Raw genomic sequence first — 144,179 nt, 5'->3', positions numbered from 1 at the left:
GCAGGAAGAAGAGTCTCTGCTGGGCCTTCTTTTGGGTTGTGATGGTGTTCATCTTCCAGCTCAGGTCATCAGATATGGTTGTGCCCAGGAGTCGGACGCTGGAAACGACTTCAACTTCAGCACCATCAATGAGAATTGGGTGCAGGGTCGTACTCTGCCTTCTGAAGTCAATGACCATCTCCACAGTTTTGGTGGTATTGAGCACTAGCTTGTTCGCTCTGCACCAGTGGCAGATTCTCTCCACCTCGTCTCGGTAGGCCTGCTCATTACCCTTTCTTATGAGGCCAACAATGGTGGTATCATCAGCAAATTTGATGACCTTGACAGAGTTGTCCTTAGAGGTACAGTTGTTGGTGTAGAGCGAGAACAGGAAAGGTGACAGGACACATCCCTGAGGGGCTCCCGTGTTGGTAATCCTTGGTCTGGACAAGATGTCGCCCAGCTTAACTACTTGAGACCTGTCTGTAAGGAAGTCCGTGATCCAGCAGCGGAGGGAGGGGTGAACACCGAGTTCCTCTAGGTTGTCATGCAGTATACGAGGACAGATGGTGTTAAAAGCCGAACTAAAGTCCAGGAGGAGCATTCTGGCATATGAGTCCGGGCTGTCCAGGTGGCCGGTGATGTACTCCAGGCATATATTAATAGCATCGTCGGTGGACCGATTAGTTCTGTAGGCAAATTGGAACGGATCCAGACAGTGCAGTGTGGAGTTCTTAAGGAGGGATAAGATCACTTTCTCAAAGGTTTTCATCACAACAGAAGTGAGGGCCACAGGTCTAAAATTGTTAAGGTCCGAGACTCCTTGTTTTTTTGGGACAGGGATAATGGTGGACTTTTTAAAGCAAGTAGGTACCTTGCCATCCCTCAGGGACTTGGAGTATATGGAAGTGAGGATGGGGGCCAGCTGCCGTGAGCAGGTTTTCAGGCAGGCTGGGGATACCCCATCAGGTCCCGAAGCTTTCCTAGCATTCAGTGTGGACAGGTGACGCAGAACCTCCGCCTCTTTTACTACTGGGGAGGGAGGGCTCGGGCTTGGAAAGAGGGCAGCCGGGCGGGATCTCTGACGGTCTGTCGGGTCCTCAAACCTGCAATAGAAGCTGCTCAGTTCCTCAACTAACTCAGTGCTTGGTGTTGCATGGAGAGGGGGAGGCTTGTAGTTTGTGGCCTCCTTGAGCCCCCTCCAAACAGCCCGTGGATCATTTGAGCTTAGGTTCTTCCTCATCTTATCTGCATATGCCCTTTTTGCCACTCTCAGTTCTTTGTTGAGGGAGTTCCTTGCTATCCTGAAGTCCTCTATGGAGCCGGACTTATGTGCAGCCTCTTTTTGTTTCCGCAGCTTCCGTAGCTTGTTGGAGAACCAGGGTTTATTGTTCGGATAGACCTTGAAGGACTTTGAGGGAATGCAGGTTTCCTCACAGTATCTTATGTAGGAAGTGACCGTGTCTGCCCATTCATCCAGGTTAGGTGATTCCAGAGCCCTCCAGTCTGTGCTTTCGAAACAGGTCTGAAGTTGCTCTTTTGCCTCGTTTGACCACACTCTTGCCGATTTGAGAACTGGTTTTGCTGCTTCCAGACGTCTTCTATAGGTCGGAATCAGGTGGATGAGGTTGTGGTCGGATGAACCCAGTGCGGCCCATGAGATTGCTTTGTAGGGGTCTTTCAGGATCGTGTAACAGTGATCCAGTGTGCGGTCATTCCTGGTGGGGCAGGTAACGTGCTGATGGAAGCGTGGCAGCTCCCGACGGAGGTTGGCTTTGTTGAAATCGCCCAGTACAATAAACAAGGAGTCTGGTAGGGTCGTCTCCCACTGTGTGATGATATCGCTCAGATCCCGTTCGGCCAGCTTGACATCCGCATCAGGCGGGATGTAAATCCCCAAGAGGACGTAGGATGAGAACTCTCTGGGTGAGTAGATAGGCCTACAGTTGACAAGTAGGAGCTCCAGGTCAGGGGTACACTTCCTGGTTAAAAGCGACGTGTTCGGACACCATGAGGAGTTGATGTAAAAGCAGACCCCCCCGCCTTTCCTTTTGCCTGAGAGAGAGCGGTCGCGGTCCGCCCGGATGAGGTTGAAACCCGGGAGGGATAGGGCATTGTCCGGAATGTCCTCATGTAGCCAAGTTTCTGTGAAGCAGAGTACAGGGGTGTTGTTACCGATCTCCCGCTTGTCGCTGAGGAGACGGAGTTCGTCCAGTTTATTTGGAAGGGAGCGGACATTCCCTAGGAGAGCCGAGGGGATGGCTGATCGCAGGCCTTTTTTCCTCAGCCTAACTTGAGCGCCCGCCCGACAACCCCGTCGTCGCTGAACCCCGCAGGCCCCTGGGCGAGACCAGGTAATTTGCTGGATGTGACTCCAGACTGAGTTAAATAGGTGGCCGTCCTCCGGCTGGGGGGCCCTGCAATAGTTCCACTGGATGAGTTGCGCCCTTGAAAATGTGGTGCGGGGGGTTAGCGATGGCGTGGGAGTACCCGTGATTGTGATCATGGTAATGGGCTTGGAGGTAGCAGGCAAGGGGTGACTGCAGACTGTACCAGAATTGCGCAAGCAGTAACAGAGTGGCTTAAAAAGGTGACACAAATTGGGCACTCTGTGGCAATACTGTATAGCAATGGGAGTGGATCAATGTACATTTCCGGAAGCATAAAGAGTTAATATTTGGAACATACACCGCATAAAAAGACATATAGGCTGATAAGGTGCAGAGTAGCAGGCTTGCGTGGTTAGCTTGCCAACTAGTACCTGGCAGAGCAGCTCAGGCAGTATAGCAGTCTGGGTAGCGTCAAGCAGAGTTATCAGGTTTGCACACCGGGCAGTCCTGCTGAGCAACCGGAGCAGGTAACCTAGAAGCAGCAGGGCAGAGTGGCTGGGTATGGTAGGCACGGGGCACGCTGCCTACCTGCTGCCACACTCACACTGCTCCTCCATACCTCCTCCTGCTGCTGCTGCTGCTGTCTGTCTGTGTTTCCCACTGCCAGGGTACACAGATGATTTACCTTCTGCTGCCACTCTGCCACCAGCTATTACGTCAAACAATAGCTGCTCGCCTACTCCTCCATTCCTCCTCCTGCTGCTGCTGTCTGTCTGTGTTTCCCACTGCCAGGGTACACAGATGATTTACCTTCTGCTGCCACTCTGCCACCAGCTATTACGTCAAACAATAGCTGCTCGCCTACTCCTCCATTCCTCCTCCTGCTGCTGCTGTCTGTCTGTGTTTCCCACTGCCAGGGTACACAGAATTACCTTCTGCTGCCACTCTGCCACCAGCTATTACGTCAAACAATAGCTATATTGGTTGCAAAACCAAAACCAAACAAACCATTAAAAAAAAAAAAAGGTTTAATTTTTCTGAGGTGCCCGGGTTGAAAACTGTGTTGTCCCAGTTGTGTATTGGACACAATGTGGGCTGCACGACCGCTGTCTGGGACCTCCTGTTGTGTTTATTTACAGCCCTGGTATCACCGCTAGGTACCAGGGCTATTATGTCACGGCGAGCTGCCTGCCTCATTGACTGCCTGCTGCCACACACTCATCCTCCTCCTCCTGCTGCTGAATTTACCTCCTGCTGTCTTTGTTTTTCCACTGCCAGGGAGCACATACAATGGCGCTTCCAACATGCGTGCGCCCACCAGCTATTTGTTATGCTCAAAAATAGCTGCATTTCTTTAAAAAAAAAATTGAAAAGAGAAATACGTGAAGAAGAAGAAGACGATATTGAAAAGGAAGGAGAAGATGAAGATGAAGAAGAAGAAGAAGATGAAGAAGAAGATGAAGAAGATGATGAAGAAGAAGATGAAAAAGAAGAAGAAGATGAAGAAGATGAAGAAGAAGAAGATGAAGAAGAAGAAGAAGATGAAGAAGAAGAAGAAGAAGATGAAGAAGATGATGAAGAAGATGAAGAAGATGAAGAAGATGAAGAAGAAGAAGAAGAAGAAGAAGAAGAAGAAGAAGAAGAAGAAGAAGAAGAAGAAGAAGAAGAAGAAGAAGACAATATAGAAGAAGAAGAAGAAGAAGAAGAAGAAGATATAGAAGAAGAAGAAGAAGATATAGAAGAAGAAGAAGAAGATATAGAAGAAGAAGAAGAAGATATAGAAGAAGAAGAAGAAGAAGATATAGAAGAAGAAGAAGAAGATATAGAAGAAGAAGATCTAGAAGAAGAAGAAGAAAGATAAAGAAGAAGAAGAACAAGTATATACAGTAACACTACTGAACAAAATTAAGGACACAACTTCTCTTTCCACATTTTTTTTTAAAGGAACATCCCCACATAATCACTTGCTGTTGTTACTTGGAAAAAAAGAGGTTTCTTGCATCATTCACCCTCAAAACAAGTGTTGGAAGCTATTTAAGGCCAATTCGAATAGTCAGCTCGAATAGTTAGCTCGAATACCGACTCGAATAGTGAGCTCGAAGTCCGAGGTCGAATCGAATAGTAAAAATTATTCGACTCGAATATTCGACTGACCTCGAATAATTTACTATTCGAATTCGACCAAACTCGAATTTTAAAAAGGGGTATTTGAGCATCACTAATACACAGATCACGGCAGCAAATCGCTGGTTCTTTATTTCCCACAAGTAGCCTAACCTTCTGTTCACCACACACCCTCATCCCCACAAGGGGCACCTGATTGTATCTGCACCCCAAACCAAATGGACTCAGCCCTTCCCTGGCTGTTTGGGTACCAAAAATTGAAATATAGTCTTCATGTTCCTTGATAGCTGCAGTTGTTTCAGGGCCCGTTTCCACTATAGCATTGCGGAATCGCCGGCGAATCACCGCAGGCAAATCGCATGCGGGTGCGATTCCGCATTCGTTTTTTGCCACGATTTCGCATAGGTTAGGGTGATGCGATTTTAACCATGTCAATGCCTGTGTGAATTAACATGGGTACCTATGCGAATTCACGGCAAAAAACGCATGGGGAAAACGCATGCGATTTCCCTATTAAATACATTGCGTGCGATTCGCCTGCATTCCACACGCAGGCGAATTCTGAGGGCTGTACCATGCAGAAAAATCCTGCACAGAAAAACGCACAGCAAAACTGACAAGTGGAAACAGGCCCATCCACTTGTATTGGCTGTGCGAATCTGCATGCGCGCAACGCATGCGGATTCGCGATAGTGGAAACGGGCCCAGAGACTGTCATTTGTCCAAATATTTTTGAAATAAAGTTGTTCCTCTTCACTATATCAAATAGCTTGAAGTGTGGTCTCTGCATTCCACCTTGTGTCTATGTCTAGCTCAGACCTAACATGCGGATAGCAGATAACAGACACAGGATTGCAGACGACAGATGCACTGTAGGTCAGTAATGCTGAGACCACAAAGACAAGAAACTTGGAGGGCACCGTTAAAGGGAACCTTAACTGAGAGTGATATGGATGTTTCCTAATAAATAATACCAGTTGCTTGGCAGTCCTACTGATCTCTTCAGCTGAAGTAGTGGCTGAATCACAGACCTGAGACAAGCATGCAGCTAATCCAGTCTGACTTCAGTCAGAGCACCTGATCTGCATGCTTGTTCAGGGGATGTGGCTAAAAGTATTAGAGACACAGGATCAGCAGGAGGATCAGGCAACTGGTTTTATCTTAAAAGGAAAAATCCATATCCTTCACAGTTTAGGTTCCCTTTAAAGGGACACTTAAGTCAAACAAAAAAATGAGTTTTACTCACCTAGGGCTTCCAATAGTTCCCTGCAGCTGTCCGGTGCCCTCGCCTTCTCCCCCAGATCCTCCTGGCCCTGCCGGCACCTACTTCCTGTTTCGGTGACAGGAGCTGACAGGCTGGGGACGCGAGTGATTCTTCGCGTTCCCAGACACATTAGCACCCTCTATGCTGCTATATGGGATATGATATATGCTATAGCAGCATAGATGGCGCTATTGTGGCCAGGAACGCGAAGAATCACTCGCGTCCCCAGCCTGTCAGCTCCCGTCACCGAAACAGGAAGTGGCTGCCGGCAGGGCCAGGAGGATCGGAGGGAGACGGCGAGGGCACCGGAGAGCTGCAGGGGGCTATTGGAAGCCCTAGGTGAGTAAAATTCATTTTTTTTGTTTGACTTAAGTGTCCCTTTAAGGTGGCCATACATCTCTTATCGAATCGGACAAAAATCGGCCTGGGGTGTATGGGAAGCTAACAGATCTCTCTCTTATCAGATTGGTTTAGAGAGAGATCTGTCTCTTGGTTGAATCTGCTCATCATTGCTAGCTGTAGGTGCATCTTTAGAGACAAGAATCTGACAGGAACCAAAGCACTGCTGTATATTCTTTATAGTCTTCTGGTGATAGGGAGGCACTGTGTAAACAATGGTGTCTAAAATCTATTCATGAGAGCAAGATAGATCATGGATCTTAACTGCAATATTAAATTGAACTCGAACTGAAATTCGGGTTCAAAACTTGCTACTTACTATTTAGAGAGGGAAGCTTAAGGATCCTAATGAGGCTTTCCTCGATCGTAACAAGCCCCACGTTGCTGAGTGCGGCCCCCCTTCACATCGGGGCCAAGTTACTCCTCTTCCTGGATTAAAGTGAAACTCCAGTGAAAATAATGTAATAAAAAAAGCTTAATTTTTACAATTATATATAAATGATTTAGTCAGTGTTTGCCCATTGTAAAATCTTTCCTCTCCCTGATTTACATTCTGACATTTATGACAGTTACATTTTTACTGCTGACAGGTGATGTCAGTGGAAGGAAATGCTGCTTGCTGTTTTGGCAGTTGGAAACAGCTGTAAACATTAAAACAGCTGATATTTCCCTCAATGCAATGAGGTTCATAGACAGGAAAGTGCCAGGACTATGCTTCTCACAGTTTCCTGTGGGAGGGGTTTCACCACAATATCAGCCATACAGAGCCCCCTGATGATCCGTTTGTGAAAAGGAATAGATTTCTCATGTAAAAGGGGGTATCAGCTACTGATTGAGATTAAGTTAAATTCTTGAACACGGTTTCTCTTTAAGTGCGCGCAACGGCCGCGTGAGCACACCCGCGCATGCGCAGTAGTAGAGGAGCTGCTAGGAGCCGCTAGAGGAGCTGTGCAGCCCTGATGTGATTAGTGACAATGCATTGTAGCTAATCTCCTGGGGGGCCACACTCAGCAACAGGGGACCAAGGAATAGAGAGGGAATCCTCAATAGGATCATGAGGCTTCCCTCTCTTTAGGTAAGTATCAATATTTGGACCCTTTGGACCACCGCAGTGGAAGGGTCAAGTACGAAATCCTTTGCATGCAAATTGTTTTGAAAGCAAACATCCTCCAATAGGCGTTTAGCACCTAGCAGTTGTAACAAGCGCAGTTGTGTCTTTAACCCCCTCCCGACCACCTAACGCCGATGGGCGAGTAGCACCGCCTAACGCCGATTGGCGTCAAGTCCTGGAGGTGGGGATCAGCAGGGGACGTGTGTGGGCTTGCACGCGTGTTCCCTGCAGTGACATCAGCGAGATAACAGTGAACAGCCTACCATCCGCAATGGAAGCTGGCAGGCTGTTTGAAGACAAAACAAACTGTAATTTGATTTGTACAGCACTGTGATCTAGCTCAGCGCTGTACAGGGGACATCTCTGTCACCAAGCTGTCCCTAGGAGAGGCTCACAAACTGATCCCTCTCGTAGGCTGATGCCTATGAGAGGTGATTGACGTGGAGGGATCTCGGGGGGAGGGAGAAATAATAAAAAAATAGGTTATTTTATTTAAAAACTCCATTTAAATTAATAAAAAAAAATTGCAGCAGCAATCAGATCCCATCAACAGAAAGCTCTGTTGGTGGGAAGAAAAGAGTGTCATTTGGCAGCTAAGTGGCCGAGTAATAAACTGTTAGGCTTTGTTCACATCTAAAATCGAAAAATCGCTGACACCACTGATCTTTGATTTTTTGTTTTTTTTCCCTCTCCCGGCACTCCACTGCACGGTAAGATTTTGTACAAAGCACTTTTGTAGGTGCTTTTGCAGAGCGATTCTGTTTTTTCACTTCCTGACGTCCGTCAGGAAGTGAACTCTTTCGCCAGGAAATGAATAAATACAAAGTATTTATTCATAAAAGCGAACGCAATCACCAGATAAAGCGATTTGTGCGCTCTTCCTATACCTTCCATTGTAGCAAAATCGCCCTGAAAATGGTACAGGCAGCGCTTTGCTGAGCAGAAAGCGGACGAAACGCACTGATATCAAACTATCCCATAAGAAATAATTGCACAAGCACTTTCAAGGCGATTTTCAAAACGCAAAACGCCCTAGGTGTGAACAAGCCCCCAAAGCTGTACTGTAAAAAATAGCCTGGTCACCTAAAGCTGGCTAACCTATACTGGGGCACCTATACTTGCTAACCTATACTGGGGGCACCTATACTTGCTAACCTATACTGAGGGCACCTATACTTGCTAACCTATACTGAGGGCACTCATACTCACCATCGGTGTGCTGATCTATCGTCGTGTATCAAAAATAATGAATCGAAATCACAATTTCTAACAGAAATCGTGCAATTCAATGTTTTCCTAAAATCGCTCAGGCCTACCACGCAGCACCCCTTCCTCCATTTTAATGGCTAGATGCTAGGGTCTCTTCTGCAGTGGAGGGGTCTAGAACAAAACCCTTTGCATGCAAATTATTTTGTAAGAGAACATCGCCCATTGGTGTAGTTGTGTAGCACCTGTCTAGCTGTAACGAAAGCAGTTTAAAGTATGTGCGTCTTTAAAGGAAACCAGAGCTGTTCTAAATAAAACGTTTTATACATACCTGAGTCTTCCTCCAGCCCCATACGCACGGATCGCTCCCACATCGCCGTCCTCAGCCTTCTCGCAGCTTCGATACCGGTCCCCGCTGTTCCGTCAGTCGGAGCCAGTCTGACGTAAGTGAAGTGCGCTGTTTGCGTATCTCTCCAGCAGCCACTGGAGAGATACGTAGAGGGTGCACTCCTCCTGCTCCGACTGACAGAAGTGCGGGGACCCGGTACCGGAGCTGGATAAGGCTGAGGATGGCAGCATGGGAGCGATCCGTGCGTATGGGGCTGGAGGAAGACCCAGGTATGTATGCAGCCTGTGTCAGACAGGTGTAGCTTGGTTTAGATGTGCTGCCATTCCTCTCTACTGTGTACAAACCTCTGAGTTCTATATTTCTATTGTGTAATACATAGATCACATAAACTCCACGCAGATGGACCCCAGACTCAGGTCTAGGGATATAAAATGCTAAGGCGATTGCGCGCAAGGTGCTTCACTCTATCAGTATGGTTTTGTCATGCTTTGCGATGTAACAAGCGGACCTGATCAGTATGGCTAATTCAACTGCACAATTCCCTAGAGCTGGAGAGCTGCGGAATGAATGAAACCTGACAGGAAATATAAATGCACTTCTCCAGCACAGACGCAAGAATACACAAAGATTATTCATTTTTTAAAATTGAATTTCTTCAATTAAGTGTTATTCCTGTTACTAACATTGTTGAATACCAATGAAACAAAAAATAAAAAAATTACTGTATATATATATATTTTTATAGCAGTCTTCCTCAGTGCTTTACAGAGTATGTAGTCAGCCATTAAAGCAGACCTGAACTCTTGCACAGGAGAGAAGGAAAACACAGAGAAATCCACCCTATGTGTGTTTAGAGAGAACAGGATGTCTAATTCTCCCTTATCTGCGATTAATGACCAAGTGTAATTTCAGCTGTCAGCTCTCTGCTGAATTCTGAACTAATATGTAAACACTGGAGTTTAACCCTTTCTGTGCTCCCAGCAAACAAGGAAGTAACCACACTGCAGCATCTCTGTGGAAGTTCTATGAGTTGTAACAAATAAATGATTTTCTTTAAAGATGACTATACTGTTGCTTATCTTTTAGAGCAGGGGGGACATTCTGAGTTCAGATCCGCTTTAAGGGCTCAGCCACACTATAATCGCTGTTCTGAGCGCTTTGTGATTGGTTAGTGCTTTCTGAGCACTTTTTAAAAAATCGTTCCTATTCGCTTTCATTAAAATCGCGGTAAAAATCAAGTTAAAAAATCGCAGCATATGTGAAAAACCGTGGCGATTTTAATGAAAGTGAATGGGAGCGATTTTTAAGAAGCGCTCAGAAAGCGCTAATCAATCACAAGTGCTCAAAAAAGCGCTTGTAGTGTGGCTGAGCCCTAAGGGCTGTTTCACACGAAAAACAATTTTCGGAGGTTTTCCAATCGCTAGCTTCTTGAAAAGTGCTTGGTTAATGTAATTATATGGGCTATTTCAAACTGGAGTGATCGTGTATAAAGTACAGACAAGCAAAAGCACTGGTAAAATCGATTTGAAATCACTTGCTAAAGAAATCGATCCAAAATCAGTATTCACAAAAGCTAGCGCTTTTTGGTCTGAAACAGCCCTAAGGCCTGGCCCCTTTCGATCGCTATCAGCAGTATTTTGTAGCATTTTGTAATGGCTGGCAATTCCAAATGCGCTAGGTTAATGAAAGTCAATAGATGTGATCCAACAGTAGCTATATCCCGAAATCACAATCGTGGTGCCCTCAGCAGTTTTGGAGTGTTTGCGCTTTTATACAAATTATAGGATCATTTCAAAATCGCTTTTCAGTTGCTGTACAAATCAAACTATGGAAATCCCAAATCACTAGGGAAATCACAATCGCTGTACAATTCGCTAGCATTAAGAGAATCTGTATTCTAAAATTCTTACAATAAAAAGCATACCATTCTATTCATTATGTTCTCCTGGGCCCCTCTGTGCTGTTTCTGCCACCCTCTGCTGCAATCCTGGCTTGTAATTGCCAGTTTTAGGCAATGTTTACAAACAAAAAACATGGCTGCTGACCAGCATGTGATAGGCTGAGAGAAGCTCAGTCTGTGACCCATACAGAGCCTGCAGGGGGTGTGGAGAGGGTGTGTATAACTTCTACCTATCACAGCAGAGCAGCACATTCCTGCCTGAGCAGACAAAGCCAGCAAAGGAAAGAAGATTAGATTATATAACAGAGATAATACAGCCACTGTGCAACTAGGAAAGGCTGCAGTAAGACAGACCACATTAGAACAGGTATAGGAACTTATAGGATAGAAGAAATAAGGCTGAACATTTTGTTACAGAGTCTCTTTAAATTCAAAATCGCCTCAAATTGGCGCAAAAAAAATAAAATATGCTACAATCTGTTTAATAGCATTCAGTCTGTTGTAACCTCCTCCCACATAGTTTATGAGGTTAAAATAATTTAAAGTAATTGAAAATACTGTATGAATCAGGTTCAGACTTATACAGCATTGTGCAGACAGAAACTAGTTGCAACTGATTCCTTTGGCATAGTCTCATACTTTAAACTGTAAATCTTACATTTTTCAAAAATTGCAGATCAGATTGCCAAGTTAAATGATACAATACTACCGCGTTTTACAGATCACAGCTGCTTTACCAGGTAATCAGGTGCTGGCCAATTATAGTGTCTATAACTGATCTGACAGGTAGCTTCTAATTAGCCAATTAAGAACTGATCCTGTGAAATCTGTCGTAGCAAATTGTGTCAATAAAGTTTGCTAAACATTATACACACATACAGTTGGGGCTGCATCTAGTGTGTGTACATGTGTGTCCGCGATCCCCTCAAAGCTGGACGGTCGTGGCCAGCCCCGAGCCTCACACACTCTGATCATTCTCCCATTCCCAGGAGCATTCTGCACATGTGCAGTAGCAATTTTCCCGTACTACGCATGTACAGAACGCTGCCGTTTGGGACACCATGAGGAGGCACGTGACGGGCCAGCTTTAGATTTCCTTTAACGACTTAATGACCGCCTAACGCCGATAGGTGTCGGCGGGTCATTAGTGATATAGCAACGGCCCATTGACCATCTCCGTGAACAGTGTGCGAGTCGCCGATCGCGGCTAGCACGCATAATGTAAACACGCGGGGAAGAAATCCCCGCTGTTTACAACATACGGCGCTGCTGCGCCGCTCAGAGGGGAAGGGAGAGGGAGGGAACGGAGGTGAGGCCAGAAAACGCTGCGGAGGGGGGCTTTGAGGAGCCCCCCCCCCCGCAAATCAATAATAGCTGGCGGCGATCAGACCCCCCCAGCAGGACATCCCCCTAGTAGGGAAAAAAGGGGGGAAGTCTGATCGCCCTGGCACATACCTGATCGGTGCTGCGGGCTGTAGAGCCCACGCAGCACCGATCACTGGAATATCCCCTGGTCCTTAAGTGGTTAAAGGGAAGGTCCGAGATAATTAAAAACAAAAAATCTACTTACCCGGGGCTTCCTGGCAGCCGTCCTGTGCCCTCACCGCAGCTCCACATCCAGATGGTGGTGAAAATACCAACCTCGCCAGGTCGGCATCTACTGTGCTAGAGCCGCTCATGGTTATGATGAGTTCATCTGGATTGTACTGCACAGAACACTCCAGATGACTTCAGCATGACCGTGAGCGGCTCTCGCGCAGGCGGAAGAAGATGCCGACCTGGCAAGGTGCAGAACTACTACGGCTGCACAGTACACTCCGATGACATTAGCACGACTGCAAGCAGCTCTTGCACAGACGCAATAGATAACAACCTGGTGAGGTTGGCATCTGCAACGGAGGGGACCCCGGGCCACTGGCCGGATGCAGAGCTGCGGCAAGGGCACAGGACGGCTGCCAGGGGCTGGAGGAAGCCCTGGGTAAGTAGATTTTTTTTATTAGCTTGCAACTTTCCTTTAAAGGAGATATATATATATATATATATATATATATATATATATATATATATATACACACACACACACACACACACAAGCCCCGTTCAGGCTCGTTGGTCAGCGGCCATCTTCCCAGGGCCACCTGGATCCTCCGCTGGGTGGCCTGGTAATTCCGCCAGTTGGGGGGAACTGCTCATACGCGGCTTGGCCACGCGCATGTCCCCCATCATGCTCCCATCACTGAGAGCAATCTGCGCCTGTGCAGTAGGGCTCCTGGCAACACAAGCTCACATGGCTGGAATGTGCCTGCATCGACTGGCTGAATTACCAGGCTGCCTAGAGGAGGAACCAGGTGGCATGGGAGGACAGCGAGGGACCGATGGGCTTGAACGAGGCTGGAGGAAACCCCAGCATGACTTCCAACTGTCCCTTTTGCGGGAGCCCGGTCCCTCTTTCTTCCTCATTTGTCCATCTTTCGGGGCTTTGTCCTTCTTTCTATGTAAATATACATATAGTTCTCTACTGAAAAATGTGTTTGATTGACTCTAAACTTTATTCCCATCCTTCAAATTGATATATTGCTAATTTTAAAATGTGAATATGAAGGAAAATGAACCAGGATAGAAAGGACCAGTGTGGTTTGAATTATAAAACATAATTTTCTTATGAAATCTTTGTGGTATGCGTGGCTAGGGGTGTGATGGGAGCGTGATTAGGGGTGTGGCAGGGGCATGGCTTAAGTGTCCCTCTTTCTCATCTCAAAAAGTTGGGAGGTATGCCCCAGGTATTTATATTTTGTTTTTTCCTCTCAGGTACACTTTGATTGAATAGGCTTTTTAAAAATGTGTACTGTACTTAGCTTTAGTCTAGAATAGATGTATCTATACAAGATTTATCTAAAGGCCGGTACACATGCCCTACTTATACACCTTCTTTGCACTCACAGCCATTGTAAACACACACAGTAACACTCTCTCCCTTCCCATCTCATTATATTCACCTCACCAGGAGCCATTAGGGTGCAGCCTGTTCTCTCCTGCTCCAAGCAGAACCCGCTTAGCTTACACGTGCAGGGGGCGGGGCCTGCTCCACCACCGAAGCTTGACGTGAAGAGGCCCAAGACAGTAGCTATGGGGGCAGGACTGGGGGAGTGGCATGCAAATTTGAGGCAGTAATGAGCCCTTCTCTAGTACAGTATAGGTAATCTGAATGCTCATGTATCAGTGTGTCAAGTGTCAGATTCAAAGACTATATGATTGCCCTAAAAACCTGATCCCCCATATCCCTTCACCTAGAAAAAAAAAGTGATGTGACCCTGGGAGGTATGCACAAAATATGGAGCTGACACAGTGGGAGGGGAGGTCAGCCAGTCTCTTCTTGAGAACACAGAGCTAACTCCACCCACCTCTTTCTTGTGAAGAGTGGGTGTGGTCATGTGATATCTGTGTGTGCATGAAAAAGCTTCCCCCTGTGCTGTCAGCTCAACACTTTGTGCACCTATTACTGGGTTTGTAATATTGACTTCTCCAAAGGGATTTGCTCTAGAAAAGCTGCATTATGAAGATTGTGTGAGTAATTCTACATTTATAAATGTGTATTTTGTATGGAAATGTTTAGTAGTTTTAGTTTTGGCTGTAGAGGTGTAAAGAGGAACTGTAGTGAAAATGACATAATGAATAAAATTGCTTATTGTCACGGACGATTGCGGGGACGCAGGCGCGTCCTGGAACCGCCCGTGAAGAAAAGAACGATCGCACTCGATCCCTGCATCGATTGCGCTTCAAAACGATACAATCTGGGTTGAGTGTGTAGGGACAGCTGAAGTCCTTTTCTTAGCAAAGAGAGCACCATTCCAAAGGCTGGCTGGCTCTTTTGATATGCTAATGAGCCTGAGCCTAATCTGCCCCAGAGAGTCCCTGGCTTCAAGCTGTGCTGATGGCCCATCCATCAGGTATAAGGTGACAAGCACCATGGCAGGAGCAATCTAGTTGGGCTAAAAGCCAGACCCACTGGCTCATTCCCAGCAGGGGAGGCGACACCTCGCTGGCTGCTCCAAACTTCAAAGAGCCTTTGCCTGGGAATAACCTGAGTCTCATAGCAAATCCATAACTTCCCAGATCTGTCATATTTCTGGGGTTCCTGAGATGGCAGCTTCACCAAACGTGGGGGAAGTGTAGCATGAGCCCCGGTGCTGGTTCTGAGGAAGTTTCAGAACCTTCGGAGGTAAGGACTGCCAGCTAGGCAGTTTCAAAGTGCCCTGATGATACCACAGGGGTCCCACCCCTCATGTCTGGTATCAGGGCGCTGGGTAAATCGAGACAGACCTGAAAATGTTAATAAATCTGCCCTGACCTGTACGGTTCTGTGAGATAGAGCCCATATATGGGTAGATATGATTTCTAGCCCCAGTACAAGGGGAGGGCTCATCTTATCTTTGAAGGGGGTGTATGGCTCCCCGCCCTCACTCCCTCCTACTGAAGCAGGGGCATAAGAATGGCTGAGGACCCAAACTCAGTGTCCTCCACACTGAACCATCTTGCACTCATCAGATGCCAGCTTGAGGATATGCTGGCATCCACCTGGTCTGAACTCTGAACTCTGGACTTTGAAACCAAGAACTTTATGATTCTTCCCACAATAAGGACATCTTTCCAGGAACTAAGTATTTTTCTCCCTTCTTTTATTTTTCATACTGGCTATTACTGTTTTAATAATTGTTGATTTTCATAATTGTCTGTATATATTAACTATTTATATTGCGTGAATAAACGACTTTCCCCAAGTCATTCACTGTTTCGCTACCCTGCTTATCAGCACACACAGAAATGATCCCGGGTCTCTGAAGATACGCTACTGTTTGTTTGTTGTTGGCTAGACAGAATATCGTGTGTTTAACCGTTTTATTCGCAGGATTAGTCAGTCAGTTAGTGGGCCCCACGGTCCCATAGTAACCGCGGTGGTGGCAGTTTACTCTGAACCAGTAGGTGACGTTGTAATTACCCGTGTCTCACAGGCTCCCTTCTGAGTTGTCTGCGGCTAATTCTTAACGGTTCCTGCGCATTGACTGCGACCAGAGTTCGCACGATCTGTGCGCTGGCACCGTTTAGAAGGCTAAGTGCGGTCAGCCACTGAGGGCTCCTGTGACAGTGTTAGGCAGCGGTTGGGACCTGTGTTGTGCTGAAAGTATCTGCGATAGCGCTAGCGCTATCGAGAAACGAACTAATTCGTTGGTGTAGCTGGAAGGCAATATATTTTTTATATATACAGAGAGACTGTGTAGCCAGTACCCCTCCCCAAAAGTTTTATTTTATTTGGCATGGAAATGTCCGGGAACTACAAGCTCATGGCCGTATCCGACCTGGAAAATCTTTGTCAGCTGCGGGGCATTGACACCCTCCGCAGGAACAAACAGGACATGGTAAATGACTTGTTTCAATGGGATACCCAGCAACCGCGGGAGCTGGATGTGTCTGCTGAGGTAGACGCTGCCCCATCTGACTCAAGGCAAGGGGAACCAGAGGCTGAAGATCCTAGGCGTACAGAGGTTGAGCATCCTGCGGGCCCTGTTGCAACAGTTACGCCAGAGACTGTCAGTATGGACCCCAATCCCAGAGTTTCTGAAAGTACTCGCCTGGAACCGGCCAGTACTGGACTGTCCGTTTGTACTGATCCGCTAATGCAGCAGGCATTACAAAAGCTGATGGACACTGACCTGGACAAGTACCTGCAGTACATGCGTGAGGAGCGCCAATCTGCAGAAGCGCGGACAGAGCGCCAAATGCGGGAGGAACGGGAGCGGCAAGCTGCTGCTGCTGCTGCTGCTGCTGAACGCCACGCAGAGAGGGATGCCGCTGAGCGAGAACGGGAGCGCCAATCTGCAGAGGCGCGGGAGAGACGACAGCATGAGCTCAACATGGCAAAGGTTCAACAGGCCAGCCTCCCTGCTGAAGGAGCTGCACCACCCGTAAGTGCAAAGTTTACATTTGCTAATATTGAAAAAGACACAGACATTGACTTGTTTTTGCGGTCTTTTGAAAAAGCATGCCGTCAGTATCGTCTGTCCCAAGACCAGTGGGCCAGACATCTGACACCTTTGCTGCGCTACAAAGCGCTTGATGCCTTCGCAGAATTGCCTGCGGAGAAGGATAATGATTATGCTGCTATAAAAGACGCTATCATTACTAAGTACCAGCTGACGCCAGAAGCCTATCGGAAAAAGTTCAGGGCCTGGCAGAAAAAGTCTTCTGATTCGTACCGAGATGTGGTCAGCAGCTTGCTCACCACACTCCGCCAGTGGACACTAGGCCTCACCAAAGGGTCTTATGATGTCCTGGAGGACTTGATAGTCCTGGAACAATTTCTGAACATTTGCCCTGCTGATGTACGCCAATTTGTGTTAGAACGCAAGCCGGCTTTAGCAACTGTCGCTGCAGACCTTGCTGAGACTTTTGCAACTACCCGGGTGGCTGATACCCGCAGAACTGCCCCATCCAGCTGGAGAGGAGGTCAGCCCAATACTCTGACAGACTATCCTGCCCCTGTGAGCCGTCCGCCACAGAGGCCACCCAGCGCAGCTGCTGCACCCAGGCCTGCAGCGCCTGGAGAGGTCACCTGTCACTACTGCCGCCAGCCCGGACACATGAAATTCGACTGTCCGGAGCGGAGACAGACACCACCAGCACCTGGATCATCTGCATCACCTGTACCTCACCCACAGCAGAGGCAACCCGCCAGCGAACCACAGCCGGGATCATCAGATTTTGTCCTGTTTGCCCGCGGAAAGGAAATCCGCGACCGAACCGACCAGCAGCAACTTGTTAGAGTGAACGGCAAAGTTGTCACCGGATTTCGAGACACCGGAGCTGACATCACGTTAGTTCACTCACACCTTGTGCCAAAGGAGAGCATCAGCTCCAGCCGATCCCTTGCCCTTACTGGAGTAGAGGGCACCCTTTTTCACATAGCCCACGCGACAGTGAAGCTTGATTGGGGATTAGGAATCCAAGAAAGGGTTGTTGGGGTTATGAAGGATCTCCCAGTCCCTGTGTTGCTGGGGACTGATTTGGGCAAGCTTGTGTCCTACTATGAACCTGCCACGACCGCCTTGTCGCTCACGGAAGGAGACGGACTCTCCACCCACCACCAGGTACTTTATACACTTGGGGGAGCACCAGGGGGAGTTGGGTTGAATGTGCCCAGTTCAAGGGTACCAGGTTCAATAGTGCCTGCTTCAAAGGTACCTGAGTTTGAGGTACAGACTGTCTGTTGTGATGATGCTGTAACTGTACCTGAGTTTCTTGTACAACCTGTCTGTAATGAAAAAATGTCTATACCTGTCAATGTCATTACTGCATGCAATGATGATTTGAGTAATGCCCGTCTGTGCCATTCTGACAGTGTACCTGTGCTAGCAGTACCGCGCAGCTGCACTGCTCAGAACCCGAGCTCAGAACAGGTGGAGGGGGTTCCGGCCTCCTCCCCCTCCTCTGACCGCAGGGATGAGACCTTTCAGCCGCTGGCCTCGTGTGACATGAGCCAGTTGGCTGAAACTGACAGCGCCATATTCTCAGCCGCACTACAAAGTGACCCGAGCCTGGAGGTGCTCAGGCAGCAAGCCGCTGAGCCCCTCGCAGACGGGGCCGCTTTCAAGGTGTACTGGGAAGGTGGGAGACTGTACAGTGAGTCTGTGCAGCCCCCTACAGGTAGATCCCACGCGGATACCAAGTGGCTTGTGGTCCCGAGTGCGTTCAGGGGACATGTGCTGAAATCCGCACATGGTAATCCTCTGACAGGGCACTCGGGTGTCCGCAAGACACTCGCCGGTATTCGGAAACAGTTTTATTGGCCCCGGATGAACAGGGATGTAGCCAACTACTGCAGGGCATGTGCCGTCTGTCAGGAGCTGGGAAGGTCCAGGGATTCCCGCGGGGTTCCCTTAGGTCCACAGCCACTCAACAGGGGAACCCTGCGTGGGCTGGCTGTTGACCTAACCAACCCACTGCCCGTTGTCAGCAGTCCCGGCAGACACCACGTCCGACTGCAGTGGCGCAAACGCCCTGTCCAGAACGGTCCATGTTGGGTCAACCCTGAGGGTAGCAGACCGCGACCGGTCCAGGGGAACCGAGCCACAGGCTCCAATAGGTTTTCCCGCCGTACCGGCAACTCGAGGCCCGTCAGCCAGGTTAGCGGCGCCGCCACACATCTTGCGGATGAGTGGCTAAGCCACGGACAAGGGGGAGGGCTGTCACGGACGATTGCGGGGACGCAGGCGCGTCCTGGAACCGCCCGTGAAGAAAAGAACGATCGCACTCGATCCCTGCATCGATTGCGCTTCAAAACGATACAATCTGGGTTGAGTGTGTAGGGACAGCTGAAGTCCTTTTCTTAGCAAAGAGAGCACCATTCCAAAGGCTGGCTGGCTCTTTTGATATGCTAATGAGCCTGAGCCTAATCTGCCCCAGAGAGTCCCTGGCTTCAAGCTGTGCTGATGGCCCATCCATCAGGTATAAGGTGACAAGCACCATGGCAGGAGCAATCTAGTTGGGCTAAAAGCCAGACCCACTGGCTCATTCCCAGCAGGGGAGGCGACACCTCGCTGGCTGCTCCAAACTTCAAAGAGCCTTTGCCTGGGAATAACCTGAGTCTCATAGCAAATCCATAACTTCCCAGATCTGTCATATTTCTGGGGTTCCTGAGATGGCAGCTTCACCAAACGTGGGGGAAGTGTAGCATGAGCCCCGGTGCTGGTTCTGAGGAAGTTTCAGAACCTTCGGAGGTAAGGACTGCCAGCTAGGCAGTTTCAAAGTGCCCTGATGATACCACAGGGGTCCCACCCCTCATGTCTGGTATCAGGGCGCTGGGTAAATCGAGACAGACCTGAAAATGTTAATAAATCTGCCCTGACCTGTACGGTTCTGTGAGATAGAGCCCATATATGGGTAGATATGATTTCTAGCCCCAGTACAAGGGGAGGGCTCATCTTATCTTTGAAGGGGGTGTATGGCTCCCCGCCCTCACTCCCTCCTACTGAAGCAGGGGCATAAGAATGGCTGAGGACCCAAACTCAGTGTCCTCCACACTGAACCATCTTGCACTCATCAGATGCCAGCTTGAGGATATGCTGGCATCCACCTGGTCTGAACTCTGAACTCTGGACTTTGAAACCAAGAACTTTATGATTCTTCCCACAATAAGGACATCTTTCCAGGAACTAAGTATTTTTCTCCCTTCTTTTATTTTTCATACTGGCTATTACTGTTTTAATAATTGTTGATTTTCATAATTGTCTGTATATATTAACTATTTATATTGCGTGAATAAACGACTTTCCCCAAGTCATTCACTGTTTCGCTACCCTGCTTATCAGCACACACAGAAATGATCCCGGGTCTCTGAAGATACGCTACTGTTTGTTTGTTGTTGGCTAGACAGAATATCGTGTGTTTAACCGTTTTATTCGCAGGATTAGTCAGTCAGTTAGTGGGCCCCACGGTCCCATAGTAACCGCGGTGGTGGCAGTTTACTCTGAACCAGTAGGTGACGTTGTAATTACCCGTGTCTCACAGGCTCCCTTCTGAGTTGTCTGCGGCTAATTCTTAACGGTTCCTGCGCATTGACTGCGACCAGAGTTCGCACGATCTGTGCGCTGGCACCGTTTAGAAGGCTAAGTGCGGTCAGCCACTGAGGGCTCCTGTGACACTTATTGTTTAAAATATTCATTTAAGGCTCAGCCACACCATACGCGCTTTTCTGAGCACTTTGTGATTGATTAGCGCTTTCTGAGCACTTTTTAAAAATCGCTCCAATTCACTTTCATTAAAATCGCGGTAAAAAATCGGCGCATTTGCGTACGCGAAATATTGCAGCGATTTTTACCATGATTTTAATGAAAGTGAATGAGAGTGATTTTTAAAAAGCACTAATCAGTCATAAGCGCTCAGAAAATCGCTTATAGTGTGGCTGAGCCCTTAAAGATTATTTAGTCAGTGCTTGCCCATTGTAAAATATTTCCTCTCCCTGATTTGCATTCTGAAATGTATCTCTGGTGGTGACCTCTTTAGTTCTGCCAGGTGATCTGTACAGTATGTTTGTTACTGAGAGTTCTATGCACAGAGGGAGATATTGCTTGCTTGGCAGCTGGAAAAAGCTGTTATTTGCCACAATACAACGAGGTTCGCAGACAGCAAACTGTCAGGACCATGGTCATGACATCACTCTGTGGGAGGGATTTCACCACAATGGCCTCTATTCACAGTGAGTTATCACATGCGGTAATGATGTGTCAGAAAATTACCGACTGAATTATGTCCATGTCCACATTCACAATGTTTTCCTCTTGAAATTACGGTTTGTGGAAAAAGTGAGGTAAAAAGGTGATGAAAGTGCTGGGTACTTTTCTGTTAGCAAGGCGCAACCACTAGGTGGAGTTTTATCGCCACCTAGTGGATGCGCCCGGCTAACGGAAAAGAACCAAGTGCTGTAACATGTTGGTAAAAATATGTTATTTTATATGAAGGGGACAAAAGTCCCCTGTGCCAATCCGTACATGTCCACTGAGAATAAACACTGTTTTTGTTCAAATACAGTGTTTATTCTTAAATAGAGCCGCCGCACTTCCTTCTGCCGACGATTTCCGCCACGCTTCCTCCTGCCGCCAATTTCTGCCGCTTTCCGCCACTCGATCGATAGACAAATGAATGGAAACAAAGTTCCCATTTATTAATCTCCCCACTGGACACCCGTGATGCAGGCTTTAATTGAAGCCTGCATCACTTCCCTAGTAACAATGTAGCAACAAATTGTTTCCTATGTAGCGTACTTGTACGCTACATAGGATTTTGCTCAGCGAGGACATCTTGTGGCCAAATAGTAAAATGACATCTACTGACTTTAGGGAACAAAAATAAAATAAAAGGCCATATTATTATAAATTTATGGGCTAAAAATTAGCGATGGATGTAAAACTGAAAAAATGTACCTTTATTTCCAAATAAAATATTGTTACCATACATTATACTAGGGATATAATTTTACGGTTGCATTAACCGGGACAAATGGGAAAATAAAATGTGTGGATTTTAATTACAGTAGCATGTGGTATTTTAAAACTATAATGGCCGAAACCTGAGAAATAATGATTTTTTCCATTTTTTTCCTAATTATTTCAGTTAAAATGCATTTAGAATAAAATAATTCTTAGCATAATGTTCCACCTAAAGAAAGCCTAATTGGTGGTGGAAAAAACAAGGTATAGATCACTTCTTTGTGATAAGTAGTGATAAAGTTATTGAGGAATGAAAGGGAGGAGCGTTGAAATGGGAAAATTTCTCTCAGCCATGAGGTGAAAAGTACCTGCGGGCTGAAAAGGTAAAAAAAAAGTAGGCGGAGCCAGCAACAGCCAAACGGAAAAAAATGACTTGCGGCTAAAATCAGTCAGAAAGTATTGTGACATAAAAACTGGGGCAGGCTTTACTGCTTTGTCTCCACCTAGGGGGTTGGAATCTACCACCCCGGTCCAGCCATGGAATTTAGCCCACGTCGCCCATGGTTCGGTGGGCTGGACTCATCCAGGAATCGAACTCACAACCTTCCACTTGGTAGACAGACACACAGTAACCCTTCGCCAACACACCTGCCCAATGTAAATATATGCAAATAATACTTTTAACATGGAAACTCTGTTCTTTCTACAGTTTTAAGAGTTTTAGGAGTACATGTGTGAAATGTTGCACACTTCTTCGGCCCATAGCCGTGTAGGTTGCTTGTGCTCTGTTAAGCTATCTTACCCTCGGTGCCCCTGGGGCGGCCCCCCGAAAACCTCATTTTTCCCATAGACTTTCATTGGAAAATGTTAAACTTTCACCAATCAGGCAGATCTGAAGGTAAACTCACCAAACTTGGGTCACTTAGTCATGGGGTTGAAATAAAATTTCTTTCACATTTTGGGGACTGCAAAAGTGGGCGGAGCCACAAACAACCAATCGCATTTTCCCTATTGACTTCAATGGGAAAATTGTAAAAGCTGTCATTCTAACAGTTTTCAAGCCAGAGTCCCTAAACTTGGCACCGTGGGTCACTGGGTTACTATGGTTAAAATTTTAGAAAAGTGGGCGGAGCCTACAACAGCTAATCACATTTCAGCTGTTTGTTTTATATGGGAACATTTAAATTGCAGCTTGGGTTGTGGCTTGGGTTCAAATTTTAAAAGTGGGCGGAGCCACAAGCAGCCAATTGAATTTCAGTGATTTATTTACATGGGAACATTTAAAATGCTGCTATTCTCATATTATTGATGTCAAGGACCCCAAAGTTTACAAATGTTCTCACTGGGTGTTTGCACTTTAAGGTTAGAAAAAGTGGGCGGAGCCACCGACAACCAATCAGATTTCACCCATTGATTTTCAATGGAGAAATTAAAACTTCTACCATTTCGACACTTTAAATGCCAGGATTCCCAAACCTTAAAGTGTTGGCCACTGAGTGACTGTGGTTCACAGTTAAAGGAAAAAAGGGGTGGGGCAATAACAGCCAATCAGATTTCAGCTATTGACCTTAATAAAAAAAGATTAACTACTGCTATTATTGCAGTTTAAATGCCAGGCATCCCAAACTTAGCACAATTACTCACTGGGCGACTGCAGTCAAAATTTAGCAAAAGTGTGTGGAGCCACAAACAGCCAATCAGATTTCACCTATTGACATCAATGTAAAATTTTCAAACATTGCCATTCTCACAGTTTTAAAGCCAGAGGCTCCAAACTTGGCACGGACCATGACTGGGGGACTGGGGTTAAAATTCAGAAAACTGGGCGGAGCTTACAACAGCCAATCAAATGTTACCTATTGCAATTCAATGGTAATATATACATTTCTGCTTTTTCACAGTCATGCTTTGGAATATGGCAGAAAATCTACCCAAAAAATGATTCAGTAACTCCTTCTAAATAAAACAATATCAGATATGTGTGGCTACATTGCTTCTGTAGTAAAAAGCAGTGTCCAAAGAAAGTTGTCAATAATTGAGCTTTCACAGAGCATAAATCACATGCTTGTATTTTCCAGTGTAGGTTGCTTACAATGAAGTCTCAGGTAAAGAGATTGTCAAATTCCCACCAAAAATGACTTCACTTAGTAAACTTCACCCCCTGAGGTACCCATGGATGGATGCATTGATACTTTTGGCTGCAGAGATTATTGGTGAAATTTGATGGAATGTATAACAACAAAATGAAAAATGCATTTCTTTTATTCAGATATGTCAGCTGTTCTGCTTTTGTCGTAGATATGTTTTGGAGTATTGTGGTAATTTACCCCAAAAATGATGCAGTAACTCCTCCTGAACAAACCGATATAAGATATATGTGGCTACATTTTTTCTGTAGTAAAAAACAGTGTCCAGAGAAAGTTGTCAATAATTGAGCTTTCGCAGAGCATAATTCACATGCTTGTATTTTCCAGCATAGGCCACTTACAATAAAGTCTGAGGTAAATAGATTGTCAAATTCCCACCATAAATGGCTTCATTTAGTAAACTACACCACCTGAGGTATCCTTGGATGGGTATGTTGATAATTTTGGCTGCAGAGATTATTGGTGAAATTTGATGGAATGTATAACAAGAAAATGTAAAATTCATTTCTTTTATTCACATATGTTAGCTGTTCTGCTTTTTCACAGATATGCTTTGGAGTATTGTAGTAATTCACCCCAAAAATGATTCAGTAACTCCCTCTGAATAAAACGATATAAGATATATGTGGCTACATTGTTTCTGTAGTAAAAACCAGTGTCCAGAGAAAGTTGTCAATATACATACATTACATAAACTAACTGCATAAGGATACAGCCCCTGTATACACTAACATCACACAGCATATATATATATATATATATATATATATATATATATGTGTGTGTGCGTGTGTATATATATATATATATATATATATATATATATATATATATATATATAGCTGACTTCACCTACATACTAGGGGTGGATGGAAAGGGATCAGAGGGGTTGTGAGTAGAGGTGTAGCGAACAGTTTGCCGGCGAACGGTTCCAGGCGAACATTGGTGGTTCGCGTTCGCCAGGCGAACTTTTCCGGAAGATCGATTCGCCCCATAATGCACTATGAGGGTCAACTTTCACCCTCTGCATCACAGTCAGCAGGCACATTGTAGCCATTCAGGCTACAGTAAGCCCTGGAGCCCCACGCCCCCTTATATAAGGCAGGCTCCGGCGGCCATTACACTCACTCGTGTGCCTGCTAGTGAGAGGAAAGGGACAGCTGCTGCAGACTTGTTCTTCTAGGGACAGATTAGTTAGGTTCTTGGCTGCTTAGTTTGCTCCTTGGCTGATTGTTATTGCTTTATAGCACCCTAGCTCTTGTCAGAGCTCATCCTGTACTTTTTTTTTTTTTTACTGTGTGTCAAACTGACACTTTTGTTGCATGCACAGCCTTGCTAATTGATAGTGTGTGTGTGCCACTGCCAGCAGCCCAGCACATTCAGTGACTGTCTGACTGCCTGTGTGTGTGACAGGGAGCTGCACATTGTACTACCCAGTACTGCATATACCCAGTACCTGTTGTGTTTACTTAACCCACCTCATCACTGCACATAACTACCTGTAGTGTTGAGTGAACCCAGCTCACTGCATACACCTAATACCTGTTGTGTTTACTTAACCCACCTCATCACTGCACATAACTACCTGTAGTGTTGAGTGAACCCAGCTCACTGCATACACCTACTACCTGTTGTGTTGAGTGAACCCAGCTCACTGCATATACCTACTACCTGTTGTGTTTACTTAACCCACTTCATCACTGCACATAACTACCTGTAGTGTTGAGTGAACCCAGCTCACTGCATATACCTACTACCTGTTGTGTTTACTTAACCCACCTCATCACTGCACATAACTACCTGTAGTGTTGAGTGAACCCAGCAACCTGCATACACCTACTACCTGTTGTGTTTACTTAACCCACCTCATCACTGCACATAACTACCTGTAGTGTTGAGTGAACCCAGCCAGGGGCGTCTGAGTCACTAGGCAACTCTAAATTTTTGCCTATAGCGCCATTGGTGGAAGTGGGCGCCCTCCCGACAAGTCACCGCTCTGTTCGTGTTTATTTTATTTCTTTTTTTCAGCCAGGTCGGCGCCGGCTGTGACAGGCAGCTCAGCCTGTGCCCGGCGCCGCCTACTGGTCCGCCCCCTTCCTCTCCTCTTTTCCGAGCGAGCAGCAGCAGCACGCACATTAGTTTATGTGGGAGTGCTGTGCCGCCGCCTACTGGTTCGCCCCCTCTCCCCGCCCCCTCTCTCCCTCTCTGTTTAGAGCGTGCGGCCGCCGCACGCTAGTTTGTTTACACGCCGCGCCGGCGCCGCCCCTAACTCCGCCCCCCGCCTGTCACACGTGCTTGAAGGCACCGTGTGGCCCGCCATCAGGGGGGGACATCCGTGACTCCCGTCACGGGCCCCGGGCCTGTAGGGGGGCCCCATCCCCGCCGCGGACCTGGCGGGTGCCGCCCGGCCGCCGCTCAACCCCCGCCTGGCCGCTGCTCCTTCCCTCCATCCCTCTAGCCGCTGCCTCCGCCGCTGCCTCCGCCGCGTCAGACCCCGATCAGGCGGCGACAATAGTGCGGGCGCTAGGACCCAGCGCCCGCACTGATATGCGGAAGTGACGTAACTTCCGCATATAGAGCGGGTGCGTCCAGCGCCCGCTCTGGTCGGGTCGCCGCTGATCTTGAGGTCTGACGCTGGCAAGGTAGGGAAAGCGGCGGCGGCTGAGGGGGCGCTCCCTGTCACTCGCTCACTAGCTAAAGGGCCTCCCTGTCACTCACTCACTAAAGGGCCTCCCTGTCACTCACTCACTAAAGGGCCTCCCTGTCACTCACTCACTCACTAAAGGGCCTCCCTGTCACTCACTCACTAGCTAAAGGGGCTCCCTGGCACTCAATCACTCCCTAAAGGGCCTCCCTGTCACTCACTCACTCCCTAAAGGGGCTCCCTGTCACTCACTCACTCCCTAAAGGGCCTCCCTGTCACTCACTCACTCCCTAAAGGGGCTCCCTGTCACTCACTCACTCCCTAAAGGGCCTCCCTGTCACTCACTCACTCCCTAAAGGGGCTCCCTGTCACTCACTCACTCCCTAAAGGGCCTCCCTGTCACTCACTCACTAGCTAAAGGGGCTCCCTGTCACTCACTCACTCACTGCCTAAAGGGGCTCCCTGTCACTCACACACTACCTAAAGGGGCTCCCTGGCACTCGCTCACTACCCAAAGGGGCTCCCTGGCACTCACTCACTACCTAAAGGGCCTCACTGTCACTCACTCACTCCCTAAAGGGGCTCCCTGTCACTCACTCACTGCCTAAAGGGGCTCCCTGTCACTCACACACTACCTAAAGGGGCTCACTGGCACTCGCTCACTACCCAAAGGGGCTCCCTGGCACTCACTCACTCCCTAAAGGGCCTCCCTGTCACTCACTCCCTAAAGGGGCTCCCTGTCACTCACTCACTGCCTAAAGGGGCTCCCTGTCACTCACACACTACCTAAAGGGGCTCCCTGGCACTCGCTCACTACCCAAAGGGGCTCCCTGGCACTCACTCACTACCTAAAGGGCCTCACTGTCACTCACTCACTCCCTAAAGGGGCTCCCTGTCACTCACTCACTGCCTAAAGGGGCTCCCTGTCACTCACACACTACCTAAAGGGGCTCCCTGGCACTCGCTCACTACCCAAAGGGGCTTCCTGGCACTCACTCACTCCCTAAAGGGCCTCCCTGTCACTCACTCCCTAAAGGGGCTCCCTGTCACTCACTCACTGCCTAAAGGGGCTCCCTGTCACTCACACACTACCTAAAGGGGCTCCCTGGCACTCGCTCACTACCCAAAGGGGCTCCCTGGCACTCACTCACTACCTAAAGGGCCTCACTGTCACTCACTCACTCCCTAAAGGGGCTCCCTGTCACTCACTCACTCCCTAAAGGGGCTCCCTGTCACTCACTCACTCCCTAAAGGGGTTCCCTGTCACTTACTCACTACTTAAAGGGCCTCCCTGTCACTCACTCACTCCCTAAAGGGCCTCCCTGTCACTCACTCACTAGCTAAAGGGGCTCCCTGTCACTCACTCACTACTTAAAGGGCCTCCCTGTCACTCACTCACTCCCTAAAGGGCCTCCCTGTCACTCAGTCACTCCCTAAAGGGGCTCCCTGTCACTCACTCACTAGCTAAAGGGGCTCCCTGTCACTCACTCACTAGCTAAAGGGGCTCCCTGGCACTCACTCACTGCCTAAAGGGGCTCCCTGTCACTCACACACTACCTAAAGGGGCTCCCTGGCACTCACTCCCTAAAGGGGCTCCCTGTCACTCACTCACTACCTAAAGGGGCTCCCTGTCACTCACTCACTACCTAAAAGGGCTCCATGTCACTCACTACCTAACCTGGGGGTCCCTGTCAGAATCCAGGTGAGAGGTGTCTACCATAATAAGGGGGCATTCTGCCTATTTATGTGAAATGCTGTCTGTCTATGTGCCTCATGACTGCTGAATTTGTCTTGTTGGGGGCCTAATGATTGAATGTTTACTTGTTGGGGGCCTCATGATTTGTTGGGGGCCTCATGATTTGTTGGGGGCCTCATGATTGCTGAAATTGTCTTGTTGGGGGTCTCACGATTGCTGAATTTGTCTTGTTGGGGGCCTCATGATTGCTGAATTTGTCTGGTTGGGGGCCTCATGATGGCTGAATTTGTCTTGTTGGGGGCCTCATGGTTTGTTGGGGGCCTCATGATTGCTGAATTTGTCTTGTTGGGGGTCACATGATTGCTAACTGCGAGACTATGGGAAAAGCTGAATCATTACCATATGAGACAATAGCATTAAACCTACTTTTTTAGCTTTTTCAAACAGAAAATAAAACTGGGAGGTTCTAAAAAAATGATGGAGCACTTTCTCCTTCCGGCTTGAAGGAGGAAGTGCTCGATATTGAGGCTTGCAACGCGTCCATTCGGACACTTGCACCTCGTTGGGGGGGGCCCGGACTGATGATTTGTGAGGGGCCCCAAAATTTCTGATGGCGGCCCTGTGTGTGACGCCAGACGGAGGGACCAGTGCTACCGCCGGCTGACACCTGACCTGAGTCAGTGTGCACACAGCGCACAAACTAGCAGAGCCTGAGAGACGACACACACACAGACAGTGAGTGCCAATCCTCAGATCTGACTGCTGCTCTTGATAATTTTTTTATATGCATCCTGGCTGGCTGGCCGGCCCTGATTCCGCCCCCCCCCCCCGCTCGCCCATATCCCCCCCGCTCGCCCAGTGGCTCCTGGGAATGGATATTAAACACAGGCATATATAGCATCATGCCTGCTGCTGTGTGGGTCTGGGCAGGACTCGGAGGGAGGGAGACACACTTGCTGCGCAGTGTACAGAGCAGCAGAGGGGACACCCTCATAGTGAGTGGCGTGACCCCTCTTGATATTATATGCCCCACTCTCCCCTGGCTGGCCCTGAGATTTGAGTGGGGGGGGGGCGCCACAGGTTTTCTTGCCTGGAGTGACAAAGTGGCTAGAAACACCCCTGAACCCAGCTCACTGCATATACCTACTACCTGTAGTGTTGAGTGAACCCAGCTCACTGCATATACCTACTACATGTTGTGTTTACTTAACCCACCTCATCACTGCACATAACTAACTGTAGTGTTGAGTGAACCCAGCTCACTGCATATACCTACTACCTGTAGTGTTGAGTGAACCCAGCTCACTGCATATACCTACTACCTGTTGTGTTTACTTAACCTACCTCATCACTGCACATAACTACCTGTAGTGTTGAGTGAACCCATCTCACTGCATCCTACTACTACCTGTTGTGTTTACTTAACCCACCTCATCACTGCACATAACTACCTGTAGTGTTGAGTTAACCCAGCTCACTGCATACACCTACTACCTGTTGTGTTTACTTAACCCACCTCATCACTGCACATAACTACCTGTAGTGTTGAGTGAACCCAGCTCACTGCATATACCTACTACCTGTAGTGTTGAGTGAACCCAGCTCACTGCATATACCTACTACCTGTTGTGTTTACTTAACCCACCTCATCACTGCACATAACTACCTGTAGTGTTGAGTGAACCCAGCTCACTGCTTATACCTACTACCTGTTGTGTTGAGTGAACCCACCTCACTGCATCCTAGTACCTTTACTGTTCAGTGAACCCAGCTCACTGCATATACCTAGCATCCCCCCGAGATGGACAAAAATGGACAAACCAGGTAGAGGAAGAGGTAGAGGCAGACCCAGAGGAAGGCCACCAGGCACCGGCAGGTCTGTGCGAGGTGGTGTTGCTGTGATTTCGTGCGGACCTGCCCCAAAATACAGTGCTCAGAAGAAGGCACGTGCCATCACTTCCCAAGATCGTGAGGTGGTGATTGAGTATTTAACACAGAACACCTCATCTCCCGCAGCCACCAGCGCTACAACAAGCACCACGTCCGCTGCATTTGACACTTCGCTGGAGTTATTTGGTGGTGGTGGTGGTGAAATCACTGATTCACAGCCACTACTGCAACAACAAGAAGAAGGTACAGGTACACCACCTCCTACGTCTGAGTTAGGCGGCGATAGTATGGACGTAACCTGTGTGGAGGGGGCTGATGAAACACCTGAAGTTGGTGCAGTTGAGGAGGTGTCTGAGGAAAGTGCAGCTGGCCAGGAGGATTATGATGACGATTATACGCAGGGCCGGTTTAAGCAACAATGGGGCCCCAGGGCAAAATAAACCTGGGGGGCCCCCCAACATATACCCCGGAACAAAAATCGGCATTAGGGGACCTTTTTTGCAGCTGTTATAGTCAGGGTGTGAAGTCCCAATCGGTCAGAGCTCCACATTCTGGCTACCCCAGCCTGCATGGGGGACAAGGGGTTAAAAAGTTTCAGGAAGGGGGACCCCACATAATTTAAAAAAAAAAAAAAAATTCCCACACTCTAAACATAAAAAAAAATTGGGAAAATAGGAAAAAAATGCCAGGGATCTTCATACAGCCATATTGCGGCTGTATAGCGATCCCTGGCCAAAGCGCTGCGGCTGCGTATGGACCCCCTGGAAACCCCGTCAGGAAATGTATTGCTCTTTCTTTTTATACATGTAAAATTACACTACCGTTAGGTTTGCTACTAAAAGTGACATTTACCGCATTTAAAACTATACTTTTTTCCTTCTAAACTTTAAAATCGATTTTCTCAAAAACTATAAGGTCTTTTTGAAAAATAGTTTTTTCATCTTATTCCTAATGATCTCCTTAACCCTCCTGGCGGTTTGCAAAAAAATCGCCAGGGGGCAGCAAATCTTTTTTTTTTAATTTTTTTTTTTTTTTTCATGTAGCGAGACAAAGTCTCGCTACATGATAGCCGCTGCTCAGCGGCATCCCCCCAGCCCCTCCGATCGCCGCCGGCGATCGGAGATCCGGAGATCCCGTTGAAAGAACGGGATCTCCTGGAGGGCTTCCCCCGTCGCCATGGCGACGGGCGGGATGACGTCACCGACGTCATCGACGTCGTGACGTCAGAGGGGACTCCGATCTGCCCCATAGCGCTGCCTGGCACTGATTGGCCAGGCAGCGCACGGGGTCTGGGGGGGGGGGCGGCCGCGGCGAGAGGAATTGCGGCGGATCGGCGGGTAGCGGCGGCGATCGGGCACTGCACGCAGCTAGCAAAGTGCTAGCTGCGTGCAGCAAAAAAAAAATTATGCAAATCGGCCCAGCGGGGCCTGAGCGGTGCCTTCCGGCGGCATAGCCCGAACTCAGTTCGGGCTTACCGCCAGGAAGGTTAACATATCCTGCAAATTTAGGGTTTCTAGCATTTAAGGTGGATTTGTTATTAACCATTAAAGTCGGCAGGTTTTTAAATGTGTTTTTTTTCCTTTGAAACTTTAAAATCGATTTTCTCAAAAACTATAAGGTCTTTTTGAAAAATTGTTTTTTCCTCTTATTCCTAATGATCTCCTTAACATATCCTGCAAATTTAGGGTTTCTAGCATTTAAGGTGGATTTGTTATTAACCATTAAAGTCGGCAGGTTTTTAAATGTGTTTTTTTTTTCCTTTGAAACTTTAAAATCGATTTTCTCAGGAACTATAAGGCCGATTTGAAAATTTTTTTTTCCTCTTGTAGCCACTGGGGGCCCCTACAAGCTTTGGGGCCCTGGGGCAGCTGCCTCCTCTGCCTTAATGGTAGCGCCGGCCCTGATTATACGGATACCACATATGTTCCCGGTAGAGGAGATGACCAGGGGGACAGTTCAGAGGAGGAGTCAGAGAGGACTAGGAGGAAACGACTCCATGATAGAAGCAGAGGGAGCTCGTCCTCAGAAACAGCTGGGGGCAGTGTCCGGCGCCATATATCGCCAGCTATGGCCAGACAGCCAACATGCCCTTCAACGTCAGCTGCTGATGCCACCGTAGCTCCATCACCCCAGGGGGGCTCAGCGGTTTGGAAATTTTTTAACGTGTGTGTCTCAGATCGGAGCAAAGCCATCTAGTGTCTCTGTCAGCAAAAATTGAGCCGTGGAAAGGCCAACTGTCACGTAGGGACAACTTCAAGTGCTTTACGAAGGCACCTGGAGAGAAGGCACAAACAGCTATGGCAAGAACACTTGAGGAAAAGCAGCACCCCTCAAAAGACAAGCCGCGGAGAACAACCGCGGCAGCCGTCACAGGGGGCTTCTGCTGCTCCACGTTCCCATGGTATTGTTCGTGGCTGGGGGGAGGAAGAATGGCTACACTTAAACTATTTAAAAATACAACCATCTAAACTTTCAACCAATTTAAAAATACAACCATCTATCATTTTCAAACAATGTAAAAAAAGGGCAAAAAAACTTGCCCTCCATAGAACATTCTTGGCAAATGCTTTCGATTTGGTTTGTCTTCCGCTGGCTCAAGGGTCCATCTGACCACAGATGCCTGGTCTGCAAAGCACGGTCAGGGCAGCTACAGCATGGGTCTCAGCAGGCTCCCACTTCGGGCCGCAATCCAACCTTCATTCCCCGCAGTGACAATGGCAGACTTGCCCTCCATAACGGATTCCCGTTAAAGGATTTAAAGTTAATTCATTTCAAATACACAGCAGGGCCTCGAAAGTCCGCCTCCTGTATTGTTATTTTTGGTCACTACCTCGGGGCGGGCGTGCATGCCTGCCTGCTGCCCTCCTTGGATGTGTAGTGGTAGCCGTTTCTCAGGCTCCACACCGGATTCCATCCCTCATTCCCCGGCCATTACCCGGGGTCACAAATGGCAGACTTGCCCGCCTCCATATGATTCTCGTGAAAGGAATGTGGTGTCATCTTTGCCCGCCATAACTGGTTCTCGTTCAAGGATTTAAAGTACATTCATTTCAAATACACAGCAGGGCCTCGAAAGTCCGCCTCCTGTATTGTTATTTTTGGTCACTACCTCGGGGCGGGCGGGCGTGCATGCCTGCCTGCTGCCCTCCTTGGATGTGTAGTGGTAGCCGTTGCTCATTCTCCACACCGGATTCAAACCCCTCATTCCCCGGCCATTACCCGGGGTCACAATGGCAGACTTGCCCGCCTCCACAGGATTCTCATTGTAGCGGTACTGAACAAGTACACAGCAAGTAGAAAATGTAATTTAAAAACAAAACGTAAGCTTTTTAACAATGCCATGGAAAGTTGAGAAGGAAGTCACACATTACCTGACATCACTGAGTGAGGAAGAGCAATCTCGCCATGTTGCGCAGTAGTCCAGCATGGCCGTCACTACACAAACAGCTGTCTGCGGTGCGTTACACAGTGAGTTTGGTGTGTCAGTGTGAAGCAGTACTCTAATTACACTCCCTGATTGATGTATACACATGCAAGATGTTTGAAAGCACGTTAGGCCTGCAATTTAGCATCCAATGTGATTTCTGCCCTTAAAACGCTGCTTTGCGTCACATCCAGATTTTTCCCCGGGACTTTTGGCATGTATCCCACTCCGCCATGCCCCCGTCCAGGTGTTAGACCCCTTGAAACATCTTTTCCATCACTTTTGTGGCCAGCATAATTTTTTCTATTTTTCAAAGTTCGCCTCCCCATTAAAGTCTATTGCGGTTTGCGAACTTTTCCGCGAACCGAACCTTCCGCGGAAGTTCGCGAACCCGGTTCGCGAACCGAAAATTGGAGGTTCGCGACATCTCTAGTTGTGAGGTGAAATTATGTGAATAAATGTGATTTTACACTGTAACGCTGTCTGTGAGACACAGACACACAGCAGCTACATCTCTCTCTATCCAGAGATCACTGCAGCTGGTGGAGAAAGCTGGAGAGAATGCAACTTTGTTGCTTTCTATCTAGTGATCACAGTGATTGGCTCACAGCGATCACATGGTAGGGAGCCAATAAAACTGGCTCCTTACCGAATCATTAATGCCTCATTCACATCAGGTGCGTTTGAGATCGCATCATGAATGGGCTTTAATAACGCAAGCGTGTTTCAGCACATTTTTGCACGTTTGTGTATGCATTACTATGTGTTTTTTCCCCTGAATAATGGGAGGGCTGGGCAGGATTTCTATATGTGTACAAAACTACAATTACAAATACAATTATGCATAAAAAAATACACATTACCTTGCGTTTATGTGCACTTCTGCGTGCTTTTGTGTGATAAAAAGAAAACGGGCATTGACTTTCATTATATGCGTTGCTAATTAGCAACGCTCAAAAATGCTGACAACCCTAAAGGTGCGTACACACATGCGACTATAGTCGTTTGTAACGTTCGTTCCCCGATCTTTACCAACGACGATCGTTACAAAAAACGAACCACCGACTATTAAGTCTAACGACGAACGAGCCAAATCGCTACAAAAGAAAGTTCTGTCTCGGCGGATTTTAACCAACGACGATCGTTAGCAAAAGTAGTACATCATTGGAAACGATCGTTCGTACCAGGCTGGACATGCGCATTTCACTTTTTCTCCATGGAACTTTACAATTTAATGCGCAGGTGCATTAAGTGCTTTTACGTGGTGTAACGTTCGTTCTAACGATGTGATCGTTACACACTTTTTACAACTAACTTTACTTCGGTCGTTCTTTCGTCAATTAAAAGATAGTTCGTCGTTAACAACGAACGATCGTTGTCGCATGTGTGTACGTAGCATTAGTGTCAGCATCACTCTTTATTGCAGTGCAATGACCTGCATGGGGTCAATTGATTTAAATACATTTTATAGACACCATGCGTTATGCATGTTGTCAGCGTTATGCTACAGTGCATACAAACATCCAAGATGTGAACGAGCCCTAACTACTCAGCTGTCATGATTTACCACAGCCGATTCACCAGCAGCGTGCACAGTTGATTGACACAGTACCGTTGAAATCCGGCGGTGTAAATACTTTGCCGCTTCTGAGACAAGTGGCCACAACTGCGGCATAGGATTTACTTATCTCTAGGCAATTGAGCAGTATCTTTTGCATTTTCAGCTTGCCTGTCATGTGCGTCCTGTGCGGTGCATGTCCAGATTTTGCCGCAAAATTAATAAATCTCAATGGCCTCAATTCACTAAGCTTATCTCCTGTCTTTAATAACGTTTCTAGAGTTGTTACCATGGTGATAAGGCATGTAGTATTCAGGAAACATTTTACTTCAGGCAAACCTAAAGTTAACTCTTCTGTCTTTAAGTTAACTCTCCAATCCTTAAAATAACTCCAGAGTTAAAGACAGGCTGTTAATTAACGGCATGTGAAAATAACTACAGGAGGTAAATTAACTACAGAGAAGGTAAATTAACTACAGAGGAGGTAAATTAACTACAGAGGAGGTAACTCAAGTAATGAAGAGATAAGATAACTCTCTCACTGTGTGGAGGTAAGTTTTCTCTTGCCTTATTATCTCCAGCATGATCTTAGTGAATTGAGGCCTATGCGTCTGCATTTGCATTTTTGCTCTCGCTTGTATTGTTGACTTTGATATCAGCATGAAGCAATCACTTTCAAGAAAAAAAAAACGAATGCGGGCATTGCTGTGGTAACTAGCGGCGTAATTGTGACGTTAGGACTGGTGAAATTGCGCACAGCAAAATTATCAGCCTTTCATATATCACACCCTTAATCTCAAATTCACTGCGATAAGCTTATTTTAACCATTTATGACACGCAGATGTGAGTTTCACATCCCCAGCGGCAGCTGCTACAGCCGCAGGGACGCGCTATTCACGTCCCTGCAGTTTGGGTGTGTGTGCACGCAATTGTGCAGGCAGATGCTCACGTTCGTGATGGTGCCGGCAACAGGGGCGATTGGCTGAAGGGGACAAAAGTCCCCTGTGCCAATCCGTACATGTCCACCGAGAATAAACACTGTGTTTGTTCAAATACAGTGTTTATTCTTAAATAGAGCCGCCGCGCTTCCTTCTGCCGACGATTTCCACCATGCTTCCTCCTGCCGACAATTTCTGCCGCGTTCCGCCACCCGATCGATAGACTAATGAATGGGAACAAAGTTCCCATTTATTAATCTCCCCACCGGACACCCGTGATGCAGGCTTTAATTGAAGCCTGCATCACTTCCCTAGTAACAATGTAGCAACAAATTGTTTCCTATGTAGCATACTTGTACGCTACATAGGATTTTTCTCAGCGGGGACATCTTGTGGCCAAATAGTAAAATGACATCTACTGACTTTAGGGAACAAAAACAAAATAAAAGGCCATATTATTATAAATGTATGGGCTAAAAATTAGCGATGGATGTAAAACTGAAAAAATTTACCTTTATTTCCAAATAAAATATTGTCACCATACATTATACTAGGGATATAATTTTACGGTTGCATTAACCAGGACAAATGGGCAAATAAAATAGGTGGATTTTAATTACGGTAGCATGTGGTATTTTAAAACTATAATGGCCGAAACCTGAGAAATAATGATTTTTTCAATTTTTTTCCTAATTATTTCAGTTAAAATGCATTTAGAATAAAATAATTCTTAGCATAATGTTCCACCTAAAGAAAGCTTAATTGGTGGTGGAAAAAACAAGGTATAGATCACTTCTTTGTGATAAGTAGTGATAAAGTTATTGGGGAATGAAAGCGAGGAGCACTGAAATGGGAAAATTCCTCTCGGCCACAAGGTGAAAAATACCCGCGGGCTGAAAAGGTTAAAAAAAGTGGGCGGAGCCAGCAACAGCCAAAGGGAAAAAAATGACTTGCTGCTAAAATCAGTCAGAAAGTATTGGGACATAAAAACTGGGGCAGGCTTTACTGCTTTGTCTCCACCTAGGGGGTTGGAGTCTACAACCCCGGTCCAGCCATGGAATTTAGCCCACGTCGCCCATGGTTCGGTGGGCTGGACTGATCCAGGAATCGAACTCACAACCTTCCACTTGGTAGACACAGTACAGTAACCCTTCGCCAACACACCTGCCCAATGTAAATAGATGCAAATAATACTTTTAACATGGAAACTCTATTCTTACTACAGTTTTAAGAGTTTTAGGAGTACATGTGTGAAATTTTGCACACTTCTTCGGCCCATAGCCGTGTAGGTTGCTTGTGCTCTGTTAAGCTATCTTACCCTTGGTGCCCCTGGGGCAGCCCCCCGAAAACCCCATTTTTTCCCATAGACTTTCATTGGAAAATGTTAAACTTTCACCAATCAGACAGATCTGAAGGTAAACTCACCAAACTTGGGTCACTTAGTCATGGGGTTGAAATAAAATTGCTTTCACATTTTGGGGACTGCAAAAGTGGGCGGAGCCACAAACAACCAATCGCATTTTCCCTATTGACTTCAATGGGAAAATTGTAAAAGCTGTCATTTTAACAGTTTTAAAGCCAGAGTCCCTAAACTTGGCACCGTGGGTCACTGGGCTACTATGGTTAAAATTTTGGAAAAGTGGGCGGAGCCTACAACAGCCAATCACATTTCAGCTGTTTGTTTTATATGGGAAAATTTAAATTGCAGCTTGGGTTGTGGCTTGGGTTCAAATTTTAAAAGTGGGCGGAGCCACAAGCAGCCAATTGAATTTCAGTGATTTATTTACATGGGAACATTTAAAATGCTGCTATTCTCATATTATTGATGTCAAGGACCCCAAAGTTTACAAATGTTCTCACTGGGTGTTTGCACTTTAAGGTTAGAAAAAGTGGGAGGAGCCACCGACAACCAATCAGATTTCACCCATTGATTTTCAATGGAGAAATTAAAACTTCTGCCATTTCGACACTTTGAATGCCAGGATTCCCAAACCTTAAAGTGTTGGCCACTGAGTGACTGTGGTTCATGGTTAAGGGAAAAAAGGGGTGGGGCAATAACAGCCAATCAGATTTCAGCTATTGACCTTAATGAAAAAAGATTAACTACTGCTATTATTGCAGTTTAAATGCCAGGCATCCCAAACTTAGCACAATTACTCACTGGGCGACTGCAGTCAAAATTTAGCAAAAGTGGGCGGAGCCACAAACAGCCAATCAGATTTCACCTATTGACATCAATGTAAAATTTTCAAACATTGCCATTCTCACAGTTTTAAAGCCAGAGGCCCCAAACTTGCCACAGACCATGACTGGGGGACTGGGGTTAAAATTCAGAAAACTGGGCGGAGCTTACAACAGCCAATCAAATGTTACCTATTGCAATTCAATGGTAATATATACATTTCTGCTTTTTCACAGTCATGCTTTGGAATATGGCAGAAAATCTACCCAAAAAATGATTCATTAACTCCTTCTAAATAAAACAATATCAGATATGTGCAGCTACATTGTTTCTGTAGTAAAAAGCAGTGTCCAAAGAAAGTTGTCAATGATTGAGCTTTCACAGAGCATAAATCACATGCTTGTATTTTCCAGTGTAGGTTGCTTACAATGAAGTCTCAGGTAAAGAGATTGTCAAATTCCCACCAAAAATGACTTCACTTAGTAAACTACACCCCCTGAGGTACCCTTGGATGGATGCATTGATACTTTGGGCTGCAGAGATTATTGGTGAAATTTGATGGAATGTATAACAACAAAATGAAAAATGCATTTCTTTTATTCAGATATGTCAGCTGTTCTGCTTTTGTCGCAGATATGTTTTGGAGTATTGTAGTAATTCACCCCAAAAATAATGCAGTAACTCCTCCTGAACAAACCGATATAAGATATATGTGGCTACATTTTTTCTGTAGTAAAAACCAGTGTCCAGAGAAAGTTGTCAATAATTAAGCTTTCACAGAGCATAATTCACATGCTTGTATTTTCCAGCGTAGGCCACTTACAATGAAGTCTGAGGTAAAGAGATTGTCAAATTCCCACCATAAATGGCTTCATTTAGTAAACTACACCACCTGAGGTATCCTTCGATGGGTGTGTTGATAATTTTGGCTGCAGAGATTATTGGTGAAATTTGATGTAATGTATAACAAGAAAATGTAAAATTCATTTCTTTTATTCACATATGTTAGCTGTTCTGCTTTTTCACAGATATGCTTTGGAGTATTGTAGTAATTCACCCCAAAATACAGTGCTCAGAAGAAGGCACGTGCCATCACTTCCCAAAATCGTGAGGTGGTGATTGAGTATTTAACACAGAACACCTCATCTCCCGCAGCCACCAGCGCTACAACAAGCACCACGTCCGCTGCATTTGACACTTCGCTGGAGTTATTTGGTGGTGGTGGTGGTGGTGAAATCACTGATTCACAGCCACTACTGCAACAACAAGAAGAAGGCACAGGTACACCACCTCCTACGTCTGAGTTAGGCGGCGATAGTATGGACGTAACCTGTGTGGAGGGGGCTGATGAAACACCTGAAGTTGGTGCAGTTGAGGAGGTGTCTGAGGAAAGTGCAGCTGGCCAGGAGGATTATGATGACGATTATACGCAGGGCCGGTTTAAGCAACAATGGGGCCCCAGGGCAAAATAAACCTGGGGGGCCCCCCCAACATATACCCCGGAACAAAAATCGGCATTAGGGGACCTTTTTTGCAGCTGTTATAGTCAGGGTGTGAAGTCCCAATCGGTCAGAGCTCCACATTCTGGCTACCCCAGCCTGCATGGGGGACAAGGGGTTAAAAAGTTTCAGGAGGGGGGACCCCACATAATTAAAAAAAAAAAAAATTCCCACACTCTAAACATAAAAAAAAATTGGGAAAATAGGAAAAAATGCCAGGGATCTTCATACAGCCATATTGCGGCTGTATAGCGATCCCTGGCCAAAGCGCTGCGGCTGCGTATGGACCCCCTGGAAACCCCGTCAGGAAATGTATTGCTCTTTCTTTTTATACATGTAAAATTACACTACCGTTAGGTTTGCTACTAAAAGTGACATTTACCGCATTTAAAACTATACTTTTTTCCTTCTAAACTTTAAAATCGATTCTCTCAAAAACTATAAGGTCTTTTTGAAAAATAGTTTTTTCATCTTATTCCTAATGATCTCCTTAACATATCCTGCAAATTTAGGGTTTCTAGCATTTAAGGTGGATTTGTTATTAACCATTAAAGTCGGCAGGTTTTTAAATGTGTTTTTTTTTCCTTTGAAACTTTAAAATCGATTTTCTCAGGAACTATAAGGCCGATTTGAAAAAATTTTTTTCCTCTTGCAGCCACTGGGGGCCCCTACAAGCTCTGGGGCCCTGGGGCAGCTGCCTCCTCTGCCTTAATGGTAGCGCCGGCCCTGATTATACGGATACCACATATGTTCCCGGTAGAGGAGATGACCAGGGGGACAGTTCAGAGGAGGAGTCAGAGAGGACTAGGAGGAGACGACTCCATGATAGAAGCAGAGGGAGCTCGTCCTCAGAAACAGCTGGGGGCAGTGTCCGGCGCCATTTATCGCCAGCTATGGCCAGACAGCCAACATGCCCTTCAACGTCAGCTGCTGATGCCACCGTAGCTCCATCACCCCAGGGGGGCTCAGCGGTTTGGAAATTTTTTAACGTGTGTGTCTCAGATCGGAGCAAAGCCATCTAGTGTCTCTGCCAGCAAAAATTGAGCCGTGGAAAGGCCAACTGTCACGTAGGGACAAGTGCTTTACGAAGGCACCTGGAGAGAAGGCACAAACAGCTATGGCAAGAACACTTGAGGAAAAGCAGCACCCCTCAAAAGACAAGCCGCGGAGAACAACCGCGGCAGCCGTCACAGGCCCCCTGTGACGGCTGCCGCGGTTGTTCTCCGCGGCAGCCCCTTCTGCTGCTCCACGTTCCCATGGTATTGTTCGTGGCTGGGGGGAGGAAGAATGGCTACACTTAAACTATTTAAAAATACAACCATCTAAACTTTCAACCAATTTAAAAATACAACCATCTATCATTTTCAAACAATGTAAAAAAAGGGCAAAAAAACTTGCCCTCCGTAAAACATTCTTGGCAAATGCTTTCGATTTGGTTTGTCTTCCGCTGGCTCAAGGGTCCATCTGACCACAGATGCCTGGTCTGCAAAGCACGGTCAGGGCAGCTACAGCATGGGTCTCAGCAGGCTCCCACTTCGGGCCGCAATCCAACCTTCATTCCCCGCAGTGACAATGGCAGACTTGCCCTCCATAACGGATTCCCGTTAAAGGATTTAAAGTTAATTCATTTCAAATACACAGCAGGGCCTCGAAAGTCCGCCTCCTGTATTGTTATTTTTGGTCACTACCTCGGGGCGGGCGTGCATGCCTGCCTGCTGCCCTCCTTGGATGTGTAGTGGTAGCCGTTTCTCAGGCTCCACACCGGATTCCATCCCTCATTCCCCGGCCATTACCCGGGGTCACAAATGGCAGACTTGCCCGCCTCCATATGATTCTCGTGAAAGGAATGTGGTGTCATCTTTGCCCGCCATAACTGGTTCTCGTTCAAGGATTTAAAGTACATTCATTTCAAATACACAGCAGGGCCTCGAAAGTCCGCCTCCTGTATTGTTATTTTTGGTCACTACCTCGGGGCGGGCGGGCGTGCATGCCTGCCTGCTGCCCTCCTTGGATGTGTAGTGGTAGCCGTTGCTCATTCTCCACACCGGATTCAAACCCCTCATTCCCCGGCCATTACCCGGGGTCACAATGGCAGACTTGCCCGCCTCCACAGGATTCTCATTGTAGCGGTACTGAACAAGTACACAGCAAGTAGAAAATGTAATTTAAAAACAAAACGTAAGCTTTTTAACAATGCCATGGAAAGTTGAGAAGGAAGTCACACATTACCTGACATCACTGAGTGAGGAAGAGCAATCTCGCCATGTTGCACAGTAGTCCAGCATGGCCGTCACTACACAAACAGCTGTCTGCGGTGCGTTACACAGTGAGTTTGGTGTGTCAGTGTGAAGCAGTACTCTAATTACACTCCCTGATTGATGTATACACATGCAAGATGTTTGAAAGCACGTTAGGCCTGCAATTTAGCATTCAATGTGATTTCTGCCCTTAAAACGCTGCTTTGCGTCACATCCTGATTTTTCCCCTGGACTTTTGGCATGTATCCCACTCCGCCATGCCCCCGTCCAGGTGTTAGACCCCTTGAAACATCTTTTCCATCACTTTTGTGGCCAGCATAATTTTTTCTATTTTTCAAAGTTCGCCTCCCCATTAAAGTCTATTGCGGTTTGCAAACTTTTCCGCGAACCGAACCTTCCGCGGAAGTTCGCGAACCCGGTTCGCGAACCGAAAATCGGAGGTTCGCGACATCTCTAGTTGTGAGGTGAAATTATGTGAATAAATGTGATTTTACACTGTAACGCTGTCTGTGAGACACAGACACACAGCAGCTACATCTCTCTCTATCCAGAGATCACTGCAGCTGGTGGAGAAAGCTGGAGAGAATGCAACTTTGTTGCTTTCTATCTAGTGATCACAGTGATTGGCTCACAGCGATCACATGGTAGGGAGCCAATAAAACTGGCTCCTTACCGAATCATTAATGCCTCATTCACATCAGGTGCGTTTGAGATCGCACATGAATGGGCTTTAATAACGCAAGCGTGTTTCAGCACATTTTTGCACGTTTGTGTATGCATTACTATGTGTTTTTTCCCCTGAATAATGGGAGGGCTGGGCAGGATTTCTATATGTGTACAAAACTACAATTACAAATACAATTATGCATAAAAAAATACACATTACCTTGCGTTTATGTGCACTTCTGCGTGCTTTTGTGTGATAAAAAGAAAACGGGCATTGACTTTCATTATATGCGTTGCTAATTAGCAACGCTCAAAAATGCTGACAACCCTAAAGGTGCGTACACACATGCGACTATAGTCGTTTGTAACGTTCGTTCCCCGATCTTTACCAACGACGATCGTTACAAAAAACGAACCACCGACTATTAAGTCTAACGACGAACGAGCCAAATCGCTACAAAAGAAAGTTTTGTCTCCGCGGATTTTAACCAACGACGATCGTTAGCAAAAGTAGTACATCATTGGAAACGATCGTTCGTACCAGGCTGGACATGCGCATTTCACTTTTTCTCCATGGAACTTTACAATTTAATGCGCAGGTGCATTAAGTGCTTTTACGTGGTGTAACGTTCGTTCTAACGATGTGATCGTTACACACTTTTTACAACTAACTTTACTTCGGTCGTTCTTTCATCAATTAAAAGATTGTTCGTCGTTAACAACGAACGATCGTTGTCGCATGTGTGTACGTAGCATTAGTGTCAGCATCACTCTTTATTGCAGTGCAATGACCTGCATGGGGTCAATTGATTTAAATACATTTTATAGACACCATGCGTTATGCATGTTGTCAGCGTTATGCTACAGTGCATAAAAACATCCAAGATGTGAACGAGCCGTAACTACTCAGCTGTCATGATCTACCACAGCCGATTCACCAGCAGCGTGCACAGTTGATTGACACAGTACCGTTGAAATCCGGCGGTGTAAATACTTTGCCGCTTCTGAGACAAGTGGCCACAACTGCGGCATAGGATTTACTTATCTCTAGGCAATTGAGCAGTATCTTTTGCATTTTCAGCTTGCCTGTCATGTGCGTCCTGTGCGGTGCATGTCCAGATTTTGCCGCAAAATTAATAAATCTCAATGGCCTCAATTCACTAAGCTTATCTCCTGTCTTTAATAACGTTTCTAGAGTTGTTACCATGGTGATAAGGCATGTAGTATTCAGGAAACATTTTACTTCAGGCAAACCTAAAGTTAACTCTTCTGTCTTTAAGTTAACTCTCCAATCCTTAAAATAACTCCAGAGTTAAAGACAGGCTGTTAATTAACGGCATGTGAAAATAACTACAGGAGGTAAATTAACTACAGAGAAGGTAAATTAACTACAGAGGAGGTAAATTAACTACAGAGGAGGTAACTTAAGTAATGAAGAGATAAGATAACTCTCTCACTGTGTGGAGGTAAGTTTTCTCTTGGCTTATTATCTCCAGCATGATCTTAGTGAATTGAGGCCTATGCGTCTGCATTTGCATTTTTGCTCTCGCTTGTATTGTTGACTTTGATATCAGCATGAAGCACTCACTTTCAAGAAAAAAAAAACGAATGCGGGCATTGCTGTGGTAACTAGCGGCGTAATTGTGACGTTAGGACTGGTGAAATTGCGCACAGCAAAATTATCAGCCTTTCATATATCACACCCTTAATCTCAAATTCACTGCGATAAGCTTATTTTAACCATTTATGACACGCAGACGTGAGTTTCACATCCCCAGCGGCAGCTGCTACAGCCGCAGGGACGCGCTAGTCACGTCCCTGCAGTTTGGGTGTGTGTGCACGCAATTGTGCAGGCAGATGCTCACGTTCGTGATGGTGCCGGCAACAGGGGCGATTGGCTGAAGGGGACAAAAGTCCCCTGTGCCAATCCGTACATGTCCACCGAGAATAAACACTGTGTTTGTTCAAATACAGTGTTTATTCTTAAATAGAGCCGCCGCGCTTCCTCCTGCCGACAATTTCTGCCGCGTTCCGCCACCCGATCGATAGACTAATGAATGGGAACAAAGTTCCCATTTATTAATCTCCCCACCGGACACCCGTGATGCAGGCTTTAATTGAAGCCTGCATCACTTCCCTAGTAACAATGTAGCAACAAATTGTTTCCTATGTAGCATACTTGTACGCTACATAGGATTTTTCTCAGCGGGGACATCTTGTGGCCAAATAGTAAAATGACATCTACTGACTTTAGGGAACAAAAACAAAATAAAAGGCCATATTATTATAAATGTATGGGCTAAAAATTAGCGATGGATGTAAAACTGTAAAAATTTACCTTTATTTCCAAATAAAATATTGTCACCATACATTATACTAGGGATATAATTTTACGGTTGCATTAACCAGGACAAATGGGCAAATAAAATAGGTGGATTTTAATTACGGTAGCATGTGGTATTTTAAAACTATAATGGCCGAAACCTGAGAAATAATGATTTTTTCAAATTTTTTCCTAATTATTTCAGTTAAAATGCATTTAGAATAAAATAATTCTTAGCATAATGTTCCACCTAAAGAAAGCTTAATTGGTGGTGGAAAAAACAAGGTATAGATCACTTCTTTGTGATAAGTAGTGATAAAGTTATTGGGGAATGAAAGGGAGGAGCACTGAAATGGGAAAATTCCTCTCGGCCATAAGGTGAAAAATACCTGCGGGCTGAAAAGGTTAAAAAAAAGTGGGCGGAGCCAGCAACAGCCAAAGGGAAAAAAATGACTTGCTGCTAAAATCAGTCAGAAAGTATTGGGACATAAAAACTGGGGCAGGCTTTACTGCTTTGTCTCCACCTAGGGGGTTGGAGTCTACAACCCCGGCCCAGCCATGGAATTTAGCCCACGTCGCCCATGGTTCGGTGGGCTGGACTGATCCAGGAATCGAACTCACAACCTTCCACTTGGTAGACACAGTACAGTAACCCTTCGCCAACACACCTGCCCAATGTAAATAGATGCAAATAATACTTTTAACATGGAAACTCTATTCTTACTACAGTTTTAAGAGTTTTAGGAGTACATGTGTGAAATTTTGCACACTTCTTCGGCCCATAGCCGTGTAGGTTGCTTGTGCTCTGTTAAGCTATCTTACCCTCGGTGCCCCTGGGGCAGCCCCCCGAAAACCCCATTTTTTCCCATAGACTTTCATTGGAAAATGTTAAACTTTCACCAATCAGACAGATCTGAAGGTAAACTCACCAAACTTGGGTCACTTAGTCATGGGGTTGAAATAAAATTTCTTTCACATTTTGGGGACTGCAAAAGTGGGCGGAGCCACAAACAACCAATCGCATTTTCCCTATTGACTTCAATGGGAAAACTGTAAAAGCTGTCATTTTAACAGTTTTAAAGCCAGAGTCCCTAAACTTGGCACCGTGGGTCACTGGGCTACTATGGTTAAAATTTTGGAAAAGTGGGCGGAGCCTACAACAGCCAATCACATTTCAGCTGTTTGTTTTATATGGGAAAATTTAAATTGCAGCTTGGGTTGTGGCTTGGGTTCAAATTTTAAAAGTGGGCGGAGCCACAAGCAGCCAATTGAATTTCAGTGATTTATTTACATGGGAACATTTAAAATGCTGCTATTCTCATATTATTGATGTCAAGGACCCCAAAGTTTACAAATGTTCTCACTGGGGCCCATATGCAATTACATTTTTCACTTGAATTATCTCCTAGGAGATAATTTTTATTTTCTCTTTAAACTAACTTTTCAGCATTTTACAATTGAAAAAGTACCAAAATGTTAGTGAAAAGGTACAATCAAAATTATTTTGAGTATTTTCTTGCTTGCTGATGGCTTAAAAAGCATTTTATGTCAAGTTGTGATAATATCACCTAGGAGAAAACTCAGGAGAAAAAGGGAATTGCATATGGCCCTGGGTGTTTGCACTTTAAGGTTAGAAAAAGTGGAAGGAGCCACCGACAACCAATCAGATTTCACCCATTGATTTTCAATGGAGAAATTAAAACTTCTGCCATTTCGACACTTTGAATGCCAGGATTCCCAAACCTTAAAGTGTTGGCCACTGAGTGACTGTGGTTCACGGTTAAGGGAAAAAAGGGGTGGGGCAATAACAGCCAATCAGATTTCAGCTATTGACCTTAATGAAAAAAGATTAACTACTGCTATTATTGCAGTTTAAATGCCAGGCATCCCAAACTTAGCACAATTACTCACTGGGCGACTGTAGTCAAAATTTAGCAAAAGTGGATGGAGCCACAAACAGCCAATCAGATTTCACCTATTGACATCAATGTAAAATTTTCAAACATTGCCATTCTCACAGTTTTAAAGCCAGAGGCCCCAAACTTGGCACAGACCATGACTGGGGGACTGGGGTTAAAATTCAGAAAACTGGGAAGAGCTTACAACAGCCAATCAAATGTTACCTATTGCAATTCAATGGTAATATATACATTTCTGCTTTTTCACAGTCATGCTTTGGAATATGGCCGAAAATCTACCCCAAAAATGATTCAGTAACTCCTTCTAAATAAAACAATATCAGATATGTCCGGCTACATTGTTTCTGTAGTAAAAAGCAGTGTCCAAAGAAAGTTGTCAATAATTGAGCTTTCACAGAGCATAAATCACATGCTTGTATTTTCCAGTGTAGGTTGCTTACAATGAAGTCTCAGGTAAAGAGATTGTCAAATTCCCACCAAAAATGACTTCACTTAGTAAACTACACCCCCTGAGGTACCCTTGGATGGATGCATTGATACTTTGGGCTGCAGAGATTATTGGTGAAATTTGATGGAATGTATAACAACAAAATGAAAAATGCATTTCTTTTATTCAGATATGTCAGCTGTTCTGCTTTTGTCGTAGATATGTTTTGGAGTATTGTAGTAATTCACCCCAAAAATAATGCAGTAACTCCTCCTGAACAAACCGATATAAGATATATGTGGCTACATTTTTTCTGTAGTAAAAACCAGTGTCCAGAGAAAGTTGTCAATAATTAAGCTTTCACAGAGCATAATTCACATGCTTGTATTTTCCAGCGTAGGCCACTTACAATGAAGTCTGAGGTAAAGAGATTGTCAAATTCCCACCATAAATGGCTTCATTTAGTAAACTACACCACCTGAGGTATCCTTCGATGGGTGTGTTGATAATTTTGGCTGCAGAGATTATTGGTGAAATTTGATGGAATGTATAACAAGAAAATGTAAAATTCATTTCTTTTATTCATATATGTTAGCTGTTCTGCTTTTTCACAGATATGCTTTGGAATATTGTAGTAATTCACCCCAAAATACAGTGCTCAGAAGAAGGCACGTGCCATCACTTCCCAAAATCGTGAGGTGGTGATTGAGTATTTAACACAGAACACCTCATCTCCCGCAGCCACCAGCGCTACAACAAGCACCACGTCCGCTGCATTTGACACTTCGCTGGAGTTATTTGGTGGTGGTGGTGGTGAAATCACTGATTCACAGCCACTACTGCAACAACAAGAAGAAGGCACAGGTACACCACCTCCTACGTCTGAGTTAGGCGGCGATAGTATGGACGTAACCTGTGTGGAGGGGGCTGATGAAACACCTGAAGTTGGTGCAGTTGAGGAGGTGTCTGAGGAAAGTGCAGCTGGCCAGGAGGATTATGATGACGATTATACGCAGGGCCGGTTTAAGCAACAATGGGGCCCCAGGGCAAAATAAACCTGGGGGGCCCCCCAACATATACCCCGGAACAAAAATCGGCATTAGGGGACCTTTTTTGCAGCTGTTATAGTCAGGGTGTGAAGTCCCAATCGGTCAGAGCTCCACATTCTGGCTACCCCAGCCTGCATGGGGGACAAGGGGTTAAAAAGTTTCAGGAGGGGGGACCCCACATAATTAAAAAAAAAAATTCCCACACTCTAAACATAAAAAAAATTTGGGAAAATAGGAAAAAATGCCAGGGATCTTCATACAGCCATATTGCGGCTGTATAGCGATCCCTGGCCAAAGCGCTGCGGCTGCGTATAGACCCCCTGGAAACCCCGTCAGCAAATGTATTGCTCTTTCTTTTTATACATGTAAAATTACACTACCGTTAGGTTTGCTACTAAAAGTGACATTTACCGCATTTAAAACTATACTTTTTTCCTTCTAAACTTTAAAATCGATTTTCTCAAAAACTATAAGGTCTTTTTGAAAAATAGTTTTTTCATCTTATTCCTAATGATCTCCTTAACATATCCTGCAAATTTAGGGTTTCTAGCATTTAAGGTGGATTTGTTATTAACCATTAAAGTCGGCAGGTTTTTAAATGTGTTTTTTTTTTCCTTTGAAACTTTAAAATCGATTTTCTCAGGAACTATAAGGCCGATTTGAAATTTTTTTTTTCCTCTTGTAGCCACTGGGGGCCCCTACAAGCTCTGGGGCCCTGGGGCAGCTGCCTCCTCTGCCTTAATGGTAGCGCCGGCCCTGATTATACGGATACCACATATGTTCCCGGTAGAGAAGATGACCAGGGGGACAGTTCAGAGGAGGAGTCAGAGAGGACTAGGAGGAGACGACTCCATGATAGAAGCAGAGGGAGCTCGTCCTCAGAAACAGCAGGGGGCAGTGTCCGGCGCCATATATCACCAGCTATGGCCAGACAGCCAACATGCCCTTCAACGTCAGCTGCTGATGCCACCGTAGCTCCATCACCCCAGGGGGGCTCAGCGGTTTGGAAATTTTTTAACGTGTGTGTCTCAGATCGGAGCAAAGCCATCTAGTGTCTCTGCCAGCAAAAATTGAGCCGTGGAAAGGCCAACTGTCACGTAGGGACAAGTGCTTTACGAAGGCACCTGGAGAGAAGGCACAAACAGCTATGGCAAGAACACTTGAGGAAAAGCAGCACCCCTCAAAAGACAAGCCGCGGAGAACAACCGCGGCAGCCGTCACAGGGGGCTTCTGCTGCTCCACCTTTCTATGGTATTGTTCGTGGCTGGGGGGAGGAAGAATGGCTACACTTAAACTATTTAAAAATACAACCATCTAAACTTTCAACCAATTTAAAAATACAACCATCTATCATTTTCAAACAATGTAAAAAAAGGGCAAAAAAACTTGCCCTCCGTAAAACATTCTTGGCAAATGCTTTCGATTTGGTTTGTCTTCCGCTGGCTCAAGGGTCCATCTGACCACAGATGCCTGGTCTGCAAAGCACGGTCAGGGCAGCTACAGCATGGGTCTCAGCAGGCTCCCACTTCGGGCCGCAATCCAACCTTCATTCCCCGCAGTGACAATGGCAGACTTGCCCTCCATAACGGATTCCCGTTAAAGGATTTAAAGTTAATTCATTTCAAATACACAGCAGGGCCTCGAAAGTCCGCCTCCTGTATTGTTATTTTTGGTCACTACCTCGGGGCGGGCGTGCATGCCTGCCTGCTGCCCTCCTTGGATGTGTAGTGGTAGCCGTTTCTCAGGCTCCACACCGGATTCCATCCCTCATTCCCCGGCCATTACCCGGGGTCACAAATGGCAGACTTGCCCGCCTCCATATGATTCTCGTGAAAGGAATGTGGTGTCATCTTTGCCCGCCATAACTGGTTCTCGTTCAAGGATTTAAAGTACATTCATTTCAAATACACAGCAGGGCCTCGAAAGTCCGCCTCCTGTATTGTTATTTTTGGTCACTACCTCGGGGCGGGCGGGCGTGCATGCCTGCCTGCTGCCCTCCTTGGATGTGTAGTGGTAGCCGTTGCTCATTCTCCACACCGGATTCAAACCCCTCATTCCCCGGCCATTACCCGGGGTCACAATGGCAGACTTGCCCGCCTCCACAGGATTCTCATTGTAGCGGTACTGAACAAGTACACAGCAAGTAGAAAATGTAATTTAAAAACAAAACGTAAGCTTTTTAACAATGCCATGGAAAGTTGAGAAGGAAGTCACACATTACCTGACATCACTGAGTGAGGAAGAGCAATCTCGCCATGTTGCGCAGTAGTCCAGCATGGCTGTCACTACACAAACAGCTGTCTGCGGTGCGTTACACAGTGAGTTTGGTGTGTCAGTGTGAAGCAGTACTCTAATTACACTCCCTGATTGATGTATACACATGCAAGATGTTTGAAAGCACGTTAGGCCTGCAATTTAGCATTCAATGTGATTTCTGCCCTTAAAACGCTGCTTTGCGTCACATCCAGATTTTTCCCCGGGACTTTTGGCATGTATCCCACTCCGCCATGCCCCCGTCCAGGTGTTAGACCCCTTGAAACATCTTTTCCATCACTTTTGTGGCCAGCATAATTTTTTCTATTTTTCAAAGTTCGCCTCCCCATTAAAGTCTATTGCGGTTTGCGAACTTTTCTGCGAACCGAACCTTCCGCGGAAGTTCGCGAACCCGGTTCGCGAACCGAAAATCGGAGGTTCGCGACATCTCTAGTTGTGAGGTGAAATTATGTGAATAAATGTGATTTTACACTGTAACGCTGTCTGTGAGACACAGACACACAGCAGCTACATCTCTCTCTATCCAGAGATCACTGCAGCTGGTGGAGAAAGCTGGAGAGAATGCAACTTTGTTGCTTTCTATCTAGTGATCACAGTGATTGGCTCACAGCGATCACATGGTAGGGAGCCAATAAAACTGGCTCCTTACCGAATCATTAATGCCTCATTCACATCAGGTGCGTTTGAGATCGCACATGAATGGGCTTTAATAACGCAAGCGTGTTTCAGCACATTTTTGCACGTTTGTGTATGCATTACTATGTGTTTTTTCCCCTGAATAATGGGAGGGCTGGGCAGGATTTCTATATGTGTACAAAACTACAATTACAAATACAATTATGCATAAAAAAATACACATTACCTTGCGTTTATGTGCACTTCTGCGTGCTTTTGTGTGGTAAAAAGAAAATGGGCATTGACTTTCATTATATGCGTTGCTAATTAGCAACGCTCAAAAATGCTGACAACCCTAAAGGTGCGTACACACATGCGACTATAGTCGTTTGTAACGTTCGTTCCCCGATCTTTACCAACGACGATCGTTACAAAAAACGAACCACCGACTATTAAGTCTAACGACGAACGAGCCAAATCGCTACAAAAGAAAGTTCTGTCTCGGCGGATTTTAACCAACGACAATCGTTAGCAAAAGTAGTACATCATTGGAAACGATCGTTCGTACCAGGCTGGACATGCGCATTTCACTTTTTCTCCATGGAACTTTACAATTTAATGCGCAGGTGCATTAAGTGCTTTTACGTGGTGTAACGTTCGTTCTAACGATGTGATCGTTACACACTTTTTACAACTAACTTTACTTCGGTCGTTCTTTCGTCAATTAAAAGATCGTTCGTCGTTAACAACGAACGATCGTTGTCGCATGTGTGTACGTAGCATTAGTGTCAGCATCACTCTTTATTGCAGTGCAATGACCTGCATGGGGTCAATTGATTTAAATACATTTTATAGACACCATGCGTTATGCATGTTGTCAGCGTTATACTACAGTGCATAAAAACATCCAAGATGTGAACGAGCCCTAACTACTCAGCTGTCATGATCTACCACAGCCGATTCACCAGCAGCGTGCACAGTTGATTGATACAGTACCGTTGAAATCCGGCGGTGTAAATACTTTGCCGCTTCTGAGACAAGAGGCCACAACTGCGGCATAGGATTTACTTATCTCTAGGCAATTGAGCAGTATCTTTTGCATTTTCAGCTTGCCTGTCATGTGCGTCCTGTGCGGTGCATGTCCAGATTTTGCCGCAAAATTAATAAATCTCAATGGCCTCAATTCACTAAGCTTATCTCCTGTCTTTAATAACGTTTCTAGAGTTGTTACCATGGTGATAAGGCATGTAGTATTCAGGAAACATTTTACTTCAGGCAAACCTAAAGTTAACTCTTCTGTCTTTAAGTTAACTCTCCAATCCTTAAAATAACTCCAGAGTTAAAGACAGGCTGTTAATTAACGGCATGTGAAAATAACTACAGGAGGTAAATTAACTACAGAGAAGGTAAATTAACTACAGAGGAGGTAAATTAACTACAGAGGAGGTAAATTAACTACAGAGGAGGTAACTTAAGTAATGAAGAGATAAGATAACTCTCTCACTGTGTGGAGGTAAGTTTTCTCTTGCCTTATTATCTGCAGCATGATCTTAGTGAATTGAGGCCTATGCGTCTGCATTTGCATTTTTGCTCTCGCTTGTATTGTTGACTTTGATATCAGCATGAAGCACTCACTTTCAAGAAAAAAAAAACGAATGCGGGCATTGCTGTGGTAACTAGCGGCGTAATTGTGACGTTAGGACTGGTGAAATTGCGCACAGCAAAATTATCAGCCTTTCATATATCACACCCTTAATCTCAAATTCACTGCGATAAGCTTATTTTAACCATTTATGCCACGCGGACGTGAGTTTCACATCCCCAGCGGCAGCTGCTACAGCCGCAGGGACGCGCTATTCACGTCCCTGCAGTTTGGGTGTGTGTGCACGCAATTGTGCAGGCAGATGCTCACGTTCGTGATGTTGCCGGCAACAGGGGCGATTGGCTGAAGGGGACAAAAGTCCCCTGTGCCAATCCGTACATGTCCACCGAGAATAAACACTGTGGCCTGAAACACACCAGAGGAGTTTTTCTGAGCGTTTTGAGTTTCTAAATCTGCTGCTAATGTTATCCTATGTGTCTGTGCACACTGGAGCAATAAGGTTTTGTAAAAATCCCCATAGCATTACATTGGGAAGAGGTTTTGAAACCTCTAAAAGCTCTTCCCAATGTAATGCTATGGGGTTTTTTACAAAACCTCATTGCTCCAGTGTGCACAGACACATAGGATAACATTAGCAGCAGATTTAAAAATTCAAAACGCTCAGAAAAACTCCTCTGGTGTGTTTCAGGCCTGTGTTTGTTCAAATACAGTGTTTATTCTTAAAAAGAGCCGCCGCGCTTCCTCCTGCCGACAATTTCTGCCGCGTTCCGCCACCCGATCAATAGACTAATGAATGGGAACTTATGGGAACAAAGTTCCCATTTATTAATCTCCCCACCGGACACCCGTGATGCAGGCTTTAATTGAAGCCTGCATCACTTCCCTAGTAACAATGTAGCAACAAATTGTTTCCTATGTAGCATACTTGTACGCTACATAGGATTTTTCTCAGCGGGGACATCTTGTGGCCAAATAGTAAAATGACATCTACTGACTTTAGGGAACAAAAACAAAATAAAAGGCCATATTATTATAAATGTATGGGCTAAAAATTAGCGATGGATGTAAAACTGAAAAAATGTACCTTTATTTCCAAATAAAATATTGTCACCATACATTATACTAGGGATATAATTTTACGGTTGCATTAACCAGGACAAATGGGCAAATAAAATAGGTGGATTTTAATTACGGTAGCATGTGGTATTTTAAAACTATAATGGCCGAAACCTGAGAAATAATGATTTTTTCAATTTCTTTCCTAATTATTTCAGTTAAAATGCATTTAGAATAAAATAATTCTTAGCATAATGTTCCACCTAAAGAAAGCCTAATTGGTGGTGGAAAAAACAAGGTATAGATCACTTCTTTGTGATAAGTAGTGATAAAGTTATTGGGGAATGAAAGGGAGGAGCGCTGAAATGGGAAATTTCCTCTCGGCCATAAGGTGAAAAATACCTGCGGGCTGAAAAGATTTTAAAAAAGTGGGCGGAGCCAGCAACAGCCAAAGGGAAAAAAATGACTTGCGGCTAAAATCAGTCAGAAAGTATTGTGACATAAAAACTGGGGCAGGCTTTACTGCTTTGTCTCCACCTAGGGGGTTGGAATCTACCACCCCGGTCCAGCCATGGAATTTAGCCCACGTCGCCCATGGTTCGGTGGGCTGGACTCATCCAGGAATCGAACTCACAACCTTCCACTTGGTAGACAGACGCACAGTAACCCTTCGCCAACACACCTGCCCAATGTAAATAGATGCAAATAATACTTTTAACATGGAAACTCTATTCTTTCTACAGTTTTAAGAGTTTTAGGAGTACATGTGTGAAATTTTGCACACTTCTTCGGCCCATAGCCGTGTAGGTTGCTTGTGCTCTGTTAAGCTATCTTACCCTCGGTGCCCCTGGGGCGGCCCCCCGAAAACCCCATTTTTTCCCATAGACTTTCATTGGAAAATGTTAAACTTTCACCAATCAGGCAGATCTGAAGGTAAACTCACCAAACTTGGGTCACTTAGTCATGGGGTTGAAATAAAATTTCTTTCACATTTTGGGGACTGCAAAAGTGGGTGGAGCCACAAACAACCAATCGCATTTTCCCTATTGACTTCAATGGGAAAATTGTAAAAGCTGTCATTCTAACAGTTTTCAAGCCAGAGTCCCTAAACTTGGCACCGTGGGTCACTGGGTTACTATGGTTAAAATTTTAGAAAAGTGGGCGGAGCCTACAACAGCCAATCACAATTCAGCTGTTTGTTTTATATGGGAACATTTAAATTGCAGCTTGGGTTGTGGCTTGGGTTCAAATTTTAAAAGTGGGCGGAGCCACAAGCAGCCAATTGAATTTCAGTGATTTATTTACATGGGAACATTTAAAATGCTGCTATTCTCATATTATTGATGTCAAGGACCCCAAAGTTTACAAATGTTCTCACTGGGTGTTTGCACTTTAAGGTTAGAAAAAGTGGGCGGAGCCACCGACAACCAATCAGATTTCACCCATTGATTTTCAATGGAGAAATTAAAACTTCTGCCATTTCGACACTTTAAATGCCAGGATTCCCAAACCTTAAAGTGTTGGCCACTGAGTGACTGTGGTTCACAGTTAAAGGAAAAAAGGGGTGGGGCAATAACAGCCAATCAGATTTCAGCTATTGACCTTAATAAAAAAAGATTAACTACTGCTATTATTGCAGTTTAAATGCCAGGCATCCCAAACTTAGCACAATTACTCACTGGGCGACTGCAGTCAAAATTTAGCAAAAGTGGGTGGAGCCACAAACAGCCAATCAGATTTCACCTATTGACATCAATGTAAAATTTTCAAACATTGCCATTCTCACAGTTTTAAAGCCAGAGGCTCCAAACTTGGCACGGACCATGACTGGGGGACTGGGGTTAAAATTCAGAAAACTGGACGGAGCTTACAACAGCCAATCAAATGTTACCTATTGCAATTCAATGGTAATATATACATTTCTGCTTTTTCACAGTCATGCTTTGGAATATGGCAGAAAATCTACCAAAAAAATGATTCAGTAACTCCTTCTAAATAAAACAATATCAGATATGTGTGGCTACATTGCTTCTGTAGTAAAAAGCAGTGTCCAAAGAAAGTTGTCAATAATTGAGCTTTCACAGAGCATAAATCACATGCTTGTATTTTCCAGTGTAGGTTGCTTACAATGAAGTCTCAGGTAAAGAGATTGTCAAATTCCCACCAAAAATGACTTCACTTATTAAACTACACCCCCTGAGGTACCCATGGATGGATGCATTGATACTTTTGGCTGCAGAGATTATTGGTGAAATTTGATGGAATGTATAACAACAAAATGAAAAATGCATTTCTTTTATTCAGATATGTCAGCTGTTCTGCTTTTGTCGTAGATATGTTTTGGAGTATTGTGGTAATTCACCCCAAAAATGATGCAATAACACCTCCTGAACAAACCGATATAAGATATATGTGGCTACATTTTTTCTGTAGTAAAAACCAGTGTCCAGAGAAAGTTGTCAATAATTGAGCTTTCGCAGAGCATACCGTATTTTTCGCCGTATAAGACGCTCCGGCATATAAGACGCACCCAGATTTAGAAGGCAAAAATCAGGAAAAAAAAAGAAAAAACTAAACCTTGATGCGTCTATGATGCAGGGGCGTCTTATGGACTTTTCACCCCCCAGTTACTCTACATACTATTACACTGACCACATAAGGGGACAGTGTAAGGATTGCCTATTCCCATGTTGCCTGCCTGTGTTCCCCTATGTGGTCAGTGTAGGGATTGGCTGTTCCTGTGTCCCCCTGTGCCTGCTGTTTCCCCCTGTGCCTGTCATGTCCTCCTGTGCCAACCATGCCCTTCTGTGCCAGCCATGTCCCCCTGTGGCAGCCATGTCCTCCTGTCAGTCTCCCCCTGTGCAAGCCATGTCCCCGTCAGTGTCCCTGTGCCAGGCATGTCCCCCTGTCAGTGTCCCTGTGCCAGCCATGTCCCCCTGTCAGTATCCCTGTGGCAGCCATGTCCCCCTGTCAGTGTCCCTGTGCCAGCCATGCCCCCCTGTCAGTGTCCCGGTGCCAGCCATGTCCCCCTGTCAGTATCCCTGTGGCAGCCATGTCCCCCTGTCAGTGTCCCTGTGCCAGCCATGCCCCCCTGTCAGTGTCCCGGTGCCAGCCATGTCCCCCTGTCTGTGTCCCGGTGCCAGCCATGTCCCCCTGTTAGTGTCCTCCTGCCAGCCATTTCCCCCTGTCAGTGTCCCCCTGTGCCGTCCGTGTCCCGCTGTGCCGGCCATGTCCCCCTGTCCATATCCCCCTGTGCCAGCAGCGTAATTACAGTATATACGTTACCTGCTCCTGCCGCCGCGCTCCTGGCTCCAGTCCTGCTTCGGGTTCCTCTTCTGCCATCCACCGATGCCTGCTGCTACAGCCGCCGCGCTCCTGGCTCCAGTCCTGCTTCGGGTTCCTCTTCTGCCATCCACCGATGTCTGCTGCTACAGCCGCCGCGCTCCTGGCTCCAGTCCTGCTTCGGGATCCTCTTCTCCCATCTACCGCTGTTGCAGCCGCCGAACATCGCTGGCCGGTGAGTCCTAATTAGCCGCGCGGTGATTACGCAATCAGTACACTTGCGCCGGGGTCACGCATGCGGGGTCACGCATGCGTGACCGCGGCGCACGTGTGCTGATTGCGTAATCACCGCGCGGCTAATTAGGACTCACCGGCCAGCGATGTTCGGCGGCTGCAACAGCGGTAGATGGGAGAAGAGGATCCCGAAGCAGGACTGGAGCCAGGAGCGCGGCGGCTGTAGCAGCAGGCATCGGTGGATGGCAGAAGAGGAACCCGAAGCAGGACTGGAGCCAGGAGCGCGGCGGCTGTAGCGGCAGGCATCGGTGGATGGCAGAAGAGGAACCCGAAGCAGGACTGGAGCCAGGAGCGCGGCGGCAGGAGCAGGTAACGTATATACCGCTTCCCTGCGCACCTCTGCATAACAAAATCTGTACCTTCGCCGCATAAGACGCACCCACTTTTCCCCAACAATTTTGGGGAAGAAAAAGTGCGTCTTATACGGCGAAAAATACGGTAATTCACATGCTTGTATTTTCCAGCATAGGCCACTTACAATAAAGTCTGAGGTAAAGAGATTGTCAAATTCCCACCATAAATGGCTTCATTTAGTAAACTACACCACCTGAGGTATCCTTCGATGGGTGTGTTGATAATTTTGGCTGCAGAGATTATTGGTGAAATTTGATGGAATGTATAACAAGAAAATGTAAAATTCATTTCTTTTATTCACATATGTTAGCTGTTCTGCTTTTTCACAGATATGCTTTGGAGTATTGTAGTAATTCACCCCAAAAATGATTCAGTAACTCCTTCTGAATAAAATGATATAAGATATATGTGGCTACATTGTTTCTGTAGTAAAAACCATTGTCCAGAGAAAGTTGTCAATATACATACATTACTTAAACTAACTGTATAAGGATACAGCCCCTGTATACAGTAACATTACACAGCATATATATATATATATATATATATATATATGACTTCACCTACATACTAGGGGTGGATGGAAAGGGATCAGAGGGGTTGTGAGCTGAAATTATGTGAATAAATGTGTTTTTACACTGTAACGTTGTCTGTGAGACACAGACACACAGCAGCTACAGCTCTCTCTATCCAGAGATCACTGCAGCTGGTGGAGAAAGCTGGAGAGAATGCAACTTTGTTGCTTTCTATCTAGTGATCACAGTGATTGGCTCACAGCGATCAGATCACATGGTAGGGAGCCAATAAAACTGAGTCCTTACCGAATCATTAATGCCTCATTCACATCAGGTGCGTTTGAGATCGCATCATGAATGGGCTTTAATAACGCAAGCGTGTTTCAGCACATTTTTGCACGTTTTGTATGCATTACTATGTGTTTTTTCCCCTGACTAATGGGAGGGCTGGGCTGGATTTCTATATGTGTACAAAACTACAATTACAAGTACAATTATGCATAAAAAAATACACATTACCTTGCGTTTATGTGCACTTCTGCGTGCTTTTGTGTGATAAAAAGAAAACGGGCATTGACTTTCATTACATGCGTTGTTAATTAGCAACGCTCAAAAATGCTGACAACCCTAAGTGTCAGCATCGCTCTTTATTGCAGTGCAATGACCTGCATGGGGTCAATTGATTTAAATACATTTTATAGACACCATGCGTTATGCATGGTGTCAGCGTTATGCTACAGTGCATAAAAACATCCAAGATGTGAACGAGCCCTAACTACTCAGCTGTCATGATTTACCACAGCCGATTCACCAGCAGCGTAAACAGTCGATTGACACAGTACCGTTGAAATCCGGCGGTGTAAATACTATGCCGCTTCTGAGACAAGTGGCCACAACTGCGGCATAGGATTTACTCATCTCTAGGCAATTGAGCAGTTTTTTTTTGCATTTTCAGCTTGCCTGTCATGTGCGTCCTGTGCAGTGCATGTCCAGATTTTGCCACAAAATTAATAAATCTCTATGCGTCTGCATTTGCATTTTTGCTCTCGCTTGTATTGTTGACTTTGATATCAGCATGAAGCACTCACTTTCAAGAAGAAAAAAAAACTAATGCGGGCATTGCTGTGGTAACTAGCGGCGTAATTCTGACGTTAGGACTGGTGAAATTGCGCACAGCAAAATTATCAGCCTTTCATATATCACACCCTTAATCTCAAATTCACTGCGATAAGCTTATTTTAACCATTTATGCCACGCGGACGTGAGTTTCACATCCCCAGCGGCAGCTGCTACAGCCGCAGGGACGCGCTAGTCACGTCCCTGCAGTTTGGGGGGGTGTGCACGCAATCGTGCAGGCAGATGCTCACGTTCGTGATGTTCCTGGCAACAGGGGCGATTGGCTGAAGGGGACAAAAGTCCCCTGTGCCAATCCGTACATGTCCACCGAGAATAAACACTGTTTTTGTTCAAATACAGTGTTTATTCTTAAATAGAGCCGCCGCGCTTCCTTCTGCCGACGATTTCCACCATGCTTCCTCCTGCCGACGATTTCTGCCGCTTTCCGCCACCGGATCGATAGACTAATGAATGGGAACAAAGTTCCCATTTATTAATCTCCCCACCGGACACCCGTGATGCAGGCTTTAATTGAAGCCTGCATCACTTCCCTAGTAACAATGTAGCAACAAATTGTTTCTTATGTAGCATACTTGTACACTACATAGGATTTTGCTCAGCGGGGACATCTTGTGGCCAAATAGTAAAATGACATCTACTAACTTTAGGGAACAAAAACTAAATAAAAGGCCATATTATTATAAATGTATGGGCTAAAAATTAGCGATGGATGTAAAACTGAAAAAATTTACCTTTATTTCCAAATAAAATATTGTCACCATACATTATACTAGGGATATAATTTTACGGTTGCATTAACCAGGACAAATGGGCAAATAAAATAGGTGGATTTTAATTACGGTAGCATGTGGTATTTTACAACTATAATGGCCGAAACCTGAGAAATAATGATTTTTTCCATTTCTTTCCTAATTATTTCAGTTAAAATGCATTTAGAATAAAATAATTCTTAGCATAATGTTCCACCTAAAGAAAGCTTAATTGGTGGTGGAAAAAACAAGGTATAGATCACTTCTTTGTGATAAGTAATGATAAAGTTATTGGGGAATGAAAGGGAGGAGCGCTGAAATGGGAAAATTCCTCTCGGTCATAAGGTGAAAAATACCCGCGGGCTGAAAAGGTTAAAAAAGTGGGCGGAGCCAGCAACAGCCAAAGGGAAAAAAATGACTTGCTGCTAAAATCAGTCAGAAAGTATTGTGACATAAAAACTGGGGCAGGCTTTACTGCTTTGTCTCCACCTAGGGGGTTGGAGTCTACAACCCCGGCCCAGCCAAGGAATTTAGCCCACGTCGCCCATGGTTCAGTGGGCTGGACTGATCCAGGAATCGAACTCACAACCTTCCACTTGGTAGACACAGTACAGTAACCCTTCGCCAACACACCTGCCCAATGTAGATGCAAATAATACTTTTAACATGGAAACTCCATTCTTCCTACAGTTTTAAGAGTTTTAGGAGTACATGTGTGAAATTTTGCACACTTCTTCGGCCCATAGCCATGTAGGTTGCTTGTGCTCTGTTAAGCTATTTTACCCTCGGTGCCCCTGCGGCGGCCCCCCGAATACCCCATTTTTTCCCATAGACTTTCATTGGAAAATTTTAAACTTTCACCAATCAGACAGATCTGAAGGTAAACTCACCAAACTTGGGTCACTTAGTCATGGGGTTGAAATAAATTTCTTTCACATTTTGGGGACTGCAAAAGTGGGCGGAGCCACAAACAACTAATCGCATTTTCCCTATTGACTTCAATGGGAAAATTGTAAAAGCTGTCAATCTAACAGTTTTAAAGCCAGAGTCCCTAAACTTGGCACCGTGGGTCACTGGGTTACTATGGTTAACATTTTGAAAAAGTGGGCGGAGCCTACAACAGCCAATCACATTTCAGCTGTTTGTTTTATATGGGAAAATTTTAATTGCAGCTTGGGTTGTGGCTTGGGTTCAAATTTTAAAAGTGAGCGGAGCCACAAGCAGCCAATTGAATTTCAGTGATTTATTTACATGGGAACATTTAAAATGCTGCTATTCTCATATTATTGATGTCAAAGACCCCAAAGTTTACAAATGTTCTCACTGGGTGTTTGCACTTTAAGGTTAGAAAAAGTGGGCGGAGCCACCGACAACCAATCAGATTCCACCCATTGATTTTCAATGGAGAAATTAAAACTTCTGCCATTTCGACACTTTGAATGCCAGGATTCCCAAACCTTAAAGTGTTGGCCACTGAGTGACTGTGGTTCACAGTTAAGGGAAAAAGGGGTGGGGCAATAACAGCCAATCAGATTTCAGCTATTGACCTTAATGAAGAAAGATTAACTACTGCTATTATTGCAGTTTAAATGCCAGGCATCCCAAACTTAGCACAATTACTCACTGGGCGACTGCAGTCAAAATTTAGCAAAAGTGGGCGGAGCCACAAACAGCCAATCAGATTTCACCTATTGACATCAATGTAAAATTTTCAAACATTGCCATTCTCACAGTTTTAAAGCCAGAGGCCCCAAACTTGGCACAGACCATGACTGGGGGACTGGGGTTAAAATTCAGAAAACTGGGCAGAGCTTACAACAGCCAATCAAATGTTACCTATTGCAATTCAATGGTAATATATACATTTCTGCTTTTTCACAGTCATGCTTTGGAATATGGCAGAAAATCTACCCAAAAAATGATTCAGTAACTCCTTCTAAATAAAACAATATCAGATATGTGCGGCTACATTGTTTCTGTAGTAAAAAGCAGTGTCCAAAGAAAGTTGTCAATAATTGAGCTTTCACAGAGCATAAATCACATGCTTGTATTTTCCAGTGTAGGTTGCTTACAATGAAGGCTCAGGTATAGAGATTGTCAAATTCCCACCAAAAATGACTTCACTTAGTAAACTACACCCCCTGAGGTACCCTTGGATGGATGCATTGATACTTTGGGCAGCAGAGATTATTGGTGAAATGTGATGGAATGTATAACAACAAAATGAAAAATGCATTTCTTTTATTCAGATATGTCAGCTGTTCTGCTTTTGTCGTAGATATGTTTTGGAGTATTGTAGTAATTCACCCCAAAAATGATGCAGTAACTCCTCCTGAACAAACCGATATAAGATATATGTGGCTACATTTTTTCTGTAGTAAAAACCAGTGTCCAGAGAAAGTTGTCAATAATTAAGCTTTCACAGAGCATAATTCACATGCTTGTAGTTTCCAGCGTAGGCCACTTACAATGAAGTCTGAGGTAAAGAGATTGTCAAATTCCCACCATAAATGGCTTCATTTAGTAAACTACACCACCTGAGGTATCCTTCGATGGGTGTGTTGATAATTTTGGCTGCAGAGATTATTGGTGAAATTTGATGGAATGTATAACAAGAAAATGTAAAATTCATTTCTTTTATTTATATATGTTAGCTGTTCTGCTTTTTCACAGATATGCTTTGGAGTATTGTAGTAATTCACCCCAAAAATGATTCAGTAACTCCTTCTGAATAAAACGATATAAGATATATGTGGCTACATTGTTTCTGTAGTAAAAACCAGTGTCCAGAGAAAGTTGTCAATATACATACATTACTTAAACTAACTGTATAAGGATACAGCCCCTGTACACAGTAACATTACAAAGCATATATATATACATATATATATATATATATATATATATATATATATATATGTATATATATATATATATGTATATATATATATATATATATATATATATATATATATATATTAGGGATGGGACCTCAAATCTGGTGAATCCACGAATCCCTCGAATCTTAAGAAAGATTCGAGATTCGTGGATTCAAATCCCCATGCCATTTTAGGGCATACGAATCCGACGAATCCGACGCATCCGCCGCAACGTTTTGCCGCCGCGATCGCTGTGTATACATTACCTGCGCCGCTTGTGACGTCATCGCGACCTCCGCCGACCTCGCGTTCCATCGCAGTGTGATGCGCCGCCACGTCATCGCGACCACTGAAGACCTCGCGTTCCGTCGCCGCGTGATGACGTTGACGCCGCTCCGCCTATAGTTCAGTGAAGGCCCGAGGTGTGGACGGTGTGGACGTCGCTCTCGCGTAGAAGACCTGGCTAAGACTGAAGACGGACGGACGGACGGACTGAGGGAGAGAGAACAACAGACAGGTACAGTATGGGGGCAGGGGGGGGGGCTCGGGCACTGAACTACCTATGCGCCACTAAACTACCTATGCTGGGGGGCACTAAACTACCTATGCTGCTGGGGGGCACTAAACTACCTATGCAGGTGGGGGGGCCACTAAACTAACTATCCTGGGGGGCACTAGATTACCTACCTATGCTGGGGGGCACTAGATTACCTACCTATGCTGGGGGGCACTAGATTACCTACCTATGCTGGGGGGCACTAGATTACCTACCTATGCTGGGGGGCACTAGATTACCTACCTATGCTGGGGGGCACTAGATTACTTACCTATGCTGGGGGGCACTAGACTACCTACCCATGCTGGGGGGCACTAGACTACCTACCTATGCTGCTGGGGGGCACTAGACTACCTACCTATGCTGGGGGGCACTAGACTACCTACCTAAAGGACCCTCTACCTACCTACATACCTACCTATACATAAGGCCCTATACCCTGCTACCTATACTGAAGGTCCCTCTACCTACCTACCCACCTACCTAAAGGCCCCCCTATACGTACCTACCTACCTAAAGGCCCCTATACCTACCTACCTACCTAAAGGCCCCTATACCTACCTACCTACATACCTACCTATACTTAAGGCCCTATACCCTGCTACCTATACTGAAGGTCCCTTTACCTACCTACCTAAATGCCCCTATACCTACCTACATACCTACCTATACTTAAGGCCCTATACCCTGCTACCTATACTGAAGGTCCCTTTATCTACCTACCTAAAGGCCCCTATACCTACCTAAAGGCCCCTATACCTACCTACCTACCTACATACCTATCTATACTTAAGGCACTATACCCTGCTACCTATACTGAAGGTCCCTTTACCTACCTACCTACCTACCTATACTGAAGCCACATGTGCCTTACTACCTATACTGAAGGCCGAAGAAATTGTGGATTCGTCCCATCCCTAATATATATATATATATATATATATATATATATATATATATATATATATATATATATATATATATATATCTGACTTCACCTACATACTAGGGGTGAATGGAGAGGGATCAGAGGGGTTGTGAGCTGAAATTATGTGAATAAATGTGTTTTTACACTGTAACGCTGTCTGTGAGACACAGACACACAGCAGCTACAGCTCTCTCTATCCAGAGATCACTGCAGCTGGTGGAGAAAGCTGGAGAGAATGCAACTTTGTTGCTTTCTCTCTAGTGATCACAGTGATTGGCTCACAGCGATCACATGGTAGGGAGCCAATAAAACTGAGTCCTTACTGAATCATTAATGCCTCATTCACATCAGGTGCGTTTGGGATTGCACATAAATGGGCTTTAATAACGCAAGCGTGTTTCAGCACATTTTTGCACGTTTGTGTATGCATTACTATGTGTTTTTTCCCCTGAATAATGGGAGGGCTGGGCAGGATTTCTATATGTGTACAAAACTACAATTACAAGTACAATTATGCATAAAAAAATACACATGACCTTGCGTTTAGGTGCACTTCTGCGTGCTTTTGTGTGATAAAAAGAAAACGGGCATTGACTTTCATTACATGCGTTGTTAATTAGCAACGCTCAAAAATGCTGACAACCCTAAGTGTCAGCATCGCTCTTTATTGCAGTGCAATGACCTGCATGGGGTCAATTGATTTAAATACATTTTATAGACACCATGCGTTATGCATGGTGTCAGCGTTATGCTACAGTGCATAAAAACATCCAAGATGTGAACGAGCCCTAACTACTCAGCTGTCATGATTTACCACAGCCGATTCACCAGCAGCGTGCACAGTCGATTGACACAGTACCGTTGAAATCCGGCGGTGTAAATACTATGCCGCTTCTGAGACAAGTGGCCACAACTGCGGCATAGGATTTACTCATCTCTAGGCAATTGAGCAGTTTTTTTTTTGCATTTTCAGCTTGCCTGTCATGTGCATCCTGTGCAGTGCATGTCCAGATTTTGCCACAAAATTAATAAATCTCTATGCGTCTGCATTTGCATTTTTGCTCTCGCTTGTATTGTTGACTTTGATATCAGCATGAAGCACTCACTTTCAAGAAGAAAAAAAAAACGAATGCGGGCATTGCTGTGGTAACTAGCGGCGTAATTCTGACGTTAGGACTGGTGAAATTGTGCACAGCAAAATTATCAGCCTTTCATATATCACGCCCTTAATCTCAAATTCACTGCGATAAGCTTATTTTAACCATTTATGCCACGCGGACGTGAGTTTCACATCCCCAGCGGCAGCTGCTACAGCCGCAGGGACGCGCTAGTCACGTCCCTGCAGTTTGGGGGTGTGTGCACGCAATCGTGCAGGCAGATGCTCACGTTCGTGATGTTGCCGGCAACAGGGGCGATTGGCTGAAGGGGACAAAAGTCCCCTGTGCCAATCCGTACATGTCCACCGAGAATAAACACTGTTTTTGTTCAAATACAGTGTTTATTCTTAAATAGAGCCGCCGCGCTTCCTTCTGCCGACGATTTCCACCATGCTTCCTCCTGCCGACGATTTCTGCCGCTTTCCGCCACCCGATCGATAGACTAATGAATGGGAACAAAGTTCCCATTCATTAATCTCCCCACCGGACACCCGTGATGCAGGCTTTAATTGAAGCCTGCATCACTTCCCTAGTAACAATGTAGCAACAAATTGTTTCCTATGTAGCGTACTTGTACGCTACATAGGATTTTGCTCAGCGGGGACATCTTGTGGCCAAATAGTAAAATGACATCTTCTGACTTTAGGGAACAAAAATAAAATAAAAGGCCATATTATTATAAATGTATGGGCTAAAAATTAGCGATGGATGTAAAACTGAAAAAATGTACCTTTATTTCCAAATAAAATATTGTCACCATACATTATACTAGGGATATAATTTCAAGGTTGCATTAACCGGGACAAATGGGAAAATAAAATGTGTGGATTTTAATTACAGTAGCATGTGGTATTTTAAAACTATAATGGCCGCAACCTGAGAAATAAAGATTTTTTCAATTTTTTTCCTAATTATTTCAGTTAAAATGCATTTAGAATAAAATAATTCTTAGCATAATGTTCCACCTAAAGAAAGCCTAATTGGTGGTGGAAAAAACAAGGTATAGATCACTTCTTTGTGATAAGTAGTGATAAAGTTATTGGGGAATGAAAGGGAGGAGCGCTGAAATGGGAAAATTTCTCTCAGCCATGAGGTGAAAAGTACCTGCGGGCTGAAAAGGTCAAAAAAAAGTGGGCGGAGCCAGCAAAAGCCAAAGGGAAAAAAATGACTTGCGGCTAAAATCAGTCAGAAAGTATTGTGACATAAAAACTGGGGCAGGCTTTACTGCTTTGTCTCCACCTAGGGGGTTGGAATCTACCACCCCGGTCCAGCCATGGAATTTAGCCCACGTCGCCCATGGTTCGGTGGGCTGGACTCATCCAGGAATCGAACTCACAACCTTCCACTTGGTAGACAGACGCACAGTAACCCTTCGCCAACACACCTGCCCAATGTAAATAGATGCAAATAATACTTTTAACATGGAAACTCTATTCTTTCTACAGTTTTAAGAGTTTTAGGAGTACATGTGTGAAATTTTGCACACTTCTTCGGCCCATAGCCGTGTAGGTTGCTTGCGCTCTGTTAAGCTATCTTACCCTCGGTGCCCCTGGGGCGGCCCCCCGAAAACCCCATTTTTTCCCATAGACTTTCATTGGAAAATGTTAAACTTTCACCAATCAGGCAGATCTGAAGGTAAACTCACCAAACTTGGGTCACTTAGTCATGGGGTTGAAATAAAATTTCTTTCACATTTTGGGGACTGCAAAAGTGGGCGGAGCCACAAACAACCAATCGCATTTTCCCTATTGACTTCAATGGGAAAATTGTAAAAGCTGTCATTCTAACAGTTTTCAAGCCAGAGTCCCTAAACTTGGCACCGTGGGTCACTGGGTTACTATGGTTAAAATTTTAGAACAGTGGGCGGAGCCTACAACAGCCAATCACATTTCAGCTGTTTGTTTTATATGGGAACATTTAAATTGCAGTTTGGGTTGTGGCTTGGGTTCAAATTTTAAAAGTGGGCGGAGCCACAAGCAGCCAATTGAATTTCAGTGATTTATTTACATGGGAACATTTAAAATGCTGCTATTCTCATATTATTGATGTCAAAGACCCCAAAGTTTACAAATGTTCTCACTGGGTGTTTGCACTTTAAGGTTAGAAAAAGTGGGCGGAGCCACCGACAACCAATCAGATTCCACCCATTGATTTTCAATGGAGAAATTAAAACTTCTGCCATTTTGACACTTTGAATGCCAGGATTCCCAAACCTTAAAGTGTTGGCCACTGAGTGACTGTGGTTCACAGTTAAGGGAAAAAAGGGGTGGGGCAATAACAGCCAATCAGATTTCAGCTATTGACCTTAATGAAGAAAGATTAACTACTGCTATTATTGCAGTTTAAATGCCAGGCATCCCAAACTTAGCACAATTACTCACTGGGCGACTGCAGTCAAAATTTAGCAAAAGTGGGCGGAGCCACAAACAGCCAATCAGATTTCACCTATTGACATCAATGTAAAATTTTCAAACATTGCCATTCTCACAGTTTTAAAGCCAGAGGCCCCAAACTTGGCACAGACCATGACTGTGGGACTGGGGTTAAAATTCAGAAAACTGGGCAGAGCTTACAACAGCCAATCAAATGTTACCTATTGCAATTCAATGGTAATATATACATTTCTGCTTTTTCACAGTCATGCTTTGGAATATGGCAGAAAATCTACCCAAAAAATGATTCAGTAACTCCTTCTAAATAAAACAATATCAGATATGTGCGGCTACATTGTTTCTGTAGTAAAAAGCAGTGTCCAAAGAAAGTTGTCAATAATTGAGCTTTCACAGAGCATAAATCACATGCTTGTATTTTCCAGTGTAGGTTGCTTACAATGAAGGCTCAGGTATAGAGATTGTCAAATTCCCACCAAAAATGACTTCACTTAGTAAACTACACCCCCTGAGGTACCCTTGGATGGATGCATTGATACTTTGGGCAGCAGAGATTATTGGTGAAATGTGATGGAATGTATAACAACAAAATGAAAAATGCATTTCTTTTATTCAGACATGTCAGCTGTTCTGCTTTTGTCGTAGATATGTTTTGGAGTATTGTAGTAATTCACCCCAAAAATGATGCAGTAACTCCTCCTGAACAAACCGATATAAGATATATGTGGCTACATTTTTTCTGTAGTAAAAACCAGTGTCCAGAGAAAGTTGTCAATAATTAAGCTTTCACAGAGCATAATTCACATGCTTGTATTTTCCAGCGTAGGCCACTTACAATGAAGTCTGAGGTAAAGAGATTGTCAAATTCCCACCATAAATGGCTTCATTTAGTAAACTACACCACCTGAGGTATCCTTCGATGGGTGTGTTGATAATTTTGGCTGCAGAGATTATTGGTGAAATTTGATGGAATGTATAACAAGAAAATGTAAAATTCATTTCTTTTATTCATATATGTTAGCTGTTCTGCTTTTTCACAGATATGCTTTGGAGTATTGTAGTAATTCACCCCAAAAATGATTCAGTAACTCCTTCTGAATAAAACGATATAAGATATATGTGGCTACATTGTTTCTGTAGTAAAAACCAGTGTCCAGAGAAAGTTGTCAATATACATACATTACATAAACTAACTGTATAAGGATACAGCCCCTGTACACAGTAACATTACAAAGCATATATATATATATATATATATATATATATATATATATATATATATATATATATATATATATATGACTTCACCTACATACTAGGGGTGAATGGAAAGGGATCAGAGGGGTTGTGAGCTGAAATTATGTGAATACATGTGTTTTTACACTGTAACGCTGTCTGTGAGACACAGACACACAGCAGCTACAGCTCTCTCTATCCAGAGATCACTGCAGCTGGTGGAGAAAGCTGGAGAGAATGCAACTTTGTTGCTTTCTCTCTAGTGATCACAGTGATTGGCTCACAGCGATCACATGGTAGGGAGCCAATAAAACTGAGTCCTTACTGAATCATTAATGCCTCATTCACATCAGGTGCGTTTGGGATTGCACATAAATGGGCTTTAATAACGCAAGCGTGTTTCAGCACATTTTTGCACGTTTGTGTATGCATTACTATGTGTTTTTTCCCCTGAATAATGGGAGGGCTGGGCAGGATTTCTATATGTGTACAAAACTACAATTACAAGTACAATTATGCATAAAAAAATACACATGACCTTGCGTTTAGGTGCACTTCTGCGTGCTTTTGTGTGATAAAAAGAAAACGGGCATTGACTTTCATTACATGCGTTGTTAATTAGCAACGCTCAAAAATGCTGACAACCCTAAGTGTCAGCATCGCTCTTTATTGCAGTGCAATGACCTGCATGGGGTCATAAATACATTTTATAGACACCATGTGTTATGCATGGTGTCAGCGTTATGCTACAGTGCATAAAAACATCCAAGATGTGAACGAGCCCTAACTACTCAGCTGTCATGATTTACCACAGCCGATTCACCAGCAGCGTGCACAGTCGATTGACACAGTACCGTTGAAATCCGGCGGTGTAAATACTATGCCGCTTCTGAGACAAGTGGCCACAACTGCGGCATAGGATTTACTCATCTCTAGGCAATTGAGCAGTTTTTTTTTTGCATTTTCAGCTTGCCTGTCATGTGCGTCCTGTGCAGTGCATGTCCAGATTTTGCCACAAAATTAATAAATCTCTATGCGTCTGCATTTGCATTTTTGCTCTCGCTTGTATTGTTGACTTTGATATCAGCATGAAGCACTCACTTTCAAGAAGAAAAAAAAAACGAATGCGGGCATTGCTGTGGTAACTAGCGGCGTAATTCTGACGTTAGGACTGGTGAAATTGCGCACAGCAAAATTATCAGCCTTTCATATATCACACCCTTAATCTCAAATTCACTGCGATAAGCTTATTTTAACCATTTATGCCACGCGGACGTGAGTTTCACATCCCCAGCGGCAGCTGCTACAGCCGCAGGGACGCGCTAGTCACGTCCCTGCAGTTTGGGGGGGTGTGCACGCAATCGTGCAGGCAGATGCACACGTTCGTGATGTTGCCGGCAACAGGGGCGATTGGCTGAAGGGGACAAAAGTCCCCTGTGCCAATCCGTACATGTCCACCGAGAATAAACACTGTTTTTGTTCAAATACAGTGTTTATTCTTAAATAGAGCCGCCGCGCTTCCTTCTGCCGACGATTTCCACCATGCTTCCTCCTGCCGACGATTTCTGCCGCTTTCCGCCACCCGATCGATAGACTAATGAATGGGAACAAAGTTCCCATTCATTAATCTCCCCACCGGACACCCGTGATGCAGGCTTTAATTGAAGCCTGCATCACTTCCCTAGTAACAATGTAGCAACAAATTGTTTCCTATGTAGCGTACTTGTACGCTACATAGGATTTTGCTCAGCGGGGACATCTTGTGGCCAAATAGTAAAATGACATCTACTGACTTTAGGGAACAAAAATAAAATAAAAGGCCATATTATTATAAATGTATGGGCTAAAAATTAGCGATGGATGTAAAACTGAAAAAATGTACCTTTATTTCCAAATAAAATATTGTCACCATACATTATACTAGGGATATAATTTTAAGGTTGCATTAACCGGGACAAATGGGAAAATAAAATGTGTGGATTTTAATTACAGTAGCATGTGGTATTTTAAAACTATAATGGCCAAAACCTGAGAAATAATGATTTTTTCCATTTTTTCCTAATTATTTCAGTTAAAATGCATTTAGAATAAAATAATTCTTAGCATAATGTTCCACCTAAAGAAAGCCTAATTGGTGGTGGAAAAAACAAGGCATAGATCACTTCTTTGTGATAAGTAGTGATAAAGTTATTGGGGAATGAAAGGGAGGAGCGCTGAAATGGGAAAATTTCTCTCAGCCATGAGGTGAAAAGTACCTGCGGGCTGAAAAGGTCAAAAAAAAGTGGGCGGAGCCAGCAACAGCCAAAGGGAAAAAAATGACTTGCGGCTAAAATCAGTCAGAAAGTATTGTGACATAAAAACTGGGGCAGGCTTTACTGCTTTGTCTCCACCTAGGGGGTTGGAATCTACCACCCCGGTCCAGCCATGGAATTTAGCCCACGTCGCCCATGGTTCGGTGGGCTGGACTCATCCAGGAATCGAACTCACAACCTTCCACTTGGTAGACAGACGCACAGTAACCCTTCGCCAACACACCTGCCCAATGTAAATAGATGCAAATAATACTTTTAACATGGAAACTCTATTCTTTCTACAGTTTTAAGAGTTTTAGGAGTACATGTGTGAAATTTTGCACACTTCTTCGGCCCATAGCCGTGTAGGTTGCTTGCGCTCTGTTAAGCTATCTTACCCTCGGTGCCCCTGGGGCGGCCCCCCGAAAACCCCATTTTTTCCCATAGACTTTCATTGGAAAATGTTAAACTTTCACCAATCAGGCAGATCTGAAGGTAAACTCACCAAACTTGGGTCACTTAGTCATGGGGTTGAAATAAAATTTCTTTCACATTTTGGGGACTGCAAAAGTGGGCGGAGCCACAAACAACCAATCGCATTTTCCCTATTGACTTCAATGGGAAAATTGTAAAAGCTGTCATTCTAACAGTTTTCAAGCCAGAGTCCCTAAACTTGGCACCGTGGGTCACTGGGTTACTATGGTTAAAATTTTAGAACAGTGGGCGGAGCCTACAACAGCCAATCACATTTCAGCTGTTTGTTTTATATGGGAACATTTAAATTGCAGTTTGGGTTGTGGCTTGGGTTCAAATTTTAAAAGTGGGCGGAGCCACAAGCAGCCAATTGAATTTCAGTGATTTATTTACATGGGAACATTTAAAATGCTGCTATTCTCATATTATTGATGTCAAAGACCCCAAAGTTTACAAATGTTCTCACTGGGTGTTTGCACTTTAAGGTTAGAAAAAGTGGGCGGAGCCACCGACAACCAATCAGATTCCACCCATTGATTTTCAATGGAGAAATTAAAACTTCTGCCATTTTGACACTTTGAATGCCAGGATTCCCAAACCTTAAAGTGTTGGCCACTGAGTGACTGTGGTTCACAGTTAAGGGAAAAAAGGGGTGGGGCAATAACAGCCAATCAGATTTCAGCTATTGACCTTAATGAAGAAAGATTAACTACTGCTATTATTGCAGTTTAAATGCCAGGCATCCCAAACTTAGCACAATTACTCACTGGGCGACTGCAGTCAAAATTTAGCAAAAGTGGGCGGAGCCACAAACAGCCAATCAGATTTCACCTATTGACATCAATGTAAAATTTTCAAACATTGCCATTCTCACAGTTTTAAAGCCAGAGGCCCCAAACTTGGCACAGACCATGACTGTGGGACTGGGGTTAAAATTCAGAAAACTGGGCAGAGCTTACAACAGCCAATCAAATGTTACCTATTGCAATTCAATGGTAATATATACATTTCTGCTTTTTCACAGTCATGCTTTGGAATATGGCAGAAAATCTACCCAAAAAATGATTCAGTAACTCCTTCTAAATAAAACAATATCAGATATGTGCGGCTACATTGTTTCTGTAGTAAAAAGCAGTGTCCAAAGAAAGTTGTCAATAATTGAGCTTTCACAGAGCATAAATCACATGCTTGTATTTTCCAGTGTAGGTTGCTTACAATGAAGGCTCAGGTATAGAGATTGTCAAATTCCCACCAAAAATGACTTCACTTAGTAAACTACACCCCCTGAGGTACCCTTGGATGGATGCATTGATACTTTGGGCAGCAGAGATTATTGGTGAAATGTGATGGAATGTATAACAACAAAATGAAAAATGCATTTCTTTTATTCAGACATGTCAGCTGTTCTGCTTTTGTCGTAGATATGTTTTGGAGTATTGTAGTAATTCACCCCAAAAATGATGCAGTAACTCCTCCTGAACAAACCGATATAAGATATATGTGGCTACATTTTTTCTGTAGTAAAAACCAGTGTCCAGAGAAAGTTGTCAATAATTAAGCTTTCACAGAGCATAATTCACATGCTTGTATTTTCCAGCGTAGGCCACTTACAATGAAGTCTGAGGTAAAGAGATTGTCAAATTCCCACCATAAATGGCTTCATTTAGTAAACTACACCACCTGAGGTATCCTTCGATGGGTGTGTTGATAATTTTGGCTGCAGAGATTATTGGTGAAATTTGATGGAATGTATAACAAGAAAATGTAAAATTCATTTCTTTTATTCATATATGTTAGCTGTTCTGCTTTTTCACAGATATGCTTTGGAGTATTGTAGTAATTCACCCCAAAAATGATTCAGTAACTCCTTCTGAATAAAACGATATAAGATATATGTGGCTACATTGTTTCTGTAGTAAAAACCAGTGTCCAGAGAAAGTTGTCAATATACATACATTACATAAACTAACTGTATAAGGATACAGCCCCTGTACACAGTAACATTACAAAGCATATATATATATATATATATATATATATATATATATATATATATATATATATATATATGACTTCACCTACATACTAGGGGTGAATGGAAAGGGATCAGAGGGGTTGTGAGCTGAAATTATGTGAATACATGTGTTTTTACACTGTAACGCTGTCTGTGAGACACAGACACACAGCAGCTACAGCTCTCTCTATCCAGAGATCACTGCAGCTGGTGGAGAAAGCTGGAGAGAATGCAACTTTGTTGCTTTCTCTCTAGTGATCACAGTGATTGGCTCACAGCGATCACATGGTAGGGAGCCAATAAAACTGAGTCCTTACTGAATCATTAATGCCTCATTCACATCAGGTGCGTTTGGGATTGCACATAAATGGGCTTTAATAACGCAAGCGTGTTTCAGCACATTTTTGCACGTTTGTGTATGCATTACTATGTGTTTTTTCCCCTGAATAATGGGAGGGCTGGGCAGGATTTCTATATGTGTACAAAACTACAATTACAAGTACAATTATGCATAAAAAAATACACATGACCTTGCGTTTAGGTGCACTTCTGCGTGCTTTTGTGTGATAAAAAGAAAACGGGCATTGACTTTCATTACATGCGTTGTTAATTAGCAACGCTCAAAAATGCTGACAACCCTAAGTGTCAGCATCGCTCTTTATTGCAGTGCAATGACCTGCATGGGGTCATAAATACATTTTATAGACACCATGTGTTATGCATGGTGTCAGCGTTATGCTACAGTGCATAAAAACATCCAAGATGTGAACGAGCCCTAACTACTCAGCTGTCATGATTTACCACAGCCGATTCACCAGCAGCGTGCACAGTCGATTGACACAGTACCGTTGAAATCCGGCGGTGTAAATACTATGCCGCTTCTGAGACAAGTGGCCACAACTGCGGCATAGGATTTACTCATCTCTAGGCAATTGAGCAGTTTTTTTTTTGCATTTTCAGCTTGCCTGTCATGTGCGTCCTGTGCAGTGCATGTCCAGATTTTGCCACAAAATTAATAAATCTCTATGCGTCTGCATTTGCATTTTTGCTCTCGCTTGTATTGTTGACTTTGATATCAGCATGAAGCACTCACTTTCAAGAAGAAAAAAAAAACGAATGCGGGCATTGCTGTGGTAACTAGCGGCGTAATTCTGACGTTAGGACTGGTGAAATTGCGCACAGCAAAATTATCAGCCTTTCATATATCACACCCTTAATCTCAAATTCACTGCGATAAGCTTATTTTAACCATTTATGCCACGCGGACGTGAGTTTCACATCCCCAGCGGCAGCTGCTACAGCCGCAGGGACGCGCTAGTCACGTCCCTGCAGTTTGGGGGGGTGTGCACGCAATCGTGCAGGCAGATGCACACGTTCGTGATGTTGCCGGCAACAGGGGCGATTGGCTGAAGGGGACAAAAGTCCCCTGTGCCAATCCGTACATGTCCACCGAGAATAAACACTGTTTTTGTTCAAATACAGTGTTTATTCTTAAATAGAGCCGCCGCGCTTCCTTCTGCCGACGATTTCCACCATGCTTCCTCCTGCCGACGATTTCTGCCGCTTTCCGCCACCCGATCGATAGACTAATGAATGGGAACAAAGTTCCCATTCATTAATCTCCCCACCGGACACCCGTGATGCAGGCTTTAATTGAAGCCTGCATCACTTCCCTAGTAACAATGTAGCAACAAATTGTTTCCTATGTAGCGTACTTGTACGCTACATAGGATTTTGCTCAGCGGGGACATCTTGTGGCCAAATAGTAAAATGACATCTACTGACTTTAGGGAACAAAAATAAAATAAAAGGCCATATTATTATAAATGTATGGGCTAAAAATTAGCGATGGATGTAAAACTGAAAAAATGTACCTTTATTTCCAAATAAAATATTGTCACCATACATTATACTAGGGATATAATTTTAAGGTTGCATTAACCGGGACAAATGGGAAAATAAAATGTGTGGATTTTAATTACAGTAGCATGTGGTATTTTAAAACTATAATGGCCAAAACCTGAGAAATAATGATTTTTTCCATTTTTTCCTAATTATTTCAGTTAAAATGCATTTAGAATAAAATAATTCTTAGCATAATGTTCCACCTAAAGAAAGCCTAATTGGTGGTGGAAAAAACAAGGCATAGATCACTTCTTTGTGATAAGTAGTGATAAAGTTATTGGGGAATGAAAGGGAGGAGCGCTGAAATGGGAAAATTTCTCTCAGCCATGAGGTGAAAAGTACCTGCGGGCTGAAAAGGTCAAAAAAAAGTGGGCGGAGCCAGCAACAGCCAAAGGGAAAAAAATGACTTGCGGCTAAAATCAGTCAGAAAGTATTGTGACATAAAAACTGGGGCAGGCTTTACTGCTTTGTCTCCACCTAGGGGGTTGGAATCTACCACCCCGGTCCAGCCATGGAATTTAGCCCACGTCGCCCATGGTTCGGTGGGCTGGACTCATCCAGGAATCGAACTCACAACCTTCCACTTGGTAGACAGACGCACAGTAACCCTTCGCCAACACACCTGCCCAATGTAAATAGATGCAAATAATACTTTTAACATGGAAACTCTATTCTTTCTACAGTTTTAAGAGTTTTAGGAGTACATGTGTGAAATTTTGCACACTTCTTCGGCCCATAGCCGTGTAGGTTGCTTGCGCTCTGTTAAGCTATCTTACCCTCGGTGCCCCTGGGGCGGCCCCCCGAAAACCCCATTTTTTCCCATAGACTTTCATTGGAAAATGTTAAACTTTCACCAATCAGGCAGATCTGAAGGTAAACTCACCAAACTTGGGTCACTTAGTCATGGGGTTGAAATAAAATTTCTTTCACATTTTGGGGACTGCAAAAGTGGGCGGAGCCACAAACAACCAATCGCATTTTCCCTATTGACTTCAATGGGAAAATTGTAAAAGCTGTCATTCTAACAGTTTTCAAGCCAGAGTCCCTAAACTTGGCACCGTGGGTCACTGGGTTACTATGGTTAAAATTTTAGAACAGTGGGCGGAGCCTACAACAGCCAATCACATTTCAGCTGTTTGTTTTATATGGGAACATTTAAATTGCAGTTTGGGTTGTGGCTTGGGTTCAAATTTTAAAAGTGGGCGGAGCCACAAGCAGCCAATTGAATTTCAGTGATTTATTTACATGGGAACATTTAAAATGCTGCTATTCTCATATTATTGATGTCAAAGACCCCAAAGTTTACAAATGTTCTCACTGGGTGTTTGCACTTTAAGGTTAGAAAAAGTGGGCGGAGCCACCGACAACCAATCAGATTCCACCCATTGATTTTCAATGGAGAAATTAAAACTTCTGCCATTTTGACACTTTGAATGCCAGGATTCCCAAACCTTAAAGTGTTGGCCACTGAGTGACTGTGGTTCACAGTTAAGGGAAAAAAGGGGTGGGGCAATAACAGCCAATCAGATTTCAGCTATTGACCTTAATGAAGAAAGATTAACTACTGCTATTATTGCAGTTTAAATGCCAGGCATCCCAAACTTAGCACAATTACTCACTGGGCGACTGCAGTCAAAATTTAGCAAAAGTGGGCGGAGCCACAAACAGCCAATCAGATTTCACCTATTGACATCAATGTAAAATTTTCAAACATTGCCATTCTCACAGTTTTAAAGCCAGAGGCCCCAAACTTGGCACAGACCATGACTGTGGGACTGGGGTTAAAATTCAGAAAACTGGGCAGAGCTTACAACAGCCAATCAAATGTTACCTATTGCAATTCAATGGTAATATATACATTTCTGCTTTTTCACAGTCATGCTTTGGAATATGGCAGAAAATCTACCCAAAAAATTATTCAGTAACTCCTTCTAAATAAAACAATATCAGATATGTGCGGCTACATTGTTTCTGTAGTAAAAAGCAGTGTCCAAAGAAAGTTGTCAATAATTGAGCTTTCACAGAGCATAAATCACATGCTTGTATTTTCCAGTGTAGGTTGCTTACAATGAAGGCTCAGGTATAGAGATTGTCAAATTCCCACCAAAAATGACTTCACTTAGTAAACTACACCCCCTGAGGTACCCTTGGATGGATGCATTGATACTTTGGGCAGCAGAGATTATTGGTGAAATGTGATGGAATGTATAACAACAAAATGAAAAATGCATTTCTTTTATTCAGATATGTCAGCTGTTCTGCTTTTGTCGTAGATATGTTTTGGAGTATTGTAGTAATTCACCCCAAAAATGATGCAGTAACTCCTCCTGAACAAACCGATATAAGATATATGTGGCTACATTTTTTCTGTAGTAAAAACCAGTGTCCAGAGAAAGTTGTCAATAATTAAGCTTTCACAGAGCATAATTCACATGCTTGTATTTTCCAGCGTAGGCCACTTACAATGAAGTCTGAGGTAAAGAGATTGTCAAATTCCCACCATAAATGGCTTCATTTAGTAAACTACACCACCTGAGGTATCCTTCGATGGGTGTGTTGATAATTTTGGCTGCAGAGATTATTGGTGAAATTTGATGGAATGTATAACAAGAAAATGTAAAATTCATTTCTTTTATTCATATATGTTAGCTGTTCTGCTTTTTCACAGATATGCTTTGGAGTATTGTAGTAATTCACCCCAAAAATGATTCAGTAACTCCTTCTGAATAAAACGATATAAGATATATGTGGCTACATTGTTTCTGTAGTAAAAACCAGTGTCCAGAGAAAGTTGTCAATATACATACATTACATAAACTAACTGTATAAGGATACAGCCCCTGTACACAGTAACATTACAAAGCATATATATATATATATATATATATATATATATATATATATATATATATATCTGACTTCACCTACATACTAGGGGTGGATGGAAAGGGATCAGAGGGGTTGTGAGCTGAAATTATGTGAATACATGTGTTTTTACACTGTAACGCTGTCTGTGAGACACAGACACACAGCAGCTACAGCTCTCTCTATCCAGAGATCACTGCAGCTGGTGGAGAAAGCTGGAGAGAATGCAACTTTGTTGCTTTCTCTCTAGTGATCACAGTGATTGGCTCACAGCGATCACATGGTAGGGAGCCAATAAAACTGAGTCCTTACTGAATCATTAATGCCTCATTCACATCAGGTGCGTTTGGGATTGCACATAAATGGGCTTTAATAACGCAAGCGTGTTTCAGCACATTTTTGCACGTTTGTGTATGCATTACTATGTGTTTTTTCCCCTGAATAATGGGAGGGCTGGGCAGGATTTCTATATGTGTACAAAACTACAATTACAAGTACAATTATGCATAAAAAAATACACATGACCTTGCGTTTAGGTGCACTTCTGCGTGCTTTTGTGTGATAAAAAGAAAACGGGCATTGACTTTCATTACATGCGTTGTTAATTAGCAACGCTCAAAAATGCTGACAACCCTAAGTGTCAGCATCGCTCTTTATTGCAGTGCAATGACCTGCATGGGGTCAATTGATTTAAATACATTTTATAGACACCATGTGTTATGCATGGTGTCAGCGTTATGCTACAGTGCATAAAAACATCCAAGATGTGAACGAGCCCTAACTACTCAGCTGTCATGATTTACCACAGCCGATTCACCAGCAGCGTGCACAGTCGATTGACACAGTACCGTTGAAATCCGGCGGTGTAAATACTATGCCGCTTCTGAGACAAGTGGCCACAACTGCGGCATAGGATTTACTCATCTCTAGGCAATTGAGCAGTTTTTTTTTTGCATTTTCAGCTTGCCTGTCATGTGCGTCCTGTGCAGTGCATGTCCAGATTTTGCCACAAAATTAATAAATCTCTATGTGTCTGCATTTGCATTTTTGCTCTCGCTTGTATTGTTGACTTTGATATCAGCATGAAGTACTCACTTTCAAGAAGAAAAAAAAAACGAATGCGGGCATTGCTGTGGTAACTAGCGGCGTAATTCTGACGTTAGGACTGGTGAAATTGCGCACAGCAAAATTATCAGCCTTTCATATATCACACCCTTAATCTCAAATTCACTGCGATAAGCTTATTTTAACCATTTATGCCACGCGGACGTGAGTTTCACATCCCCAGCGGCAGCTGCTACAGCCGCAGGGACGCGCTAGTCACGTCCCTGCAGTTTGGGGGGGTGTGCACGCAATTGTGCAGGCAGATGCTCACGTTCGTGATGTTGCCGGCAACAGGGGCGATTGGCTGAAGGGGACAAAAGTCCCCTGTGCCAATCCGTACATGTCCACCGAGAATAAACACTGTTTTTGTTCAAATACAGTGTTTATTCTTAAATAGAGCCGCCGCGCTTCCTTCTGCCGACGATTTCCACCATGCTTCCTCCTGCCGACGATTTCTGCCGCTTTCCGCCACCCGATCGATAGACTAATGAATGGGAACAAAGTTCCCATTCATTAATCTCCCCACCGGACACCCGTGATGCAGGCTTTAATTGAAGCCTGCATCACTTCCCTAGTAACAATGTAGCAACAAATTGTTTCCTATGTAGCGTACTTGTACGCTACATAGGATTTTGCTCTGCGGGGACATCTTGTGGCCAAATAGTAAAATGACATCTACTGACTTTAGGGAACAAAAATAAAATAAAAGGCCATATTATTATAAATGTATGGACTAAAAATTAGCGATGGATGTAAAACTGAAAAAATGTACCTTTATTTCCAAATAAAATATTGTCACCATACATTATACTAGGGATATAATTTTAAGGTTGCATTAACCGGGACAAATGGGAAAATAAAATGTGTGGATTTTAATTACAGTAGCATGTGGTATTTTAAAACTATAATGGCCGAAATCTGAGAAATAATGATTTTTTCCATTTTTTTCCTAATTATTTCAGTTAAAATGCATTTAGAATAAAATAATTCTTAGCATAATGTTCCACCTAAAGAAAGCCTAATTGGTGGTGGAAAAAACAAGGTATAGATCACTTCTTTGTGATAAGTAGTGATAAAGTTATTGGGGAATGAAAGGGAGGAGCGCTGAAATGGGAAAATTTCTCTCAGCCATGAGGTGAAAAGTACCTGCGGGCTGAAAAGGTTAAAAAAAAGTGGGCGGAGCCAGCAACAGCCAAAGGGAAAAAAATGACTTGCGGCTAAAATCAGTCAGAAAGTATTGTGACATAAAAACTGGGGCAGGCTTTACTGCTTTGTCTCCACCTAGGGGGTTGGAATCTACCACCCCGGTCCAGCCATGGAATTTAGCCCACGTCGCCCATGGTTCGGTGGGCTGGACTCATCCAGGAATCGAACTCACAACCTTCCACTTGGTAGACAGACGCACAGTAACCCTTCGCCAACACACCTGCCCAATGTAAATAGATGCAAATAATACTTTTAACATGGAAACTCTATTCTTTCTACAGTTTTAAGAGTTTTAGGAGTACATGTGTGAAATTTTGCACACTTCTTCGGCCCATAGCCGTGTAGGTTGCTTGCGCTCTGTTAAGCTATCTTACCCTCGGTGCCCCTGGGGCGGCCCCCCGAAAACCCCATTTTTTCCCATAGACTTTCATTGGAAAATGTTAAACTTTCACCAATCAGGCAGATCTGAAGGTAAACTCACCAAACTTGGGTCACTTAGTCATGGGGTTGAAATAAAATTTCTTTCACATTTTGGGGACTGCAAAAGTGGGCGGAGCCACAAACAACCAATCGCATTTTCCCTATTGACTTCAATGGGAAAATTGTAAAAGCTGTCATTCTAACAGTTTTCAAGCCAGAGTCCCTAAACTTGGCACCGTGGGTCACTGGGTTACTATGGTTAAAATTTTAGAAAAGTGGGTGGAGCCTACAACAGCCAATCACATTTCAGCTGTTTGTTTTATATGGGAACATTTAAATTGCAGCTTGGGTTGTGGCTTGGGTTCAAATTTTAAAAGTGGGCGGAGCCACAAGCAGCCAATTGAATTTCAGTGATTTATTTACATGGGAACATTTAAAATGCTGCTATTCTCATATTATTGATGTCAAGGACCCCAAAGTTTACAAATGTTCTCACTGGGTGTTTGCACTTTAAGGTTAGAAAAAGTGGGCGGAGCCACCGACAACCAATCAGATTTCACCCATTGATTTTCAATGGAGAAATTAAAACTTCTGCCATTTCGACACTTTGAATGCCAGGATTCCCAAACCTTAAAGTGTTGGCCACTGAGTGACTGTGGTTCACAGTTAAAGGAAAAAAGGGGTGGGGCAATAACAGCCAATCAGATTTCAGCTATTGACCTTAATAAAAAAAGATTAACTACTGCTATTATTGCAGTTTAAATGCCAGGCATCCCAAACTTAGCACAATTACTCACTGGGCGACTGCAGTCAAAATTTAGCAAAAGTGGGTGGAGCCACAAACAGCCAATCAGATTTCACCTATTGACATCAATGTAAAATTTTCAAACATTGCCATTCTCACAGTTTTAAAGCCAGAGGCTCCAAACTTGGCACGGACCATGACTGGGGGACTGGGGTTAAAATTCAGAAAACTGGGCAGAGCTTACAACAGCCAATCAAATGTTACCTATTGCAATTTAATGGTAATATATACATTTCTGCTTTTTCACAGTCATGCTTTGGAATATGGCAGAAAATCTACCCAAAAAATGATTCAGTAACTCCTTCTAAATAAAACAATATCAGATATGTGTGGCTACATTGCTTCTGTAGTAAAAAGCAGTGTCCAAAGAAAGCTGTCAATAATTGAGCTTTCACAGAGCATAAATCACATGCTTGTATTTTCCAGTGTAGGTTGCTTACAATGAAGTCTCAGGTAAAGAGATTGTCAAATTCCCACCAAAAATGACTTCACTTATTAAACGTCACCCCCTGAGGTACCCATGGATGGATGCATTGATACTTTTGGCTGCAGAGATTATTGGTGAAATTTGATGGAATGTATAACAACAAAATGAAAAATGCATTTCTTTTATTCAGATATGTCAGCTGTTCTGCTTTTGTCGTAGATATGTTTTGGAGTATTGTGGTAATTCACCCCAAAAATGATGCAATAACTCCTCCTGAACAAACCGATATAAGATATATGTGGCTACATTTTTTCTGTAGTAAAAACCAGTGTCCAGAGAAAGTTGTCAATAATTGAGCTTCCGCAGAGCATAATTCACATGCTTGTATTTTCCAGCAAAGGCCACTTACAATAAAGTCTGAGGTAAAGAGATTGTCAAATTCCTACCATAAATGGCTTCATTTTGTAAACTACATCACCTGAGGTATCCTTCGATGGGTGTGTTGATAATTTTGGCTGCAGAGATTATTGGTGAAATTTGATGGAATGTATAACAAGAAAATGTAAAATTCATTTCTTTTATTCACATATGTTAGCTGTTCTGCTTTTTCACAGATATGCTTTGGAGTATTGTAGTAATTCACCCCAAAAATGATTCAGTAACTCCTTCTGAATAAAATGATATAAGATATATGTGGCTACATTGTTTCTGTAGTAAAAACCAGTGTCCAGAGAAAGTTGTCAATATACATACATTACTTAAACTAACTGTATAAGGATACAGCCCCTGTACACAGTAACATTACAAAGCATATATATATATATATATATATATATATATATATATATATATATATATATATATATATGAATATATATATATATATATATATATATATATATCTGACTTCACCTACATACTAGGGGTGAATGGAAAGGGATCAGAGGGGTTGTGAGCTGAAATTATGTGAATAAATGTGTTTTTACACTGTAACGCTGTCTGTGAGACACAGACACACAGCAGCTACAGCTCTCTCTATCCAGAGATCACTGCAGCTGGTGGAGAAAGCTGGAGAGAATGCAACTTTGTTGCTTTCTCTCTAGTGATCACAGTGATTGGCTCACAGCGATCACATGGTAGGGAGCCAATAAAACGGAGTCCTTACTGAATCATTAATGCCTCATTCACATCAGGTGCGTTTGGGATTGCACATAAATGGGCTTTAATAACGCAAGCGTGTTTCAGCACATTTTTGCACGTTTGTGTATGCATTACTATGTGTTTTTTCCCCTGAATAATGGGAGGGCTGGGCAGGATTTCTATATGTGTACAAAACTACAATTACAAGTACAATTATGCATAAAAAAATACACATGACCTTGCGTTTAGGTGCACTTCTGCGTGCTTTTGTGTGATAAAAAGAAAACGGGCATTGACTTTCATTACATGCGTTGTTAATTAGCAACGCTCAAAAATGCTGACAACCCTAAGTGTCAGCATCGCTCTTTATTGCAGTGCAATGACCTGCATGGGGTCAATTGATTTAAATACATTTTTTAGACACCATGCGTTATGCATGGTGTCAGCGTTATGCTACAGTGCATAAAAACATCCAAGATGTGAACGAGCCCTAACTACTCAGCTGTCATGATTCACCACAGCCGATTCACCAGCAGCGTGCACAGTCGATTGACACAGTACCGTTGAAATCCGGCGGTGTAAATACTATGCCGCTTCTGAGACAAGTGGCCACAACTGCGGCATAGGATTTACTCATCTCTAGGCAATTGAGCAGGTTTTTTTTTGCATTTTCAGCTTGCCTGTCATGTGCGTCCTGTGCAGTGCATGTCCAGATTTTGCCACAAAATTAATAAATCTCTATGCGTCTGCATTTGCATTTTTGCTCTCGCTTGTATTGTTGACTTTGATATCAGCATGAAGCACTCACTTTCAAGAGGAAAAAAAAAACTAATGCGGGCATTGCTGTGGTAACTAGCGGCGTAATTCTGACGTTAGGACTGGTGAAATTGCGCACAGCAAAATTATCAGCCTTTCATATATCACACCCTTAATCTCAAATTCAATACGATAAGCTTATTTTAACCATTTATGCCACTCGGACGTGAGTTTCACATCCCCAGCGGCAGCTGCTACAGCCGCAGGGACGCGCTAGTCACGTCCCTGCAGTTTGGGGGGGTGTGCACGCAATCGTGCAGGCAGATGCTCACGTTCGTGATGTTGCCGGCAACAGGGGCGATTGGCTGAAGGGGACAAAAGTCCCCTGTGCCAATCCGTACATGTCCACCGAGAATAAACACTGTTTTTGTTCAAATACAGTGTTTATTCTTAAATAGAGCCGCCGCGCTTCCTTCTGCCGACGATTTCCACCATGCTTCCTCCTGCCGACGATTTCTGCCGCTTTCCGCCACCCGATCGATAGACTAATGAATGGGAACAAAGTTCCCATTCATTAATCTCCCCACCGGACACCCGTGATGCAGGCTTTAATTGAAGCCTGCATCACTTCCCTAGTAACAATGTAGCAACAAATTGTTTCCTATGTAGCGTACTTGTACGCTACATAGGATTTTGCTCTGCGGGGACATCTTGTGGCCAAATAGTAAAATGACATCTACTGACTTTAGGGAACAAAAATAAAATAAAAGGCCATATTATTATAAATGTATGGGCTAAAAATTAGCGATGGATGTAAAACTGAAAAAATGTACCTTTATTTCCAAATAAAATATTGTCACCATACATTATACTAGGGATATAATTTTAAGGTTGCATTAACCGGGACAAATGGGAAAATAAAATGTGTGGATTTTAATTACAGTAGCATGTGGTATTTTAAAACTATAATGGCTGAAACCTGAGAAATAATGATTTTTTCCATTTTTTTCCTAATTATTTTAGTTAAAATGCATTTAGAATAAAATAATTCTTAGCATAATGTTCCACCTAAAGAAAGCCTAATTGGTGGTGGAAAAAACAAGGTATAGATCACTTCTTTGTGATAAGTAGTGATAAAGTTATTGGGGAATGAAAGGGAGGAGCGCTGAAATGGGAAAATTTCTCTCAGCCATGAGGTGAAAAGTACCTGCGGGCTGAAAAGGTTAAAAAAAAGTGGGCGGAGCCAGCAACAGCCAAAGGGAAAAAAATGACTTGCGGCTAAAATCAGTCAGAAAGTATTGTGACATAAAAACTGGGGCAGGCTTTACTGCTTTGTCTCCACCTAGGGGGTTGGAATCTACCACCCCGGTCCAGCCATGGAATTTAGCCCACGTCGCCCATGGTTCGGTGGGCTGGACTCATCCAGGAATCGAACTCACAACCTTCCACTTGGTAGACAGACGCACAGTAACCCTTCGCCAACACACCTGCCCAATGTAAATAGATGCAAATAATACTTTTAACATGGAAACTCTATTCTTTCTACAGTTTTAAGAGTTTTAGGAGTACATGTGTGAAATTTTGCACACTTCTTCGGCCCATAGCCGTGTAGGTTGCTTGTGCTCTGTTAAGCTATCTTACCCTCGGTGCCCCTGGGGCGGCCCCCCGAAAACCCCATTTTTTCCCATAGACTTTCATTGGAAAATGTTAAACTTTAACCAGTCAGGCAGATCTGAAGGTAAACTCACCAAACTTGGGTCACTTAGTCATGGGGTTGAAATAAAATTTCTTTCACATTTTGGGGACTGCAAAAGTGGGCGGAGCCACAAACAACCAATCGCATTTTCCCTATTGACTTCAATGGGAAAATTGTAAAAGCTGTCATTCTAACAGTTTTCAAGCCAGAGTCCCTAAACTTGGCACCGTGGGTCACTGGGTTACTATGGTTAAAATTTTAGAAAAGTGGGCGGAGCCTACAACAGCCAATCACATTTCAGCTGTTTGTTTTATATGGGAACATTTAAATTGCAGCTTGGGTTGTGGCTTGGGTTCAAATTTTAAAAGTGGGCGGAGCCACAAGCAGCCAATTGAATTTCAGTGATTTATTTACATGGGAACATTTAAAATGCTGCTATTCTCATATTATTGATGTCAAGGACCCCAAAGTTTACAAATGTTCTCACTGGGTGTTTGCACTTTAAGGTTAGAAAAAGTGGGTGGAGCCACCGACAACCAATCAGATTTCACCCATTGATTTTCAATGGAGAAATTAAAACTTCTGCCATTTCGACACGTTAAATGCCAGGATTCCCAAACCTTAAAGTGTTGGCCACTGAGTGACTGTGGTTCACAGTTAAAGGAAAAAAGGGGTGGGGCAATAACAGCCAATCAGATTTCAGCTATTGACCTTAATAAAAAAAGATTAACTACTGCTATTATTGCAGTTTAAATGCCAGACATCCCAAACTTAGCACAATTACTCACTGGGCGACTGCAGTCAAAATTTAGCAAAAGTGGGTGGAGCCACAAACAGCCAATCAGATTTCACCTATTGACATCAATGTAAAATTTATAAACATTGCCATTCTCACAGTTTTAAAGCCAGAGGCTCCAAACTTGGCACGGACCATGACTGGGGGACTGGGGTTAAAATTCAGAAAACTGGGCGGAGCTTACAACAGCCAATCAAATGTTACCTATTGCAATTCAATGGTAATATATACATTTCTGCTTTTTCACAGTCATGCTTTGGAATATGGCAGAAAATCTACCCAAAAAATGATTCAGTAACTCCTTCTAAATAAAACAATATCAGATATGTGTGGCTACATTGCTTCTGTAGTAAAAAGCAGTGTCCAAAGAAAGTTGTCAATAATTGAGCTTTCACAGAGCATAAATCACATGCTTGTATTTTCCAGTGTAGGTTGCTTACAATGAAGTCTCAGGTAAAGAGATTGTCAAATTCCCACCAAAAATGACTTCACTTATTAAACTTCACCCCCTGAGGTACCCATGGATGGATGCATTGATACTTTTGGCTGCAGAGATTATTGGTGAAATTTGATGGAATGTATAACAACAAAATGAAAAATGCATTTCTTTTATTCAGATATGTCAGCTGTTCTGCTTTTGTCGTAGATATGTTTTGGAGTATTGTGGTAATTCACCCCAAAAATGATGCAATAACTCCTCCTGAACAAACCGATATAAGATATATGTGGCTACATTTTTTCTGTAGTAAAAACCAGTGTCCAGAGAAAGTTGTCAATAATTGAGCTTTCGCAGAGCATAATTCACATGCTTGTATTTTCCAGCATAGGCCACTTACAATAAAGTCTGAGGTAAAGAGAATGTCAAATTCCCACCATAAATGGCTTCATTTAGTAAACGACACCACCTGAGGTATCCTTCGATGGGTGTGTTGATAATTTTGGCTGCAGAGATTATTGGTGAAATTTGATGGAATGTATAACAAGAAAATGTAAAATTCATTTCTTTTATTCACATATGTTAGCTGCTCTGCTTTTTCACAGATATGCTTTGGAGTATTGTAGTAATTCACCCCAAAAATGATTCAGTAACTCCTTCTGAATAAAATGATATAAGATATATGTGGCTACATTGTTTCTGTAGTAAAAACCAGTGTCCAGAGAAAGTTGTCAATATACATACATTACTTAAACTAACTGTATAAGGATACAGCCCCTGTACACAGTAACATTACAAACCATATATATATATATATATATATATATATATCTGACTTCACCTACATACTAGGGGTGAATGGAAAGGGATCAGAGGGGTTGTGAGCTGAAATTATGTGAATATAAATGTGTTTTTACACTGTAACGCTGTCTGTGAGACACAGACACACAGCAGCTACAGCTCTCTCTATCCAGAGATCACTGCAGCTGGTGGAGAAAGCTGGAGAGAATGCAACTTTGTTGCTTTCTCTCTAGTGATCACAGTGATTGGCTCACAGCGATCACATGGTAGGGAGCCAATAAAACTGAGTCCTTACTGAATCATTAATGCCTCATTCACATCAGGTGCGTTTGGGATTGCACATAAATGGGCTTTAATAACGCAAGCGTGTTTCAGCACATTTTTGCACGTTTGTGTATGCATTACTATGTGTTTTTTCCCCTGAATAATGGGAGGGCTGGGCAGGATTTCTATATGTGTACAAAACTACAATTACAAGTACAATTATGCATAAAAAAATACACATGACCTTGCGTTTAGGTGCACTTCTGCGTGCTTTTGTGTGATAAAAAGAAAACGGGCATTGACTTTCATTACATGCGTTGTTAATTAGCAACGCTCAAAAATCCTGACAACCCTAAGTGTCAGCATCGCTCTTTATTGCAGTGCAATGACCTGCATGGGGTCAATTGATTTAAATACATTTTATAGACACCATGCGTTATGCATGGTGTCAGCGTTATGCTACAGTGCATAAAAACATCCAAGATGTGAACGAGCCCTAACTACTCAGCTGTCATGATTTACCACAGCCGATTCACCAGCAGCGTGCACAGTCGATTGACACAGTACCGTTGAAATCCGGCGGTGTAAATACTATGCCGCTTCTGAGACAAGTGGCCACAACTGCGGCATAGGATTTACTCATCTCTAGGCAATTGAGCAGTTTTTTTTTTGCATTTTCAGCTTGCCTGTCATGTGCGTCCTGTGCAGTGCATGTCCAGATTTTGCCATAAAATTAATAAATCTCTATGCGTCTGCATTTGCATTTTTGCTCTCGCTTGTATTGTTGACTTTGATATCAGCATGAAGCACTCACTTTCAAGAAGAAAAAAAAAACTAATGCGGGCATTGCTGTGGTAACTAGCGGCGTAATTCTGACGTTAGGACTGGTGAAATTGCGCACAGCAAAATTATCAGCCTTTCATATATCACACCCTTAATCTCAAATTCACTGCGATAAGCTTATTTTAACCATTTATGCCACGCGGACGTGAGTTTCACATCCCCAGCGGCAGCTGCTACAGCCGCAGGGACGCGCTAGTCACGTCCCTGCAGTTTGGGGGGGTGTGCACGCAATCGTGCAGGCAGATGCTCACGTTCGTGATGTTGCCGGCAACAGGGGCGATTGGCTGAAGGGGACAAAAGTCCCCTGTGCCAATCCGTACATGTCCACCGAGAATAAACACTGTTTTTGTTCAAATACAGTGTTTATTCTTAAATAGAGCCGCCGCGCTTCCTTCTGCCGACGATTTCCACCATGCTTCCTCCTGCCGACGATTTCTGCCGCTTTCCGCCACCCGATCGATAGACTAATGAATGGGAACAAAGTTCCCATTCATTAATCTCCCCACCGGACACCCGTGATGCAGGCTTTAATTGAAGCCTGCATCACTTCCCTAGTAACAATGTAGCAACAAATTGTTTCCTATGTAGCGTACTTGTACGCTACATAGGATTTTGCTCTGCGGGGACATCTTGTGGCCAAATAGTAAAATGACATCTACTGACTTTAGGGAACAAAAATAAAATAAAAGGCCATATTATTATAAATGTATGGGCTAAAAATTAGCGATGGATGTAAAACTGAAAAAATGTACCTTTATTTCCAAATAAAATATTGTCACCATACATTATACTAGGGATATAATTTTACGGTTGCATTAACCGGGACAAATGGGAAAATAAAATGTGTGGATTTTAATTACAGTAGCATGTGGTATTTTAAAACTATAATGGCCGAAACCTGAGAAATAATGATTTTTTCCATTTCTTTCCTAATTATTGCAGTTAAAATGCATTTAGAATAAAATAATTCTTAGCATAATGTTCCACCTAAAGAAAGCCTAATTGGTGGTGGAAAAAACAAGGTATAGATCACTTCTTTGTGATGAGTAGTGATAAAGTTATTGGGGAATGAAAGGGAGGAGCGCTGAAATGGGAAAATTTCTCTCAGCCATGAGGTGAAAAGTACCTGCGGGCTGAAAAGGTTAAAAAAAGTGGGCGGAGCCAGCAACAGCCAAAGGGAAAAAAATGACTTGCGGCTAAAATCAGTCAGAAAGTATTGTGACATAAAAACTGGGGCAGGCTTTACTGCTTTGTCTCCACCTAGGGGGTTGGAATCTACCACCCCGGTCCAGCCATGGAATTTAGCCCACGTCGCCCATGGTTCGGTGGGCTGGACTCATCCAGGAATCGAACTCACAACCTTCCACTTGGTAGACAGACGCACAGTAACCCTTCGCCAACACACCTGCCCAATGTAAATAGATGCAAATAATACTTTTAACATGGAAACTCTATTCTTTCTACAGTTTTAAGAGTTTTAGGAGTACATGTGTGAAATTTTGCACACTTCTTCGGCCCATAGCCGTGTAGGTTGCTTGTGCTCTGTTAAGCTATCTTACCCTCGGTGCCCCTGGGGCGGCCCCCCGAAAACCCCATTTTTTCCCATAGACTTTCATTGGAAAATGTTAAACTTTCACCAATCAGGCAGATCTGAAGGTAAACTCACCAAACTTGGGTCACTTAGTCATGGGGTTGAAATAAAATTTCTTTCACATTTTGGGGACTGCAAAAGTGGGCGGAGCCACAAACAACCAATCGCATTTTCCCTATTGACTTCAATGGGAAAATTGTAAAAGCTGTCATTCTAACAGTTTTAAAGCCAGAGTCCCTAAACTTGACACCGTGGGTCACTGGGTTACTATGGTTAAAATTTTAGAAAAGTGGGCGGAGCCTACAACAGCCAATCACATTTCAGCTGTTTGTTTTATATGGGAACATTTAAATTGCAGCTTGGGTTGTGGCTTGGGTTCAAATTTTAAAAGTGGGCGGAGCCACAAGCAGCCAATTGAATTTCAGTGATTTATTTACATGGGAACATTTAAAATGCTGCTATTCTCATATTATTGATGTCAAGGACCCCAAAGTTTACAAATGTTCTCACTGGGTGTTTGCACTTTAAGGTTAGAAAAAGTGGGTGGAGCCACCGACAACCAATCAGATTTCACCCATTGATTTTCAATGGAGAAATTAAAACTTCTGCCATTTCGACACGTTAAATGCCAGGATTCCCAAACCTTAAAGTGTTGGCCACTGAGTGACTGTGGTTCACAGTTAAAGGAAAAAAGGGGTGGGGCAATAACAGCCAATCAGATTTCAGCTATTGACCTTAATAAAAAAAGATTAACTACTGCTATTATTGCAGTTTAAATGCCAGACATCCCAAACTTAGCACAATTACTCACTGGGCGACTGCAGTCAAAACTTAGCAAAAGTGGGTGGAGCCACAAACAGCCAATCAGATTTCACCTATTGACATCAATGTAAAATTTATAAACATTGCCATTCTCACAGTTTTAAAGCCAGAGGCTCCAAACTTGGCACGGACCATGACTGGGGGACTGGGGTTAAAATTCAGAAAACTGGGCGGAGCTTACAACAGCCAATCAAATGTTACCTATTGCAATTCAATGGTAATATATACATTTCTGCTTTTTCACAGTCATGCTTTGGAATATGGCAGAAAATCTACCCAAAAAATGATTCAGTAACTCCTTCTAAATAAAACAATATCAGATATGTGTGGCTACATTGCTTCTGTAGTAAAAAGCAGTGTCCAAAGAAAGTTGTCAATAATTGAGCTTTCACAGAGCATAAATCACATGCTTGTATTTTCCAGTGTAGGTTGCTTACAATGAAGTCTCAGGTAAAGAGATTGTCAAATTCCCACCAAAAATGACTTCACTTATTAAACTTCACCCCCTGAGGTACCCATGGATGGATGCATTGATACTTTTGGCTGCAGAGATTATTGGTGAAATTTGATGGAATGTATAACAACAAAATGAAAAATGCATTTCTTTTATTCAGATATGTCAGCTGTTCTGCTTTTGTCGTAGATATGTTTTGGAGTATTGTGGTAATTCACCCCAAAAATGATGCAATAACTCCTCCTGAACAAACCGATATAAGATATATGTGGCTACATTTTTTCTGTAGTAAAAACCAGTGTCCAGAGAAAGTTGTCAATAATTGAGCTTTCGCAGAGCATAATTCACATGCTTGTATTTTCCAGCATAGGCCACTTACAATAAAGTCTGAGGTAAAGAGATTGTCAAATTCCCACCATAAATGGCTTCATTTAGTAAACGACACCACCTGAGGTATCCTTCGATGGGTGTGTTGATAATTTTGGCTGCAGAGATTATTGGTGAAATTTGATGGAATGTATAACAAGAAAATGTAAAATTCATTTCTTTTATTCACATATGTTAGCTGTTCTGCTTTTTCACAGATATGCTTTGGAGTATTGTAGTAATTCACCCCAAAAATGATTCAGTAACTCCTTCTGAATAAAATGATATAAGATATATGTGGCTACATTGTTTCTGTAGTAAAAACCAGTGTCCAGAGAAAGTTGTCAATATACATACATTACTTAAACTAACTGTATAAGGATACAGCCCCTGTACACAGTAACATTACAAAGCATATATATATATATATATATATATATATATATATATATATATATATATATATATATATATATATATATATGTATATATATATGTATATATATATATATGTGTATATATATATATATATATATATATATGTATATATATATATGTGTATATATATATATATATATATATATGTATATATATATATGTGTATATATATAAATATATATATATATATATATATATATATATATATATATATATATATATATATATATACGGTATATATATCTGACTTCACCTACATACTAGGGGTGAATGGAAAGGGATCAGAGGGGTTGTGAGCTGAAATTATGTGAATAAATGTGTTTTTACACTGTAACGCTGTCTGTGAGACACAGACACGCAGCAGCTACAGCTCTCTCTATCCAGAGATCACTGCAGCTGGTGGAGAAAGCTGGAGAGAATGCAACTTTGTTGCTTTCTCTCTAGTGATCACAGTGATTGGCTCACAGCGATCACATGGTAGGGAGCCAATAAAACTGAGTCCTTACTGAATCATTAATGCCTCATTCACATCAGGTGCGTTTGGGATTGCACATAAATGGGCTTTAATAACGCAAGCGTGTTTCAGCACATTTTTGCACGTTTGTGTATGCATTACTATGTGTTTTTTCCCCTGAATAATGGGAGGGCTGGGCAGGATTTCTATATGTGTACAAAACTACAATTACAAGTACAATTATGCATAAAAAAATACACATGACCTTGCGTTTAGGTGCACTTCTGCGTGCTTTTGTGTGATAAAAAGAAAACGGGCATTGACTTTCATTACATGCGTTGTTAATTAGCAACGCTCAAAAATCCTGACAACCCTAAGTGTCAGCATCGCTCTTTATTGCAGTGCAATGACCTGCATGGGGTCAATTGATTTAAATACATTTTATAGACACCATGCGTTATGCATGGTGTCAGCGTTATGCTACAGTGCATAAAAACATCCAAGATGTGAACGAGCCCTAACTACTCAGCTGTCATGATTTACCACAGCCGATTCACCAGCAGCGTGCACAGTCGATTGACACAGTACCGTTGAAATCCGGCGGTGTAAATACTATGCCGCTTCTGAGACAAGTGGCCACAACTGCGGCATAGGATTTACTCATCTCTAGGCAATTGAGCAGGTTTTTTTTTGCATTTTCAGCATGCCTGTCATGTGCGTCCTGTGCAGTCCATGTCCAGATTTTGCCACAAAATTAATAAATCTCTATGCGTCTGCATTTGCATTTTTGCTCTCGCTTGTATTGTTGACTTTGATATCAGCATGAAGCACTCACTTTCAAGAAGAAAAAAAAAACTAATGCGGGCATTGCTGTGGTAACTAGCGGCGTAATTCTGACGTTAGGACTGGTGAAATTGCGCACAGCAAAATTATCAGCCTTTCATATATCACACCCTTAATCTCAAATTCACTGCGATAAGCTTATTTTAACCATTTATGCCACGCGGACGTGAGTTTCACATCCCCAGCGGCAGCTGCTACAGCCGCAGGGACGCGCTAGTCACGTCCCTGCAGTTTGGGGGGGTGTGCACGCAATCGTGCAGGCAGATGCTCACGTTCGTGATGTTGCCGGCAACAGGGGCGATTGGCTGAAGGGGACAAAAGTCCCCTGTGCCAATCCGTACATGTCCACCGAGAATAAACACTGTTTTTGTTCAAATACAGTGTTTATTCTTAAATAGAGCCGCCGCGCTTCCTTCTGCCGACGATTTCCACCATGCTTCCTCCTGCCGACGATTTCTGCCGCTTTCCGCCACCCGATCGATAGACTAATGAATGGGAACAAAGTTCCCATTCATTAATCTCCCCACCGGACACCCGTGATGCAGGCTTTAATTGAAGCCTGCATCACTTCCCTAGTAACAATGTAGCAACAAATTGTTTCCTATGTAGCGTACTTGTACGCTACATAGGATTTTGCTCTGCGGGGACATCTTGTGGCCAAATAGTAAAATGACATCTACTGACTTTAGGTAACAAAAATAAAATAAAAGGCCATATTATTATAAATGTATGGGCTAAAAATTAGCGATGGATGTAAAACTGAAAAAATGTACCTTTATTTCCAAATAAAATATTGTCACCATACATTATACTAGGGATATAATTTTAAGGTTGCATTAACCGGGACAAATGGGAAAATAAAATGTGTGGATTTTAATTACAGTAGCATGTGGTATTTTAAAACTATAATGGCCGAAACCTGAGAAATAATGATTTTTTCCATTTCTTTCCTAATTATTTCAGTTAAAATGCATTTAGAATAAAATAATTCTTAGCATAATGTCCCACCTAAAGAAAGCCTAATTGGTGGTGGAAAAAACAAGGTATAGATCACTTCTTTGTGATGAGTAGTGATAAAGTTATTGGGGAATGAAAGGGAGGAGCGCTGAAATGGGAAAATTTCTCTCAGCCATGAGGTGAAAAGTACCTGCGGGCTGAAAAGGTTAAAAAAAAGTGGGCGGAGCCAGCAACAGCCAAAGGGAAAAAAATGACTTGCGGCTAAAATCAGTCAGAAAGTATTGTGACATAAAAACTGGGGCAGGCTTTACTGCTTTGTCTCCACCTAGGGGGTTGGAATCTACCACCCCGGTCCAGCCATGGAATTTAGCCCATGTCGCCCATGGTTCGGTGGGCTGGACTCATCCAGGAATCCAACTCACAACCTTCCACTTGGTAGACAGACGCACAGTAACCCTTCGCCAACACACCTGCCCAATGTAAATAGATGCAAATAATACTTTTAACATGGAAACTCTATTCTTTCTACAGTTTTAAGAGTTTTAGGAGTACATGTGTGAAATTTTGCACACTTCTTCGGCCCATAGCCGTGTAGGTTGCTTGTGCTCTGTTAAGCTATCTTACCCTCGGTGCCCCTGGGGCGGCCCCCCGAAAACCCCATTTTTTCCCATAGACTTTCATTGGAAAATGTTAAACTTTCACCAATCAGGCAGATCTGAAGGTAAACTCACCAAACTTGGGTCACTTAGTCATGGGGTTGAAATAAAATTTCTTTCACATTTTGGGGACTGCAAAAGTGGGCGGAGCCACAAACAACCAATCGCATTTTCCCTATTGACTTCAATGGGAAAATTGTAAAAGCTGTCATTCTAACAGTTTTAAAGCCAGAGTCCCTAAACTTGGCACCGTGGGTCACTGGGTTACTATGGTTAAAATTTTAGAAAAGTGGGCGGAGCCTACAACAGCCAATCACATTTCAGCTGTTTGTTTTATATGGGAACATTTAAATTGCAGCTTGGGTTGTGGCTTGGGTTCAAATTTTAAAAGTGGGCGGAGCCACAAGCAGCCAATTGAATTTCAGTGATTTGTTTACATGGGAACATTTAAAATGCTGCTATTCTCATATTATTGATGTCAAGGACCCCAAAGTTTACAAATGTTCTCACTGGGTGTTTGCACTTTAAGGTTAGAAAAAGTGGGCGGAGCCACCGACAACCAATCAGATTTCACCCATTGATTTTCAATGGAGAAATTAAAACTTCTGCCATTTCGACACTTTAAATGCCAGGATTCCCAAACCTTAAAGTGTTGGCCACTGAGTGACTGTGGTTCACAGTTAAAGGAAAAAAGGGGTGGGGCAATAACAGCCAATCAGATTTCAGCTATTGACCTTAATAAAAAAAGATTAACTACTGCTATTATTGCAGTTTAAATGCCAGGCATCCCAAACTTAGCACAATTACTCACTGGGCGACTGCAGTCAAAATTTAGCAAAAGTGGGTGGAGCCACAAACAGCCAATCAGATTTCACCTATTGACATCAATGTAAAATTTTCAACCATTGCCATTCTCACAGTTTTAAAGCCAGAGGCTCCAAACTTGGCACGGACCATGACTGGGGGACTGGGGTTAAAATTCAGAAAACTGGGCGGAGCTTACAACAGCCAATCAAATGTTACCTATTGCAATTTAATGGTAATATATACATTTCTGCTTTTTCACAGTCATGCTTTGGAATATGGCAGAAAATCTACCCAAAAAATGATTCAGTAACTCCTTCTAAATAAAACAATATCAGATATGTGTGGCTACATTGCTTCTGTAGTAAAAAGCAGTGTCCAAAGAAAGTTGTCAATAATTGAGCTTTCACAGAGCATAAATCACATGCTTGTATTTTCCAGTGTAGGTTGCTTACAATGAAGTCTCAGGTAAAGAGATTGTCAAATTCCCACCAAAAATGACTTCACTTATTAAACTTCACCCCCTGAGGTACCCATGGATGGATGCATTGATACTTTTGGCTGCAGAGATTATTGGTGAAATTTGATGGAATGTATAACAACAAAATGAAAAATGCATTTCTTTTATTCAGATATGTCAGCTGTTCTGCTTTTGTCGTAGATATGTTTTGGAGTATTGTGGTAATTCACCCCAAAAATGATGCAATAACTCCTCCTGAACAAACCGATATAAGATATATGTGGCTACATTTTTTCTGTAGTAAAAACCAGTGTCCAGAGAAAGTTGTCAATAATTGAGCTTTCGCAGAGCATAATTCACATGCTTGTATTTTCCAGCATAGGCCACTTACAATAAAGTCTGAGGTAAAGAGATTGTCAAATTCCCACCATAAATGGCTTCATTTAGTAAACTACACCACCTGAGGTATCCTTCGATGGGTGTGTTGATAATTTTGGCTGCAGAGATTATTGGTGAAATTTGATGGAATGTATAACAAGAAAATGTAAAATTCATTTCTTTTATTCATATATGTTAGCTGTTCTGCTTTTTCACAGATATGCTTTGGAGTATTGTAGTAATTCACCCCAAAAATGATTCAGTAACTCCTTCTGAATAAAATGATATAAGATATATGTGGCTACATTGTTTCTGTAGTAAAAACCAGTGTCCAGAGAAAGTTGTCAATATACATACATTACTTAAAGAAAACCTGAACTGAAAATTAAAATCAAAATAAGCATACACAAGTCATACTTCCCTTCCATGTAGTCTACTCCTCAGTGTCTTTCTCCTGTCCCGCGACCTGTTTGTTCACTGTGATCAAGGGAATTTTCCATCCTCCATTTTGAAAATGGCCATTACCCCATAACAGCTTTCTGGTCAGCACACAGTTAAACTGTAACATCGCTCACTTGAGCCATAGGGAAACATGGACACATCAGTTCTTCTCTCAGCTGTAACTGACAGCAACTGATCTATAACGGAGAGTAACTGATATATTTCAGATCTGACAAAATATTGTCAGAACTGGAAGGGATTATTGTCAGAAGAAAATGGTGAGCTTCTGAGAGGAACTGATGGCGAGGTAACTATGTAATGTTCATTTGAAGTTACCTCATGTGTTTATTTTAAATATTTTTACTCAGTATAGGTTCTCTTTAAACTAACTGTATAAGGATACAGCCCCTGTACACAGTAACATTACAAAGCATATATATATATATATATATATATATATATATATATATATATATATATATATATATATATATGTATATATATATATATATATATATATGTATATATATATATATATATATATATATATATATATATATATATATATATATATATATATATATATATATATATCTGACTTCACCTACATACTAGGGGTGAATGGAAAGGGATCAGAGGGGTTGTGAGCTGAAATTATGTGAATATAAATGTGTTTTTACACTGTAACGCTGTCTGTGAGACACAGACACACAGCAGCTACAGCTCTCTCTATCCAGAGATCACTGCAGCTGGTGGAGAAAGCTGGAGAGAATGCAACTTTGTTGCTTTCTCTCTAGTGATCACAGTGATTGGCTCACAGCGATCACATGGTAGGGAGCCAATAAAACTGAGTCCTTACTGAATCATTAATGCCTCATTCACATCAGGTGCGTTTGGGATTGCACATAAATGGGCTTTAATAACGCAAGCGTGTTTCAGCACATTTTTGCACGTTTGTGTTTGCATTACTATGTGTTTTTTCCCCTGAATAATGGGAGGGCTGGGCAGGATTTCTATATGTGTACAAAACTACAATTACAAGTACAATTATGCATAAAAAAATACACATGACCTTGCGTTTAGGTGCACTTCTGCGTGCTTTTGTGTGATAAAAAGAAAACGGGCATTGACTTTCATTACATGCGTTGTTAATTAGCAACGCTCAAAAATGCTGACAACCCTAAGTGTCAGCATCGCTCTTTATTGCAGTGCAATGACCTGCATGGGGTCAATTGATTTAAATACATTTTATAGACACCATGCGTTATGCATGGTGTCAGCGTTATGCTACAGTGCATAAAAACATCCAAGATGTGAACGAGCCCTAACTACTCAGCTGTCATGATTTACCACAGCCGATTCACCAGCAGCGTGCACAGTCGATTGACACAGTACCGTTGAAATCCGGCGGTGTAAATACTATGCCGCTTCTGAGACAAGTGGCCACAACTGTGGCATAGGATTTACTCATCTCTAGGCAATTGAGCATTTTTTTTTTGCATTTTCAGCTTGCCTGTCATGTGCGTCCTGTGCAGTGCATGTCCAGATTTTGCCACAAAATTAACCACCCTGGCGTTCTGATAAGATCGCCAGGGAGGCTGCGGGAGGGTTTTTTTTAAATTAAAAAAAAACTATTTCATGCAGCCAACTGAAAGTTGGCTGCATGAAAGCCCACTAGAGGGCGCTCCGGAGGCGTTCTTCCGATCGCCTCCGGTGCCCAGAATAAACAAGAAAGGCCGCAATGAGCGGCCTTCCTTGTTTTGCTTACACCGTCGCCATAGCGACGAGCGGAGTGACGTCATGGACGTCAGCCGACGTCCTGACGTCAGACGCCTCCGATCCAGCCCTTAGCGCTGGCCGGAACTTTTTGTTCCGGCTGCGCAGGGCTTAGGCGGCTGGGGGGACCCTCTTTCGCCGCTGCTCGCGGCGAATCGCCGCAGAGCGGCGGCGATCGGGCAGCACACGCGGCTGGCAAAGTGCCGGCTGCGTGTGCTGCTCTTTATTTGGCGCAAATCGGCCCAGCAGGGCCTGAGCGGCAGCCTCCGGCGGTGATGGACGAGCTGAGCTCGTCCATACCGCCCAGGTGGTTAATAAATCTCTATGCGTCTGCATTTGCATTTTTGCTCTCGCTTGTATTGTTGACTTTGATATCAGCATGAAGCACTCACTTTCAAGAAGAAAAAAAAAACTAATGCGGGCATTGCTGTGGTAACTAGCGGCGTAATTCTGACGTTAGGACTGGTGAAATTGCGCACAGCAAAATTATCAGCCTTTCATATATCACACCCTTAATCTCAAATTCACTGCGATAAGCTTATTTTAACCATTTATGCCACGCGGACGTGAGTTTCACATCCCCAGCGGCAGCTGCTACAGCCGCAGGGACGCGCTAGTCACGTCCCTGCAGTTTGGGGGGTGTGCACGCAATCGTGCAGGCAGATGCTCACGTTCGTGATGTTGCCGGCAACAGGGGCGATTGGCTGAAGGGGACAAAAGTCCCCTGTGCCAATCCGTACATGTCCACCGAGAATAAACACTGTTTTTGTTCAAATACAGTGTTTATTCTTAAATAGAGCCGCCGCGCTTCCTTCTGCCGACGATTTCCACCATGCTTCCTCCTGCCGACGATTTCTGCCACTTTCCGCCACCCGATCGATAGACTAATGAATGGAAACAAAGTTCCCATTCATTAATCTCCCCACCGGACACCCGTGATGCAGGCTTTAATTGAAGCCTGCATCACTTCCCTAGTAACAATGTAGCAACAAATTGTTTCCTATGTAGCGTACTTGTACGCTACATAGGATTTTGCTCTGCGGGGACATCTTGTGGCCAAATAGTAAAATGACATCTACTGACTTTAGGGAACAAAAATAAAATAAAAGGCCATATTATTATAAATGTATGGGCTAAAAATTAGCGATGGATGTAAAACTGAAAAAATGTACCTTTATTTTCAAATAAAATATTGTCACCATACATTATACTAGGGTTATAATTTTAAGGTTGCATTAACCGGGACAAATGGGAAAATAAAATGTGTGGATTTTAATTACAGTAGCATGTGGTATTTTAAAACTATAATGGCCGAAACCTGAGAAATAATGATTTTTTCCATTTTTTTCCTAATTATTTCAGTTAAAATGCATTTAGAATAAAATAATTCTTAGCATAATGTTCCACCTAAAGAAAGCCTAATTGGTGGTGGAAAAAACAAGGTATAGATCACTTCTTTGTGATAAGTAGTGATAAAGTTATTGGGGAATGAAAGGGAGGAGCGCTGAAATGGGAAAATTTCTCTCAGCCATGAGGTGAAAAGTACCTGTGGGCTGAAAAGGTTAAAAAAAAGTGGGCGGAGCCAGCAACAGCCAAAGGGAAAAAAATGACTTGCGGCTAAAATCAGTCAGAAAGTATTGTGACATAAAAATTGGGGCAGGCTTTACTGCTTTGTCTCCACCTAGGGGGTTGGAATCTACCACCCCGGTCCAGCCATGGAATTTAGCCCACGTCGCCCATGGTTCGGTGGGCTGGACTCATCCAGGAATCGAACTCACAACCTTCCACTTGGTAGACAGACGCACAGTAACCCTTCGCCAACACACCTGCCCAATGTAAATAGATGCAAATAATACTTTTAACATGGAAACTCTATTCTTTCTACAGTTTTAAGAGTTTTAGGAGTACATGTGTGAAATTTTGCACACTTCTTCGGCCCATAGCCGTGTAGGTTGCTTGTGCTCTGTTAAGCTATCTTACCCTCGGTGCCCCTGGGGCGGCCCCCCGAAAACCCCATTTTTTCCCATAGACTTTCATTGGAAAATGTTAAACTTTCACCAATCAGGCAGATCTGAAGGTAAACTCACCAAACTTGGGTCACTTAGTCATGGGGTTGAAATAAAATTTCTTTCACATTTTGGGGACTGCAAAAGTGGGCGGAGCCACAAACAACCAATCGCATTTTCCCTATTGACTTCAATGGGAAAATTGTAAAAGCTGCCATTCTAACAGTTTTCAAGCCAGAGTCCCTAAACTTGGCACCGTGGGTCACTGGGTTACTATGGTTAAAATTTTAGAAAAGTGGGCGGAGCCTACAACAGCCAATCACATTTCAGCTGTTTGTTTTATATGGGAACATTTAAATTGCAGCTTGGGTTGTGGCTTGGGTTTAAATTTTAAAAGTGGGCGGAGCCACAAGCAGCCAATTGAATTTCAGTGATTTATTTACATGGGAACATTTAAAATGCTGCTATTCTCATATTATTGATGTCAAGGACCCCAAAGTTTACAAATGTTCTCACTGGGTGTTTGCACTTTAAGGTTAGAAAAAGTGGGCGGAGCCACCGACAACCAATCAGATTTCACCCATTGATTTTCAATGGAGAAATTAAAACTTCTGCCATTTCGACACTTTAAATGCCAGGATTCCCAAACCTTAAAGTGTTGGCCACTGAGTGACTGTGGTTCACAGTTAAAGGAAAAAAGGGGTGGGGCAATAACAGCCAATCAGATTTCAGCTATTGACCTTAATAAAAAAAAGATTAACTACTGCTATTATTGCAGTTTAAATGCCAGGCATCCCAAACTTAGCACAATTACTCACTGGGCGACTGCAGTCAAAATTTAGCAAAAGTGGGTGGAGCCACAAACAGCCAATCAGATTTCACCTATTGACATCAATGTAAAATTTTCAAACATTGCCATTCTCACAGTTTTAAAGCCAGAGGCTCCAAACTTGGCACGGACCATGACTGGGGGACTGGGGTTAAAATTCAGAAAACTGGGCGGAGCTTACAACAGCCAATCAAATGTTACCTATTGCAATTTAATGGTAATATATACATTTCTGCTTTTTCACAGTCATGCTTTGAAATATGGCAGAAAATCTACCCAAACAATGATTCAGTAACTCCTTCTAAATAAAACAATATCAGATATGTGTGGCTACATTGCTTCTGTAGTAAAAAGCAGTGTCCAAAGAAAGTTGTCAATAATTGAGCTTTCACAGAGCATAAATCACATGCTTGTATTTTCCAGTGTAGGTTGCTTACAATGAAGTCTCAGGTAAAGAGATTGTCAAATTCCCACCAAAAATGACTTCACTTATTAAACTTCACCCCCTGAGGTACCCATGGATGGATGCATTGATACTTTTGGCTGCAGAGATTATTGGTGAAATTTGATGGAATGTATAACAACAAAATGAAAAATGCATTTCTTTTATTCAGATATGTCAGCTGTTCTGCTTTTGTCGTAGATATGTTTTGGAGTATTGTGGTAATTCACCCCAAAAATGATGCAATAACTCCTCCTGAACAAACCGATATAAGATATATGTGGCTACATTTTTTCTGTAGTAAAAACCAGTGTCCAGAGAAAGTTGTCAATAATTGAGCTTTCGCAGAGCATAATTCACATGCTTGTATTTTCCAGCATAGGCCACTTACAATAAAGTCTGAGGTAAAGAGATTGTCAAATTCCCACCATAAATGGCTTCATTTAGTAAACTACACCACCTGAGGTATCCTTCGATGGGTGTGTTGATAATTTTGGCTGCAGAGATTATTGGTGAAATTTGATGGAATGTATAACAAGAAAATGTAAAATTCATTTCTTTTATTCATATATGTTAGCTGTTCTGCTTTTTCACAGATATGCTTTGGAGTATTGTAGTAATTCACCCCAAAAATGATTCAGTAACTCCTTCTGAATAAAATGATATAAGATATATGTGGCTACATTGTTTCTGTAGTAAAAACCAGTGTCCAGAGAAAGTTGTCAATATACATACATCACTTAAAGAAAACCTGAACTGAAAATTAAAATCAAAATAAGCATACACAAGTCATACTTCCCTTCCATGTAGTCTACTCCTCAGTGTCTTTCTCCTGTCCCGCGACCTGTTTGTTCACTGTGATCAAGGGAATTTTCCATCCTCCATTTTGAAAATGGCCATTACCCCATAACAGCTTTCTGGTCAGCACACAGTTAAACTGTAACATCGCTCACTTGAGCCATAGGGAAACATGGACACATCAGTTCTTCTCTCAGCTGTAACTGACAGCAACTGATCTATAACGGAGAGTAACTGATATATTTCAGATCTGACAAAATATTGTCAGAACTGGAAGGGATTATTGTCAGAAGAAAATGGTGAGCTTCTGAGAGGAACTGATGGCGAGGTAACTATGTAATGTTCATTTGAAGTTACCTCATGTGTTTATTTTAAATATTTTTACTCAGTATAGGTTCTCTTTAAACTAACTGTATAAGGATACAGCCCCTGTACACAGTAACATTACAAAGCATATATATATATATATATATATATATATGTATATATATATATATATATATATGTATATATATATATATATATATATATATATATATATATATATATATATATATATATATATATATATATATATATATATATGACTTCACCTACATACTAGGGGTGAATGGAAAGGGATCAGAGGGGTTGTGAGCTGAAATTATGTGAATATAAATGTGTTTTTACACTGTAACGCTGTCTGTGAGACACAGACACACAGCAGCTACAGCTCTCTCTATCCAGAGATCACTGCAGCTGGTGGAGAAAGCTGGAGAGAATGCAACTTTGTTGCTTTCTCTCTAGTGATCACAGTGATTGGCTCACAGCGATCACATGGTAGGGAGCCAATAAAACTGAGTCCTTACTGAATCATTAATGCCTCATTCACATCAGGTGCGTTTGGGATTGCACATAAATGGGCTTTAATAACGCAAGCGTGTTTCAGCACATTTTTGCACGTTTGTGTTTGCATTACTATGTGTTTTTTCCCCTGAATAATGGGAGGGCTGGGCAGGATTTCTATATGTGTACAAAACTACAATTACAAGTACAATTATGCATAAAAAAATACACATGACCTTGCGTTTAGGTGCACTTCTGCGTGCTTTTGTGTGATAAAAAGAAAACGGGCATTGACTTTCATTACATGCGTTGTTAATTAGCAACGCTCAAAAATGCTGACAACCCTAAGTGTCAGCATCGCTCTTTATTGCAGTGCAATGACCTGCATGGGGTCAATTGATTTAAATACATTTTATAGACACCATGCGTTATGCATGGTGTCAGCGTTATGCTACAGTGCATAAAAACATCCAAGATGTGAACGAGCCCTAACTACTCAGCTGTCATGATTCACCACAGCCGATTCACCAGCAGCGTGCACAGTCGATTGACACAGTACCGTTGAAATCCGGCGGTGTAAATACTATGCCGCTTCTGAGACAAGTGGCCACAACTGTGGCATAGGATTTACTCATCTCTAGGCAATTGAGCATTTTTTTTTTGCATTTTCAGCTTGCCTGTCATGTGCGTCCTGTGCAGTGCATGTCCAGATTTTGCCACAAAATTAACCACCCTGGCGTTCTGATAAGATCGCCAGGGAGGCTGCGGGAGGGTTTTTTTTAAATTAAAAAAAAACTATTTCATGCAGCCAACTGAAAGTTGGCTGCATGAAAGCCCACTAGAGGGCGCTCCGGAGGCGTTCTTCCGATCGCCTCCGGTGCCCAGAATAAACAAGAAAGGCCGCAATGAGCGGCCTTCCTTGTTTTGCTTACACCGTCGCCATAGCGACGAGCGGAGTGACGTCATGGACGTCAGCCGACGTCCTGACGTCAGACGCCTCCGATCCAGCCCTTAGCGCTGGCCGGAACTTTTTGTTCCGGCTGCGCAGGGCTCAGGCGGCTGGGGGGACCCTCTTTCGCCGCTGCTCGCGGCGAATCGCCGCAGAGCGGCGGCGATCGGGCAGCACACGCGGCTGGCAAAGTGCCGGCTGCGTGTGCTGCTCTTTATTTGGCGCAAATCGGCCCAGCAGGGCCTGAGCGGCAGCCTCCGGCGGTGATGGACGAGCTGAGCTCGTCCATACCGCCCAGGTGGTTAATAAATCTCTATGCGTCTGCATTTGCATTTTTGCTCTCGCTTGTATTGTTGACTTTGATATCAGCATGAAGCACTCACTTTCAAGAAGAAAAAAAAAACTAATGCGGGCATTGCTGTGGTAACTAGCGGCGTAATTCTGACGTTAGGACTGGTGAAATTGCGCACAGCAAAATTATCAGCCTTTCATATATCACACCCTTAATCTCAAATTCACTGCGATAAGCTTATTTTAACCATTTATGCCACGCGGACGTGAGTTTCACATCCCCAGCGGCAGCTGCTACAGCCGCAGGGACGCGCTAGTCACGTCCCTGCAGTTTGGGGGGTGTGCACGCAATCGTGCAGGCAGATGCTCACGTTCGTGATGTTGCCGGCAACAGGGGCGATTGGCTGAAGGGGACAAAAGTCCCCTGTGCCAATCCGTACATGTCCACCGAGAATAAACACTGTTTTTGTTCAAATACAGTGTTTATTCTTAAATAGAGCCGCCGCGCTTCCTTCTGCCGACGATTTCCACCATGCTTCCTCCTGCCGACGATTTCTGCCACTTTCCGCCACCCGATCGATAGACTAATGAATGGAAACAAAGTTCCCATTCATTAATCTCCCCACCGGACACCCGTGATGCAGGCTTTAATTGAAGCCTGCATCACTTCCCTAGTAACAATGTAGCAACAAATTGTTTCCTATGTAGCGTACTTGTACGCTACATAGGATTTTGCTCTGCGGGGACATCTTGTGGCCAAATAGTAAAATGACATCTACTGACTTTAGGGAACAAAAATAAAATAAAAGGCCATATTATTATAAATGTATGGGCTAAAAATTAGCGATGGATGTAAAACTGAAAAAATGTACCTTTATTTTCAAATAAAATATTGTCACCATACATTATACTAGGGTTATAATTTTAAGGTTGCATTAACCGGGACAAATGGGAAAATAAAATGTGTGGATTTTAATTACAGTAGCATGTGGTATTTTAAAACTATAATGGCCGAAACCTGAGAAATAATGATTTTTTCCATTTTTTTCCTAATTATTTCAGTTAAAATGCATTTAGAATAAAATAATTCTTAGCATAATGTTCCACCTAAAGAAAGCCTAATTGGTGGTGGAAAAAACAAGGTATAGATCACTTCTTTGTGATAAGTAGTGATAAAGTTATTGGGGAATGAAAGGGAGGAGCGCTGAAATGGGAAAATTTCTCTCAGCCATGAGGTGAAAAGTACCTGTGGGCTGAAAAGGTTAAAAAAAAGTGGGCGGAGCCAGCAACAGCCAAAGGGAAAAAAATGACTTGCGGCTAAAATCAGTCAGAAAGTATTGTGACATAAAAATTGGGGCAGGCTTTACTGCTTTGTCTCCACCTAGGGGGTTGGAATCTACCACCCCGGTCCAGCCATGGAATTTAGCCCACGTCGCCCATGGTTCGGTGGGCTGGACTCATCCAGGAATCGAACTCACAACCTTCCACTTGGTAGACAGACGCACAGTAACCCTTCGCCAACACACCTGCCCAATGTAAATAGATGCAAATAATACTTTTAACATGGAAACTCTATTCTTTCTACAGTTTTAAGAGTTTTAGGAGTACATGTGTGAAATTTTGCACACTTCTTCGGCCCATAGCCGTGTAGGTTGCTTGTGCTCTGTTAAGCTATCTTACCCTCGGTGCCCCTGGGGCGGCCCCCCGAAAACCCCATTTTTTCCCATAGACTTTCATTGGAAAATGTTAAACTTTCACCAATCAGGCAGATCTGAAGGTAAACTCACCAAACTTGGGTCACTTAGTCATGGGGTTGAAATAAAATTTCTTTCACATTTTGGGGACTGCAAAAGTGGGCGGAGCCACAAACAACCAATCGCATTTTCCCTATTGACTTCAATGGGAAAATTGTAAAAGCTGCCATTCTAACAGTTTTCAAGCCAGAGTCCCTAAACTTGGCACCGTGGGTCACTGGGTTACTATGGTTAAAATTTTAGAAAAGTGGGCGGAGCCTACAACAGCCAATCACATTTCAGCTGTTTGTTTTATATGGGAACATTTAAATTGCAGCTTGGGTTGTGGCTTGGGTTTAAATTTTAAAAGTGGGCGGAGCCACAAGCAGCCAAATGAAATTCAGTGATTTATTTACATGGGAACATTTAAAATGCTGCTATTCTCATATTATTGATGTCAAGGACCCCAAAGTTTACAAATGTTCTCACTGGGTGTTTGCACTTTAAGGTTAGAAAAAGTGGGCGGAGCCACCGACAACCAATCAGATTTCACCCATTGATTTTCAATGGAGAAATTAAAACTTCTGCCATTTCGACACTTTAAATGCCAGGATTCCCAAACCTTAAAGTGTTGGCCACTGAGTGACTGTGGTTCACAGTTAAAGGAAAAAAGGGGTGGGGCAATAACAGCCAATCAGATTTCAGCTATTGACCTTAATAAAAAAAAGATTAACTACTGCTATTATTGCAGTTTAAATGCCAGGCATCCCAAACTTAGCACAATTACTCACTGGGCGACTGCAGTCAAAATTTAGCAAAAGTGGGTGGAGCCACAAACAGCCAATCAGATTTCACCTATTGACATCAATGTAAAATTTTCAAACATTGCCATTCTCACAGTTTTAAAGCCAGAGGCTCCAAACTTGGCACGGACCATGACTGGGGGACTGGGGTTAAAATTCAGAAAACTGGGCGGAGCTTACAACAGCCAATCAAATGTTACCTATTGCAATTTAATGGTAATATATACATTTCTGCTTTTTCACAGTCATGCTTTGGAATATGGCAGAAAATCTACCCAAACAATGATTCAGTAACTCCTTCTAAATAAAACAATATCAGATATGTGTGGCTACATTGCTTCTGTAGTAAAAAGCAGTGTCCAAAGAAAGTTGTCAATAATTGAGCTTTCACAGAGCATAAATCACATGCTTGTATTTTCCAGTGTAGGTTGCTTACAATGAAGTCTCAGGTAAAGAGATTGTCAAATTCCCACCAAAAATGACTTCACTTATTAAACTTCACCCCCTGAGGTACCCATGGATGGATGCATTGATACTTTTGGCTGCAGAGATTATTGGTGAAATTTGATGGAATGTATAACAACAAAATGAAAAATGCATTTCTTTTATTCAGATATGTCAGCTGTTCTGCTTTTGTCGTAGATATGTTTTGGAGTATTGTGGTAATTCACCCCAAAAATGATGCAATAACTCCTCCTGAACAAACCGATATAAGATATATGTGGCTACATTTTTTCTGTAGTAAAAACCAGTGTCCAGAGAAAGTTGTCAATAATTGAGCTTTCGCAGAGCATAATTCACATGCTTGTATTTTCCAGCATAGGCCACTTACAATAAAGTCTGAGGTAAAGAGATTGTCAAATTCCCACCATAAATGGCTTCATTTAGTAAACTACACCACCTGAGGTATCCTTCGATGGGTGTGTTGATAATTTTGGCTGCAGAGATTATTGGTGAAATTTGATGGAATGTATAACAAGAAAATGTAAAATTCATTTCTTTTATTCATATATGTTAGCTGTTCTGCTTTTTCACAGATATGCTTTGGAGTATTGTAGTAATTCACCCCAAAAATGATTCAGTAACTCCTTCTGAATAAAATGATATAAGATATATGTGGCTACATTGTTTCTGTAGTAAAAACCAGTGTCCAGAGAAAGTTGTCAATATACATACATCACTTAAAGAAAACCTGAACTGAAAATTAAAATCAAAATAAGCATACACAAGTCATACTTCCCTTCCATGTAGTCTACTCCTCAGTGTCTTTCTCCTGTCCCGCGACCTGTTTGTTCACTGTGATCAAGGGAATTTTCCATCCTCCATTTTGAAAATGGCCATTACCCCATAACAGCTTTCTGGTCAGCACACAGTTAAACTGTAACATCGCTCACTTGAGCCATAGGGAAACATGGACACATCAGTTCTTCTCTCAGCTGTAACTGACAGCAACTGATCTATAACGGAGAGTAACTGATATATTTCAGATCTGACAAAATATTGTCAGAACTGGAAGGGATTATTGTCAGAAGAAAATGGTGAGCTTCTGAGAGGAACTGATGGCGAGGTAACTATGTAATGTTCATTTGAAGTTACCTCATGTGTTTATTTTAAATATTTTTACTCAGTATAGGTTCTCTTTAAACTAACTGTATAAGGATACAGCCCCTGTACACAGTAACATTACAAAGCATATATATAGGGATCAGAGGGGTTGTGAGCTGAAATTATGTGAATATAAATGTGTTTTTACACTGTAACGCTGTCTGTGAGACACAGACACACAGCAGCTACAGCTCTCTCTATCCAGAGATCACTGCAGCTGGTGGAGAAAGCTGGAGAGAATGCAACTTTGTTGCTTTCTCTCTAGTGATCACAGTGATTGGCTCACAGCGATCACATGGTAGGGAGCCAATAAAACTGAGTCCTTACTGAATCATTAATGCCTCATTCACATCAGGTGCGTTTGGGATTGCACATAAATGGGCTTTAATAACGCAAGCGTGTTTCAGCACATTTTTGCACGTTTGTGTTTGCATTACTATGTGTTTTTTCCCCTGAATAATGGGAGGGCTGGGCAGGATTTCTATATGTGTACAAAACTACAATTACAAGTACAATTATGCATAAAAAAATACACATGACCTTGCGTTTAGGTGCACTTCTGCGTGCTTTTGTGTGATAAAAAGAAAACGGGCATTGACTTTCATTACATGCGTTGTTAATTAGCAACGCTCAAAAATGCTGACAACCCTAAGTGTCTGCATCGCTCTTTATTGCAGTGCAATGACCTGCATGGGGTCAATTGATTTAAATACATTTTATAGACACCATGCGTTATGCATGGTGTCAGCGTTATGCTACAGTGCATAAAAACATCCAAGATGTGAACGAGCCCTAACTACTCAGCTGTCATGATTTACCACAGCCGATTCACCAGCAGCGTGCACAGTCGATTGACACAGTACCGTTGAAATCCGGCGGTGTAAATACTATGCCGCTTCTGAGACAAGTGGCCACAACTGCGGCATAGGATTTACTCATCTCTAGGCAATTGAGCAGTTTTTTTTTTGCATTTTCAGCTTGCCTGTCATGTGCGTCCTGTGCAGTGCATGTCCAGATTTTGCCACAAAATTAATAAATCTCTATGCGTCTGCATTTGCATTTTTGCTCTCGCTTGTATTGTTGACTTTGATATCAGCATGAAGCACTCACTTTCAAGAAGAAAAAAAAACTAATGCGGGCATTGCTGTGGTAACTAGCGGCGTAATTCTGACGTTAGGACTGGTGAAATTGCGCACAGCAAAATTATCAGCCTTTCATATATCACACCCTTAATCTCAAATTCACTGCGATAAGCTTATTTTAACCATTTATGCCACGCGGACGTGAGTTTCACATCCCCAGCGGCAGCTGCTACAGCCGCAGGGACGCGCTAGTCACGTCCCTGCAGTTTGGGGGGGTGTGCACGCAATCGTGCAGGCAGATGCTCACGTTCGTGATGTTGCCGGCAACAGGGGCGATTGGCTGAAGGGGACAAAAGTCCCCTGTGCCAATCCGTACATGTCCACCGAGAATAAACACTGTTTTTGTTCAAATACAGTGTTTATTCTTAAATAGAGCCGCCGCGCTTCCTTCTGCCGACGATTTCCACCATGCTTCCTCCTGCCGACGATTTCTGCCACTTTCCGCCACCCAATCGATAGACTAATGAATGGAAACAAAGTTCCCATTCATTAATCTCCCCACCGGACACCCGTGATGCAGGCTTTAATTGAAGCCTGCATCACTTCCCTAGTAACAATGTAGCAACAAATTGTTTCCTATGTAGCGTACTTGTACGCTACATAGGATTTTGCTCTGCGGGGACATCTTGTGGCCAAATAGTAAAATGACATCCACTGACTTTAGGGAACAAAAATAAAATAAAAGGCCATATTATTATAAATGTATGGGCTAAAAATTAGCGATGGATGTAAAACTGAAAAAATGTACCTTTATTTCCAAATAAAATATTGTCACCATACATTATACTAGGGATATAATTTTAAGGTTGCATTAACCGGGACAAATGGGAAAATAAAATGTGTGGATTTTAATTACAGTAGCATGTGGTATTTTAAAACTATAATGGCCGAAACCTGAGAAATAATGATTTTTTCCATTTTTTTCCTAATTATTTCAGTTAAAATGCATTTAGAATAAAATAATTCTTAGCATAATGTTCCACCTAAAGAAAGCCTAATTGGTGGTGGAAAAAACAAGGTATAGATCACTTCTTTGTGATAAGTAGTGATAAAGTTATTGGGGAATGAAAGGGAGGAGCGCTGAAATGGGAAAATTTCTCTCAGCCATGAGGTGAAAAGTACCTGTGGGCTGAAAAGGTTAAAAAAAAGTGGGCGGAGCCAGCAACAGCCAAAGGGAAAAAAATGACTTGCGGCTAAAATCAGTCAGAAAGTATTGTGACATAAAAATTGGGGCAGGCTTTACTGCTTTGTCTCCACCTAGGGGGTTGGAATCTACCACCCCGGTCCAGCCATGGAATTTAGCCCACGTCGCCCATGGTTCGGTGGGCTGAACTCATCCAGGAATCGAACTCACAACCTTCCACTTGGTAGACAGACGCACAGTAACCCTTCGCCAACACACCTGCCCAATGTAAATAGATGCAAATAATACTTTTAACATGGAAACTCTATTCTTTCTACAGTTTTAAGAGTTTTAGGAGTACATGTGTGAAATTTTGCACACTTCTTCGGCCCATAGCCGTGTAGGTTGCTTGTGCTCTGTTAAGCTATCTTACCCTCGGTGCCCCTGGGGCGGCCCCCCGAAAACCCCATTTTTTCCCATAGACTTTCATTGGAAAATGTTAAACTTTCACCAATCAGGCAGATCTGAAGGTAAACTCACCAAACTTGGGTCACTTAGTCATGGGGTTGAAATAAAATTTCTTTCACATTTTGGGGACTGCAAAAGTGGGCGGAGCCACAAACAACCAATCGCATTTTCCCTATTGACTTCAATGGGAAAATTGTAAAAGCTGTCATTCTAACAGTTTTCAAGCCAGAGTCCCTAAACTTGGCACCGTGGGTCACTGGGTTACTATGGTTAAAATTTTAGAAAAGTGGGCGGAGCCTACAACAGCCAATCACATTTCAGCTGTTTGTTTTATATGGGAACATTTAAATTGCAGCTTGGGTTGTGGCTTGGGTTCAAATTTTAAAAGTGGGCGGAGCCACAAGCAGCCAATTGAATTTCAGTGATTTATTTACATGGGAACATTTAAAATGCTGCTATTCTCATATTATTGATGTCAAGGACCCCAAAGTTTACAAATGTTCTCACTGGGTGTTTGCACTTTAAGGTTAGAAAAAGTGGGCGGAGCCACCGACAACCAATCAGATTTCACCCATTGATTTTCAATGGAGAAATTAAAACTTCTGCCATTTCGACACTTTAAATGCCACTGAGTGACTGTGGTTCACAGTTAAAGGAAAAAAGGGGTGGGGCAATAACAGCCAATCAGATTTCAGCTATTGACCTTAATAAAAAAAGATTAACTACTGCTATTATTGCAGTTTAAATGCCAGGCATCCCAAACTTAGCACAATTACTCACTGGGTGACTGCAGTCAAAATTTAGCAAAAGTGGGTGGAGCCACAAACAGCCAATCAGATTTCACCTATTGACATCAATGTAAAATTTTCAAACATTGCCATTCTCACAGTTTTAAAGCCAGAGGCTCCAAACTTGGCACGGACCATGACTGGGGGACTGGGGTTAAAATTCAGAAAACTGGGCGGAGCTTACAACAGCCAATCAAATGTTACCTATTGCAATTTAATGGTAATATATACATTTCTGCTTTTTCACAGTCATGCTTTGGAATATGGCAGAAAATCTACCCAAAAAATGATTCAGTAACTCCTTCTAAATAAAACAATATCAGATATGTGTGGCTACATTGCTTCTGTAGTAAAAAGCAGTGTCCAAAGAAAGTTGTCAATAATTGAGCTTTCACAGAGCATAAATCACATGCTTGTATTTTCCAGTGTAGGTTGCTTACAATGAAGTCTCAGGTAAAGAGATTGTCAAATTCCCACCAAAAATGACTTCACTTATTAAACTTCACCCCCTGAGGTACCCATGGATGGATGCATTGATACTTTTGGCTGCAGAGATTATTGGTGAAATTTGATGGAATGTATAACAACAAAATGAAAAATGCATTTCTTTTATTCAGATATGTCAGCTGTTCTGCTTTTGTCGTAGATATGTTTTGGAGTATTGTGGTAATTCACCCCAAAAATGATGCAATAACTCCTCCTGAACAAACCGATATAAGATATATGTGGCTACATTTTTTCTGTAGTAAAAACCAGTGTCCAGAGAAAGTTGTCAATAATTGAGCTTTCGCAGAGCATAATTCACATGCTTGTATTTTCCAGCATAGGCCACTTACAATAAAGTCTGAGGTAAAGAGATTGTCAAATTCCCACCATAAATGGCTTCATTTAGTAAACTACACCACCTGAGGTATCCTTCGATGGGTGTGTTGATAATTTTGGCTGCAGAGATTATTGGTGAAATTTGATGGAATGTATAACAAGAAAATGTAAAATTCATTTCTTTTATTCATATATGTTAGCTGTTCTGCTTTTTCACAGATATGCTTTGGAGTATTGTAGTAATTCACCCCAAAAATGATTCAGTAACTCCTTCTGAATAAAATGATATAAGATATATGTGGCTACATTGTTTCTGTAGTAAAAACCAGTGTCCAGAGAAAGTTGTCAATATACATACATTACTTAAACTAACTGTATAAGGATACAGCCCCTGTACACAGTAACATTACAAAGCATATATATATATATATATATATATATATATATATATATATATATATATATATATATATATATATATATATCTGACTTCACCTACATACTAGGGGTGAATGGAAAGGGATCAGAGGGGTTGTGAGCTGAAATTATGTGAATATAAATGTGTTTTTACACTGTAACGCTGTCTGTGAGACACAGACACACAGCAGCTACAGCTCTCTCTATCCAGAGATCACTGCAGCTGGTGGAGAAAGCTGGAGAGAATGCAACTTTGTTGCTTTCTCTCTAGTGATCACAGTGATTGGCTCACAGCGATCACATGGTAGGGAGCCAATAAAACTGAGTCCTTACTGAATCATTAATGCCTCATTCACATCAGGTGCGTTTGGGATTGCACATAAATGGGCTTTAATAACGCAAGCGTGTTTCAGCACATTTTTGCACGTTTGTGTATGCATTACTATGTGTTTTTTCCCCTGAATAATGGGAGGGCTGGGCAGGATTTCTATATGTGTACAAAACTACAATTACAAGTACAATTATGCATAAAAAAATACACATGACCTTGCGTTTAGGTGCACTTCTGCGTGCTTTTGTGTGATAAAAAGAAAACGGGCATTGACTTTCATTACATGCGTTGTTAATTAGCAACGCTCAAAAATGCTGACAACCCTAAGTGTCAGCATCGCTCTTTATTGCAGTGCAATGACCTGCATGGGGTCAATTGATTTAAATACATTTTATAGACACCATGCATTATGCATGGTGTCAGCGTTATGCTACAGTGCATAAAAACATCCAAGATTTGAACGAGCCCTAACTACTCAGCTGTCATGATTTACCACAGCCGATTCACCAGCAGCGTGCACAGTCGATTGACACAGTACCGTTGAAATCCGGCGGTGTAAATACTATGCCGCTTCTGAGACAAGTGGCCACAACTGCGGCATAGGATTTACTCATCTCTAGGCAATTGAGCAGTTTTTTTTTGCATTTTCAGCTTGCCTGTCATGTGCGTCCTGTACAGTGCATGTCCAGATTTTGCCACAAAATTAATAAATCTCTATGCGTCTGCATTTGCATTTTTGCTCTCGCTTGTATTGTTGACTTTGATATCAGCATGAAGCACTCACTTTCAAGAAGAAAAAAAAAACTAATGCGGGCATTACTGTGGTAACTAGCGGCGTAATTCTGACGTTAGGACTGGTGAAATTGCGCACAGCAAAATTATCAGCCTTTCATATATCACACCCTTAATCTCAAATTCACTGCGATAAGCTTATTTTAACCATTTATGCCACGCGGACGTGAGTTTCACATCCCCAGCGGCAGCTGCTACAGCCGCAGGGACGCGCTAGTCACGTCCCTGCAGTTTGGGGGGGTGTGCACGCAATCGTGCAGGCAGATGCTCACGTTCGTGATGTTGCCGGCAACAGGGGCGATTGGCTGAAGGGGACAAAAGTCCCCTGTGCCAATCCGTACATGTCCACCGAGAATAAACACTGTTTTTGTTCAAATACAGTGTTTATTCTTAAATAGAGCCGCCGCGCTTCCTTCTGCCGACGATTTCCACCATGCTTCCTCCTGCCGACGATTTCTGCCACTTTCCGCCACCCGATCGATAGACTAATGAATATAAACAAAGTTCCCATTCATTAATCTCCCCACCGGACACCCGTGATGCAGGCTTTAATTGAAGCCTGCATCACTTCCCTAGTAACAATGTAGCAACAAATTGTTTCCTATGTAGCGTACTTGTACGCTACATAGGATTTTGCTCTGCGGGGACATCTTGTGGCCAAATAGTAAAATGACATCTACTGACTTTAGGGAACAAAAATAAAATAAAAGGCCATATTATTATAAATGTATGGGCTAAAAATTAGCGATGGATGTAAAACTGAAAAAATGTACCTTTATTTCCAAATAAAATATTGTCACCATACATTATACTAGGGATATAATTTTAAGGTTGCATTAACCGGGACAAATGGGAAAATAAAATGTGTGGATTTTAATTACAGTAGCATGTGGTATTTTAAAACTATAATGGCCGAAACCTGAGAAATAATGATTTTTTCCATTTTTTTCCTAATTATTTCAGTTAAAATGCATTTAGAATAAAATAATTCTTAGCATAATGTTCCACCTAAAGAAAGCCTAATTGGTGGTGGAAAAAACAAGGTATAGATCACTTCTTTGTGATAAGTAGTGATAAAGTTATTGGGGAATGAAAGGGAGGAGCGCTGAAATGGGAAAATTTCTCTCAGCCATGAGGTGAAAAGTACCTGCGGGCTGAAAAGGTTAAAAAAAAGTGGGCGGAGCCAGCAACAGCCAAAGGGAAAAAAATGACTTGCGGCTAAAATCAGTCAGAAAGTATTGTGACATAAAAATTGGGGCAGGCTTTACTGCTTTGTCTCCACCTAGGGGGTTGGAATCTACCACCCCGGTCCAGCCATGGAATTTAGCCCACGTCGCCCATGGTTCGGTGGGCTGGACTCATCCAGGAATCGAACTCACAACCTTCCACTTGGTAGACAGACGCACAGTAACCCTTCGCCAACACACCTGCCCAATGTAAATAGATGCAAATAATACTTTTAACATGGAAACTCTATTCTTTCTACAGTTTTAAGAGTTTTAGGAGTACATGTGTGAAATTTTGCACACTTCTTCGGCCCATAGCCGTGTAGGTTGCTTGTGCTCTGTTAAGCTATCTTACCCTCGGTGCCCCTGGGGCGGCCCCCCGAAAACCCCATTTTTTCCCATAGACTTTCATTGGAAAATGTTAAACTTTCACCAATCAGGCAGATCTGAAGGTAAACTCACCAAACTTGGGTCACTTAGTCATGGGGTTGAAATAAAATTTCTTTCACATTTTGGGGACTGCAAAAGTGGGCGGAGCCACAAACAACCAATCGCATTTTCCCTATTGACTTCAATGGGAAAATTGTAAAAGCTGTCATTCTAACAGTTTTCAAGCCAGAGTCCCTAAACTTGGCACCGTGGGTCACTGGGTTACTATGGTTAAAATTTTAGAAAAGTGGGCGGAGCCTACAACAGCCAATCACATTTCAGCTGTTTGTTTTATATGGGAACATTTAAATTGCAGCTTGGGTTGTGGCTTGGGTTCAAATTTTAAAAGTGGGCGGAGCCACAAGCAGCCAATTGAATTTCAGTGATTTATTTACATGGGAACATTTAAAATGCTGCTATTCTCATATTATTGATGTCAAGGACCCCAAAGTTTACAAATGTTCTCACTGGGTGTTTGCACTTTAAGGTTAGAAAAAGTGGGCGGAGCCACCGACAACCAATCAGATTTCACCCATTGATTTTCAATGGAGAAATTAAAACTTCTGCCATTTCGACACTTTAAATGCCAGGATTCCCAAACCTTAAAGTGTTGGCCACTGAGTGACTGTGGTTCACAGTTAAAGGAAAAAAGGGGTGGGGCAATAACAGCCAATCAGATTTCAGCTATTGACCTTAATAAAAAAAAGATTAACTACTGCTATTATTGCAGTTTAAATGCCAGGCATCCCAAACTTAGCACAATTACTCACTGGGCGACTGCAGTCAAAATTTAGCAAAAGTGGGTGGAGCCACAAACAGCCAATCAGATTTCACCTATTGACATCAATGTAAAATTTTCAAACATTGCCATTCTCACAGTTTTAAAGCCAGAGGCTCCAAACTTGGCACGGACCATGACTGGGGTTAAAATTCAGAAAACTGGGCGGAGCTTACAACAGCCAATCAAATGTTACCTATTGCAATTCAATGGTAATATATACATTTCTGCTTTTTCACAGTCATGCTTTGGAATATGGCAGAAAATCTACCCAAAAAATGATTCAGTAACGCCTTCTAAATAAAACAATATCAGATATGTGTGGCTACATTGCTTCTGTAGTAAAAAGCAGTGTCCAAAGAAAGTTGTCAATAATTGAGCTTTCACAGAGCATAAATCACATGCTTGTATTTTCCAGTGTAGGTTGCTTACAATGAAGTCTTAGGTAAAGAGATTGTCAAATTCCCAACAAAAATGACTTTACTTATTAAACTACACCCCCTGAGGTACCCTTGGATGGATGCATTGATACTTTTGGCTGCAGAGATTATTGGTGAAATTTGATGGAATGTATAACAACAAAATGAAAAATGCATTTCTTTTATTCAGATATGTCAGCTGTTCTGCTTTTGTCGTAGATATGTTTTGGAGTATTGTGGTAATTCACCCCAAAAATGATGCAATAACTCCTCCTGAACAAACCGATATAAGATATATGTGGCTACATTTTTTCTGTAGTAAAAACCAGTGTCCAGAGAAAGTTGTCAATAATTGAGCTTTCGCAGAGCATAATTCACATGCTTGTATTTTCCAGCATAGGCCACTTACAATGAAGTCTGAGGTAAAGAGATTGTCAAATTCCCACCATAAATGGCTTCATTTAGTAAACTACACCACCTGAGGTATCCTTCGATGGGTGTGTTGATAATTTTGGCTGCAGAGATTATTGGTGAAATTTGATGGAATGTATAACAAGAAAATGTAAAATTCATTTCTTTTATTCATATATGTTAGCTGTTCTGCTTTTTCACAGATATGCTTTGGAGTATTGTAGTAATTCACCCCAAAAATGATTCAGTAACTCCTTCTGAATAAAATGATATAAGATATATGTGGCTACATTGTTTCTGTAGTAAAAACCAGTGTCCAGAGAAAGTTGTCAATATACATACATTACTTAAACTAACTGTATAAGGATACAGCCCCTGTATACAGTAACATTACACAGCATATATATATATATATATATATATATATATATATATATATATATATATATATATATATATATATATATATATATATATATATATATATATATATATATATCTGACTTCACCTACATACTAGGGGTGGATGGAAAGGGATCAGAGGGGTTGTGAGCTGAAATTATGTGAATAAATGTGTTTTTACACTGTAACGTTGTCTGTGAGACACAGACACACAGCAGCTACAGTTCTCTCTATCCAGAGATCACTGCAGCTGGTGGAGAAAGCTGGAGAGAATGCAACTTTTTTGCTTTCTATCTAGTGATCACAGTGATTGGCTCACAGCGATCACATGGTAGGGAGCCAATAAAACTGAGTCCTTACCGAATCATTAATGCCTCATTCACATCAGGTGCGTTTGAGATCGCATCATGAATGGGCTTTAATAACGCAAGCGTGTTTCAGCACATTTTTGCACGTTTTGTATGCATTACTATGTGTTTTTTCCCCTGACTAATGGGAGGGCTGGGCTGGATTTCTATATGTGTACAAAACTACAATTACAAGTACAATTATGCATAAAAAAATACACATTACCTTGCGTTTATGTGCACTTCTGCGTGCGTTTGTGTGATAAAAAGAAAACGGGCATTGACTTTCATTACATGCGTTGTTAATTAGCAACGCTCAAAAATGCTGACAACCCTAAGTGTCAGCATCGCTCTTTATTGCAGTGCAATGACCTGCATGGGGTCAATTGATTTAAATACATTTTATAGACACCATGCGTTATGCATGGTGTCAGCGTTATGCTACAGTGCATAAAAACATCCAAGATGTGAACGAGCCCTAACTACTCAGCTGTCATTATTTACCACAGCCGATTCACCAGCAGCGTAAACAGTCGATTGACACAGTACCGTTGAAATCCGGCGGTGTAAATACTATGCCGCTTCTGAGACAAGTGGCCACAACTGCGGCATAGGATTTACTCATCTCTAGGCAATTGAGCAGGTTTTTTTTGCATTTTCAGCTTGCCTGTCATGTGCGTCCTGTGCAGTGCATGTCCAGATTTTGCCACAAAATTAATAAATCTCTATGCGTCTGCATTTGCATTTTTGCTCTCGCTTGTATTGTTGACTTTGATATCAGCATGAAGCACTCACTTTCAAGAAGAAAAAAAAAACTAATGCGGGCATTGCTGTGGTAACTAGCGGCGTAATTCTGACGTTAGGACTGGTGAAATTGCGCACAGCAAAATTATCAGCCTTTCATATATCACACCCTTAATCTCAAATTCACTGCGATAAGCTTATTTTAACCATTTATGCCACGCGGACGTGAGTTTCACATCCCCAGCGGCAGCTGCTATAGCCGCAGGGACGCGCTAGTCACGTCCCTGCAGTTTGGGGGGGGGGTGTGCAAGCAATCGTGCAGGCAGATGCTCACGTTCGTGATGTTGCCGGCAACAGGGGCGATTGGCTGAAGGGGACAAAAGTCCCCTGTGCCAATCCGTACATGTCCACCGAGAATAAACACTGTTTTTGTTCAAATACAGTGTTTATTCTTAAATAGAGCCGCCGCGCTTCCTTCTGCCGACGATTTCCACCATGCTTCCTCCTGCCGACGATTTCTGCCACTTTCCGCCACCCGATCGATAGACTAATGAATGGAAACAAAGTTCCCATTCATTAATCTCCCCACCGGACACCCGTGATGCAGGCTTTAATTGAAGCCTGCATCACTTCCCTAGTAACAATGTAGCAACAAATTGTTTCCTATGTAGCGTACTTGTACGCTACATAGGATTTTGCTCTGCGGGGACATCTTGTGGCCAAATAGTAAAATGACATCTACTGACTTTAGGGAACAAAAATAAAATAAAAGGCCATATTATTATAAATGTATGGGCTAAAAATTTGCGATGGATGTAAAACTGAAAAAATGTACCTTTATTTCCAAATAAAATATTGTCACCATACATTATACTAGGGATATAATTTTAAGGTTGCATTAACCGGGACAAATGGGAAAATGAAATGTGTGGATTTTAATTACAGTAGCATGTGGTATTTTAAAACTATAATGGCCGAAACCTGAGAAATAATGATTTTTTCAATTTTTTTCCTAATTATTTCAGTTAAAATGCATTTAGAATAAAATAATTCTTAGCATAATGTTCCACCTAAAGAAAGCCTAATTGGTGGTGGAAAAAACAAGGTATAGATCACTTCTTTGTGATAAGTAGTGATAAAGTTATTGGGGAATGAAAGGGAGGAGCGCTGAAATGGGAAAATTTCTCTCAGCCATGAGGTGAAAAGTACCTGCGGGCTGAAAAGGTTAAAAAAAAGTGGGCGGAGCCAGCAACAGCCAAAGGGAAAAAAATGACTTGCGGCTAAAATCAGTCAGAAAGTATTGTGACATAAAAATTGGGGCAGGCTTTACTGCTTTGTCTCCACCTAGGGGGTTGGAATCTACCACCCCGGTCCAGCCATGGAATTTAGCCCACGTCGCCCATGGTTCGGTGGGCTGGACTCATCCAGGAATCGAACTCACAACCTTCCACTTGGTAGACAGACGCACAGTAACCCTTCGCCAACACACCTGCCCAATGTAAATAGATGCAAATAATACTTTTAACATGGAAACTCTATTCTTTCTACAGTTTTAAGAGTTTTAGGAGTACATGTGTGAAATTTTGCACACTTCTTCGGCCCATAGCCGTGTAGGTTGCTTGTGCTCTGTTAAGCTATCTTACCCTCGGTGCCCCTGGGGCGGCCCCCCGAAAACCCCATTTTTTCCCATAGACTTTCATTGGAAAATGTTAAACTTTCACCAATCAGGCAGATCTGAAGGTAAACTCACCAAACTTGGGTCACTTAGTCATGGGGTTGAAATAAAATTTCTTTCACATTTTGGGGACTGCAAAAGTGGGCGGAGCCACAAACAACCAATCGCATTTTCCCTATTGACTTCAATGGGAAAATTGTAAAAGCTGTCATTCTAACAGTTTTCAAGCCAGAGTCCCTAAACTTGGCACCGTGGGTCACTGGGTTACTATGGTTAAAATTTTAGAAAAGTGGGCGGAGCCTACAACAGCCAATCACATTTCAGCTGTTTGTTTTATATGGGAACATTTAAATTGCAGCTTGGGTTGTGGCTTGGGTTCAAATTTTAAAAGTGGGCGGAGCCACAAGCAGCCAATTGAATTTCAGTGATTTATTTACATGGGAACATTTAAAATGCTGCTATTCTCATATTATTGATGTCAAGGACCCCAAAGTTTACAAATGTTCTCACTGGGTGTTTGCACTTTAAGGTTAGAAAAAGTGGGCGGAGCCACCGACAACCAATCAGATTTCACCCATTGATTTTCAATGGAGAAATTAAAACTTCTGCCATTTCGACACTTTAAATGCCAGGATTCCCAAACCTTAAAGTGTTGGCCACTGAGTGACTGTGGTTCACAGTTAAAGGAAAAAAGGGGTGGGGCAATAACAGCCAATCAGATTTCAGCTATTGACCTTAATAAAAAAAAGATTAACTACTGCTATTATTGCAGTTTAAATGCCAGGCATCCCAAACTTAGCACAATTACTCACTGGGCGACTGCAGTCAAAATTTAGCAAAAGTGGATGGAGCCACAAACAGCCAATCAGATTTCACCTATTGACATCAATGTAAAATTTTCAAACATTGCCATTCTCACAGTTTTAAAGCCAGAGGCTCCAAACTTGGCACGGACCATGACTGGGGGACTGGGGTTAAAATTCAGAAAACTGGGCGGAGCTTACAACAGCCAATCAAATGTTACCTATTGCAATTTAATGGTAATATATACATTTCTGCTTTTTCACAGTCATGCTTTGGAATATGGCAGAAAATCTACCCAAAAAATGATTCAGTAACTCCTTCTAAATAAAACAATATCAGATATGTGTGGCTACATTGCTTCTGTAGTAAAAAGCAGTGTCCAAAGAAAGTTGTCAATAATTGAGCTTTCACAGAGCATAAATCACATGCTTGTATTTTCCAGTGTAGGTTGCTTACAATGAAGTCTCAGGTAAAGAGATTGTCAAATTCCCACCAAAAATGACTTCACTTATTAAACTTCACCCCCTGAGGTACCCATGGATGGATGCATTGATACTTTTGGCTGCAGAGATTATTGGTGAAATTTGATGGAATGTATAACAACAAAATGAAAAATGCATTTCTTTTATTCAGATATGTCAGCTGTTCTGCTTTTGTCGTAGATATGTTTTGGAGTATTGTGGTAATTCACCCCAAAAATGATGCAATAACTCCTCCTGAACAAACCGATATAAGATATATGTGGCTACATTTTTTCTGTAGTAAAAACCAGTGTCCAGAGAAAGTTGTCAATAATTGAGCTTTCGCAGAGCATAATTCACATGCTTGTATTTTCCAGCATAGGCCACTTACAATAAAGTCTGAGGTAAAGAGATTGTCAAATTCCCACCATAAATTGCTTCATTTAGTAAACTACACCACCTGAGGTATCCTTCGATGGGTGTGTTGATAATTTTGGCTGCAGAGATTATTGGTGAAATTTGATGGAATGTATAACAAGAAAATGTAAAATTCATTTCTTTTATTCATATATGTTAGCTGTTCTGCTTTTTCACAGATATGCTTTGGAGTATTGTAGTAATTCACCCCAAAAATGATTCAGTAACTCCTTCTGAATAAAATGATATAAGATATATGTGGCTACATTGTTTCTGTAGTAAAAACCAGTGTCCAGAGAAAGTTGTCAATATACATACATTACTTAAACTAACTGTATAAGGATACAGCCCCTGTACACAGTAACATTACAAAGCATATATATATATATATATATATATATATATATATATATATATGTATGTATATATATATATATATATATATATATATATATATATATATATATATATATATATATATATATATATATATATATATATATATATATATATCTGACTTCACCTACATACTAGGGGTGAATGGAAAGGGATCAGAGGGGTTGTGAGCTGAAATTATGTGAATATAAATGTGTTTTTACACTGTAACGCTGTCTGTGAGACACAGACACACAGCAGCTACAGCTCTCTCTATCCAGAGATCACTGCAGCTGGTGGAGAAAGCTGGAGAGAATGCAACTTTGTTGCTTTCTCTCTAGTGATCACAGTGATTGGCTCACAGCGATCACATGGTAGGGAGCCAATAAAACTGAGTCCTTACTGAATCATTAATGCCTCATTCACATCAGGTGCGTTTGGGATTGCACATAAATGGGCTTTAATAACGCAAGCGTGTTTCAGCACATTTTTGCACGTTTGTGTATGCATTACTATGTGTTTTTTCCCCTGAATAATGGGAGGGCTGGGCAGGATTTCTATATGTGTACAAAACTACAATTACAAGTACAATTATGCATAAAAAAATACACATGACCTTGCGTTTAGGTGCACTTCTGCGTGCTTTTGTGTGATAAAAAGAAAACGGGCATTGACTTTCATTACATGCGTTGTTAATTAGCAACGCTCAAAAATGCTGACAACCCTAAGTGTCAGCATCGCTCTTTATTGCAGTGCAATGACCTGCATGGAGTCAATTGATTTAAATACATTTTATAGACACCATGCGTTATGCATGGTGTCAGCGTTATGCTACAGTGCATAAAAACATCCAAGATGTGAACGAGCCCTAACTACTCAGCTGTCATGATTTACCACAGCCGATTCACCAGCAGCGTGCACAGTCGATTGACACAGTACCGTTGAAATCCGGCGGTGTAAATACTATGCCGCTTCTGAGACAAGTGGCCACAACTGCGGCATAGGATTTACTCATCTCTAGGCAATTGAGCAGTTTTTTTTTTGCATTTTCAGCTTGCCTGTCATGTGCGTCCTGTGCAGTGCATGTCCAGATTTTGCCACAAAATTAATAAATCTCTATGCGTCTGCATTTGCATTTTTGCTCTCGCTTGTATTGTTGACTTTGATATCAGCATGAAGCACTCACTTTCAAGAAGAAAAAAAAAACGAATGCGGGCATTGCTGTGGTAACTAGCGGCGTAATTCTGACGTTAGGACTGGTGAAATTGCGCACAGCAAAATTATCAGCCTTTCATATATCACACCCTTAATCTCAAATTCACTGCGATAAGCTTATTTTAACCATTTATGCCACGCGGACGTGAGTTTCACACCCCCAGCGGCAGCTGCTACAGCCGCAAGGACGCGCTAGTCACGTCCCTGCAGTTTGGGGGGGTGTGCACGCAATCGTGCAGGCAGATGCTCACGTTCGTGATGTTGCCGGCAACAGGGGCGATTGGCTGAAGGGGACAAAAGTCCCCTGTGCCAATCCGTACATGTCCACCGAGAATAAACACTGTTTTTGTTCAAATACAGTGTTTATTCTTAAATAGAGCCGCCGCGCTTCCTTCTGCCGACGATTTCCACCATGCTTCCTCCTGCCGACGATTTCTGCCACTTTCCGCCACCCGATCGATAGACTAATGAATGGAAACAAAGTTCCCATTCATTAATCTCCCCACCGGACACCCGTGATGCAGGCTTTAATTGAAGCCTGCATCACTTCCCTAGTAACAATGTAGCAACAAATTGTTTCCTATGTAGCGTACTTGTACGCTACATAGGATTTTGCTCTGCGGGGACATCTTGTGGCCAAATAGTAAAATGACATCTACTGACTTTAGGGAACAAAAATAAAATAAAAGGCCATATTATTATAAATGTATGGGCTAAAAATTAGCGATGGATGTAAAACTGAAAAAATGTACCTTTATTTCCAAATAAAATATTGTCACCATACATTATACTAGGGATATAATTTTAAGGTTGCATTAACCGGGACAAATGGGAAAATAAAATGTGTGGATTTTAATTACAGTAGCATGTGGTATTTTAAAACTATAATGGCCGAAACCTGAGAAATAATGATTTTTTCCATTTTTTTCCTAATTATTTCAGTTAAAATGCATTTAGAATAAAATAATTCTTAGCATAATGTTCCACCTAAAGAAAGCCTAATTGGTGGTGGAAAAAACAAGGTATAGATCACTTCTTTGTGATAAGTAGTGATAAAGTTATTGGGGAATGAAAGGGAGGAGCGCTGAAATGGGAAAATTTCTCTCAGCCATGAGGTGAAAAGTACCTGCGGGCTGAAAAGGTTAAAAAAAGTGGGCGGAGCCAGCAACAGCCAAAGGGAAAAAAATGACTTGCGGCTAAAATCAGTCAGAAAGTATTGTGACATAAAAATTGGGGCAGGCTTTACTGCTTTGTCTCCACCTAGGGGGTTGGAATCTACCACCCCGGTCCAGCCATGGAATTTAGCCCACGTCGCCCATGGTTCGGTGGGCTGGACTCATCCAGGAATCGAACTCACAACCTTCCACTTGGTAGACAGACGCACAGTAACCCTTCGCCAACACACCTGCCCAATGTAAATAGATGCAAATAATACTTTTAACATGGAAACTCTATTCTTTCTACAGTTTTAAGAGTTTTAGGAGTACATGTGTGAAATTTTGCACACTTCTTCGGCCCATAGCCGTGTAGGTTGCTTGTGCTCTGTTAAGCTATCTTACCCTCGGTGCCCCTGGGGCGGCCCCCCGAAAACCCCATTTTTTCCCATAGACTTTCATTGGAAAATGTTAAACTTTCACCAATCAGGCAGATCTGAAGGTAAACTCACCAAACTTGGGTCACTTAGTCATGGGGTTGAAATAAAATTTCTTTCACATTTTGGGGACTGCAAAAGTGGGCGGAGCCAAAAACAACCAATCGCATTTTCCCTATTGACTTCAATGGGAAAATTGTAAAAGCTGTCATTCTAACAGTTTTCAAGCCAGAGTCCCTAAACTTGGCACCGTGGGTCACTGGGTTACTATGGTTAAAATTTTAGAAAAGTGGGCGGAGCCTACAACAGCCAATCACATTTCAGCTGTTTGTTTTATATGGGAACATTTTAATTGCAGCTTGGGTTGTGGCTTGGGTTCAAATTTTAAAAGTGGGCGGAGCCACAAGCAGCCAATTGAATTTCAGTGATTTATTTACATGGGAACATTTAAAATGCTGCTATTCTCATATCATTGATGTCAAGGACCCCAAAGTTTACAAATGTTCTCACTGGGTGTTTGCACTTTAAGGTTAGAAAAAGTGGGCGGAGCCACCGACAACCAATCAGATTTCACCCATTGATTTTCAATGGAGAAATTAAAACTTCTGCCATTTCGACACTTTAAATGCCAGGATTCCCAAACCTTAAAGTGTTGGCCACTGAGTGACTGTGGTTCACAGTTAAAGGAAAAAAGGGGTGGGGCAATAACAGCCAATCAGATTTCAGCTATTGACCTTAATAAAAAAAGATTAACTACTGCTATTATTGCAGTTTAAATGCCAGGCATCCCAAACTTAGCACAATTACTCACTGGGCGACTGCAGTCAAAATTTAGCAAAAGTGGGTGGAGCCACAAACAGCCAATCAGATTTCACCTATTGACATCAATGTAAAATTTTCAAACATTGCCATTCTCACAGTTTTAAAGCCAGAGGCTCCAAACTTGGCACGGACCATGACTGGGGTTAAAATTCAGAAAACTGGGCGGAGCTTACAACAGCCAATCAAATGTTACCTATTGCAATTCAATGGTAATATATACATTTCTGCTTTTTCACAGTCATGCTTTGGAATATGGCAGAAAATCTACCCAAAAAATGATTCAGTACCGCCTTCTAAATAAAACAATATCAGATATGTGTGGCTACATTGCTTCTGTAGTAAAAAGCAGTGTCCAAAGAAAGTTGTCAATAATTGAGCTTTCACAGAGCATAAATCACATGCTTGTATTTTCCAGTGTAGGTTGCTTACAATGAAGTCTCAGGTAAAGAGATTGTCAAATTCCCAACAAAAATGACTTTACTTATTAAACTACACCCCCTGAGGTACCCATGGATGGATGCATTGATACTTTTGGCTGCAGAGATTATTGGTGAAATTTGATGGAATGTATAACAACAAAATGAAAAATGCATTTCTTTTATTCAGATATGTCAGCTGTTCTGCTTTTGTCGTAGATATGTTTTGGAGTATTGTGGTAATTCACCCCAAAAATGATGCAATAACTCCTCCTGAACAAACCGATATAAGATATATGTGGCTACATTTTTTCTGTAGTAAAAACCAGTGTCCAGAGAAAGTTGTCAATAATTGAGCTTTCGCAGAGCATAATTCACATGCTTGTATTTTCCAGCATAGGCCACTTACAATGAAGTCTGAGGTAAAGAGATTGTCAAATTCCCACCATAAATGGCTTCATTTAGTAAACTACACCACCTGAGGTATCCTTCGATGGGTGTGTTGATAATTTTGGCTGCAGAGATTATTGGTGAAATTGGATGGAATGTATAACAAGAAAATGTAAAATTCATTTCTTTTATTCACATATGTTAGCTGTTCTGCTTTTTCACAGATATGCTTTGGAGTATTGTAGTAATTCACCCCAAAAATGATTCAGTAACTCCTTCTGAATAAAATGATATAAGATATATGTGGCTACATTGTTTCTGTAGTAAAAACCAGTGTCCAGAGAAAGTTGTCAATATACATACATTACTTAAACTAACTGTATAAGGATACAGCCCCTGTATACAGTAACATTACACAGCATATATATATATATATATATATATATATATATATATATATATATATATATATATATATATATATATATATATATATATATATATATATATATATATATATATATATATATATATATATATATATATATATCTGACTTCACCTACATACTAGGGGTGGATGGAAAGGGATCAGAGGGGTTGTGAGCTGAAATTATGTGAATAAATGTGTTTTTACACTGTAACGTTGTCTGTGAGACACAGACACACAGCAGCTACAGTTCTCTCTATCCAGAGATCACTGCAGCTGGTGGAGAAAGCTGGAGAGAATGCAACTTTTTTGCTTTCTATCTAGTGATCACAGTGATTGGCTCACAGCGATCACATGGTAGGGAGCCAATAAAACTGAGTCCTTACCGAATCATTAATGCCTCATTCACATCAGGTGCGTTTGAGATCGCATCATGAATGGGCTTTAATAACGCAAGCGTGTTTCAGCACATTTTTGCACGTTTTGTATGCATTACTATGTGTTTTTTCCCCTGACTAATGGGAGGGCTGGGCTGGATTTCTATATGTGTACAAAACTACAATTACAAGTACAATTATGCATAAAAAAATACACATTACCTTGCGTTTATGTGCACTTCTGCGTGCTTTTGTGTGATAAAAAGAAAACGGGCATTGACTTTCATTACATGCGTTGTTAATTAGCAACGCTCAAAAATGCTGACAACCCTAAGTGTCAGCATCACTCTTTATTGCAGTGCAATGACCTGCATGGGGTCAATTGATTTAAATACATTTTATAGACACCATGCGTTATGCATGGTGTCAGCGTTATGCTACAGTGCATAAAAACATCCAAGATGTGAACGAGCCCTAACTACTCAGCTGTCATTATTTACCACAGCCGATTCACCAGCAGCGTGCACAGTCGATTGACACAGTACCGTTGAAATCCGGCGGTGTAAATACTATGCCGCTTCTGAGACAAGTGGCCACAACTGCGGCATAGGATTTACTCATCTCTAGGCAATTGAGCAGTTTTTTTTTGCATTTTCAGCTTGCCTGTCATGTGCGTCCTGTGCAGTGCATGTCCAGATTTTGCCACAAAATTAATAAATCTCTATGCGTCTGCATTTGCATTTTTGCTCTCGCTTGTATTGTTGACTTTGATATCAGCATGAAGAACTCACTTTCAAGAAGAAAAAAAAAACTAATGCGGGCATTGCTGTGGTAACTAGCGGCGTAATTCTGACGTTAGGACTGGTGAAATTGCGCACAGCAAAATTATCAGCCTTTCATATATCACACCCTTAATCTCAAATTCACTGCGATAAGCTTATTTTAACCATTTATGCCACGCGGACGTGAGTTTCACATCCCCAGCGGCAGCTGCTATAGCCGCAGGGACGCGCTAGTCACGTCCCTGCAGTTTGGGGGGGTGTGCAAGCAATCGTGCAGGCAGATGCTCACGTTCGTGATGTTGCCGGCAACAGGGGCGATTGGCTGAAGGGGACAAAAGTCCCCTGTGCCAATCCGTACATGTCCACCGAGAATAAACACTGTTTTTGTTCAAATACAGTGTTTATTCTTAAATAGAGCCGCCGCGCTTCCTTCTGCCGACGATTTCCACCATGCTTCCTCCTGCCGACGATTTCTGCCACTTTCCGCCACCTGATCGATAGACTAATGAATGGAAACAAAGTTCCCATTCATTCATCTCCCCACCGGACACCCGTGATGCAGGCTTTAATTGAAGCCTGCATCACTTCCCTAGTAACAATGTAGCAACAAATTGTTTCCTATGTAGCGTACTTGTACGCTACATAGGATTTTGCTCTGCGGGGACATCTTGTGGCCAAATAGTAAAATGACATCCACTGACTTTAGGGAACAAAAATAAAATAAAAGGCCATATTATTATAAATGTATGGGCTAAAAATTAGCGATGGATGTAAAACTGAAAAAATGTACCTTTATTTCCAAATAAAATATTGTCACTATACATTATACTAGGGATATAATTTTAAGGTTGCATTAACCGGGACAAATGGGAAAATAAAATGTGTGGATTTTAATTACAGTAGCATGTGGTATTTTAAAACTATAATGGCCGAAACCTGAGAAATAATGATTTTTTCCATTTTTTTCCTAATTATTTCAGTTAAAATGCATTTAGAATAAAAGAATTCTTAGCATAATGTTCCACCTAAAGAAAGCCTAATTGGTGGTGGAAAAAACAAGGTATAGATCACTTCTTTGTGATAAGTAGTGATAAAGTTATTGGGGAATGAAAGGGAGGAGCGCTGAAATGGGAAAATTTCTCTCAGCCATGAGGTGAAAAGTACCTGCGGGCTGAAAAGGTTAAAAAAAAGTGGGCGGAGCCAGCAACAGCCAAAGGGAAAAAAATGACTTGCGGCTAAAATCAGTCAGAAAGTATTGTGACATAAAAATTGGGGCAGGCTTTACTGCTTTGTCTCCACCTAGGGGGTTGGAATCTACCACCCCGGTCCAGCCATGAAGTTTAGCCCACGTCGCCCATGGTTCGGTGGGCTGGACTCATCCAGGAATCGAACTCACAACCTTCCACTTGGTAGACAGACGCACAGTAACCCTTCGCCAACACACCTGCCCAATGTAAATAGATGCAAATAATACTTTTAACATGGAAACTCTATTCTTTCTACAGTTTTAAGAGTTTTAGGAGTACATGTGTGAAATTTTGCACACTTCTTCGGCCCATAGCCGTGTAGGTTGCTTGTGCTCTGTTAAGCTATCTTACCCTCGGTGCCCCTGGGGCGGCCCCCCGAAAACCCCATTTTTTCCCATAGACTTTCATTGGAAAATGTTAAACTTTCACCAATCAGGCAGATCTGAAGGTAAACTCACCAAACTTGGGTCACTTAGTCATGGGGTTGAAATAAAATTTCTTTCACATTTTGGGGACTGCAAAAGTGGGCGGAGCCACAAACAACCAATCGCATTTTCCCTATTGACTTCAATGGGAAAATTGTAAAAGCTGTCATTCTAACAGTTTTCAAGCCAGAGTCCCTAAACTTGGCACCGTGGGTCACTGGGTTACTATGGTTAAAATTTTAGAAAAGTGGGCGGAGCCTACAACAGCCAATCACATTTCAGCTGTTTGTTTTATATGGGAACATTTAAATTGCAGCTTGGGTTGTGGCTTGGGTTCAAATTTTAAAAGTGGGCGGAGCCACAAGCAGCCAATTGAATTTCAGTGATTTATTTACATGGGAACATTTAAAATGCTGCTATTCTCATATTATTGATGTCAAGGACCCCAAAGTTTACAAATGTTCTCACTGGGTGTTTGCACTTTAAGGTTAGAAAAAGTGGGCGGAGCCACCGACAACCAATCAGATTTCACCCATTGATTTTCAATGGAGAAATTAAAACTTCTGCCATTTCGACACTTTAAATGCCAGGATTCCCAAACCTTAAAGTGTTGGCCACTGAGTGACTGTGGTTCACAGTTAAAGGAAAAAAGGGGTGGGGCAATAACAGCCAATCAGATTTCAGCTATTGACCTTAATAAAAAAAGATTAACTACTGCTATTATTGCAGTTTAAATGCCAGGCATCCCAAACTTAGCACAATTACTCACTGGGCGACTGCAGTCAAAATTTAGCAAAAGTGGGTGGAGCCACAAACAGCCAATCAGATTTCACCTATTGACATCAATGTAAAATTTTCAAACATTGCCATTCTCACAGTTTTAAAGCCAGAGGCTCCAAACTTGGCACGGACCATGACTGGGGTTAAAATTCAGAAAACTGGGCGGAGCTTACAACAGCCAATCAAATGTTACCTATTGCAATTCAATGGTAATATATACATTTCTGCTTTTTCACAGTCATGCTTTGGAATATGGCAGAAAATCTACCCAAAAAATGATTCAGTAACGCCTTCTAAATAAAACAATATCAGATATGTGTGGCTACATTGCTTCTGTAGTAAAAAGCAGTGTCCAAAGAAAGTTGTCAATAATTGAGCTTTCACAGAGCATAAATCACATGCTTGTATTTTCCAGTGTAGGTTGCTTACAATGAAGTCTCAGGTAAAGAGATTGTCAAATTCCCACCAAAAATGACTTTACTTATTAAACTACACCCCCTGAGGTACCCATGGATGGATGCATTGATACTTTTGGCTGCAGAGATTATTGGTGAAATTTGATGGAATGTATAACAACAAAATGAAAAATGCATTTCTTTTATTCAGATATGTCAGCTGTTCTGCTTTTGTCGTAGATATGTTTTGGAGTATTGTGGTAATTCACCCCAAAAATGATGCAATAACTCCTCCTGAACAAACCGATATAAGATATATGTGGCTACATTTTTTCTGTAGTAAAAACCAGTGTCCAGAGAAAGTTGTCAATAATTGAGCTTTCGCAGAGCATAATTCACATGCTTGTATTTTCCAGCATAGGCCACTTACAATGAAGTCTGAGGTAAAGAGATTGTCAAATTCCCACCATAAATGGCTTCATTTAGTAAACTACACCACCTGAGGTATCCTTCGATGGGTGTGTTGATAATTTTGGCTGCAGAGATTATTGGTGAAATTTGATGGAATGTATAACAAGAAAATGTAAAATTCATTTCTTTTATTCACATATGTTAGCTGTTCTGCTTTTTCACAGATATGCTTTGGAGTATTGTAGTAATTCACCCCAAAAATGATTCAGTAACTCCTTCTGAATAAAATGATATAAGATATATGTGGCTACATTGTTTCTGTAGTAAAAACCAGTGTCCAGAGAAAGTTGTCAATATACATACATTACTTAAACTAACTGTATAAGGATACAGCCCCTGTATACAGTAACATTACACAGCATATATATATATATATATATATATATATATATATATATATATATATATATATATATATATATATATATATATATATATATATATATATATATCTGACTTCACCTACATACTAGGGGTGGATGGAAAGGGATCAGAGGGGTTGTGAGCTGAAATTATGTGAATAAATGTGTTTTTACACTGTAACGTTGTCTGTGAGACACAGACACACAGCAGCTACAGTTCTCTCTATCCAGAGATCACTGCAGCTGGTGGAGAAAGCTGGAGAGAATGCAACTTTTTTGCTTTCTATCTAGTGATCACAGTGATTGGCTCACAGCGATCACATGGTAGGGAGCCAATAAAACTGAGTCCTTACCGAATCATTAATGCCTCATTCACATCAGGTGCGTTTGAGATCGCATCATGAATGGGCTTTAATAACGCAAGCGTGTTTCAGCACATTTTTGCACGTTTTGTATGCATTACTATGTGTTTTTTCCCCTGACTAATGGGAGGGCTGGGCTGGATTTCTATATGTGTACAAAACTACAATTACAAGTACAATTATGCATAAAAAAATACACATTACCTTGCGTTTATGTGCACTTCTGCGTGCTTTTGTGTGATAAAAAGAAAACGGGCATTGACTTTCATTACATGCGTTGTTAATTAGCAACGCTCAAAAATGCTGACAACCCTAAGTGTCAGCATCACTCTTTATTGCAGTGCAATGACCTGCATGGGGTCAATTGATTTAAATACATTTTATAGACACCATGCGTTATGCATGGTGTCAGCGTTATGCTACAGTGCATAAAAACATCCAAGATGTGAACAAGCCCTAACTACTCAGCTGTCATTATTTACCACAGCTGATTCACCAGCAGCGTAAACAGTCGATTGACACAGTACCGTTGAAATCCGGCGGTGTAAATACTATGCCGCTTCTGAGACAAGTGGCCACAACTGCCGCATAGGATTTACTCATCTCTAGGCAATTGAGCAGTTTTTTTTTGCATTTTCAGCTTGCCTGTCATGTGCGTCCTGTGCAGTGCATGTCCAGATTTTGCCACAAAATTAATAAATCTCTATGCGTCTGCATTTGCATTTTTGCTCTCGCTTGTATTGTTGACTTTGATATCAGCATGAAGAACTCACTTTCAAGAAGAAAAAAAAAACTAATGCGGGCATTGCTGTGGTAACTAGCGGCGTAATTCTGACGTTAGGACTGGTGAAATTGCGCACAGCAAAATTATCAGCCTTTCATATATCACACCCTTAATCTCAAATTCACTGCGATAAGCTTATTTTAACCATTTATGCCACGCGGACGTGAGTTTCACATCCCCAGCGGCAGCTGCTACAGCCGCAGGGACGCGCTAGTCACGTCCCTGCAGTTTGGGGGTGTGTGCACGCAATCGTGCAGGCAGATGCTCACGTTCGTGATGTTGCCGGCAACAGGGGCGATTGGCTGAAGGGGACAAAAGTCCCCTGTGCCAATCCGTACATGTCCACCGAGAATAAACACTGTTTTTGTTCAAATACAGTGTTTATTCTTAAATAGAGCCGCAGCGCTTCCTTCTGCCGACGATTTCCACCATGCTTCCTCCTGCCGACGATTTCTGCCACTTTCCGCCACCCGATCGATAGACTAATGAATGGAAACAAAGTTCCCATTCATTAATCTCCCCACCGGACACCCGTGATGCAGGCTTTAATTGAAGCCTGCATCACTTCCCTAGTAACAATGTAGCAACAAATTGTTTCCTATGTAGCGTACTTGTACGCTACATAGGATTTTGCTCTGCGGGGACATCTTGTGGCCAAATAGTAAAATGACATCTACTGACTTTAGGGAACAAAAATAAAATAAAAGGCCATATTATTATAAATGTATGGGCTAAAAATTAGCGATGGATGTAAAACTGAAAAAATTTACCTTTATTTCCAAATAAAATATTGTCACCATACATTATACTAGGGATATAATTTTAAGGTTGCATTAACCGGGACAAATGGGAAAATAAAATGTGTGGATTTTAATTACAGTAGCATGTGGTATTTTAAAACTATAATTGCCGAAACCTGAGAAATAATGATTTTTTCCATTTTTTTCCTAATTATTTCAGTTAAAATGCATTTAGAATAAAATAATTCTTAGCATAATGTTCCACCTAAAGAAAGCCTAATTGGTGGTGGAAAAAACAAGGTATAGATCACTTCTTTGTGATAAGTAGTGATAAAGTTATTGGGGAATGAAAGGGAGGAGCGCTGAAATGGGAAAATTTCTCTCAGCCATGAGGTGAAAAGTACCTGCGGGCTGAAAAGGTTAAAAAAAAGTGGGCGGAGCCAGCAACAGCCAAAGGGAAAAAAATGACTTGCGGCTAAAATCAGTCAGAAAGTATTGTGACATAAAAATTGGGGCAGGCTTTACTGCTTTGTCTCCACCTAGGGGGTTGGAATCTACCACCCCGGTCCAGCCATGGAATTTAGCCCACGTCGCCCATGGTTCGGTGGGCTGGACTCATCCAGGAATCGAACTCACAACCTTCCACTTGGTAGACAGACGCACAGTAACCCTTCGCCAACACACCTGCCCAATGTAAATAGATGCAAATAATACTTTTAACATGGAAACTCTATTCTTTCTACAGTTTTAAGAGTTTTAGGAGTACATGTGTGAAATTTTGCACACTTCTTCGGCCCATAGCCGTGTAGGTTGCTTGTGCTCTGTTAAGCTATCTTACCCTCGGTGCCCCTGGGGCGGCCCCCCGAAAACCCCATTTTTTCCCATAGACTTTCATTGGAAAATGTTAAACTTTCACCAATCAGGCAGATCTGAAGGTAAACTCACCAAACTTGGGTCACTTAGTCATGGGGTTGAAATAAAATTTCTTTCACATTTTGGGGACTGCAAAAGTGGGCGGAGCCACAAACAACCAATCGCATTTTCCCTATTGACTTCAATGGGAAAATTGTAAAAGCTGTCATTCTAACAGTTTTCAAGCCAGAGTCCCTAAACTTGGCACCGTGGGTCACTGGGTTACTATGGTTAAAATTTTAGAAAAGTGGGCGGAGCCTACAACAGCCAATCACATTTCAGCTGTTTGTTTTATATGGGAACATTTAAATTGCAGCTTGGGTTGTGGCTTGGGTTCAAATTTTAAAAGTGGGCGGAGCCACAAGCAGCCAATTGAATTTCAGTGATTTATTTACATGGGAACATTTAAAATGCTGCTATTCTCATATTATTGATGTCAAGGACCCCAAAGTTTACAAATGTTCTCACTGGGTGTTTGCACTTTAAGGTTAGAAAAAGTGGGCGGAGCCACCGACAACCAATCAGATTTCACCCATTGATTTTCAATGGAGAAATTAAAACTTCTGCCATTTCGACACTTTAAATGCCAGGATTCCCAAACCTTAAAGTGTTGGCCACTGAGTGACTGTGGTTCACAGTTAAAGGAAAAAAGGGGTGGGGCAATAACAGCCAATCAGATTTCAGCTATTGACCTTAATAAAAAAAAGATTAACTACTGCTATTATTGCAGTTTAAATGCCAGGCATCCCAAACTTAGCACAATTACTCACTGGGCGACTGCAGTCAAAATTTAGCAAAAGTGGGTGGAGCCACAAACAGCCAATCAGATTTCACCTATTGACATCAATGTAAAATTTTCAAACATTGCCATTCTCACAGTTTTAAAGCCAGAGGCTCCAAACTTGGCACGGACCATGACTGGGGTTAAAATTCAGAAAACTGGGCGGACCTTACAACAGCCAATCAAATGTTACCTATTGCAATTCAATGGTAATATATACATTTCTGCTTTTTCACAGTCATGCTTTGGAATATGGCAGAAAATCTACCCAAAAAATGATTCAGTAAAGCCTTCTAAATAAAACAATATCAGATATGTGTGGCTACATTGCTTCTGTAGTAAAAAGCAGTGTCCAAAGAAAGTTGTCAATAATTGAGCTTTCACAGAGCATAAATCACATGCTTGTATTTTCCAGTGTAGGTTGCTTACAATGAAGTCTCAGGTAAAGAGACTGTCAAATTCCCACCAAAAATGACTTTACCTATTAAACTACACCCCCTAAGGTACCCATGGATGGATGCATTGATACTTTTGGCTGCAGAGATTATTGGTGAAATTTGATGGAATGTATAACAACAAAATGAAAAATGCATTTCTTTTATTCAGATATGTCAGCTGTTCTGCTTTTGTCGTAGATATGTTTTGGAGTATTGTGGTAATTCACCCCAAAAATGATGCAATAACTCCTCCTGAACAAACCGATATAAGATATATGTGGCTACATTTTTTCTGTAGTAAAAACCAGTGTCCAGAGAAAGTTGTCAATAATTGAGCTTTCGCAGAGCATAATTCACATGCTTGTATTTTCCAGCATAGGCCACTTACAATGAAGTCTGAGGTAAAGAGATTGTCAAATTCCCACCATAAATGGCTTCATTTAGTAAACTACACCACCTGAGGTATCCTTCGATGGGTGTGTTGATAATTTTGGCTGCAGAGATTATTGGTGAAATTTGATGGAATGTATAACAAGAAAATGTAAAATTCATTTCTTTTATTCACATATGTTAGCTGTTCTGCTTTTTCACAGATATGCTTTGGAGTATTGTAGTAATTCACCCCAAAAATGATTCAGTAACTCCTTCTGAATAAAATGATATAAGATATATGTGGCTACATTGTTTCTGTAGTAAAAACCAGTGTCCAGAGAAAGTTGTCAATATACATACATTACTTAAACTAACTGTATAAGGATACAGCCCCTGTATACAGTAACATTACACAGCATATATATATATATATATATATATATATATATATATATATATATCTGACTTCACCTACATACTAGGGGTGGATGGAAAGGGATCAGAGGGGTTGTGAGCTGAAATTATGTGAATAAATGTGTTTTTACACTGTAACGTTGTCTGTGAGACACAGACACACAGCAGCTACAGTTCTCTCTATCCAGAGATCACTGCAGCTGGTGGAGAAAGCTGGAGAGAATGCAACTTTTTTGCTTTCTATCTAGTGATCACAGTGATTGGCTCACAGCGATCACATGGTAGGGAGCCAATAAAACTGAGTCCTTACCGAATCATTAATGCCTCATTCACATCAGGTGCGTTTGAGATCGCATCATGAATGGGCTTTAATAACGCAAGCGTGTTTCAGCACATTTTTGCACGTTTTGTATGCATTACTATGTGTTTTTTCCCCTGACTAATGGGAGGGCTGGGCTGGATTTCTATATGCGTACAAAACTACAATTACAAGTACAATTATGCATAAAAAAATACACATTACCTTGCGTTTATGTGCACTTCTGCGTGCTTTTGTGTGATAAAAAGAAAACGGGCATTGACTTTCATTACATGCGTTGTTAATTAGCAACGCTCAAAAATGCTGACAACCCTAAGTGTCAGCATCACTCTTTATTGCAGTGCAATGACCTGCATGGGGTCAATTGATTTAAATACATTTTATAGACACTATGCGTTATGCATGGTGTCAGCGTTATGCTACAGTGCATAAAAACATCCAAGATGTGAACGAGCCCTAACTACTCAGCTGTCATTATTTACCACAGCCGATTCACCAGCAGCGTAAACAGTCGATTGACACAGTACCGTTGAAATCCGGCGGTGTAAATACTATGCCGCTTCTGAGACAAGTGGCCACAACTGCGGCATAGGATTTACTCATCTCTAGGCAATTGAGCAGTTTTTTTTTGCATTTTCAGCTTGCCTGTCATGTGCGTCCTGTGCAGTGCATGTCCAGATTTTGCCACAAAATTAATAAATCTCTATGCGTCTGCATTTGCATTTTTGCTCTCGCTTGTATTGTTGACTTTGATATCAGCATGAAGAACTCACTTTCAAGAAGAAAAAAAAAACTAATGCGGGCATTGCTGTGGTAACTAGCGGCGTAATTCTGACGTTAGGACTGGTGAAATTGCGCACAGCAAAATTATCAGCCTTTCATATATCACACCCTTAATCTCAAATTCACTGCGATAAGCTTATTTTAACCATTTATGCCACGCGGACGTGAGTTTCACATCCCCAGCGGCAGCTGCTACAGCCGCAGGGACGCGCTAGTCACGTCCCTGCAGTTTGGGGGTGTGTGCACGCAATCGTGCAGGCAGATGCTCACGTTGGTGATGTTGCCGGCAACAGGGGCGATTGGCTGAAGGGGACAAAAGTCCCCTGTGCCAATCCGTACATGTCCACCGAGAATAAACACTGTTTTTGTTCAAATACAGTGTTTATTCTTAAATAGAGCCGCCGCGCTTCCTTCTGCCGACGATTTCCACCATGCTTCCTCCTGCCGACGATTTCTGCCACTTTCCGCCACCCGATCGATAGACTAATGAATGGAAACAAAGTTCCCATTCATTAATCTCCCCACCGGACACCCGTGATGCAGGCTTTAATTGAAGCCTGCATCACTTCCCTAGTAACAATGTAGCAACAAATTGTTTCCTATGTAGCGTACTTGTACGCTACATAGGATTTTGCTCTGCGGGGACATCTTGTGGCCAAATAGTAAAATGACATCCACTGACTTTAGGGAACAAAAATAAAATAAAAGGCCATATTATTATAAATGTATGGGCTAAAAATTAGCGATGGATGTAAAACTGAAAAAATGTACCTTTATTTCCAAATAAAATATTGTCACTATACATTATACTAGGGATATAATTTTAAGGTTGCATTAACCGGGACAAATGGGAAAATAAAATGTGTGGATTTTAATTACAGTAGCATGTGGTATTTTAAAACTATAATGGCCGAAACCTGAGAAATAATGATTTTTTCCATTTTTTTCCTAATTATTTCAGTTAAAATGCATTTAGAATAAAATAATTCTTAGCATAATGTTCCACCTAAAGAAAGCCTAATTGGTGGTGGAAAAAACAAGGTATAGATCACTTCTTTGTGATAAGTAGTGATAAAGTTATTGGGGAATGAAAGGGAGGAGCGCTGAAATGGGAAAATTTCTCTCAGCCATGAGGTGAAAAGTACCTGCGGGCTGAAAAGGTTAAAAAAAGTGGGCGGAGCCAGCAACAGCCAAAGGGAAAGAAATGACTTGCGGCTAAAATCAGTCAGAAAGTATTGTGACATAAAAATTGGGGCAGGCTTTACTGCTTTGTCTCCACCTAGGGGGTTGGAATCTACCACCCCGGTCCAGCCATGGAATTTAGCCCACGTCGCCCATGGTTCGGTGGGCTGGACTCATCCAGGAATCGAACTCACAACCTTCCACTTGGTAGACAGACGCACAGTAACCCTTCGCCAACACACCTGCCCAATGTAAATAGATGCAAATAATACTTTTAACATGGAAACTCTATTCTTTCTACAGTTTTAAGAGTTTTAGGAGTACATGTGTGAAATTTTGCACACTTCTTCGGCCCATAGCCGTGTAGGTTGCTTGTGCTCTGTTAAGCTATCTTACCCTCGGTGCCCCTGGGGCGGCCCCCCGAAAACCCCATTTTTTCCCATAGACTTTCATTGGAAAATGTTAAACTTTCACCAATCAGGCAGATCTGAAGGTAAACTCACCAAACTTGGGTCACTTAGTCATGGGGTTGAAATAAAATTTCTTTCACATTTTGGGGACTGCAAAAGTGGGCGGAGCCACAAACAACCAATCGCATTTTCCCTATTGACTTCAATGGGAAAATTGTAAAAGCTGTCATTCTAACAGTTTTCAAGCCAGAGTCCCTAAACTTGGCACCGTGGGTCACTGGGTTACTATGGTTAAAATTTTAGAAAAGTGGGCGGAGCCTACAACAGCCAATCACATTTCAGCTGTTTGTTTTATATGGGAACATTTAAATTGCAGCTTGGGTTGTGGCTTGGGTTCAAATTTTAAAAGTGGGCGGAGCCACAAGCAGCCAATTGAATTTCAGTGATTTATTTACATGGGAACATTTAAAATGCTGCTATTCTCATATTATTGATGTCAAGGACCCCAAAGTTTACAAATGTTCTCACTGGGTGTTTGCACTTTAAGGTTAGAAAAAGTGGGCGGAGCCACCGACAACCAATCAGATTTCACCCATTGATTTTCAATGGAGAAATTAAAACTTCTGCCATTTCGACACTTTAAATGCCAGGATTCCCAAACCTTAAAGTGTTGGCCACTGAGTGACTGTGGTTCACAGTTAAAGGAAAAAAGGGGTGGGGCAATAACAGCCAATCAGATTTCAGCTATTGACCTTAATAAAAAAAAGATTAACTACTGCTATTATTGCAGTTTAAATGCCAGGCATCCCAAACTTAGCACAATTACTCACTGGGCGACTGCAGTCAAAATTTAGCAAAAGTGGGTGGAGCCACAAACAGCCAATCAGATTTCACCTATTGACATCAATGTAAAATTTTCAAACATTGCCATTCTCACAGTTTTAAAGCCAGAGGCTCCAAACTTGGCACGGACCATGACTGGGGTTAAAATTCAGAAAACTGGGCGGAGCTTACAACAGCCAATCAAATGTTACCTATTGCAATTCAATGGTAATATATACATTTCTGCTTTTTCACAGTCATGCTTTGGAATATGGCAGAAAATCTACCCAAAAAATGATTCAGTAACGCCTTCTAAATAAAACAATATCAGATATGTGTGGCTACATTGCTTCTGTAGTAAAAAGCAGTGTCCAAAGAAAGTTGTCAATAATTGAGCTTTCACAGAGCATAAATCACATGCTTGTATTTTCCAGTGTAGGTTGCTTACAATGAAGTCTCAGGTAAAGAGATTGTCAAATTCCCACCAAAAATGACTTTACTTATTAAACTACACCCCCTGAGGTACCCATGGATGGATGCATTGATACTTTTGGCTGCAGAGATTATTGGTGAAATTTGATGGAATGTATAACAACAAAATGAAAAATGCATTTCTTTTATTCAGATATGTCAGCTGTTCTGCTTTTGTCGTAGATATGTTTTGGAGTATTGTGGTAATTCACCCCAAAAATGATGCAATAACTCCTCCTGAACAAACCGATATAAGATATATGTGGCTACATTTTTTCTGTAGTAAAAACCAGTGTCCAGAGAAAGTTGTCAATAATTGAGCTTTCGCAGAGCATAATTCACATGCTTGTATTTTCCAGCATAGGCCACTTACAATGAAGTCTGAGGTAAAGAGATTGTCAAATTCCCACCATAAATGGCTTCATTTAGTAAACTACACCACCTGAGGTATCCTTCGATGGGTGTGTTGATAATTTTGGCTGCAGAGATTATTGGTGAAATTGGATGGAATGTATAACAAGAAAATGTAAAATTCATTTCTTTTATTCACATATGTTAGCTGTTCTGCTTTTTCACAGATATGCTTTGGAGTATTGTAGTAATTCACCCCAAAAATGATTCAGTAACTCCTTCTGAATAAAATGATATAAGATATATGTGGCTACATTGTTTCTGTAGTAAAAACCAGTGTCCAGAGGAAGTTGTCAATATACATACATTACTTAGACTAACTGTATAAGGATACAGCCCCTGTATACAGTAACATTACACAGCATATATATATATATATATATATATATATATATATATATATATATATATATATATATATATATATCTGACTTCACCTACATACTAGGGGTGGATGGAAAGGGATCAGAGGGGTTGTGAGCTGAAATTATGTGAATAAATGTGTTTTTACACTGTAACGTTGTCTGTGAGACACAGACACACAGCAGCTACAGTTCTCTCTATCCAGAGATCACTGCAGCTGGTGGAGAAAGCTGGAGAGAATGCAACTTTTTTGCTTTCTATCTAGTGATCACAGTGATTGGCTCACAGCGATCA

The sequence above is a fragment of the Hyperolius riggenbachi genome, chromosome 8 (assembly GCF_040937935.1).
Source record: "Hyperolius riggenbachi isolate aHypRig1 chromosome 8, aHypRig1.pri, whole genome shotgun sequence".
Taxonomy (NCBI): domain Eukaryota; kingdom Metazoa; phylum Chordata; class Amphibia; order Anura; family Hyperoliidae; genus Hyperolius; species Hyperolius riggenbachi.
This window is presented reverse-complemented; position numbering follows the sequence as displayed.